The sequence below is a fragment of the Mauremys reevesii genome, linkage group 12 (assembly GCF_016161935.1).
Source record: "Mauremys reevesii isolate NIE-2019 linkage group 12, ASM1616193v1, whole genome shotgun sequence".
NCBI lineage: Eukaryota > Metazoa > Chordata > Testudines > Geoemydidae > Mauremys > Mauremys reevesii.
In genome coordinates, this window is record NC_052634.1 from 31,293,605 (window position 1) to 31,434,960 (window position 141,356).

General features: G+C 52.8%; 2 protein-coding genes and 10 non-coding genes across 12 annotated transcripts; 8 read left to right on the top strand and 4 right to left on the bottom strand.

Moving 5' to 3' along the window:
- Nucleotides 1-2,264: 2,264 nt before the first annotated feature.
- On the bottom strand, nucleotides 2,265-2,337 carry TRNAR-UCG. Its single transcript has one exon. It is a non-coding gene; the product is annotated as a tRNA-Arg (tRNA).
- An 8,280-nt stretch (nucleotides 2,338-10,617) lies between these two features.
- On the bottom strand, nucleotides 10,618-10,699 carry TRNAS-UGA. Its single transcript has one exon. It is a non-coding gene; the product is annotated as a tRNA-Ser (tRNA).
- Nucleotides 10,700-20,193: 9,494 nt separating this feature from the next.
- On the top strand, nucleotides 20,194-20,267 carry TRNAI-AAU. Its single transcript has one exon. It is a non-coding gene; the product is annotated as a tRNA-Ile (tRNA).
- A 5,159-nt stretch (nucleotides 20,268-25,426) lies between these two features.
- On the top strand, nucleotides 25,427-25,498 carry TRNAQ-CUG. Its single transcript has one exon. It is a non-coding gene; the product is annotated as a tRNA-Gln (tRNA).
- Nucleotides 25,499-42,384: 16,886 nt separating this feature from the next.
- TRNAI-AAU lies at nucleotides 42,385-42,458 on the top strand. The gene has a single exon. It is a non-coding gene; the product is annotated as a tRNA-Ile (tRNA).
- Nucleotides 42,459-47,451: 4,993 nt separating this feature from the next.
- On the bottom strand, nucleotides 47,452-55,446 carry LOC120375642 (zinc finger protein 345-like; the record flags this gene model as incomplete). Its single annotated transcript, XM_039496421.1, has 2 exons — nucleotides 54,542-55,446; nucleotides 47,452-47,820 (listed from the first exon to the last, which is right to left on the bottom strand). Coding segments are annotated over exons 1-2 (1,104 nt in total), but the record flags the coding sequence as incomplete, so codon positions are not given.
- A 23,422-nt stretch (nucleotides 55,447-78,868) lies between these two features.
- TRNAT-AGU lies at nucleotides 78,869-78,942 on the top strand. The gene has a single exon. It is a non-coding gene; the product is annotated as a tRNA-Thr (tRNA).
- An 8,763-nt stretch (nucleotides 78,943-87,705) lies between these two features.
- Nucleotides 87,706-87,779, top strand: TRNAT-AGU. The gene has a single exon. It is a non-coding gene; the product is annotated as a tRNA-Thr (tRNA).
- A 9,583-nt stretch (nucleotides 87,780-97,362) lies between these two features.
- TRNAM-CAU lies at nucleotides 97,363-97,434 on the bottom strand. The gene has a single exon. It is a non-coding gene; the product is annotated as a tRNA-Met (tRNA).
- A 19,365-nt stretch (nucleotides 97,435-116,799) lies between these two features.
- Nucleotides 116,800-122,991, top strand: LOC120375683 (zinc finger protein 3-like; the record flags this gene model as incomplete). Its single annotated transcript, XM_039496492.1, has 2 exons — nucleotides 116,800-116,918; nucleotides 122,658-122,991. Coding segments are annotated over 2 exons (453 nt in total), but the record flags the coding sequence as incomplete, so codon positions are not given.
- A 9,631-nt stretch (nucleotides 122,992-132,622) lies between these two features.
- On the top strand, nucleotides 132,623-132,704 carry TRNAS-AGA. Its single transcript has one exon. It is a non-coding gene; the product is annotated as a tRNA-Ser (tRNA).
- A 5,563-nt stretch (nucleotides 132,705-138,267) lies between these two features.
- Nucleotides 138,268-138,340, top strand: TRNAR-CCG. Its single transcript has one exon. It is a non-coding gene; the product is annotated as a tRNA-Arg (tRNA).
- The last annotated feature ends 3,016 nt before the right edge of the window (nucleotides 138,341-141,356 follow it).

Below are 141,356 nucleotides of genomic sequence, written 5' to 3' on the forward strand. Positions count from 1 at the left end.
GCAACCCACCCACTCCGCTAATCCATCCATGAAACATGGAGACAAGCTCCTGCAAGCAGGGTCCAGTGGTGCAATGGGTTAGTGCCCAGTACTTACAGAGCAGTGCTGAGTGGAGTCATGCTGAGGTTGTGAGTTCAAACCTCACCTACAGCACTAGTTTCCTTTAAGCAAATAGCTTCTGCCAATCATTTTGCCTGCAGAAAATACAAGTGCAGCTCAGAAGACACCGAGGTCCCCTTGCTTTACAGAGAGCAGGGCAGATTCCACAGATCTACCAGGCTCTGCTCCCCACCAGCCGCCTGTGTCAGGAGGGGTCGAGCAGAGCCCAGAGCACTGCCCCCGACTCCCCCTCAGTCTTTGCTCCCCAAACCAACTGTGTGCTCACCCTCTTCGCTGTGAGACTCAAACCCTGCCTGGCTTTCTGTATGTTGGGGTTTTTTTTTGTCTGTCGTGTTGATGTGCATGTGGGTCCTGTGTGATTTTTGTGGATGCCATATAGTTTTGTGTGTGTGTGTGTGTGTGTATGACTTTTGCATGCAGATTGTTTTTTGCTTAGTATTCTTTTGGTATGTGGGTTTTGTGCTTTCCTGTTGTGGGCTTTTGCTGTACTTTTTGGTGTGGATTTGTTCTATGTTTTGTGTGGCTTTCCCTTATGTGTCTATGGCTATGTGTGCTGGGTGGGTTTGGTTTTTGTTTATGTCTGTGTGGGCCTGTGCAGTCTGTGATGTTCTCTTTCTCTCTAGTTGTCTCTCTGTTTGTATCTTTATGTGTAAATTCACTGGAACTTTTCAAACTCTCCACAGCTTTGCCAATTTTCACCAGGAATTTTACTCATTAACAAATTCTCACTTGTTCCCTACCAGTTGGTGACCATTGCCCCAGGGGCCTGTCAGTCTCAGGGGCCTGATTTCCCATTGACCCTTCCCCCTTCTATTGGGACTGGGAACTAGCCAACCAAAAAAAACCCACTCAGTTTTAGTAAAGGGCCAACAGTCCCTTACACAAGCTGACCCTGTGAGAAAGGAAGAGCTCAGTGGTTTGAGTTTTGGTCTGCTAAACCCAGGTTTGTGAGCTCAGTCCCTGAGGGGGACATTTAAGGATCTGGGACAAAAGTCTGTCTGTGGATTGGCCCTGCTTTGAGCAGGGGGTTGGACTAGATGACCTCCTGAGGTCCTTTCCAAGCCTGGTATTCTATGATAGGGTCACCAATGTTCAGAGAAACTAGCACAAGCTAGTCCCATGGTGTAATGGTTGGCATGCTGAAATCTAAGTTCAAATCTCAGTGGGACCTTGTGGTAAATCCCTGGAGAGCCAAGTGCTTTCCTGTCTCCAGCTGTATAAGAATGAGTTGTTTACCTTGTGCTGAGTGATTCATACCCACTGGAGCCAGGTCTTTGGTTGGAAGGGGATCTAGAAGTGACTATGGGTTGACTGGGTGTTTGGGATTTCTGATGTCCACAAGTTTGGCCCTTGTGTTTTCTACCACACTTTTCCTCTTGCCCACATGGCGCTTGAAGAAAGGAGTGTCAGGGCCAGGTTTCATAGTCAGGGAAAGGCAGGAGGGAGGCAGAGTCCCAGGCTGGAGCCCAGCACCTCTCCCCCTCTGGGCACCTAGGACAGAGGCGGCTGGTGCTGACAGCCCCAATGGAAGGCTTAAAAGCCACAGAGCAACCGAGGGCAGGGCAAGAGGAGGGGAGAACCATGCCTATGCATGGCCAGCAGACAGCCACAGAGACACCCAGCCAGGCTGCTCCCTGCTCCCTGGCATGCCGAACCCCCACTGAAAACCACCCACAGCCAACTGCTGATGCTCTGTGGCCAACATCAGAAGATGGTAGGAAAGCAGGGCCAGCCCCCCTGGTGGGGCCTCTGACTGGACCCACTCAAGGTGCTCACTTTGGCAGTGGGGCAGGAGATTTTACCCCAAGAGGCTTTTCCCCAGCTGGCGAGAAGCAGAGAAACACCCAGGCTCCCAAGGGGCTATGTAGCAAGTACCCTCCAGCACAGGGACAGGCGCACACTTGGAAGAGGGAAACTGCTCCACACGCTAGCCCGGGCAGCCGCCCATTTTCTTTGGCAAGTCAGGAAGGGCAAAGGCGGGACTGGAAGCACCTGGGACTCAGGTCCCAGCCTTTGTGACGCCCAACCCCCAACTCCTTCCCGGGGCTCTAGCTGAAGCCAGAGCATTGGCCTGAGCAGCCAAGAAGAGGTTCCAGCCCTGAAGGGAGCAGGACTTTCAGCTCAAAGGTAAAATCGCACAAGCACAACCACGAAGGGACTTGAACCCTCAATCGCCTGATCCGAAGTCAGACGCCTTATCCATTAGGCCACGTGGTCACAAGAACAAAACCTTTCCAGGCACTTATTTGGAAAAGGCAGACACTGTGTTTCTCAGGTCCTCTGCTGAGTGGGGCCGAGACTCTGGGCACAAGAAGTCGAGTTCCCAGCGAGATGTGAGACAATTCTCTTGAGCCAGGTACAGGACTTTGGCAGGAAGGCTCAGGCATGAGGGATTGGGGTGCAGCAGACAGACCAGCTATCTAGGTGCTTAGATTTGGTCTCACTGAGGAGAAGGAGGAATCCTGCTGACAGGCAGTGGCTGTGGAGAAAAAGTGGGATGTCCAGGCTGCTCAGGTCTCCTTCTTCCAGCTCCTCATCTGGCTGAGCTTCTCCAACGGCCTGGACAAGTCCTCTGCATGCTCAGCAAATAGCCCAAGAGCCATTGCTGCCCAAACCTGTGCTGGGGGGTGAGCGTCTGTCTTCCCTGTCCCATCTGCGCTAGAGCAGACCACTAGATTGAGAGAGACAGTCAACAACTATTAAGGCTAAGATTATATAAAGGGGGTCACAGAATCTGTGACTGTCAGAGATCTCAGTGACATTTTCCGCCTCAGCCCTGGGGCAGCAAGACTGGAGCTGTCGGCCGGTGGGGGCCCCACAGCTATTAGCCACCAGTGTCGGAAGGGGCTCCCACAGGCCCATGCCACCACAGATGGACCCCACAGCTCTCAGCTACTGTGAGTGGATCCCAGAGCTCCCAGGTACCACATGTGACAGGGGGACCCTGGAGCTCCCAGTCGGGTGACTGCGTTATAAGTCCGGTCAGCGATGCTGCGGGGCTCAGGCAGGCTGGTCCCTACGTGTCCTAGGGCACCGCACTGCGCCCTGGAAGTGGCCAGTAGGTCCCCCCTGCTGCACCGCTGACCAGGAGCCGCCCGAGGTAAGTCTGCACCCCAACCCCCTGCCCCAGCCCTGAACCCCCCCAGACCCAGAGCCCCCTCTTGCACCCCAGAGCCCTCACCCCTCTGCACTTCAACCTCCTGCCCCAGCCCAGAGCTTCCTCCCACACCTGGAACCCCTCATCCCTGCCCCCACCCCAGAGCCATCACCCCGTCCTGGACCCCAACCCCCTGCCTCAACCCACAGCCCCCTCCTGCACTCTGAATCCCTCGGCCCCACCCTGCAGGCTGGAGCCCCCTCCTCCACCCCAAACCCCTCATCTCCCCACAGCTCCGCAGGCAGACCCTGGGGCTCCCAGCAGCCATGGGTGGCCGGGGAGCCCCCACAGCCCCACCCCACTGCCTATGGACCCTGCAGCTCCTACGAGCGGACGCCAGAGCTCCCAGCTGCTGCGGATGGACCCAGGATTTCCCAACAGGCCTTGATGGCGGGAGGACCCCGCCCCACGTCGTTGCTCACAGACCCTGCAGCTCCGAAGCCCGGGAGCTCCGGCTGCCCGGGCAGGAGAGGAGCCCCGGCGCTCAGACACCGCAGGCAGAGCCCGGAGCTCCCAGTCACCGGGGTGAGGAGAAGCCGCAGCCCGGGAGCTCCCGGCCGCCCGGGCAGGAGAGGAGCCCCGGCGCTCAGACACGCAGGCGGAGCCGGGAGCTCCCAGTCACCGGGCGGGGTGAGGAGAAGCCGCAGCCCGGGAGCTCCCGGCCGCCCGGGCAGGAGAGGAGCCCCGGCTCAGACACCGCAGGCAGAGCCCGGAGCTCCCAGTCACCGGGGTGAGGAGAGCCGCAGCCCGGGAGCTCCCGGCCGCCCGGGCAGGAGAGGAGCCCCGGCGCTCAGACACCGCAGGCAGAGCCCGGAGCTCCCAGTCACCGGGGGTGAGGAGGAGCCGCAGCCCCGGCCGCCCGGGCAGGAGGAGCCCCGGCGCGCAGACACCGCAGGCAGAGCCCGGAGCTCCCAGTCACGGGGTGAGGAGGAGCCGCAGCCCGGGAGCTCCCGGCCGCCCGGGCAGGAGAGGAGCCCCCGGCGCTCAGACATCGCAGGCAGAGCCGGGAGCTCCCAGTCACCGGGGGGGTGAGGAGAAGCCGCAGCCCCGGGAGCTCCCGGCCGCCCGGGCAGGAGAGGAGCCCCGGTGCTCAGACACCGCAGGCAGAGCCCGGAGCTCCCGGTCACCGGGGTGGGTGAGGAGGAGCCGCAGCCCGGGAGCTCCCGGCCGCCCGGGCAGGAGGAGCCCCGGCGCGCAGACACCGCAGGCAGAGCCCGGAGCTCCCAGTCACCGGGCGGGGTGAGGAGGAGCCGCAGCCCGGGAGCTCCCGGCCGCCCGGGCAGGAGAGGAGCCCCGGCGCTCAGACACCGCAGGCAGAGCCGGGAGCTCCCAGTCACGGGGTGAGGAGGAGCCGCAGCCCCGGGAGCTCCCGGCCGCCCCGGGCAGGAGAGGAGCCCCCGGCGCTCAGACACCGCAGGCAGAGCCGGGAGCTCCCAGTCACCGGGCGGGGGGTGAGGAGAAGCCGCAGCCCCGGGAGCTCCCGGCCGCCCCGGGCAGGAGAGGAGCCCCCGGCGCTCAGACACCGCAGGCAGAGCCCGGAGCTCCCAGTCACCGGGGGGGGGGGGTGAGGAGGAGCCGCAGCCCCGGGAGCTCCCGGCCGCCCCGGGCAGGAGAGGAGCCCCCGGCGCTCAGACACCGCAGGCAGAGCCCGGAGCTCCCAGTCACCGGGGGGGGGGTGAGGAGGAGCCGCAGCCCCGGGAGCTCCCGGCCGCCCCGGGCAGGAGAGGAGCCCCCGGCGCTCAGACACCGCAGGCAGAGCCCGGAGCTCCCAGTCACCGGGGGGTGAGGAGGAGCCGCAGCCCCGGGAGCTCCCGGCCGCCCCGGGCAGGAGAGGAGCCCCCGGCGCTCAGACACCGCAGGCAGAGCCCGGAGCTCCCAGTCACCGGGGGCGGAGGAGCCGCAGCCCCCGGCCAGTGCAGGGGGCCCCGCAGCTCCCAGCCGCCGCGGGCGGGCGGACGCCAGAGCCCCCCGCTGCCATCGGGACCCCGCGGCCGCCCCGGGCAGGACCCGTCACCCCGCGACCGGCAGGAAACAGCCGCGCGCGGAAGCGCCTCGCGCCCTGTGACCCCCCCGGTGCTGCGGCTTCGCGCCAGGCGGGAGGCGGCGCCGCGGCTGCGGTCTCGGTCCCTCCGCCCGGCAGCGGGACCCGCCCCGCGCGGCCTCGCGCCGCTTCTCGCGGGCGGCGCTGAGCTCTGAGCGCACAAGGCCCTGGCGGCTCCGCCCCGCATCGCTGTCACACAACGTCACCAATGGGAGATGAGCCTGTCAGAACCGTCAGTTGGGGAGGGCCAATGGGAGACCAGCTTTCAGAGACCCGCCCCGCACGAGGGCCAATGGGAGATCAGCTGTCAGAAAACACTAGGCAGGCAGGGACCAGCCAACCAGGATCCGCCCTCATCTCAAGGACCCAGACAGCCCCGCCCCCACCTGTCCTATGCCCCACAGCAGCAGCCAGCACCAGGGGGCTTGTGTCACGCCCCACAGCAACCCCCAAAGCAGAGTCTCAATTCCCCTCCCCCACCGCTGCTCTGCATTAGATAACGAGAACCCCACCCAGGCACCAAAAAAGGGGGAACCACTTTCTGCTTCCCACAACCAACCTTCTCCCTCCCTCTTTCCCCCGCCGCCCCGTCCCCATGTCTGGCCACACGCTCCCAGCTCAGGGTGACCACACACTCCCCGTCAGGGCAGGCTCTCCTCAGCCCGGCTCCCCACAGCCTGCACTAAACATGTGGGGCCCAACCCCAAAACTTACTCCTATTTTACCCCAATGGCCCCAAACAGCTGCTTTTAATATATGCAAATAAGGTGCTGCCACACTCAGGCCACGCCCCAGCTCTCCAGTGGAGCCACCCAGGAGAGAACCAGGTGATATTTAAATTAGCCAGGACGTCGCTCAGTCATTGCCCTCTGCTCCCAGCAGGTGGCGCCGGAGAGCTCCGAGCTCGCTCACTTCCCTTTCTCGCGTCGGCTTCAGCCCCCGGGTTACAAACGCACCAACCGGGGAGCAGGAGTGCGGGGCTGCTCCAGGGTGACCAGATGTCCCATGTTTAAAGGGACAGGCCGGTTTGGCTGGACTTTTTCTTATATAGGAGCCTATTACCCCCCACCCCCGTCCCGTTTTCCACAGTTGCTTTAAGGTCACCCTATGGGGCAGCTCTGCGGGGACGGACTTGCACACTTGGGATGTTAGTGCAAAAAACTTCTCCTGGGCTGAGTAAAGGTCAGAGACCCGCCCTGAGCCTGCCCTGAGTGGGGGTCACCCAAACCGACCCTCACTCGCCAGGCAGGTGTCACCCTTCTGCCTGGGGAAAAGGCAACAGGCCCCCCACTCCCCAGCTCTGCGTGGGCAGAGAGCCAATGAGAACTTCTATTAAAAGGGAAAGAGAATCAAGCCTGAGTTTGGGAAAACCTCACAACCACATTCAAATCTACGCTCATCAGCAACCCCCCACCCCAGAGTACACTGGGCAGTGCTGTGCCTCAGTTTCTCACCTTGCAGTGTGACAGGCCAATCCAATGTTCCTTTAACAGACCCCTCCGCTCTCCTCCCCCAACCCTACTCCTCTTGGGCAGCAAAGCCCCAGGGGTGGGGGAGGGAGGGGAAGGAATCAAGCGAAACCTCAGCTTCTGCTGCCGACACTCCTTCAACTGGCTCTCGGTTTGCCCTGTTCACTCTGCGTCGCTGCCACTCCACGGCATTGTCCTTCACCCTGCTGCTGAGAGCTCCTGTGTCGCCACTTCCCCTGCTGCCCCCTGCCTGTCTCCTGCAGCCTCTGCGCGGCCACCTAGTGGGGGAACCTCGCTACAAGTGCAGCCTGGGCAGCCTCTTTCCTTGCAACACCATGGGCAGGGCATGAACCGCCAGCTGGGGGAGACTAACGCCCTGCCCCGCCCCTTGCACCTGAGGCCCCGCCCCTTCTGCAAACACCCCTGTGCCCAGCGTACACCAGCCCTTAGATCCCTCTTGGTATTTCAATGCAGGCACTGACCTGTGAGAGGAAAACATCAGCTCACAAACACAGGGACTGAATTCCCCACATTTAATCTCGCTGCACTTTCCAGAAAGTCACAAAATTCATTTAGTTCTTGCTAGGACAGAGAAAAAAATAAGTGACACTAAGTTTTTGGCTCAGTTAAATAAAATTGTGTTTAATTAACATAGTAAAATATGTCCTGATTCCGCTAAATAACACCATAACATGAAATAAGAAGAGACAAATCTTGTCAGTGACAACTAATTTTGCAAATGACCTTCCCTTTATTAATTTCCACACCGCCCCCATTGGAGGTCTGGGCACCTCCAGTGTCACTGCTCTGCATTCACCTTACCCTAGAATTGTTCTCGGACATTCCCAAATTTGGAAAATTGTGCAGTTCACAGTGTGAATAGTGACCCCGGCTCCTTCCTGCACCTGCTCTACATTGCTCCACAGCAGCTTCTCCTCCTGCAGAGTCACCCCCGCACTGCAGTGCAGCCGCCCAGGGTTTTGCAAAAATTAATAATACAGAGTTTGGAGGAAAGTAAACATTTGTGAGTTGTGGAAATAGCAAAAGGCAACAGTTGTGGTGTTACAAGAAGGGCAGTTTTTGGTTTAATAATAAAACCCAGTTATATAAATGTAACTGTATGTGCAGCTCTGTGCACTCACATTGGATGGAAGCTTAGTAATTAAATTATACAAGAGGGTCAGGTAAAGTGGCTACTACCACCACTATGTTTTGTCCCGAGAAGCCTTTACAGCCATTCTGAGGGGAAATGGGCCCTTTGCCCACAGAAATGGTCTATAGGGGACGGCTGCAGGCAGCAGGCCGAGAGATAATCTCATCAAAATGATTTGACTCCTGGGTAATGTAAGCAAAATCACTAAAGGAATGTCAGGGGTTTCTATTGGCACTAAACTTGCCTGCCCCTGGCTGCCTCTGGTTGTACAAGATGGACATGTAATCGGGGTACAGTTCTGTAAAAAAAAATTATTGCAGTGCAAGGGCTGTTAGACAAAACAAAATGTTGTGTGTAATTGTGTAAGGTTTTAAAAACCTAAAGTGAGACTTATGTTTTGTAACATAATGTTATGAAGGTTAAACTATGGAAGGAATGTGCATTTTCCCAGGACGTGGGCAGTGTATATTGGAGAAGGGGTAAAAGAAATGCAAACAAAACATGGTACTTAATTCAAACCCTATTAGGGCTCCAAAGGGAGCCACAATAGGTTGTGGTTTCTTTTTCAGATCTGTATGTTTTGAAGCAGAAGATGAAAGTGGAAAGTAATCAGAACTCAGGTGGAAGTTGATTGTGTCCCTTTTAAGACAGTCTCTGAGCTGCTGATGGCTTTGAATCCAAAAGCCAAGCCCGAAAGCTGGTGTGACTGCAAATGACCTAGCTGATGGGGGAAGGAGAGAACTGCCCATCAGTGGCAGCACAAAGGAGCTGCAAATAATAAATACATCTGGTCAGCAACCAAGCTACTGGAAGACTCAGATTGTGGCCCTCCAGGAAAGGGAGGTGAAAAAACAAGTCAAGCCTGAAAATAAGGGGGACAGGTTAACCCTAAGGAGTGTGTGTGTGTATGTACAGTGCTAAAGCTAAATCTAAAGCTGTCTCTCAGCTATTACCTGAGGATAAACTTAAAGCTTGGTGCAGCAGAGAAACTATTGCAAACTGGGTCTGTTGTACAAGAGGGGAAACTGAGGCACACCACCTCATGAATTTCATAAATGACCAGTGAGTGGGGTAATTCACTATCTAACTATAGAACAAAATAAGGACAGCCTGGAGGGAATTCTTCTGTTTTTCCTGCAATTAGCAAGGAAATTTGTAAAAGGAAGTGGTATTATTATTATTAAGCACTAATCTGTCCCCACTGGGGGTGTGTGTGGAAATTGTTTCTTTTGTTTTTCAGACACTCTACAAGCAAGCTGGTGCCAGCAAAAGACTAAACCATAATACCATGAATCTATGTTTTGTGTTGTTTGTCTGTGGTGTTTGTCTTGTTGTTAGCATTGTTGTGTTTCAATGAACAGAAAACCTCATGACGTGGGTGGGGATGGCTTCAAAAGGCTGACCTGGGGGAAGATGTGTGTGGACATTCAAAATGCTCGACAAGGAGGCCAGCACCTGTGTAATAGCTACTGTGGTATCTGGAAGTGAATCGGCAGCTGAGGTGGGCCCCACAAGCCCTATGGGAATAATGAGAAGGGGATTTGCTCGCTGGCAATCAATGGAGGGGTGTGTAAAATGGTGTAAATCCAGAGAAGATGTTTGAATGTGCCCCTCCCTGATGGCCGTGGAGGAGCACACCCAATGGCCCATGGCAAGGGGTGGACAATTGGGTGTACTGTGTATGAGGTGTTTTGCTGGAAATGTACATATTACTGGGGGCACAATTACACCAGCCCCTAACCAAATTCCACACTACACGCTGCTCTCTGGGCTTTGGCACACAGATAGATCTGTGAATCTTACTGCTGTGAATAATCGAACCAGCGCATACAGCCTGATTCCACACCATGTGGTTAAGTTGGTTTGGACAATAACCCATTTCTCTGTGGACATTCAATGGACTTATGCTATGGACAAAAGCACGAAAACCTGCAGCGGCAGCGTATTGCAACTGCCAGCAACTGAGCATGTTAAGGGCTTGACCCCGTCGAAGGAGGAGAGGAGGTGTTTCGGTGGTGGCCAGGATGTTGGACCATGCGGCAGTGCTCAGGTCTCTCGGTGTTGCTGTGGATTGTTACAGCGGCTGGTGTATTGCTAAGTATACTTGTGTTACGTTGCCTATGGAAATAACCTAGAAGTAATGGAGTAAGCCCCTCCCCCCTGTACTAGACAACCTTGACCCAACCTTCCCAGGCCCACTATAGTGGGAAGTCTGGAACACTAATTGGAACAGGTGTGGCAGGCCCGTACGAGAGAAGGTGCAGGGCACTGCACTACGCACAGGGACAAATGGAATATCAACACCTTCCACCTTGATGCCTGGCCCTATCAGGAAATGTGTCACCATACTTCCTATGCTTTGCTAAGGGGGAGAATGGGAACAGGGACACAGGCAAGGCTCTGTGGCGTCAGGGCTGGGATGGGGACACTGAGGAAGGAAACTGGAATCGTTGCTTGCTGGAAATTCAACCCAATAAACATCTAATTGTTTGCACCTTCGGACTCTGGGTATTGCTGCTCTGTGTGTACGCAAGACAGACCCAGTAATTGGAGGGTGAAGGGATCTCGATGAAAGGAGCAGAACAGAATTTACTTGGGGTGGGGAGAGAATTGAGAGTGTCTCAGGGGGTTGTACAGAGGTGTTGCCTGGGTGAGAGACTGGCTAAAATGCAGGCCTCGCTGTGAGCAGGATTTGAACCTGCGCAGGGGAACCCTATTGGATTTCAAGTCCAACGCCTTAACCACTCGCCCATCACAGCTGTGAGCACAAAACTGCCCCAATGCCAGAGAAACTGGTAAATAATCCCAATGCCCAGGCGTGAAGTCATCTGAACTACAGGATTCCCACCGCAAACCTGGCTCCCAAAGCACAGGGGGGATTTGGGGTTTGTTCTGTTTGCTTAGCCAGGTGCCACAGGAGTCTTTGCTGCTTTTACAAATCAAGACTAACACGGCCCTCTGATACTCCTAGTGACACTCTCCAATGGATCCCCATCCTCCACCCACCTTGAGCTAGGTAGGAGCAGATCATCATTATCCCTACTTGAGAGAGGGAGAAGCTGAGGCTGAGAAAGGAGAATTGACTTGTCTTAGGTCACACAGTCAGCCAGTGGCAGAGTTGGGAATAGGACCCAAGAGCCCTGATTTTGAAACTAACCATCAGATCGTGAATTTCAAACACTGAATGACCTGAATAAAGTGCTCTCAGATGAGCTCCACACCAACAACAGTTCACAGTAATTATTCAGCAAGTATTTGAGGAGAACTGCAATGTTAGAGAGAATCATGAACTGCTCAGAGACCATTAATGCAGCAAAGCAGCAAAATTTGTCAAACATATAAGTGGTTATGACTTATTTCCTTGGTCTTAAAAGAGAACAACAAGGACCTGAATCTCCTCCCTGTCAATAACCCCCTGCTCAGCCAATCAGGGTAGAGACTGAGGACGGGAGGCTGAGGGTTCTCACCAGAGAGCCCAAAGGATGGCCCAGGTCACCGGTGGGGATCACTGCCCGAGCACTATTTCAGCCCCACATTTTTGGGTGGACCTCCCACAGTGGGAGCTGCAGAGCACTCCCCCGCAACACACACATACACACACACACACACACACCGCTCCTGGTGTTGGGAGGGGAACAGGTGAAAGGACAAAAGAAGCAAGAGACAAAGAGAAAGGAGGGAGGGATGGATGGATGGAGGAAAAGGTGAAACAGAAAGGACAAACCCTAATGACCCCAGTGATTCTAAGGGACAAAATCCCAGGTGCGGAATAAAATTCTGCCTCCTTAAGTTCGTGTTTTCCATGCCTAGAATTCAACTGTCACCAGATGGATCAGACTGAACAGGTTTCAAACCTCGAGGAGGCTTCAACCTTCTAAACAGGGATGGCTGTTTTCTAGTAAAATCAGGAAAAGGGAAGGAGAAAACTCAAAAGAGGTTCCTCCTGGCACTCACGTCCGTGAACCCGAATACTCTCTCAGTCCTCAAAGAGAGACCTGGAGAAGGAGACTTGCTGAAGCAAAGCCACAGGGGTCTCTGAGGTTTCCCTGGCCCCTCACCCCTGTCCTGCCTGGCTGATGTCAGCATCTCTCTGTGAGGTCACCACCTCCCACCACCTTGGACCAATAGTCTGAGGTCCTGCAAAAGGCCTTTGTGATGGACAGCTTTGCTAGGTTTTTATGCATTTGGACAACAAAATGTTGAGTGTTTACATTAATATCAAGCACTCCTGTATAGAGGAGCCCCTGAACATAATGGAGAATGGAAATGAAAATGTTTAACTTTAAAAAAAAAAAGAAAGAAGGTTATAGGAGAACACGGGGGTTTGAACTGAGGACTACGTGAAAACTGCAGTTAAGCACTCTAACACTGAGCAATATCCCCAATGACAACAGGAGTATGGAATCGTGATGTCCAGGACTTTGAAGGACAAACCCTGATTCATCGAGCTCCTTTGCCATTCCCAGACCACAGGTGGTTTTCAAAATGGGGTTTGATTAAACTTCTTAAATGTGGCAAACACCACAGCTTGCACACCCACCGATATAGCTTCTCCCACTGACATAGCTGCCACCTCTTGGGAAGTGGATTAACTACACCCCCAGGAAAACTCTCTCCCATCAGCCTAGAGCAGTGGTTCTCAAACTGTGGGGCAAGACCCCAAAGTGGGTCATAACCCTGTGTTAATGGGGTCGCCAGGGCTGGCATTAGACTTGTTGGTGCCTGGGGCTGAAACCAAAATCTGAGCCCCACCACCCAGGGCTGAATCCCTCAAGCTCTGGTTTTGCCCTCCCCCAACTGGGGCAGGGCTCAGGCTTTGTCTCCTCTGCCTCTGCTCAGTGTAGAGGGGCTTGGTGTGTCTTTCTAGGGTCATGTAGTAAGTTTTTTGGCAAAAAGGGGTTGTAGTGAAAGGAAGTTTGAGGAACCCTGGCATAGAGCCTCTGAGTATGTCTAGACTTGGCTCCCTGTGGCAGATCAGACACTGGAAGCACAGCCATGGAGACACCACACCCCAGCCTGGCCTAGCAGGCAAGAATCAAACCTCCACAGCTGTTGCTTTCTAACCCATCTCCCTAAGCCCTCACCCACCACCACTTGACAAAGGAGCTTTTCTACACTGTGGTTCTGGTCTCACTGAAGGGTCATTTCCAATTGTTTGCTCAGACCAGCATTAGGGAAAATGGTGCCCTGGGCAAAGCTTGTACTTTGGCACTTCCCCATTGCCCCTGGACGATCCCCACTCCCCCTTTACCGCTAGCTCCTGCACTCCCAACCCTTGCACCTCCTTCACCCCTAACTCCTGCCCCTGCTGTGCCCCCTTTGCCCTTAACTCCCTGGGCCACCAGCCATTGCCCCTCTCCTGCAGCCCCTTCACATGGCTCCAGTGCTGGGGGCCCCGCACTTGTTCTCCCTTTCCCTGGGCTTTGGCATCACTAGCCCCTGCTTATTGAGTAGGGTTCAGTGGTCCCCAAAATGTGGGGCATGACTCTTAGGGGGACACAGAGGAACATTCATGGAGTCAATGAAATCAATTGAGCTTCTTCAGTCTCTCGCTGCAGATATTTCCCTTGTTTTTAAAGGCAAAAATCCTGATCTTTCCAATGGGAGCTGCTGCTTCAATGTTTAGTTTGGGGAGGGATCTGGCTGCACTCAGAGATCTGCCCGTGGGTTACAATCTGCGATCCGAAGGGTCGAACGCAAACAGCGTTTAGATGGGACCGTTAGTGCCGCCCCCGTGTGGCCAAAGGTTAGAACTGACCAGCAGAGTTTACAGCTGGAGCCTGGGACGCTCCTGAACAAACTGGGCCCAAAGCCTCTCGCGTGGGATCCTCGCTGTGCAGCAGGAGGCGGAGGGAAGCTGATTGTCAGGGCTCAGGGCAGCACCCTGCCATGCTGAGCCGGTGTCTGTGCTAAGCTCGGCATCAATCAGGTGATTCTGGGCAGTTCGGGGTCCCCGGGCTCCCACAGGAGGGTGAAGTATCACCCCTGGAGCAGGGTAAAGCTGCAGGGTGACAGTGGGGTTGCTGCCCCTGTGAACAGCTGCTGTAGCACCGCCTGGGCAGGACAGAGAGAGCCAGTTATACCCTCCCCCCCCCAGCCTGTATCGGGGGATGGGAGCACTCACACCCTGGGGACCCACCCACCAGAGATCTACGGGGGGGAGAGTGGCACCCACACACCCAGGATCTTGTAGGGGGGGACAAGGGCATCCACACTTCGGGATCCCCTGCAGAGGGACGGACACCCACACATCCAGGATTCTGTATGGGGGGCAGAGGTACCCGGACACCTGGGCAGGGGAAGGGGGCACCGAAACATCCGGGATCTTACCTGGGACGACAGCGGCGCCCGCAGCTCAACATGAGACGGGGGCAAGGGGAAGCAGGAGCATTTCCCAGTTCCAGGCTGTCCCCGTCTGGCCAAGGCACAGAGCTCAAGAGCAGAGTTTAAAGCTCCAGCTGCCAGGCTGCAAAACAAGCCGGGCCCTGTGGCTGGTGCCTGTGATCCCAGCGCCTGGGGAGGCTGAGGCTGGCGGATCGCTTGAGCTCAGGAGTTCTAGGCTGCAGAGGGCTGTGCCGATCAGGTGTCCGCACTAAGTTCAGCATCAATATGGTGATCCCAGGGAAGCTTGGGGTCTCCAGGTTGCCTAAGGAGGGGTGAACCGGCCCAGATCGGAAACGGAGCAGGTCAAAACTCCTGTGCTGATCAGTAGTGGGATTGCACCTGTGAATAGCCCCTGCAGTGTAGCCTAGGCAAGACAGTGAGACACAGTCTCTTTTTAGACACCCCCCTCCCCCGCAGAGCCTGGCTCGGGGGATGGGAGCATCCACACGCTGGGGAATCTGACTTGCGGGGAGGGACGCCCCCCTGCAACACGGATTTTGAAAAGAGGAACAGCGACACCCACACACCACAGAGCCTGGATGGGGGCAGGGGAACCACACACAGGAGCTAGTTCATGGGGTGGGGGACACACCCATATGCTCCGTTGCACCATTCTTAATGAGAAGAACGGGGGCATCCGCACAACACGGATCCTTAACGGGTGGGGGGACACCCACACACTCCACTGTTAACCAGCAGGGACAGGGGCACCAGACACCCCCAGCAGCGTGGAGAACCCCCACATCCACCGGATCCCTCATGGGGGGTAAGACAGAGGGGATTGTAATGGGGCCCAGCGCACCCACGCACCAGAGATTGTTAAGGGTTGAAGGGACAGGGACACCCACACACACTGAGATCACGTCCCTGGGGGAACGCAAAACCTCCACAGAAGGACCTGGCCTGTTCCATGATGGCAGCCCAGCCTGGGTGAGTCAAAGTCTCTTTTTATACAGCCAAGCCTCAGAGATCCTGACTAGGGGGAGAGAGACACCCACCCACCAGAGATCCTTAATGGTCTAGGGTGCACCCCCACACCAGGGATTCTTAGGGGTGGCAGGAATGGAGACAGCCAGACACACTGAGATCACTTCCTCCCAGGAGCCTGGGCCAGACAGGGAGACACAGGCCCCCTTTACAGATCTGCCAGACAACCTTCCTCCCACTCCCTCCACACAATGTTCTTATCTGGAGGTGAAGCCAGGAAAACCACATGGAGGATTCTTATCTGGGGAACTGGGGGGACCCACTTACCATCAGAGATTCTTAAGGGCAGAAGGAACAGGGACTCCCACCTCTGCAGCATGGGGGTGGGTCGCCTGCTGGGATCATCTGGGCATATTTCACCTCATCAGCTCCCTGCCATTGCCTTGGGGGCTCCTTGTTCGCTGCCTCTGGCACCCAGTTTAGCCTCCTTCCTGAGGGCTGAAACGCTTTGATCTATCTAAGGTCTGTGGGATCAATACGTGTCATGGTGTAATTCTGTGTTATTCGGGGGTCAGACTAGCTGAGCTAATGGCTCCTTCTGCCCTTAAACGCCATGAAAACATTTCCCTGGTTTCCCTTTGTGCCTGACAGACACCACAGTGAGGGGCCCAATAGAGGATCCTGGACACAGCGCTCTGGCTCTTACTTTACTTGGGGACGTCAGCGCTTTCCTAGCAAAGCTGCTGCTAAAGCGCTGGATTTGGGGAACGGTTCGGCTCCGATTCAGAGATCTGCCTGCGGGGTGTGAACCTGCCACGAGGAGCGGGAAACGCAACCAGCAACGGGAGGCGCTGGCTGAGCTCCAGGCTGCCCCCGTGTAGCCAAAGCTTAGAACTGAGCAGCGGAGTTTAAAGCTGGCGCTGGGAGGGACCTGAACACGCGGGGCATGAAGGCTCCTGCTTGTAACGCTTGTTGGGTGGGCAGCTGAGTGTAGCTGATTGCTGGAGTTCAGGGCTGCACCCCGGGGTGCTGAGCAGGTGTCTGTGCTCAGGTTGGCCTCGCTATGATGGTTCCTTGGAAGTTTGGGGTCACCAGTCTCCCTAAAGAGAGAGGAGCCAGGTCAGCCCACGAAAGGAGGCCGGCAAAACTCTGGTACCAATAGACAGTGGGACTGCCCCTGTGAAGAGCCACTGCAGCCCCGCCAGGGAGAGCCGGTCTCTATTTATGCAGCCCCACCCCCCCACTCACCCATTCCTCAGGACAAGGGTTGTGCTCAAAGATCTGTGCCCCGTGTTTTTACCTCTGTGTGAAGTGTGCAGTGCAAATAACCCTCAGCGCAAAAGGTAAGTTCAAGGCTCCACTTCCACCGGCTCAGGCAAGATGGTGCAGAGGGGCCCCTGGGTGGCTGTGGGCCTGGGGAGGATGGCTTTTGATTTTTCGGCCTGACCGCTACGGGCAGCCAGGCCAAAAGTCAGATGGCCGGCTCTCCCGGCCACCCAAATGGACCCGACGCCGGATCATGCTCCCCAGCCCAAGCCACAGAGGAAGGCTTAATCCTCGGCACCCCAACCTAGGGGAGAGGCTTCACACTCCGCCGGCGCAGGGTGACCTTTGGGACTTCCCTGGACACCATCCTCCCACCGCCCACAGACAGACCCCCCAAGCCCACACTCGAGCCCACACCTCCGACAGGAAGGAGCAGGAGGACCACTCCGCCCAGGGACACCACCACTCAAAGTCAGCTTCAAATGCTTCCTCTTCTACCCCTTTCCTCCCCAGTTATGCGCGCCTCACGGGAGCCGGCCCTGGGAAGACGCAGGCACGGCACTCTGACTGGTGCAAGCCAAACGCCCACACCGAGAGTTTAGCACGGGCTCTTGAGGCACTGGAGGAACCCCATGCAGAAGCACTGACGGAGCTAAGCTTTACGGCCAAGGGCCCTACCTGTGCAGAAAGCCAACTTGCTTGTGAAAAAGACGCCTCTTTCGGCTCCCCTTCCAAACTTCCAAATGCCTCCAAATGGGAAAACACACACACTGAAATACCCAAACAGTCCTAAGGCTGGGGCCAGGTGAAAAAGAAAAGCAAGGAAAAGATTTCTAAATGGCCACCCTGCCAGAGTCGTACAGCTCCGCAAGTGAAACCCGTGGGAGGGACATTACACAGAAAAGGGGAATGGAAAGCTGCCCAAATTGAGATGCTGTGGAAAGCTACAGCCCCATCGCTACTCCTACTCTGCACACTTCTTGCAACAGCTGATGAACGGCCAGGTGCTTTTCGCATCCAAGCCCACACCAGGGAAAGACCTTGAGAAGCTTCCCGTGGCTTGCCTGGTTCAGCTGGTCAGAGTGTGGCACTCGTGGAGGCAAGATGGTGCAGAGGAGCCCCTGGGTGGCTGTGGGCCTGGGGAGGATGGCTTTTGATTTTTCGGCCTGACCGCTACGGGCAGCCAGGCCAAAAGTCAGATGGCCGGCTCTCCCGTCCACCACGCTCATCAGGAGCCCTTAGCTGACCGGCTCGGAGAATGCGGGCAGCGTCCCCCACTACCTCTCGCATGCAAAGCGAGCGCTCTGCCGCTTGAGCTAATTCCCCGCAGCTGGCCTGACTCTCAGGCACCAGGCAAAAAAAGGCAAGGGCTCTGTGGCCTTAAGCTGGACACAGCCTGAAATGGGGGGGAGGGGGGCTTGCTACCCAGAGCTGGGGAAGGGGGTCCGAGTCCCAGCCACGCTCCTCGGCACAAACACCAACGCTCCCTCCCTGGAGTGTGTCTGGGCTGAGAGTTAGCCCTGAAACAAGCACCAAGCTTCAGAAGACAACACAGGGATAGATCACTTGACGATTGCCTGCTCTGGCCATTGACTCTGAAGCGCCTGGCATTGGTTACTGTCAGAAGACGTGATAGTGGCCTAGATGGACCATCGGTCTCACCCAGGAGGGCCGTTCTTATCTTCACCACTTTCCTCTAACCCAAGCAAAGCCAGAAGCAGGCCCAGCTCAGCAACTCTAGCAGACTCCCTGGCCTCTGGCCCAGCATACAGCAAAACGACCCTGCCTCCGCCAGGATAGACAGCCACCGACTCCCTCTTCCAGACCAACGCAGCCCTTCCCCGCTTTGGCTGTCTCCAAGCTGTCTGCATGCTCTGCTCTGCTCCACGGCTGCCATGCTGCCTGAGATCAGGAGGCTGCGAGGTCTCACGGTCTCAGCTGAGCTGGTATCGCATGCCACCCCGCCCATCTCCTCATTCTCTTCATGGACCCCTGGGATGTGAGTAATTCTGTATTTGAGTGGCTCTCCCTCCCGGCCAATGAGCTTGGCGTAGACTAGCAGGGAGGGAGGAGGAAAGGGATTGTGCTCCAGTGAGAGCTCAGAAAGAAAGGTGCAGGTCCCCCACTAGAGCCCAGCACAGCAGAGCAAAGCAGAGCAGAGCAGGCTGGAGAATGTGTGTATGGGTCTGACTACTTCTCCCATGCTCTTCCATTTGAGCTAACTTCCCCCAGCTGTTGCCAGCCTCCCAGTCAGCGCAAGGGGGAGAAGGGCCGGGTGTGACGTTATTGATATAAATTGGGACCATATAGAACATGGGTTGCAACCAAGGTCCTGCAGTGGTACCAAATCTTAGATAAAGGGGGTCATCTAAGGTGTCTAAAACCAGATTATGGGTTGCTGGTTATAATTATGCTGTCTATATGTCTGTATCATTTGTAGTTAAAGTTATAAGTATTGGCTCTGTAATGTCTATAGTTTGTATTCTGCTCTGCCTCTGGGAAGTGTCCCAGACAAGCTGATGTTAGCCCGGCATAGCTGGATTGATGGCCCATTAAAGGGCCATCGGCTACACAATTGACCCATGGAGAGAAGGCAGACACGCCTTGTGACTCAGCAAAGTATGCAGGGACTGGCCCATGTGACTCTAGGCTCCATTTTGCTGTAAATTTCCACAGTGAAGACAAAGGGATTCTTACACCTGGAAAAGTCTATATAAGGTCAATGCCTCATCTCCATCTTGTCTTCAATCCTGCTTCTGACCTCTGGAGGACTTTGCTAAAAACTGAAGCTCTACACCAGGGACTGAGGACCCATCCCAGCGGGGGATGTTCCAGAGACTTAAATTGAACCTGCCGTTTACTCCATCACTGCTGCAAGCCTGAACTAAGAACTTTGCCATTACTGTATGTAATTGATTCCATTTAACCAATTCTACCTCTCTTCTCTACCTTTTTCCCTTTGTAAATAAACCTTTAGATTTTAGATTCTAAAGGATTGGCAACAGCGTGATTTGTGGGTAAGATCTGATGTGTATATTGACCTGGGTCTGGGGCTTGGTCCTTTGGGATTGAGAGAACCTTTTTCTTTTATTGGGGTGTTGGTTTTCATAACCATTTATCCCCAGGACGAGTGCACTGGTGGTGATACTGGGAGACTGGAGTGTCTAAGGAAATTGCTTGTGTGACTTGTGGTAAGCCAGTGGGGTGAGACCAAAGTCCTTTTGTCTGGCTGGTTTGGTATGCCTTAGAGGTGGAAAAACCCCAGCCTAGGGCTGTAACTGCCCTGTTTGAGCAATTGGTCCTGATTTGGCACTCTCAGTTGGATCCCGCCAGGATCGCTCCGTCACACCGGGTGGAAGAGCTTTGTGCTCGCAAGGGCTGGCCTTTGGGAGGCCAAGCGGGAGAGGGATGGAGGCCACTGGAGGAGCTGAGCCGGCTGACTGTCCATGGCTTCTAAAGAAGGGCAAGAGAAGGTCCCGGGCTGCCTTGCCGCTGGAGAATGCGGGCATTGATCCCGCTGCCTCTCGCATGCGGGCGAGCGCCTACCACTTGAGCTAATTCCCCTACCTTGGCAGGTGGCGTCTCGATCCATCCATTCGATAACGGAGGCCACATCATTCCCCGCGCCAGCCGGTGACTCCTTCCAAAAGGGTCAGGCAAGAGAGGGCACCCCGTAGGCTGGCTAGCTCAGCTGGTTAGAGCGTGGTGCTAATAACGCCAAGGTCATGGGTTCAAGCCCCATGCTGGCCACTCGGGGTGCAGGAGGGAGAGGGTGGCTTCTGGTCTTTTGGCTGACTGCTAGGGGTGGCAGAGGCCAAAACCAGGTGGGCCGAGAGCAGGCAAGAGCCCTGCTGGGCGCAAGCGCCGGGCAGGAGGAGGCTCCGGACACCTCCTTGGGCTCTCCTCCCTGGGCTCCTCGCTCCGCCTGCTGGCTGAAAGGAACTTGGGCCTGGGGAGGAGACTGGTGAGCCCGGCCGGCTGCCTTCCAGGCTCATAGGAGGCCAGGCTTGAGCTGCCCGGCCCGCGAAGCCAAAATCGCAGGCCTGCCGGCTCACCCCCATTTCCACACAGGGTTGACCTGATGGCCCGAATTCTTGCCGGCTGCCAGCTCCACCCAAATGGACCCGACGCCGGATCACGCTCCCCAGCCCAAGCCACAGAGGAAGGCTTAATCCTCGGCACCCCAACCTAGGGGAGAGGCTTCACACCGCCGGCGCAGGGTGACCTTTGGGACTTCCTGGACACCATCCTCCCACCGCCCACAGCCAGACCCCCCAAGCCCACACTCGAGCCCACCCCTCCGACAGGAAGGAGCAGGAGGACCACTCCGTCCAGGGGCACCACCACTCAAAGTCAGCTTCACTTGCTTCCTCTTCTACCCCTTTCCTCCCAAGTTATGCGCGCCTCACGGGAGCCGGCCCTGGGAAGATGCAGGCACGGCTCTCTGACTGGCGGAAGCCAAACGCCCCACACCGAGAGTTTAGCACGGGCTCTTGAGGCACTGGAGGAACCCCATGCAGACGCACTGACTGAGCTGAGCTTTACGGCCAAGGGCCCTACCTGTGCAGAAAGCCAACTTGCTTGTGAAAAAGACTCCTCTTTTGGCTCCCCTTCCAAACTTCCAAATGCTTCCAAATGGGAAAACACACACACTGAAACACCCAAACGGTCCTAACGCTGGGGCCAGGCGAAAAAGAAAAGCAAGGAAAAGATTTCTAAATGGCCACCCTGCCAGAGTCGTACAGCTCCGCAAGTGAAACCCGTGGGAGGGACATTACACAGAAAAGGGGAATGGAAAGCTGCCCAAATTGAGATGCTGTGGAAAGCTACAGCCCCATCGCTACTCCTACTCTGCACACTTCTTGCAACAGCTGATTAACGGCCAGGTGCTTTTCGCATCCAAGCCCACACCAGGGGAAGACCTTGAGAAGCTTCCCGTGGCTTGCCTGGTTCAGCTGGTCAGAGTGCGGCACTCGTGGAGGCCATGGGCACCAACTTATATGGGCTCCTGGGGCTAAAGCCCCAGGAATATGCACAATCAGGGGTTCTGCTCCACCACTATTTGGAGCTAGGTTTCTCCCCTGCTTGGAGCGCCCCCCCCGCCCCCGCTCCTGCCTCTCATCCCCCCCCCGCCGCCGCCGCCGCCGCCGCCGCCAGGGCTCGAGCTTCCCCGCCCCCACCCCACCCTGGAGCTTCCCTGCCTGAACGTAAAGAGTGCGCAGCGCGTCTCTCTCCCTTGCTGCTGCTGCTGCCGCCGCCTAAGGGCTACAGCATAACAGCAGTGCAAGCTGCTGGTGCTGTAGCCCCTCAGGATGGGGAGGGGAGTGGAGGGGGCTGTGCCGTGCTTGGCAGCCCTCCCCTCCCCTGCCCCTACCTGGAGGAGACGCGAAGGGGACTTCCGGCCAGGAGACGGACCTCACTCACCTTAGCAGCTGCTGGGGCTTCCGTGAGTGTTTGACCCTATGATTCCCCCCCTGCCCCCACCCCAGCCCAACGCTGGGGAAGGGGGGGCAGCCCCATCCCCTCCCACCATCCCCCAGTGAGGCTGTGGTGAGGGGCAGCAGGCTGCAGCAGGGGTCAGGGAGGCAGGAAGCCACATGTGAAGGCAGTGCCCCTCCCCACCACAGGGGAGATGGGGGAGGGGGTTCATAGACCTACCTGAGCAGCTGGGTCTTGGGTGTATTTTGTGACAACTTGCTCTCCCTGTCCCCCCCCAGCCACCACCCTGCAGCCCCCCCCCACTCCTGCCCCACGCTGGGGACGGGAAAGCCCCATCCCCTACCCCCCAGTGAGGCGCAGCAGGCTGCACAGGGGAGGCAGGAAGCCACATGGGAAGGCAATGCCCCCTCCCCCAGCACCCACCAACCCACCCGCCACAGGGGGGATGGGAGAGGGAGGCTTCCTAGACCTGAGCAGCTGGGGCTTGGGTGAATTTTATGACACCCTGCTCCCCCCCCCCGCCATAGCCACCACCCTGCCTACCCCACTTCTGCCCCATGCTGGGCAAGGGGAAGCCCCATCCCCCATCCACAGTGAAGTTATGGTGAGGGGCAGCATGGAAGGCCACCTGTGATGGCAACCCCCACCCCCACCCAGTACCCATCATAGGGGAGGGGAGTGAGCTTTCTGGACCTGAGAGGGGCTCTAGGAGCATGTGCAGAGTGTGTGTGCCGTGGGGGGCAGGAGGGGTCCCTCCCCTGGAGCTTGCTGCTGCCAGTGGTGGTGGGGGGGAGTCCTCTCTGGCCCTAGCCCTGGGGCAGCCTGTCTGCACCCCAAGTTCCTCATCCTCAGCCCTGCCCCACCCCAAAGCCTGCACCCCCAGCACCGAGCACGCTCCTGCACTGTGAACCCCTCATCCCCAGCCCCACCCCAGAACCCTCACCTGAGGGGAAAAACATGCAACTTAAATTTGGTGGTCAGTTTGGCGTATCATTGTATTTAGCACAATATTTGATTATTTTACACCCTTCAAAGTATGTAACTGGTCGTATACAGGTGTTACGAAGTGGGAATGTGCTTAATGTTTTCTCTGAATACTGTCTGTGTGCCTCAGTTTCCCCTATGCATTTCTCAAGGCTCTAGATGGTGGGATAAGGGGGTGTGATTGTTGTAGAGCCCGAGAGGGACTGTGTGATGCCGTCTGCACAGAGAATGTCCGACACCCTGTCTCCAGGCAACAGATGGCCTGGGCCCTCCCCTGCAAAGGTGCCAGCTGAAGGTGTTGGTGCGCTCCCTCCAGCTCTGACGGTGCCCCTCACTCCCGACCCACAGCCCCTGCTATCCCAGCCCTGACCTCCAGACTCACAGTTCTGCTGGTGCCCCTCACTCCCGACCTGCAGCCCCCTGCGCTCCCTCCAGCTCTGACGGTGCCCCTCACTCCCGACCCGCAGCCCCTGCTATCCTATTCCTGACCTGTGATGTTATGAGTGTAATATAATATTTCATTGAAAGGTGACAGGGCCAGAAAGAGTTAATTAACTCACCTCACCCACTGACCTGACCCATGGGTGAACCTTAAGGACTGGTTAGGAAGATCTGTAAATGAACAGAGCTTTGAAATGCAAGTCTGCATTGTTAGAGGTAGAAGGGGAGATGTTTGCTCAGGGCTTGTGATGTCAGCAAACAAGTCTTGTCTATTGCTGTAGTTTTAATTCAAAGATCAGAAAAGGAATATTAACATTTATGATGATACTTGAGTGAAATAGTATTATTGTCTCTGTGTCTCTTTGAAGGTTGTGCTAAGCTGGATCTGAACTGTTTAATGGATAAATTACCCTGTGCTAATTGCCAGGATGTTTGGGAGAAGGAGTTAAGCCCATTGTTTTATCAGGCCGAAAGGCTGCTGGAAATGTATAAGAACCCTGGGACATGATCCTGCTTCATCTCAGATCTGCTTTGGGTTTCAAGAGGGTGAAACCTTAAGCCATAAGGATTGAGATCCCGAGTCACTGACTGGAGCCACCCTGAATATGGACATTGGACTATAACCTCTCGACCATTTCTAAAAGGACTTTTGGCAACTACAAGCTCACCTCTGCTATGCATCTGAACCTCAAGAATTGAATTCAAGTCTGTCTGTATATTGATCTTTTAACCAACTCTCTCTTTTCTTTTTTAATAAATTCTAGCTGAGTTAATAACAATTGGCTATGGCGTGTATTTTGGGTAAGATCTAAGTTATAATTGAACCTGGGTATGTGGCTGATCCTTTGGGATTGGAAGAACCTTTTCTTTGATATGATGAGATCAGATTTTCAGGAATCATCATCATATTTGACGTGTGTGTCTGGACGGAGGCCTGAGGCTGGGCACTTTAAGGGAACTGCGTTGTTTGGACTTCTGAGTAACCAGTGAGGTGCTACAGAAGCTGTTTTGTGCAGGTTGGTAAATCTAAATATTGGAATAACCACCAGCGTTTGGGGTGTGTCTGCCCCCTTTTGTTTGCAGTTCACCCTGATTGAGTGACCTCAGCTGGCTCCCACGGGCAGCACCGTCACACTGCTCCTTTCTAGTCACACTTTCTACACATCTAACATTAGTATATAATGTAATACAGATCTATCCCAACACCTGCCGGAGGGCCTCTGGTAACACAGATTTGGCGGCATGCCTGCGGGAGGTCTGCCGGTCCCGTGCCTTCGGCGTAACCACCACTGAATTGCCGCTGAAGCTGCGGGACTGGCAGAGCTCCCGCAGGCATGCCGCCTAATCCGCATTACCAGGGGACCTCCTGCAGGCAGCCTGACTGCCACCCTCACAGCGATCGGCAGGCCACCCCCCGCAGCTTGCTGCACTGGTGCCTGGACCCGCCCCTGTCCCTGACCCAGGGCAGAGGATATTGAAGCTGAACATCCAGAGCTTGCAAGATAAAGGAGCAGGGGGCGAGGCCTGGCGGTGTGGGCAGAATGGGAAAGCATCAGAGGGTTCTATGGCAACCAGGGGGATTGGTGGGAGTCGGTGAGGGAGGAGTTGGTGGCTTTGTTCCTGCGGCTGGGGAAACATCTCAACATTAAAGAAACCAACAGCGCCAAGTCCTGCAGTGTCGCCTGTGGGATTTCCACAAAACCATCCAGGCAGGGGAGCCAGTCAGCGTGTGACTGTACGACCGGATCAAGCGACAGCTGCCCGAGTTCCAGGAGATGAGGCTGCAGCTGGCTGATATGAGCGGGAGCATCGAGTGAAGGGAGGAGCAGCCTCCCCTGACATTTTTGCAGCCTGCAGGGAATGGAGACAAAGCAGGGGGATGCAGGGACTCAGGGCAGGACCCACGGATCCGGTAGTGCAGGCCCACGGTCACTGGAGGAGGAGAGAGAGTCCTGCGAGAGGAAGCCGCTGGTGGGAAGCAATAAGTGCAGAGTGCAAACCAGCCAGCTGAGAGTCACAGGGGTCTAGAAAGCAAAACAGTAGCAGGTCCCATAGTGTAATGGGCAGCACTCAGGACTCTGAATCCTGGAATCTGAGTTCAAATCTCAGTGGGACCTCTGGCAGATATGGTGGTTTGCTGCAAAGCCTTGAAGCTCAAGGTGCTTGGCTACCCTCTCCCTGGCTGAACTAGAGTGGTTTTCTTTTCTCCTCCTTCTGGGTCACTGGTGCCCACTGGAGATGGGTCTCTGGTCCTGCTCTGTTTCCGACCTGGGCCGGTTCACCCCTCCTTAGGCAACCTGGAGACCCCCAGCTCCCCCAGGATCACCATATTGATGCTGAACTTAGTGCAGACACCTGATCAGCACAGCCCCCTGCAGCCCAGAACTCCTGAGCGCAAGCGATCCGCCAGCCTCAGCCTCCCCAGGCGCTGGGATCAAAGGCACCAGCCACGGAGCCCGGCTTGTTTTGCTGCCTGGCAGCTGGAGCTTTAAACTCTGCTTGTGAGCTCTGTGCCTTGGCCAGACGGGGACAGCCTGGAACTGGGAAATGCTCCTGCTTCCCCCGCCCCCGTCTCATGTCGAGCTGCAGGCGCCGCTGGCCTCCCAGGTAAGATCCCGGATGTTTTGGTGCCCCCTTCCCCCGCCCAGGTGTCCGGGTACCTCTGCCCCCCATACAGAATCCTGGCTGTGCCCTTGTCCCTCTCTAGAAGATCCTGGGTGTGTGGGTGCCACTCTCCCCCCCGTAGATCTCTGGTGGGTGGGTCCCCAGGGTGTGAGCGCTCCCATTCCCCGATACAGGCTGGGGGAGGGGGGGTATAACTGGCTCTCCCTGTCCTGCCCAGGCGGTGCTACAGCAGCTGTTCACAGGGGCAGCAACCCCACTGTCACCCTGCAGCTTTAACCTGCTCCAGGGGTGACCTGCTTCACCCTCCTGTGGGAGCCTGGGGACCCCGAACTTCCCAGAGTCACCTGATTGATGCCGAGCTTAGCACAGACACCGGCTCAGCATGGCAGGGTGCAGCCCTGACCATAGGCGGCAGGTTTGTATAATTTTTGGTGGGGCCCAAAATGGTGGTGCCCCCCCCACTCCCGCCCTGTAAGCCGATATAAAATGAAGCTACAACACGTCAGTACCACAAGATTACAAGAGTGGAGAAGGGGTAGGGGGTTCCAGGGGCCAGTCAAGGGACAAGGAGCAGGGGGGGTTGGATGGGGCAGAGGTTTGGAGGGGCAGTCAGGGGACAGGCAGCAATTGGATAGGCATGGGAGTCCAGGGGGTTTATCAGGGGACAGGTAGGGGGTGAGGTCCTGGGGGAAAGTTGGGTGGGGTCTCAGGAGGGCAGTTGGGGACAAGGAGAAGGGAGGCTTAGATAGGGGCTGGGGTCCCAAGGGGCAGTTAGGGGCAGTTGTCTCAGGAGTGGGTAACGGGGACAAGGACCAGTGGTGCTTAGATAGGGGTGGGGGTCCTGGGGGCAGTTGGGGCAGGGGTCTGGGAGGGGCAATCAGCGGCCAGGGCTGGGATTCAAAGGGCTCTGAGCTGCTGGCAGCCGCGGGAGCCCTGAGCCCGTTAAATCCCAGCCGCCTCCCCGGCTGGGATTCAATGGGCTCTGGGCTCCCTGCCCCTGCGGGCAGCCCAGAGCCCTCCGATTCCCAGCCCCGGCTGAGATTTAAAGGGCTCTGGGCTCCCCGCGGTTGCAGGCAGCACAGAGCCCTCTGAGTCCCTGCCGCGGCTGGGAGTTAAAGGGCTCTGGGCTCCCCGCGGTTGCAGGCAGCCCAGAGCCCTCTGATTCCCGGCCGTGGCTGGGATTTAAAGGGCACTGGGCTCCCCGCGGTTGCAGGCAGCACAGAGCCCTCTGACTCCCGGCCGCGGCTGAGATTTAAAAGGCTCTCGGCTCCCTGCAGCAGCGGGCAGCCCAGAGCCCTCTGATTCCCGGCCGCGGCTGGGATTTAAAGGGGCAAAACCTAGCTCCAAATATTGGTGGAGCAGAGCCCCTGATTTTGAATATTCCTGGGGCTTTAGCTCCACGAGCCCATATAAGTTGGCGCCCATGGCCCTGACCCCTGACAATCAGCTTCCCTCCGCCTCCTGCTGCACAGCGAGGATCCCACGTGAGAGCCTTTGTGCCCCACGTGTCCAGCCAGGTCCGTTCCAGCTCCAGCTTTCAACTCTGCTTGTGAGCTCCCATCTCCGGCCACACGGGGGCAGCACTAACGGCCTCATCTAAATTTGACCCTTCAGACCGCAGATTATAACCCAGCGGGCAGATTATAGCCCAGGAAGCCAAATCCTTCCCCAAACTGACAGCTGAAGCAGAAGATCCCCTTGGAAAGATCAGGAATTTTGCCTTTAAAAACAAGGAAAATGTGCATTGGTCTCTTCTGTCTACAGCGAGAGATTGAAGAAACTCAATTGATTTAATTGACTGGAGGTTAAGAGGGGATTTAGTCACTGATTTTAAATACACAGTTTTAAAAATTCCCAGAGGGGGGAATATCTGATTTTAAAGGGTTCTTTAATTCACCAGACAAAGGTTGAACACGACCCAATTGGTTTGCAGTCAATGTCACAAAACGCCAACTGGAAATTACCATTTTTTAACCGTGAGGCTAATTATCTAGTGGAACAAGTTCTGCGCAGGAATTGGTTAAATCCCCATCACTGCTCTGTGTAAATGAAGACTGCAGCTCTTGCTGCAAGACACCTGGTGTGTGGGTGTCCCTGTTCCCCCTTCAGAATCTCTGGTACATGGTGCTTTCCTCCTCCCAGTTCAAGATCCCCATCATGTGGGTGCTCCCATCCAGGATCTGTGGGTGTCTCTGTTCCCCTTTTCAAGATCCGTGTTGCTTGGGTGCGTCCCTCACCCCAAGTCAGAATCCCCAGCGTGTGGGTGCTCCCATCCCCCCTTCCAGGCTCTGTGGGGGGTGTCTGTATAAAAAGAGACTGTGTCTCACTGTCTTGCCCAGGCTATGCTGCAGGGACTATTCACAGGTGTGATCCCACTACTGATCAGCACAGGAGTTTTGACCTGCTCCATTTCCGATCTGGGCCGGTTCACCCCTCCTTAGGCAACCTGGGGACCCCAAGCTCCCCCGGGATCACCATATTGATGCTGAACTTAGTGCAGACACCTGATCAGCACAGCCCCCTGCAGGCCAGAACTCCTGAGCTCAAGCGATCCGCCAGCCTCAGCCTCCCCAGGAGCTGGGATCACAGGCACCAGCCACAGAGCCCAGCTTGTTTTGCAGTTTGGCAGCTGGAGCTTTAAACTCTGCTTGTGAGCTCTGTGCCTGGGCCAGACGGGGACAGCCTGGAACTGGGAAATGCTCCTGCTCCCCCCGCCCCCGTCTCATGTCGAGCTGCAGGCGCCGCTGTCCTCTGATGTAAGATCCCGGATGTTTCGGTGCCCCCCATCCCCTGTCCAGGAGCCCAGGTGTCCGGGTACCTCTACCCCCCATACAGAATCCTGGGTGTGGGGGTGTCCGTCCCTCTGCAGAGGATCCCGGAGTGTGGATGCCCTTGTCCCCCGCTACAAGATCCTGAGTGTGTGGGTGCCACTCTCCCCCCCTAGAAGATCTCAGGTGCGTGGGTGGGTGCCCCTGTTCGCCCTTACAGCATCCCTGGTGCACGGGGGCCTCCCTCCGTCCCAACTCAGGGGCCCCAGGGTGTGAGCGCTCCCATCCCCCGATACAGGCTGGGGCGGGGGAGCGGTATAACTGGGTCTCCCTGTCCTGCCCAGGCGGTGCTACAGCAGCTGTTCACAGGGGCAGCAACCCCACTGTCAACCTGCAGCTTTAACCTGCTCCAGGGGTGACCCATGCGGGTCGGGAGTGAGGGGCACCAGCAGAGCTGAGAGTCTGGAGGTCAGGACTGGGATAGCAGGGGCTGCGGGTCGGGAGTGAGGGGCACCGTCAGAGCTGGTTGACGCCTAAGGGGCTGCGGGTCGGGAGTGAGGGGCACCAGCAGCGCAGTAACTGGGGAGCTCAGCGAGGAATCGAGGGGGCTGCGGGTCGGGAGTGAGGGGCACCGTCAGAGCTGGAGGGAGCGCAGGGGCTGCGGGTCAGGAGTGAGGGGCACCAGCAGAGCTGAGAGTCTGGAGGTCAGGACTCGGATAGCAGGGGCTGCGGGTCGGGAGTGAGGGGCACCGTCAGAGCTGGTTGACGCGACAGGGGCTGCGGGTCGGGAGTGAGGGGCACCAGCAGCGCAGTAACTGGGGAGCTCAGCGAGGAATCGAGGGGGCTGCGGGTCAGGAGTGAGGGGCACCAGCAGAGCTGTGAGGCTGGAGGTCAGGACTGGGATAGTAGGGGCTGCGGGTCGGGAGTGAGGGGCACTGGCAGCGCAGTAACTGGGGAGCTCAGTGGGAAATCCAGGGGGCTGCGGGTCGGGAGTGAGGGGCACCAGCAGAGCTCTTGGTGTGGAGATCAGGATTGGGATAGGAGGGGCTGCAGGTCGGGAGTGAGGGGCAGCAGCAGAACTGTGAGTCTGGAGGTCAGGACTGGGATAGCAGGGGCTGCGGGTCAGGAGTGAGGAGCACCACTAGAGCTGGGGGGAACCCAGGGGGCTGCGGGTCGGGAGTGAGGGGCACCGGTAGAGCTGAAGGAAGCCCAGGGGTCTGTGGGTCAGGAGTGAGGGGCACCGGCAGCACAGTGACTGGGGAGCTCTGCGGGAAGCCCAGTCGCTGCAAGTCAGGAGTGAGGGGCACCAGCAGAGCTGTGGATCTGGAGATCAGGATTGGGATAGGAGGGGCTGCGGGTCAGGAGTGAGGGGCAGCAGCAGAGCAGGAGGGAGACCAGGGGGCTGCGGGTCGGGAGTGAGGGGCCCCGGCAGAGCGGTGGGGCTCCGAAGGGGCTGGGGGTCGGGAGTGGGGGGGAGCAGCGGAGCTGTGAGTCTGGAGTCAGGACTGGGAGAGCAGGGGCTGCGGGTCCGGATTGAGGTGCACCTGGAGAGCTGGGGGGAATCGAGGGGGCGGCGGGTCGGGAGTGAGGGGCACCAGCTGAGGTGTGAGGCTGGAGGTCAGGTCTGGGATAGTAGGGGCTGCGGGTCGGGAGTGAGGGGCACCAGCAGAGCGGTGAGTCTGGAGGTCAGGTCTGGGATAGTAGGGGCTGCGGGTTGGGAGTGAGGGGCACCGGCAGCGCAGTAATTGGGTAGCTCAGCGGGGAATCCAGGGGGATGCGGGTCGGGTGTGAGGGGCACCAGCAGAGCTGTGGGTGTGGAGATCAGGACTGGGATAGCAGGGGCTGCGGGTCAGGAGTGAGGGGCACCACTAGAGCTGGGGGGAACCCAGGGGGCTGCGGGACGGGAGTGAGGGGCACCGGTAGAGCTGAAGGGAACCCAGGGGTCTGTGGGTCAGGAGTGAGGGGCACCAGCAGAGCTGTGAGTCTGGAGGTCAGGACTGGGAAAGCAGAGGCTGCGGGTCGGGCGTGAGGGGCACCGGCAGTGCAGTAACTGGGGAGCTCAGCGAGGAATCCAGGGGGCTGCGGGTCGGGTGTGAGGGGCACCAGCAGAGCTGTGGGTGTGAAGATCAGGATTGGGATAGGAGGGGCTGCGGGTCGGGAGTGAGGGGCACCGGCAGCACAGTGACTGGGGAGCTCCGCGGGAAGCCCAGTCGCTGCAGGTCGGGAGTGAGGGGCATCAGCAGAGCTGTGGGTCTGGAGATCAGGATTGGGATAGGAGGGGCTGCGGGTCGGGAGTGAGGGGCACCGTCAGAACTGGTGGACGCCTAAGGGCCTGCGGGTCGGGAGTGAGGGGCACCAGCAGAACTGTGGGTCTGGAGGTCAGGACTGGGATAGCAGGGGCTGCGGGTCGGGAGTGAGGGGCACCGGCAGAGCTGTGAGTCTGCAGGTTAGGACTGGGATAGCAGGGCTGCGGGTCGGGAGTGAGGGGCACCGTCAGTGCTGGGGGGAACCAAGGGGCTGCGGGTCGGGAGTGAGGGGCACCAGCAGAGCTGTGGGGCTGGAGGTCAGCACTGGGATACTATCCAGCCTGATGGTAAGCGATGCCCAGCTGAGCCCATGGCCAGTACGTCCTGCTCCACCCACAGCCGGGCTGGGAGCCAGGACTCCTGGTTCTTCTCCCCAGCTGTGGGAGGGCAGTGCAGGCTAGTGGTTAGAGTGGGGGTTGGGAGCCAGGGTATCCGGGTCCCACCGCTAGCACTGGGAAGGGAGTGGGGGCGAGTCGTGGTGCCCCCCCCCGGCTTGAAGTGGTTTCCATCCTGTGCAGGGTTTACAGGTTTGTTCACTGGCTCTCAGCACCTCCCACTGTACAAATTGTCCCAGTGCCGCTGGGTCTAGTGGTTAGAGCCGGGGAGGCCGGGAGCCAGGCAGGGGCGGTGGGTATAAGGGGCCCGGGGAGGCACCTGGCCCGTGCTCCACCCAGAGGCCCTGCTCCCACTCGTCCTCTCCCCCGCAAGGCCCCATCCTCACTTCGCCCTTTCCCAAGCTCCATCCGGCCACATGGGGCCGTGGGGGGAGAGGCCGGGGGTGCAAACGGCAGAGAGGCAGGTGGGGGGGGCCTTGGGGTGGGGGCGAAGAGGCACAAGTGGCAGGGCCTCGGGGTAAGAGACGTGAGAGGTCGGCGGGGGGGGTCAGGGGAGTGGAACAAAGGGGTCCTGAGGGGCGTGTGGGCGGGGCTGAAGGGGCGTGTGGGCGGGGCTGAAGGGGAGTGTGGGCGGGATGGAGGGGGCGTGTGGGCGGGGCTTTGGCAGGAGGAGGCTGAGTGGCAGCAGGCCTTGGGGCAGGGCCACAGTCCGGGCCCGCCCAGCCTCCCAAGTGGAGGAGTCCCAAGCGGCCCATGGAGCCAGGACGCCTGGGGTCGAGTCCGGGCTCGCCCCCCGACTCCCACTCTGAGCTGGTGCAGCCCATCTCGCCCTCCCTGGTGCCTCAGTTTCCCCCGTGTGAGACGGGTCCCAGTGTGAACGGCTGCAGCGCCGTGGAGAATCTCGTCCCTTCTCCTGGCGGCTCCTTGGTAGCCCTGGGAAGCAGCCAACTGCTGCAGCCCCTGGCTCCCGTCTGGGCAGCCCGGGGTGGGGTGGGATCTGGGCAATGGGAAGAAGGAATCCCCCTTCCCCACCCCACCCCGGGGACATGGGGAGGCTGGTGCTGCGGGGCAGGAGTCCTGCAGCCCTCGCAGGGGAGAAGGGGCAGGTTCCCGGCTTGGCTGCTGATGGGGGTGGGGTGGGGGGCACTGCTGGACTGGGGGCTCCCCCCTGCGGGGTGGAGATGGAGCACGGCCTGCTGGGAGCAGACGTCTCCTCTGGATGGGGGAGGGTGACACTGGCCAAATTGTGGGAGCCCCTGTCCCCCCCCCCAGACAAGGGAGGGGCCTCTCAGCCTTGCCGGCTCGTCTCTCTTTCACCAGGATCGGCCCAGCACCTGGCCTGGCCCAGACCCCCCTTCCTCAGCGCCAGCAGCGGCCCATTGTGGGGAGTGGAGCGGCCGGGGGGTGGGGGCCTCTCAAGCCCCCCACCCCGGGGAGCAGGGCTGGGGCACTGGGGGGCAGAGGCTGCGATGGGGGGAGGTGGGTTGGAGAGATGTCGGGGGTGAAGCTGGGACTCAGGGGAATGGGGCAGGCTGCAGGGAGAAAGTGGGGGCCACCGGAGGAGCTGGGGGCTGGGAAGCTGCGGGGGCACACAGCCGGGGGTAGTGGTGACACCGCAGGGGCTGCTCAAGAGGCAGTGGGCTGGGGGCAGGGCGGGAGCTCGGACAGGGGTGGGGTGAGGCTATTGCGGGTCTCCTGTGACTGGCACCAGACTGCAGGAACCCCACGGCCGGCAGCCCCTGCTGGGGTCTGGTCAGTGCAGCCCCGCTGCACCCTGCTGGGGCTCTGGTCACTGCAGCCCCCGATGCACCCTGCTGGGGCACTGGTCACTGCAGCCCCGCTGCACCCTGCTGGGGGTCTGGTCACTGCAGCCCCGATGCACCCTGCTGGGGCTCTGGTCACTGCAGCCCCGATGCACCCTGCTGGGGCTCTGGTCACTGCAGCCCCCAACCTCACACTGGAACTGGGCGGGGAAGGTTTCTTCTCGCGCTCCCATTGGTCAGGGCTCTGCCTCTTCTTCCTATTGGCTGTCTCGGGAGGCGGAGTTTCCGAGAGGGCGTCACGTGGCCTTGAAGCGTTCGCGAGGCGGCTCCTGCGCAGCCCACACACCCCCCCGAGCTCCCCCTCCCCCACTGCCGCCCATCCCCCTCTCTGCCCCGCCCCCAACCCCTGAGCTCCCCTCCCCACTGCCGCCCCTCCCCTCTCTGCCCCGCCCCCAACCCCTGAGCTCCCTCCCCACTGCCGCCCATCCCCTCTCTGCCCCGCCCCCAACCCCTGAGCTCCTCCCCACTGCCGCCCCTCCCCTCTCTGCCCCCGCCCCCAACACCCCGAGCTCCCCTCCCCAGTGCCGCCCATCCCCTCTCTGCCCCGCCCCCAACCCCCGAGCTCCCCTCCCCAATGCCGCCCATCCCCTCCTGCCCCGCCCCCAACCCCTGAGCTCCCTCCCCACTGCCGCCCCTCCCCTCTCTGCCCCGCCCCCAACCCCTGAGCTCCCCTCCCCACTGCCGCCCATCCCCTCCCCTGCCCCCAACCCCTGAGCTCCCCTCCCCACTGCCGCCCCTCCCCTCTCTGCCCCGCCCCCAACCCCTGAGCTCCCTCCCCAGTGCCGCCCATCCCTCTCTGCCCCCGCCCCAACCCCTGAGCTCCCCTCCCCAGTGCCGCCCCTCCCCTCTCTGCCCTGCCCCAACCCCTGAGCTCCTCCCCCAGTGCCGCCCTCCCCTGTCTGCCCCGCCCCCAACCCCCTGAGCTCCTCCCCACTGCCGCCCATCCCCTCTCTGCCCCGCCCCAACCACCCCCGAGCTCCCCTCCCCAATGCCGCCCATCCCCAGCTCCCCTCCCCAGTGCCGCCCCTCCCCTCTCTGCCCCGCCCCAACCCCAGAGCTCCCCACCCCAGTGCCGCCCATCCCCTCTCTGCCCCCGCCCCAACCCCTGAGCTCCCCTCCCCAAGTGCCGCCCATCCCCTCTCTGCCCCGCCCCCAACCCCTGAGCTCCCCTCCCCACTGCCGCCCATCCCCTCTCTGCCCCGCCCCAACCCCTGAGCTCCCCTCCCCAGTGCCGCCTCCCCTCTCTGCCCCGCCCCCAACCCCCTGAGCTCCCCTCCCTATGCCGCCCATCCCCTCTCTGCCCCGCCCCAACCACCCCCGAGCTCCCCTCCCCAATGCCGCCCATCCCCTGAGCTCCCCTCCCCAGTGCCGCCCCTCCCCTCTCTGCCCCGCCACCAACCCCAGAGCTCCCCACCCCAGTGCCGCCCATCCCCTCTCTGCCCCCTGCCCCAACCCCTGAGCTCCTCCCCAAGTGCCGCCCATCCCCTCTCTGCCCCGCCCCCAACCCCTGAGCTCCCCTCCCACTGCCGCCCATCCCCTCTCTGCCCCGCCCCCAACCCCTGAGCTCCTCCCCAGTGCCGCCCCTCCCCTCTCTGCCCCGCCCCAACCCCCTGAGCTCCCCTCCCCAATGCCGCCCATCCCCTCTCTGCCCCGCCCCAACCACCCCTGAGCTCCTCCCCAGTGCCGCCCATCCCCTCTGCCCCGCCCCCAACCCCTGAGCTCCTCCCCAGTGCCGCCCATCCCCTCTCTGCCCCGCCCCGAACCCCCGAGCTCCCCTCCCCAGTGCCGCCCATCCCCTCTCTGACCCCGCCCCAACACCCCGAGCTCCCCTCCCCAATGCCGCCCATCCCCTCTCTGCTCCGCCCCAACCCCGAGCTCCCCTCCCCAGTGCCGCCCATCCCCTCTCTGCCCCGTCCCCAACACCCCCCAAGCTCCCCTCCCCAGTGCCGCCCATCCCCTCTCTGCCCCTGTCCCCAACACCCCAAGCTCCCCTCCCCAGTGCCGCCCATCCCCTCCTCCCCGCCCCAACCCCTCCTGAGCTCCCTCCCACTGCCGCCCATCCCCTCTCTGCCCCGCCCCAAACAGCCCCTGAGCTCCCCTCCCCAATGCCGCCCATCCCCTCTCTGCCCCGCCCCAAACACCCCCTGAGCTCCCCTCCCCAATGCCGCCCATCCCCTCTCTGCCCCGCCCCAAACACCCCCTGAGCTCCCCTCCCCAGCGCCGCCCTCCCCTCTCTGCCCCTGCCCCAAACACCCCCGAGCTCCCCTCCCCAGTGCTGCCCCTCCCCTCTCTGACCCTGCCCCAACCCCCGAGCTCCCCTCCCCAGTGCCGCCCGTCCCCTCTTCTGCCCCCGCCCCAAACACCCCCAGCTCCCCTCCCCAGTGCCGCCCGTCCCCTCTTCTGCCCCCACCCCAAACACCCCCGAGCTCCCCCTCCTCCAGTGCCGCCCTCCCCTCTCTGACCCCGCCCCCAACACCCCCAGAGCTCCTCCCCAGCGCCGCCCATCCCCCTCTCCCCCTCTCTGGGGTTGGAGAGGCTCAGGGTAAGGGCAGCCTGCCTTGCCAGTACTGGCGGTGGGCAGGCACTAGGACCCTGCGGCAGCAGACAGCAAATCTGCTGGGAGCCCTCCGGGCAGCAGGCAGGGGAGAGGCGCACTGCGTTCTGTCAGGCAGGGACGCAACACAACGCGGCGGGGGGGGGGGAACACACGGAGGGGGGGTGGCAGGCGGGGGCTGGGACCTGCTCCAGGCAGGGTCGCGGCGGCGGGGGGAGACCTGCGGTGGCCGGGGCCGATCCAGGCAGGACCGGGGGGCGGGAAGAGACCCAGCTCCAACTATTGCTGGAGCAGGGCACCCAGCCCTGAATATTGCTGGGGCCCGGGCCCCACACAAATATATAACCTGCCGCCCATGCCCGACACTGCTCCTGGTTTTGGGAGGGGAACAGGAGAAAGGACAAAAGAAGCAAGAGACGAAGAGAAAGGAGGGAGGGAGGGATGGAGGAAAAGGTGAAACAAAAAGAACAAACCCTAATGTCCCCAGTGATTTTAAGGGACAAAATCCCAGGTACGGAATAAAATTCTGCCTCCTTAAGCTCGTGTTTTCCATGCCTAGAATTCAACTGTCTCCAGATGGATCAGACTGAACAGGTTTCAAACCTCGAGGAGGCTCTTACCTTCTAAACAGGGACGGCTGGTCTCTAGTAAACTCCCTAAAAGGGAAGGAGAAAACTCGAAAGAGGTTCCTCCTGGCGCTCACGTCCATGAACCCGAATACTCCCTCAGTCCTCAAAGAGAGACCTGGAGAAGGAGACTTGCTGAAGCAAAGCCACAGGGGTCTCTGAGGTTTCCCTGGCCCCTCGCCCCTGTCCTGCCTGGCTGATGTCAGCATCTCTCTGTGAGGTCACCACCTCCCCACCACCTTTGACCAATAGTCTGAGGTCCTGCAAAAGGCCTTTGTGATGTCAGTGCCACACCCCTCCCTTGCTGTGCTAATGTCCTGCCCCTGGCCAGGCACTTTGGAGGTTTGAGCTACTCCCTGTGGATCACCCCACTCAAGGAGCGTTCGTTCTAGGCAGCAAGCCAGCTAGACAGGAAAACATCAGACGCTGCTCCCAATGCTACACTCAGTTTTTCAGAAATTAGTCGACTTTATGACCAGAAGAGACCATTAGAGCATCTAATCTGACCCCCCTGCATATCACAGGCCTCCTGTATGACACAAGAGCTACTTTTGGGGCAAACACATTCCAGAAAGGCATCTAGTCTTCATTAAATGACATCAGGAGATGGCGAATCCACCACTTTCCTTGGTAGATTGTTCCTGTGGTGAATCATCCTCGCTGTTGAATATTTGTGCCTTAGTTGTAATATGAATTTGTCTCTTTTCACCTTCCAGCCACTGGGTCTTGTTATGCCTTTCTCTCCTAGATTCAAGAGCCCTTTAATACCCAATCTTTTCTCTCCATGAAGGCCCTTCAACACTTCAATGAAGTCACCTTTCAATCTTCTTTTGATAAGCGAAACAGGTTGAGCTCGTTCAATAGCTCACTAGAAGGCATTTTTCTTCAGCCCTCAGAACATTTATTGGCTCTTTGGTCATCAGATTCCTGAACTGCAGCTGGATGTGGCTCTTGTTCTTCTGCACAACATAGCTCCTGGAGAAGAGGTATCTGCAAATGTACATTCATATGATACCTTTGTTTAACTGATGAAAACATAATTTGACACTTTGAGGATTGAAACCGATTTCAGCTGATGGACAGCTTTGCTAGGTTTTTATGCATTTGGACAGCGAAATGTTGAGTGTTTACATTCATATCAAGCACTCCTGTATAGAGGAGCCCCTGAACATAATGGAGAATGGAAATGAAAATGTTTTCCTTTTTTTTTAAAAAAAGAAAGAGGGTTATAAGAGAACACGCAGGTTTGAACTGAGGACTATTTGAACTGCAGTCAAGCACTCTAACACTGAGCAATATCCCCATGACAACAGAACTATGGAATCATGATCTCCAGCACTTTGAAGGACAGACCCTGCTTCATCGAGGTCCTTTGCCATTCCCAGACCACATGAGGTTTTAAAAATGGGGTTTGATTAAACTTCTTAAATGTGGCAAACACCACAGCTTGCACACCCACCGATATAGCTTCTCCCACTGACATAGCTGCCACCTCCTGGGGAAGTGGATTAACTACACCCCCAGGAAAACTCTCTCCCATCAGCATAGAGCAGTGGTTCTCAAGCTGTGGGGCAGGACCCCAAAGTGGGTCATAACCCTGTTTTAATGGGGTTGCCAGGGCTGCCATTAGACTTGTTGGTGCCTGGGGCTGAATCCCTCAAACTCTGGTTTTGCCCTCCCCTAACTGGGGCAGGGCTCAGGCTTTGTCTCCTCTGCCTGTGCTCAGTGTAGAGGGGCTTGGTGCGTCTTTCTAGGGTCAGGTAGTAAGTTGGGGTTTTTTTGGTAGAAAGGGGTTGCAGTTAAAGGAAGTTTGAGAAACCCTGGCATAGAGCCTCTGAATATGTCTAGACTTGGCTCCCTGTGGCAGATCAGACACTGGAAGTACAGCCATGGAGACGCCACACACCAGCCTTGCCTAGCAGGCAAGAATCAAACCTCCACAGACAAATGCCTGTTGCTTTCTAACCCATCTCCCTAAGCCCTCAGCCACCACCACTTAACAAAGGAGCTTTTCTACACGATGGTTCTGGTCTCACTGAAGGGTCATTTCCAATTGTTTGCTCAGACCAGCATTAGGGGAAATGGTGCCCTGGGCAAAGCTTGTACTTTGGCACTTCCCCATTGCCCCTGGACGATCCCCACTCCCCCTTTACTGCTAGCTCCTGTGCTCCCAACCCTTGCACCTCCTTCACCCCTAACTCCTGCCCCCTCCTGTGCCCCCTTTGCCCTTAACTCCCTGGGCCACCAGCCATTGCCCCTCTCCTGCAGCCCCTTCACATGGCTCCAGTGCTGGGGGGCCCGCACTTGTTCTCCCTTTCCCTGGGCTTTGGCATCACTAGCCCCTGCTTAGCGAGTAGGGTTCAGTGGTTCCCAAAAAGTGGGGCATGACTCCTAGGGGGACACAGAGGAACATTCATGGAGTCAATGAAATCAATTGAGCTTCTTCAGTCTCTCGCTGTAGACATTTTCCTTGTTTTTAAAGGCAAAAATCCTGATCTTTCCAACGGGAGCTGCTGCTTCAATGTTCAGTTTGGGGAGGGATCTGGCTGCACTCAGAGATCTGCCCGCGGGTTACAATCTGCGATCCGAAGGGTCGAACACAAACAGCGTTTAGATGGGACCGTTAGTGCCGCCCCCGTGTGGCCAAAGATCAGAACTGACCAGCAGAGTTTACAGCTGGAGCCTGGGACGCTCCTGAGCAAACTGGGCACGAAGCCTCTCGCGTGGGATCCTCACTGTGCAGCAGGAGGCGGAGGGAAGCTGGTTGTCAGGGCTCAGGGCAGCTCCCTGCCAGGCTGAGCTGGTGTCTGTGCTAAGTGCGGCATCAATCAGGTGATTCTGGGCAGTTCGGGATCCCCAGGCTCCCACAGGAGGGTGAAGCAGGTCACCCCTGGAGCAGGTTAAAGCTGCAGGCTGACAGTGGGGTTGCTGCCCCTGTGAACAGCTGCTGTAGCACTGCCTGGGCAGGACAGGGAGAGCCAGTTATACCCCGTCCCCAGCCTGTATCGGGGGATGGGAGCACTCACACCCTGGGGACCCACCCACCAGAGATCTACTGGGGGGGAGAGTGGCACCCACACACCCAGGATGTTGTGGTGGGGGACAAGGGCATCCACACTCCGGGATCCTCTGCAGAGGGACGGACACCCACACATCCAGGATTCTGTCTGGGGGGCAGAGGTACCCAGACACCTGGGCGGGGAAAGGGGGCACCGAAACATCCGGGATCTTACCTGGGAGGACAGCGGCGCCTGCAGCTCGACATGAGATGGGGGCGAGGGGAGAAGGAGCATTTCCCAGTTCCAGGCTGTACCCGTCTGGCCAAGGCACAGAGCTCCCAAGCAGAGTTTAAAGCTCCAGCTGCCAGGCCACAAAATAAGATGGGCTCCGTGGCTGGTGCCTGTGATCCCAGCTCCTGGGGAGGCTGAGGCCGGTGGATCGCTTGAGCTCAGGAGTTCTGGGCTGCAGGGGGCTGTGCCGATCGGGTGTCTGCATTAAGTTCAGCATCCTTATGGTGATCCCAGAGAAGCTTGGGGTCCCCAGGTTGCCTAAGGAGAGGTGAACCGGCCCAGGTTGGAAATGGAGCAGGTCAAAACTCCTCTGCTGATCAGTAGTGGGATCGCACCTGTGAATAGCCCCTGCAGCGTAGCCTGGGCAAGACAGTGAGACACAGTCTCTTTTTAGACAGCCCCCCCCCCCGCAGAGCCTGGCTGGGGGGATGGGAGCACCCACACGCTGGGGAATCTGACTTGGGGGGAGGGACACACCCAAGCAACACAGATCTTGAAAAGAGGAACAGCGACACCCACACACCACAGAGCCTGGATGTGGGCAGGGGAACCACACACGGGAGCTAGTTCATGGGGTGGGGGACACACCCATATGCTCCATTGCACCATTCTTAATGAGAAGAACAGGGGCATCCACACAACACGGATCCTTAACGAGCTGGGGGACACCCACACACTCCACTATTAACCAGGAGGGACAGGGGCACCAGACACCCCCAGTAGCATGGAGAACCCCCACATCCACCAGATACCTCATGGGGGGTAAGACAGAGGGGATTGTAATGGGGCCCAGTGCACCCACACACCAGGGATTTTTAAGGGTTGAAGGGACAGGGACACCCACACACACTGAGATCACGTCCTTGGAGGGATGCAAACCCTCCACAGAAGGACCTGGTCTGTCCCATGATGGCAGCCCAGCATGGGTGAGTCAAAGTCTCTTTTATTAAAGCCACGCCCAAGAGATCCTGACTAGGGTGAGAGAGAAACCCTCCCACCAGAGGTCCTTAATGGTCTAGGGTGCACCCACACACCAGGGATTCTTATGGGTGGGAGGAATGGAGACAGCCAGACACACTGAGATCACTTCCTCCAAGGAGCCTGGGCCAGACAGGGAGACACAGTCCCCCTTTACATATCTGCCAGACAACCTTCCTCCCACTCCCTCCACACAATGTTATTATCTGGAGGTGAAGCCAGGGAAACCACATGGAGGATTCTTATCTGGGGAACTGGGGGGACCCACTTACCACCAGAGATTCTTAAGGGCAGGAGGAACAGGGACTCCCACCTCTGTAGCATGGGGGTGGGTCACCTGCTGGGATCATCTGGGCATATTTCACCTCGTCACTTCCCTGCCATTGCCTTGGGGGCCCCTTGTTCGCTGCCTCTGGCACCCAGTTTAGCCTCCTTCCTGAGAGCTGAAACGCTTTGATCTATCTAAGGTCTGTGGGATCAATACGTGTCATGGTGTAATTCTGTGTTATTCGGGGGTCAGACTAGCTGAGCTAATGGCCCCTTCTGCCCTTAAACGCCATGAAAACATTTCCCTGGTTTCTCCTTGCGCCTGACAGACACCACGGTGAGGGGCCCAATAGAAGCTCCTGGACACAGCGCTCTGGCTCTTACTTTACTTGGGGACGTCAGCACTTTCCTAGCAAAGCTGCTGCTAAAGCGCTGGATTTGGGGAATGGTTCGGCTCCGATTCAGAGATCTGCCTGCGGGGTGTGAACCTGCCACGAGGAGCGGGAAACGCAACCAGTAACCAGAGGCATTGGCTGAGCTCCAGGCTGCCCCCTGTGGCCAAAGCTTAGAACTGAGCAGCGGAGTTTGAAGCTGGCGCTGGGAGGGACCTGAACACATGGGGCACGAAGGCTCCTGCGTGTAACGCTTGTTGGGTGGGCAGCTGAGTGTAGCTGATTGCGGGAGTTCAGGGCTGAACCCCGGGGTGCTGAGCAGGTGTCTGTGCTCAGGTTGGCCTCACTATGATGGTTTCTGGGAAGTTTGGGGCTGCCAGTTCCCCTAGAGAGAGGGGAGCCAGGTCAGCCAAGGAAAGGAGGCTGGCAAAACTCTGGAACTAACTGGCCGTGGGACTGCCCCTCTGAAGAGCCACTGTAGCGCTGCCAGGGAGAGCCGGTCTCTCTTTATGCAGCCCCCGCCCCATTCCTCAGGACGAGGGTTGTGCTCAAAGATCTGTGCCCCGTGTTTTTACCTCTGTGTGAAGCGCACAGTGCAAATAACCCTCAGTGCATCAGCTCAGTTCCAGGCTCCACTTCCACCGGCTCAGGCAAGATGGTGCAGAGGAGCCCCTGGGTGGCTGTGGGCAAGGGGGAGAAGGGCCAGGGAGGAGGAGCTTTGTGCTCCGCAAGGGCTGGATTTTTGGGAGGCCAAGCGGGGAGAGGGATGGAGGCCACTGGAGGAGCTGAGCCAGCTGACTGTCCATGGCTTCTAAAAGAAGGGCAAGAGAAGGTCCCGCAGTTGCCGTGCTGCTGGAGAAAGCAGGCATTGATCCCCGCTGCCTCGCGCATGCAAAGCGAGCGCTCTACCACTTGAGCTAATTCCCCTACCTTGGCAGGTGGCATCTCGATCCATCCATTCGATAACGGAGGCCACATCGTTCCCGGCGCCAGCCAGTGACTCCTTCCAAAAGGGTCAGGCAAGAGAGGGCTTGGCATTGGCTGGTTAGCTCAGTTCGTTAGAGCGTGGTGCTAATAACACCAAAGTCATGGGTTCAAGCCCCATGCTGGCCACTGCGGGAGGGAAAGGGTGACTTATGTTCTTTTGGCTGACTGCTAGGGGTGGCAGAGGCCAAAACCAGGTGGGCCGGGAGCGGGCAAGAGCCCTGCTGGGCGCAGGCGCCGGGGCAGGACCAAGCTCCTGACACCTCCTTGGGCTCCCCTCCCTGGGCTCCTCGCTCCACCTGCTGCCTGAAAGGAACTTGGAGACGGGTGAGCCCGGCCGGCTGCCTTCCAGGCTCACAGGAGGCCAGGCTTGAGCTGCCCGCCTGCGAAGCCAAAATCGCAGGCCTGCCGGCTCACCCCCATTTCCACAGAGGGTTGACCTGATGGCCCGAATTCTTGCCGGCCGCCAGCTCCACCCAAATGGACCCGATGCCGGATCACGCTCCCCAGCCCAAGCCACAGAGGAAGGCTTAATTCTCGGCACCCCAACCTAGGGGAGAGGCTTCACACTCCGCCGGCGCAGGGTGACCTTTGGGACTTCCCTGGACACCATCCTCCCACCACCCTCAGCCAGACCCCCCAAGCCCACCCCTCCGACAGGAAGGAGCAGGAGGACCACTCCACCCAGGGGCACCACCACTCGAAGTCAGCTTCACTTGCTTTCTCTTCTACCCCTTTCCTCCCAATTTATGCGCGCCTCACGGGAGCCGGCCCTGGGAAGACGCAGGCACGGCACTCTGACTGGCGGAAGCCAAACGCCCACACCGAGAGTTTAGCACGGGCTCTTGAGGCACTGGAGGAACCCCATGCAGACGCACTGACGGAGCTAAGCTTTACGGCCAAGGGCCCTACCAGTGCAGAAAGCCAACTTTCTTGTGAAAAAGACTCCTCTTTCGGCTCCCCTTCCAAACTTCCAAATGCCTCCAAATGGGAAAACACACACACTGAAACACCCAAACGGTCCTAACGCTGGGGCCAGGCGAAGAAAGAAAAGCAAGGAAAAGATTTCTAAATGGCCACCCTGCCAGAGTCATACAGCTCCGCAAGTGAAACCCATGGGAGGGACATTAAACAGAAAAGGGGAATGGAAAGCTGCCCAAATTGAGATGCTGTGGAAAGGTACAGCCCCATCGCTACTCCTACTCTGCACACTTCTTGCAACAGCTGATGAACGGCCAGGTGCTTTTCGCATCCAAGCCCACACCAGGGAAAGACCTTGAGAAGCTTCCCGTGGCTTTCCTGGTTCAGCTGGTCAGAGTGAGGCACTCGTGGAGGCCAGATGGTGCAGAGGAGCCCCTGGGTGGCTGTGGGCCTGGGGAGGATGGCTTTTGATTTTTCGGCCTGACCGCTACGGGCCCACTGATCCAGCCTTAAGTTTAGGAAAAGTTGGCATGTTAGTATAAGATATGGCATCCTTCCACCTCCCTTCCAAGGGACCAATGCCTGCCTTAAAACACACAGAAAACAATCTTTATTGCCATATACTTTCACTGTTTCTTTGCTTTAACCCCTAGGAATGTACCTGTTGGACAATCAAAGGAGTTGCTCCATTCCTATGAACCCCAAATCTGTGGAGGTTTGAGCTACTCCCTGTGGATCACCCCACTCAAGGAACATTCGTTCTAGGAAGGAAGCTGGATAGACCAGAAAACATCAGACGCTGCTCCCAATGCTACATGCAGTTTTTCAGAAATTAGTCGACTTTATGGCCACAAAAGACCATTAGAGCATCTAATCTGACCCCCTACATAGCACAGGTCTCCTGTATGACACAATAGCTGGTGAGGAAGGGCGGGGGGTGGAGGAGGTGAGCGGGTGGGCAGTGGTGGGGGGACAGGTGAGCCGGCGGCGGGGTAGAGGGCCTGAGGAGACAAGCAGGCAGGCAGTGGCTGGGGAGCAGGTGAGCTGGCGGCTGGCCCCAGCTTACCTCCACTCTGCCTCCCCCCTGAATGCCCCGTCCCACTTTCCCCCCTCCCCCCTGCTTCCCGCAAATCAGCTGTTCGCGCAGGAAGCCTTGGCGGGAAGAGGAGCGGTTTGGCGGCTTCATGCTCAGGTCCAGCAAGGTGGAGACAGAGACAAGGTGAGCTGGGGCAGGCGGGCCGCCCGCACCGCAGCAGGTAACCCGGGGGGCGCACAGGGGAACCTCTCCCCACACCAGCTCACCCACCTCCCCTCTGCCTCCCTGGGCCTGAGCCACCATTTGCTTCTCGGCCCTCCCAGGCTTCCCACACGAACCATCAGGGGCAGGGGTTCCAGGGGCGGTCAGGGGACAGGGAGAAGGGGTGGTTGGATGGGGCAAGGATCCCAGGGGGGCCATCAGGAATGAGAGAAGGGGTTGGATGGGGTGACGGGGGGCAGTCAGGGGACAGGGAAGGGTGGATGGGGTAGGGGTCCTGGGGGTGTCAAGGAACGCGGGGTTGGATGGGGCAGAAGTCCCGGGCGGGGTGGGCCATGACCCCGGTGTGGGGTGAGGAGGGAACCGGTTATTAAGATTTTGGCAGCTCATCACTGCCCGGGGGGGTGGGAGGCTGAGGAGGAGAGCGGAAGGGCAGTGGCAGGGGGTGAATATGCGAGCCGGGGATGGGGGAGCTGAGGTGAGCGGGGGAGCAGGTGAGCCGGGGGAGTGGGGGTCTGAGGAGGCGAGCAGGAGGGCATTGGTGGGGGGTCAGGTGAGCTGGCGGTGGGGGAGGAGAGCTGAGGCGGTGGGCGGGTAGGCAGGTGAGCCGTGGGGGGCTGAGGAGGCGAGCAGGCAGGCAGTGGGGTCAGGTGAGCTGCGGGGTGGGGGCTGAGGCGGCGGGCGGGCAGGCAGGTGAGCTGTGGGGGCTGAGGAGGCGAGCAGGAAGGCAGTGGTGGGGCGGGTGAGCGGCGGCAGTGGAGGGGGCTGAGGAGGTGAGCGGGGTGGGGGCTGAGAAGGCGAGTGGTGAGTCAGTGGCTGACCTTCTACACCTTCCTCAGTCCCACCTCATTCATTCAACAGGGCAACTGATTACAACGTGGGGAAGATCTTATTCTACTTCTAGCAAAGGACATTTTTCTTTTACCTTAATTACACTACCTTAGGGGCCTGCTATAACATATTACCAAGGTGCAATACCACTGTTTTGGCAGGGCAGTGCTGGGGAAGGAGGGTTTGTTTCCATGGGGCGGGCGGTGCTGGGGGGGTTGTTTTGGGAGGGCTGCGTGGCATTTGGGGGGTATTTCAGCGGCACAGGGGTGTTAATGGGACCGGGGAGGTTTCAACCCTCAGCTGTTTTCTTTGGAGCAATATTGCCCTTGCCGCTTTATGAGTTGTGCAGGCCTGGACTAAACCAGAGACTCTGGACTCAGCATTCAAGTATCCTGCAATCTGAACTTTGAATCTGATACATTCCCTCATTGGCTACCATCGTTTGCCCAGCACGGAAGTGCTTCTTGTCCAACAAGACAACCAGATTGGGGCCCATAGGCATGGAATGACTCTGAAGGAATCAGCTGTTTCTGTGCTTCATGAAACTTTGGATCCAAATGGTAAAAGACAGTTGTGCCCAATTTAATCATGGCGTCCTTTAGGAGTGTGTCCAATGTCACTTAACTAGGGAGCAGGGTTCTAAAAATAGTTTACCTAGGCCACAGGTCACCATAGCTTCCATCTCTGGGGTGAAAATCAACCACCACTACCTGCAATTTCTACCTGAGTTCTTGTCAAATCTTTGACCTTACTTGGAGTAATTTTACACGTCTCTGGTGTAGAATTCTTCACCAACCACACAACAGATCAGTAGCGATAGTGAGGCACAACTCCCCCAAATATGCCCTTTCATTTCTTTAATCTGGTGGCACAGATTTAAATTAGGGACTAAATTCAGGTGCGGTTTAGAATCCCTGTAAAACACCAAATGTCAGGTATCTATGGAAAATAGGTCTCTTTCTGCAGCTATGTCACATTCAACACGGATTTCATTTTCTACATATTTGCAGCATCTCCCAGGGGTGAGCTGAACAGAAACATCACTTCCATTTTCCCATCTCTACCTAGATAGGAATTGCATTTCCCAAATAAAAGGCAACATGCACCTGATTAGGAAGGAGATCTCTTCAGGAGCAACCTCCTGCAGGGCCTGGCCACAACTGCTTTGGAAGCCCAATGCAGGGGTATCGTGCTTAGTTAAAAGTCATTTACTAGGAATCCTCTTCCCAGACCGTTAGAAAAATACTGACCTAACGAATTGAACAACAGAGGATTGGGATGGTGATGGGGAATAACGGAATCCCTCTGACTTACCCTATCTTCTTCTGTTGTTACAGAGGGTGAAATGACATTTTCCCCTATCCCTGCCCTGTTGCTGCTCTTCGTTATAGTTCAATATATTTTAAGTGAGGAAAATGGTAGGAAAAATATCTGCTCCCCAGCACAACCTGAAGCAACATCAGAGCAACTGGGAATGAAACAATTTGTTTCCAAAGGGGGAACTCGATGACTAACAATTGCTGTGAAATGGGGGAACAGTATAACCGTGCTGCTCAGGGTTTGTTTAGACTAGGAAAAGTGATGGAGTTTAGGTCAGGTCCAGGGGAAAGCTAATGCCAACCACTGCCCCTGGGCTGCATCCACTCTACAACTATAACTGTCTTTTACACCAAGATCACTAACTTGAGCAGCCAACGCCATGTGCAGCCCTAGTGGATGGAAGGCACAGGTAGCTTTTGCCTCAGTGTTGCTTGTTGGGAATCAACCCTCTCTCCCCCACCTGGAGCTGATGAACATTCCTGGCTGGAGGGGGGCACGCTCCTATGAGTCAAAAGGAAAGGAGTTGATAGAAAAGATCACAGGACTGACCCCAAAGAAGGGTGAGCTGCAAAAGGCAGAAAGAGGCAACTCATTTGGGGGAGCTGAGAGACCACGGTGAAGATGGTGCAAAGATCACTATATTGGAATTAGCAAATGTGATTTTTTAAAAACAAATCTTTGGCCAGCCCTAATCAAGGCATTTCTTACAGTTCTCTCCCATTTGGATTTTCTGATGTCTAATAGGAATGACCTCTGATTGAAGCTTTTCCCAAATGCAGAGCACTTGTAGGGTCTCTCTCCACTGTGGATTCTGCGATGTCTGACAAGGTCTGAGCGCTCAGTGAAGGTTTTCCCACACTCAGAGCATGTGTAGGGTCTCTCTCCTGTGTGGATTCTCTGATGTCTGCTCAGGCTAGAGCTCTGACTGAAGCTTTTCCCGCACTCGGAGCATGTGTAGGGCGTCTCTCCTGTGTGGATTCTCTGATGTGTGATAAGGTGCGAGTTCTGATTGAAGCTTTTCCCGCACTCGGCACATGTGTAGGGCATTTCTCCTGTGTGGATTCTCAAATGTGTGATAAGGCTTGAGCCCCGACTGAAGTGTTTCCCGCACTCAGAGCACGTGTAGGGCGTCTCTCCTGTGTGGATTCTACGATGTGTGATAAGCTGTGAGTGCCAATTAAAGCTTTTCCCACACTCAGAGCATGTGCAGGGCATCTCTCCTGTGTGGATTCTCTGATGTCTGATAAGATGTGAGCGCCAACTGAAGCGTTTCCCGCACTCAGAGCATCCATAAGGTTTCTCACCTGTGTGGATTATGTGATGTGAGGTAAGGTGTGAGCTCCGACTGAAGCTTTTCCCACACTCAGAGCACATGTAGGGTCTCTCTCCTCTGTGGATTCCCTGATGTGTGAAAAGGTCTGAACTCCCATTGAAGCTTTTCCCACACTCATGGCATGTGTAGCGTGTCTCTTCCAAGTTGATACTCTCGTGTGTAATAAGGTCTGAGAGCCTACTTAAATTTTCCTCTGGCCTCTGCTGAGTCTCACAGGCTTTTGCTTTTTCTGGCAGTGCACAACTCCCAGAAACATTTCCTTTGGGTCTTCCTGATAACGTCCCATGTGGTTCTACTTGCTCAGCATCTTCCTGCTGGGGATTCTCCTCCTCTTTCTCACTCACTATCTCAACACCTGATGGGAGACAGAGAGAATCCAGACATAAGTCACCCCCTGTGCCTGAGAAAAAGGAAATGTCAGAGACAGGAATGGAATAAGGGAGAGCCTAGTAGTCTTGCATTAAATGACCAAAATTTTCTGTATGACCCTTCCCAGTCAGTGAAACCTGCAGTGAAAAACTTTCCCTTGACTTTACTGAATTTGGATTTCCTGTCTTGTTGAATGGGTCCCTGGAGCTGTCAGGCAAATATCCATGGAAAAGGGAGTAGATGTGAGCTTTGTTGGTTGGGAGATTTGACTGTGTTTTGTCTCCTTGTGAGATGGGCAAATTGGAGGAGCTCTTGCAGCATTTCTGATGATTGAGTTAAAAACTGCTACCACCTTTTGTTTTCAAAATAGCTCAGCCCTCAGTGTGTTCAGCCTTTCTGAAAACCTGGCCAACATTTTTGTTGCCCAAATGGCAGCTGAGTTCGTCTGAAATTCTGGCTCTAGGGGTGAGTGTGAGACCTTCTGAAAACTCTGGGCTCTGTGTCTGGAAGCTCTAAGAACCTTCAGAACTTTTATCTTGTGTGAGAGCCTGATGAGAAAACCTTCCTTCTGTAGAACTCAGCAGAGATTTTCTCACTGACTTACAATCACAATGTTTTATCTTGACCTCAGGTTTAGATACCAACAAAATGCATTTATTGTATTTTTACAAGCAATTTGAAACAAACATCCCTAGTTGGGCAGAGAGATAGAAGTAGGTCTGCCACTAAATCACATTCCCTTTCATCAGTAGCTACCTGAGCAAGGTAGTAACCAGTGGGCAACAGGTGAAAGGCCCATTGTCCATGCTTAGAACACTTCAGCAGCTAGACCTCAGGAATGGAAGAGGCTAATGATCAGTTTCTCCGGGATAGTTACTTCCAAAGAGTGGGATGAAAATTTTTGGCTGAATATTTTATTTGCTGAAATATTTTGGTTAACCCAAAATGATTTTTGGTTTTGTTTCAGCAAGAAAATTGGGAAAAAATTCATCTTGGGTCAACCTGAATGTCTATTATTGTTATTATAATGTTGGTTAGGCTAGCTAGCAAGGGGGAATAATTTGCACGTCTATTTGTGTAAAGGGCATGCAGCCTGGACTTCCAGGTGCACACGGGAAACATGCCCATATTCTGTTACTAGTCAGTGGGAAGCTTTGATTTTTATATGGTCTCCAAAGCCCTTCCCAACATCATGTAGAAGATGGGGGAACCAGGAAAAAACATGGATTTGTTTAAATTGGAAGTGAAAAATAATTGAAGGTTTTCTGATGTGAAACTCCACCAGAGAGGTCCTTTGGGGCCATCTGCCTGTCCCAAGTCAGGGTAAAGGAGGAGGGTTGGGCGTGGGGCTAGCAACTCCACCCTGTAAAAATCAGCTTGCTACAGAAACGCCAACAATAGAGTTAACAGAGACTTTTAGCCTGGAAAAAGAAGGGTCTTCAACTCGAAGATGCATGACGCTGGGTGGTGAAAGCCGCAAGGAAGCCACTAAGCCGATCACCCTTCTTACAACCAGGAGGATTACCATCGGCACATGGAATGTGAGGACCATGTACGAGTCAGGAAAGACGGCGCAGGTTGCAGCAGAGATGAGGAGCAACAACCTGACCCTACTAGGCATTAGCGAGACAAGATGGACGCAAGCTGGACAGAGACGACTGTTGACAGGAGAGCTGTTGCTGTATTCAGGACATGAAGAGAGATTCTCCAGATCCGCTGGCCAGACACCATCAGTAACATCCACCTCTTGGAGAGGACCCATCAACTCCCAGCAGAGGAAGAAATTAGAAGGAGAAGGTGGGGCTGGATAGGACATACACTACGCAAGCAGACAACCAACATCACCAGACAGGCACTGCAGTGGAACCCCCAAGGCAAGCGGAAAAGAGGCCGCCCAAGAAATACCTGGCGACGTGACCTTCAGGTTGATAGCAAAAAAATGGGCTATACCTGGAACCAGCTAGAGCGAATGGCCCAGGATAGAAGACTATGGAGATCTGTGGTTGGCGGCCCATACCCCGGTTGGGGTGACGGGCATGAATGATGAATGAATGATTTCTGAGGTGAAGCCACTTTTCCCTGACTGGGAATTGAACCCAGGCCATTGCTGTGAAAATGCCAAATCCAAACCACTAGACCACCAAGGAGTGATGATGTTGTTCTTCTTCTCACTTATGCTACACTTCCTTAGGCTACTTTCTGTCCAATTTCTGAAGCAGCTCCATTGTCCACTCCCTGAGGGGCTAAGAGCAGAGAGTGCAGGAACCCCTGTACTCAGGGTCACAACCTGAGCCCAACCCAAGCCACTGAAACAAACTCAAATGCTTCAGCTTCCTCCAGCAGGATCACAGAGCAATACAAAGAAAACCCATGAGGAACAATTGTCCTCTGCCTTCATTTAACCCATCGCAACCCTCTCAGCAGCCGACTCTTGCAGGAAGGACACTGAGCTGATAGGAGCTCTGGCACAGAAACCAAGGGAGGGGTGTTGCTCCCCCTGGGTGTCAGCTGATCACATTCTGACTCGGGACTCTGAGCTTTGCCATCTTGTGAGTTCTGTATCCTCAACCAGCAGCCAAAGTGCTGAACTCCCCGGACCTTTCTGCTGGGAGCATGGTGATTGCACAACAGCTGCAAGCCCTTTTTCCTTCTCCTTGTCCGCCTCCGCTTCCCTGGCCCTTCCCCACAAATGGTTCTATCAGGCGCTGGAGGGATCTAAGGACCTCACCCACCTCTTAAAGCGCAAACTGATTCCCTTCTCTGACATTCCTGGGCCTGGGTTTCTTTTGAGTTTTTCCCAACGGGGGCCTGATTCCCTGTGAAAATGTGTGTGTGGCACCAGCTTGTCTGCCCCCTCTCTGGGAGCTGAGAAGCTTTTTCAGACTCTCTCCCACTAGATGAGTCTAACAGCACCTCTCCATTGTGGGAGAATCCTAAATCCCACCCTGGTTACTCTGACCAGCTGATGGCGACAGCATGCTAAATCAACCCCAGCTCTCTGGGCTAGAAAGCAGCATCTAACCAGCCTTGTGACAGCTCCGGTTTGCTCGCTGGAGACATAATCAGGAAAAAAGGCGAATGTCAGAAAGGGAACCTCAGCTCGCAAATAAATACCCTCAGGGCTCCTTCTACACTGCGACTGGGCAGCTGAACAGACTCAGACCTGGCTAGCTCAGTTGGTAGCACATAACACTTTAAATCCCATGGTCGTGCATTAAAGCCCCACATTGGGTGGTAGTGACAGCCACTCTTCCACTTATATTCACAACCCAAAATGAAATAAACTCTCTGTCCTCTCTACCACCTTAGGCAGGTAATGTGTCTTCCTCTCTCTAAGCTTCTGTAAAACATGAAGAGAGAACAAACTGACGTTTGCATCCTCTGTTGAGACAGGTTTTTCTCCTCTTCCATTCTACCCCAGGCAACAGAGGGGGGATAATAAACATTTAATGGATAATTCCAGAGAGAAAAGTTTGGTCATTATAAATAGGATGATCCATTGAATCATATAGAAAGGTGGGGCAGGGAGGGATCCCGAGAGTCAGGACCAAGTATCCCTAGGCCATCCCTGACAGGTGTTTGTATAACCCCTTCTTAAAATCCTCCAATGACAGAGATTCTGAAAATTTCCATTGAGGCCTCTGCCATGCAATCAACGACGCTTGGCTCATGGTTAAAGGCCAGGCTGTGATTCAGAAAATTTGGATTCAGTTCCCAGTTTGGTCCCATTATTTTCTGTGCAAACATGGACAAATTACAGCACATCTTCAGGCCTCAGTTTCCCTATCTGTAAAATGGGAACCGCCCTCCCACACTTTTGTCTATTTCACCTGTGAGCTGTTGGCAGCAAGGACTCTCTCTCTCACTCTGAGTTTTATAACACCTGGCAGAATCAGGGTCCCCACTCTCGGTCAGGGTCTCTGCAGTGCTTGGCCCAACTAGGGCACCCACTCTTGGATGGGGTATCTGCAGTGCCCAACCCAATGAGACCCCAATCTAGGAGCCTAATGAGGATACAAAAATCTCCCTTTTCATTTGTTTATTTTAAAAAGTCCATTTTTAGCCTTCAAGTTCAGCCAGAAAACATGGCCCAAGAGTCTCAGAAAAACCAAGAAAGTAATAACACTACCCCCCCCCAAAGGGAGCATTTTTAAACATCTCATGATTTTTAAGCTGCCCTCTGGATTTTTGAGTCCAGACTCCTAGTTACTCTTCTCAATCTAACCTTGGCTGAACTCTGGAACTGTAACCAGTGACACTGAACTAGTAAGTGGAGTTGTACAAACAATTTTCCTTGGGCCGTTGGTCATCATCGCTTCCTTTACTGGGGTGGAAACCAAGAACTGAGTGTGTGCTCTCTCCACTCCAGTTCTTTCCGAATCCTTGGCCTTGGTTAGGGTAAATTTACACTTCTCTGAAGTAGAATCCTTTACAAAACCACTCCAAATCTCAGCAGTTAGTAAGCACTGGCTTCCCGAAACATGCTCAGATTTTCTTTAATTTGGTGGCACAGTTCCAGGCAAGGGACTGGATACAGGGCTGGATCATAATCTTTGTTTGTTACCAGAGCTGGAGATTCTATTCAAAAATAGCTATTTTTCTGCAGCTATTAGATTTCCAACACTGATTTTATACACATTTTCAACACCTACAAAGGATAAATTCAACAAAAAGCCCACTTCTATTTCCTCAACATCTGCGTCAAGAAGGGCAGCATTCCCTGTAACACAGGATTAGCCAGGAGAGATCTTTTGTTGGGCCTGGGGTACATATCATTTGGGAACCAAATACATGGGCATTTTGCCTAGTTCAAAATCACCTAATGTGGAGTTCTATCCCCAGATCATCTGAGACAATATTGACTTCAACAACTGAACTACAATGTGATCATATGAAGTTCCTTCAGTTAGTTGGGGTTCTGCTGTTGTTAACCATTTCTGAGTGTAGAATCACTGCTGTGTCTTTGTTAGTATGTCCAGTAAATTGGACAGTTCTCTCCTGTTGACAGAATTGCACTTGAATTGTCTCCTTGTCATCATGGAGGGATGGGGGAAAGCAAAGCTGAAATCATAAATGAGGACTTTAGAAAATGGCCATTTGTCTTAAATTCTCCAATAAATCTGAGCTACATCCTATCAAACTGAACTAATATCCAACAGGGTGACCAAACAGCCTTCAGGAAAGATAGAAACCCACACCACAGAGAGACAGAATACATGACAATGGAAGTGTTAAGTGAAATTCCAGAGCAGGTTATATCTGATTATTCAGAATCAGGACAAGAGATGCTCCCATCACATTCTCCTCTGATCCATTCAAACCTGCTTCACTCAGCACTGTCTCAATAGTCAGTTATGTTATTTACAACATGTTTAATATCCTAGCATCCCCATAATGGGGGACAAAACAGATACTTTGTAAGAAGTGGCTTTACCAGTAGATAGAACCTGGGATTTAAACTCCCAATGATCACACTGTGTTTGGGATCCATTTGAATTCCTCTCCCAGGTCTTTGACACTTACATCTGCACTCATAGCAACTCTGATATAGGATTAAAGTCAAAACATCATCTCCAAGTACAGACAATGGAGAATGCTTCATCACATGACACTTTGAAAAGTGGATGGATAGAATGTGAAGGTAAACTATACATGGCTCAGACAAAAGGTAACAGTTCTGCAGTGATGGGGAAGGAGGGAATCTCTGAGTCGCCCCGTATCCTTCCGGTGTCACAGAGGCTGAAATGACACTTTTTTTCCTGCCCCTGCTCCTCTTCATTTAGATATAATTTGAAAAGTTCCCAATACAACTGCTCTTCAGCACAACCCAGAGCAATGTGAGAACAACTGGCAATGATAAAATCTGAATCACTGGTGACTCTAACAATAACTTTGCAATAGGAGGAATGCTATAAATGTGATGCTCCCTTGTTTCTTATGGAAAGGGCACACTCAAATTATTCATGAGACAATGGAGTTGATAGAAAGGACAAACTGGTCTACCTCAAAACAGGGCAAACTGTAAAAAGGCAAAAATGGGCCACTCAATGGTGCTGCAAACAGTTCAAATAGCTTCAAAAGTTACTGTGTGGAATCAGTAAAATTATTAAAGAAAAGAAAGTATTGATAGCCCTAGAGGTTTTTATAGTGTTGATCTCCTTGGCAGATTCTCTGATGGCTAACATGAGTTGAGAGCCAAGAGAAGGTTTTCCCACACTCACTGCATTGATAGGGCCTCTCTCCTGTGTGGATTCTCTGATGGGTAAAAAGGTTTGAGCTGCGATTGAAGGTTTTCCCACACTCACTGCATTGATAGGGCCTCTCCCCTGTGTGGATTCTCTGATGTTCAGAGAGGGTTGAGCTGCTAGTGAAGCTTTTCCCACACTCACTGCATTCATAGGGCCTCTCCCCTGTGTGGATTCTCCGATGCCTAATAAGGTGTGAGCTGTGATTGAAGGTTTTCCCACACTCACTGCATTCATAGAGCCTCTCCCCTGTGTGGATTCTGTGATGTTCAGAAAGGGCTGAGCTCTTAGTGAAGCTTTTCCCACAATCATTGCATTTATAGGCCCTCTCTCTTGTGTTGATTATCTGATGCCTAATAAGGTGTGAGCTGCGATTGAAGCTTTTCCCACACTCACTGCATTCATAGGGCCTCTCCCCTCTGTGGATTCTCAGATGGCGAAAAAAGCCTGATCTGTGAGTGAAGTTTTTCCCACACTCACTGCATTCATAGGGCCTCTCCCCTGTGTGGATTCTCTGATGTTCAGAAAGGGATGAGCTCTTAGTGAAGCATTTCCCACACTCACGGCATTCAAAGGGCCTTTCTCCTGTGTGGATTCTTTGATGCTTTATAAGGACTGAGTAGTCAAATAAATTCTTCCCACCTTCAGTGCATGTATTTTTTCTCTTTCCCATGAGGATTTCCTGCTGTGTTGTGGTTTCGTTGAGGTCCGTCTGAGTTCCCCAAAAGGAAATACATTTATCCACTTTCTCCCCTGGATGGTTTCCCTGCTCTCTTTCTGGTCTGTGCTGAATCTCACAGGAGTTTCCTGGCTCATGACTCCTGGACACATTCCTTTTCGATCTCTGCGATAATTCTCTGTGTTTAGCCACTTGCTCAACATTTCCCTGCTGAGAATTCTGCTCATCTTTCTCACGTACCATTGCATCACCTGCTGTGGCAGAGACAGAAACCTCAGACAGGGATGGAAAGGGGAAGGCCAAACCAAAACAAGTGCTGGAGAGAGGTCAAATAAAAATCAGGAACTGAACTCCCCCAAACTCTTCCCCCAAATGTAGTGGTGGGATTTTATGTTTGTATTTTATATAATTTGGAATGAAGGATAAAGAATAATTATGTAGCATGTGTTAAGTGTATTGGTGTATGATCTGAGCACATCCTGCCAGCCACCCTTTTTGAATAACAGAAAGGAATGGCTAATGGGCCAATGGGTAGAGATACATCAGCCAGAATCTGTGTCTGGACTGATTTCAAGGCAGAAACAGACCTTTGAGGGTCATCAATTTGTTGCAGGTTTAGCATTTTAAAATAAGCAAAAGAATGCCATGATTGTTTTCTTTTGCATTGCAATTAGATGTTCCTGTTCAAAATGTTCAGTGTAAATTAATTCTGGTTTGTGTGTGAATAAGGAATGTACATGTTAAGAGGTAAGTGTGAAGGTCATCGCTGAACCAGATGTACGAGGGATGAACTGAAGAAAGACGCAAGGGCGCCAGGAGGCTGCAACACACCCCTACTGAAATGTCAGAGGAGGGCAGACTGATGATTCTAAAGATGAGACAGGCAGGGCCACCCAGAGGATTCAGGGGGCCTGGGGCAAAGCAATTTCAGGGGCCCCTTCCATAAAAAAATTGCAATACTATACAACACTATATTCTCATGGGGGCCCCTACGGGGGGCAAATTGCCCCACTTGCTCCTCCCCTCACGGGCGGCCCTGGGAAAAATGAACTTTCCACATCTCGGCACAAACCCAGTTTTGAGAAAACTTCTTTACAAGGTATCACTGGTTCTCAGCATCAGCTAGTGCTAAAAGGCACTAAAGCTCATTAAAAGGGTTGGACAAATATTTTCCATCAAAACTTTTTTTGGATCAAAAACTAGGGATTTTTAAAAAGCAGAAAAAAATCATGGACAATGTCTGCTTTCCTTCAAACTTTGTTGTGGTTTTTTAAATTGAAAAGCTGAAATTAATCCGCCAAAACCTGAACATGGTTTGGGGCTTCAGAAGTGTGTGGCCAAATATTTGCTGCTTGTTGTGTTTGATTGCTTAAAGAAACAATAAAAAAATTCTGCTAAAAAAAAAATCCAAAACTTTTGAACCACCTCAGCTTGCGACCAAATGCCTGAGCCCATCCAGGCAGAGATTTTTCCAGGTTTCTGATACTCTGCTGGCTTCCTTGACTAACATCTGTCTGCATAACTTTGGGTTCACTTACCTTAGAACATAAGAACAGCCATACTGGGTCAAACCAAAGGTCCATCCAGCCCAGTATCCTGTCTACCGACAATGGCCAATGCCAAGTGCCCCAGAGGAGTGAACCTAACAGGTAATGATCAAGTGATCTCTCTCCTGCCATCCATCTCCACCCTCTGACAAACAGAGGCTAGGGACACAATTCTTTACCCATCCTAGCTAAGAGTCATTAATGGACTTAACCTCCATGCATTTATCTGTTTCCTAGAGACTGGCTCCACGGGGTCCCTCACAAACTGGAGACGGTTACTGTGGGTTTGTCTTTACTATAGCTTATGTACATACTCCACGAACTGAGCATTTGAGCTTGTCCAGAATCTGGGATGAGCCTATGTTGTGAAAACTGAAATGCTCAAAATAGCACATGCATGTGAATGGACACAGGGTGCTAAATAAAATTAACCCAGAGCTTCTCAAACTGGGGGTTGGGACCCTCAGGCGGTCATGAGGTTATTACTGGGGTTGCAAGCTGTCAGCCTCCACCTCAAACCCCGCTTTGCCTCCAGCATTTATAATAGTGTTAAATATATAAAAAGTGTTTTCATTTGTAAGTGGGGGGGAATCACACTCAGAGGTTTGCTGTGTGAAAGGGTCACCAGGACAAAAGTTTGAGAACCACTGAATTAACCCCTCTGAAGCCTCAGGGAATGCAGGGGAGGGGGGTCTCGTTTCGTAGGGTTGGGAAGGATATTGCTCTTCTCATGTGATCCCTCCCCCAGTGGCTAATTTTAAATGAAGCTCCCCTCCCCTGACACGAATCACCCTATGGCACTGAAATTAAATGCAGACTATAATTTGGCATTTAAGAAGTGAAAGGGATGGGAGCCCTAATGGAAAAGCTAACAGCTTGGCTCTTCTGCAAGCCTCAAACTGCTGAATGAGCTTTAGGGTAGGGAAGGCTGTGCCTCCCAAACAGCCTGGCCCTGCTCCTATCCGACAACTGATTACAACATGACGGTGCAAAACTCATTGGTCCCAATGAAGGAAAATCAGTAAATAACCAGGGTGCCTTGCTATGAAACTTTGGGTTCATCCTGCCAAGACTTCCCCAGAGGATCGTGTTGCAACTGACAGAACCCGGCTCCTCCTACCCATGATCAAACTAGCTGGCCACTAGGTTGATCTGGACTTTGGACTGGTAACTATAACATCGACTGGCGGGACAGTGTGTGTGTGGTGTGTGATTGAATGAATATGATAATAGTTGTATCTTCAATAAATGCGCGTATTGCCTTTTCCCTGAAAAAGATCCTGTGTGCTTCTTATAAGCTACCCAAGGTAGCTAGCTAGCACATCTTGGAGGACTGTTCAAATTAAGTGGTTCATCAAGACACACTTGGTTGACAGTGGATCATGGGAGAAGCCCATCTACACTGAGTGGACTGTCATGTAAATGTGCTGTCTGGAATCTAGGTAATGGCTTTCTGCAATGACTGAGGGAAAATGGGCATGAACATGTGACTTGCCCATGTGACTCCAAACTTCATCCTGTTGCTCTAATTTTCCACAGTAAGAACCATGGGATGCCTTTCACATGGCAAAAGCTATAAAAGGCCATGGAAACACCTCCATTTTGTCTTCAATCCTGCTTCTTACCTCCAGAGGAACTTTGCTACAGACTGAAGCTCTGAGTAAAGGACTGAATGACCCATCCAAGGTGTGGCTGTACTCCAGAGACTTGATTTGAACCTGCAGTTTATTCCATCACTGCTACAAGCCTGAACCAAGAACTTTGCCATTATGGATGTAATTGATTCCCTTAGCCAATTTTAACTCCCCCCTTTCTTTCTCTTTATGAATAAACCTTTAGATATTAGATACTAAAGGACTGGAACCAGCATGATTTTTGGGTAAGATTTAAGTTGTATATTCACCTGGGAGTGGCTGGCCCTTTGGGATCAGAAAAAACTATTATTTAATGACACTGGTTGTAAAGAACCACTTATCTCTGAATCCAGTATTTTTTGTGGTGATATAAGAACCGGAATGCCTGAAAAAACTGCCTTTATGTTTCTTGTTAGCCAGTGTGGTGAAACAGGAGTTTACTTTTGTGGCTGGTTTGGTCTATCTTATAAAAGAACTGGAGTACTTGTGGTACCTAAGAGACTAACACACTTATTTGAGCATAAGCTTTTGTGGGCTACAGCCCACTTTATCAGATGCATGCTTATGCTCAAATAAATGTGTTAGTCTCTTAGGTACCACAAGGACTCCTGTTCTTTTTGCGGATACAGACTAACATGGCTGCTACTCTGAAACTTATAAAAGAATATCCACCAGTTTGGGGTTGTGTTTGCCCTATTTCTCAGCAGTTTGTTCTGAATTTGGCATCCTCAGTTGTGACCCACTAAGGCTTGGTGACAGGGTGCCAAGGGAGGGGGCTGGGTCATGGATTTACAGGGAGTTAGGTGACCCGACCTTCATACAGTCTCCCTTGGGACCGCCCTCTTTAGATGCACCCTCTAAGGTGCATCAGGGAGTCGGCCGCCTTCCAGGCTGAGTCTCATGCTAGCGCATTAAAAATGGCTGTGGAGACATTGCTTTGATGTTAGGGCTCCGCTTGGAGTTCAGACCATCCAGCCCACCCACCCCCCTCAACCCCTGGCTTTAGAACCCAAGCTACAGCCGCAACCGACAGCGCCTGCACCGGTATTTGTAGTGAGTCAGCATGGACTCTGGCTGGGAGGCAGCTTCCAGACGCAGTGCAGACAAACCCTTAATGGGCGACACGCTCGCTTTAGCTTTTTCCAAGGGTGAACCCTGGTTCCCCTTAGAACCATAGAGTTAAAAGGACCACAAAGGTCATCTAGTCTAACCCCCTGCCTTTTGAAAACCTCCAGTGAATAACCTTCCACCACCTCCCTAAGTGTCTGTTCCATTGTCCTACGGTTCTTCCAGTTAGGAAGTTGTCCCTGAGATTTAATCTAAATCTGCTGTGCTGTAGTTTGAACCCACTGCCTCTTGTCCTGCCCTCTGTGACAAGAGAGAAGAACTGTTCTCCATCCTCTGTATGGCAGCCTGTAACGGGGAAGACCAGCAGGGACCACAACCCGCCCGTTGGGCTACAGAGCCAGGAAAGCCACCTCCACCCCTCCGGAAGCTGAGGGGCGGGACAGGAAGCAGAAGTACAAAAGGAGGGGGCCCTGCAGCTCAGGTGGGCTGGAGCTGCCAAGGGAGACAGACACTTATCACCCGCTGCCGGAGCGGGACACCGAGGACCTGCTGGGGCAGCCACCAGAGGACTGGCCAAAGCTCCCAGGGTCACCAGCCAGTCGAGGTGCCAACGAGCTGATGGGCTGCCACAGACCACTGACCCGGGGAAACGGAGGTTAGAGGTACCAAACCCTGGGGATTGTAGGAAGTAGCCCAGGGAAACTCGACCATCGTCTGGCTGCGTGTTGGCCTGACACTAAGTAAGGGTGTTGTGGGTGGATCCCCGCTGATCCAGTGGCGGATTACACTGCCACTGCTAGGGCCTGGGGCTGGGACCCAGTGGAGTCAGGTGGGCCGGGGTCCCCCTACCTCCTGCCACCCACCTTCGGCCAGGAGGTCTGTGTTGGTCGACCATCCGCCGAGCTAGGACGCTAGACTGGTGCTTGGCCCTGCCTGAGCCCTAGACTGTTTGGTGCTCGCCCTGGGCAAAGCCCCTCATTGTTTGCTGCCCCACCCTGCCTGAGGGCCTGGGCTTGGAGACCGTGAGGCTCTGCCCTGGGACAGACCAGGAGGGACGGCCACACACGCTCACACGGCCTGTCGAGTATTTGAAAACCACTGTCATATCCCCCCCATTAACTCATTTCCAAACTAAACACACCCAGTTCCATCAGCCTTTGCTCACTGGTTTGTGTTCCACCCCTTTGATCATCTTTGTCACTTGCCTCTCGACTCTTTCCAGTTTCTCTACATCCTGTCTAGTCACTGGTGACCAAAACTGGACCCAGGACTCCCCCTGAGACTTAACCAATCCTGAGTAGAGCAGTACTATCACCACCTGTGATTTGCATGCTATGCTTCTCTTAATGCATTTGCTTCTTTTTGCATTACCATCACGCTGTTGACTTTGTGTTGAGGTTGTGATCCACCACAACTCCCAGATCCTTCTCAGCAGTGCTGCTGCCATGCCAGTTATCCCCCAGTCAGTATTTGTGCAATGGGTTTTTCTTCCCGAAGTGTATCACCTTACACTTGTCTTTGTTCAATTTCATTGGCGTCTAAAGCCCAGTTTGCCAATTTATCACGATCCCTTTGAAGTTTTGCTCTACCCTCCAAAGTGTTGACAACCCCCCCAGCTTTGTGTCGTCTGCAAATTTGATCAGTATGCTCTCTATTCCTACATCCAGGTCGTTAATGAAGACGCTAAATAGCAACAGACACAAAACAGATCCCTGTGAAACCCCATTTGAGAAATCCCTCCAATCTGACATCATTCCAATAATAGTTATTCTTTGCTTGCGGTTGTGTAACCAATTATATATCCACTTAATGGGAGTTCTGTTGAGCCTGCATTTCTCCAGCTTACTCATGGGACTGTGTCAAAAGCCTTTTTGAAGTCCAGGTCTATTTTAGCCACCAAACCAGTTACCCTATCAAAGAAGGATATCGGGCTGGTTTGTCATGCTATGTTCTTAGTAAATCCATGCTGCCTGCTACCGATTACCCCTTCATCCTCCGGGTATTCGGAAACTCAATGTTTTATACATTGCTCTAGTAGCTTCCCTGGTATTGAGGTCAGGCTGACTAGGCTCCAGCTCCTCCTTTTTCCCCTTTGTAAAGATGGGCACTATGTTAACCCTTCTCCAGTCTTCTGGGACCTCTTCTGTCATCTGAGTTTGCAAATATTGCCAGAGGCTCTGAGATTTCATCAGCTAATTCTGGGCTGAACAGCAAGAAAGGAGGTGGGGGGCTGGCTTTGGGGATTAAGAGCTCTGTTATCAACATTTGAACTGTTGAGCTGGAGTTGACGGCTGCCATCCACGAGGAGTTATCAGAGGGAGGCCGGGATTTCAGTTTGGACAGAAGGAGACAGGTCTGGAGTAGAGCGGTAGATCTGTGATTCATCAGCATATGGACAGTAGCTGAATTTGTGTCTGGGGGTGAGATTTCCCAGAGATAAAGTGCAGAGGAAGTGACCAAGGACTGAGCCCTGTAGAACCCCCACAGAAGAGTGGAGTGGGGGTGACAAGGATCTTCCTAAGGACACGCTGAAGAAGTGGTTACAGAGGTAGGAGGAGAACCAGGAAGCAGACAAGATGTCAAGAAGACGACCATGGTCAGTGGTATTAAAGGCGACTGACGGGTCAAGAAGAATAAGGATGGAGCACTGGTTCTGAGCTTTGCTTAGGGAGAGGTCATTAGAGACTATGGCAAAAGCATTCTCAGTGGAGGGCCCCAAATATCTGCCTCCCTGAAACCTTCCCTTCCCACTGCCACCAGATCCTTCCTGCTCCTTGGAGCAACCACTCCCCATCCCCTTCCCACTATCCTCAGTCTTTTCCACTTCCAAGTATCCCAGATCTCCTACCCAATCCCCGCAGCCCCAACAGCACCACAGCTGGGACCTCCACCCCTTTTCTCCATTCCCAGGCTCCCACTCCCCCAAACCACCACACTCCCTGTTCCCAGGAGACTCTGTCTCTGATTCCTCACCTCCTCTTCCTTCCATGGTACCCATCCCTCCCTGATTCCCTCTAGTCTTCCACATACCTATCCCTTTCCTCCCACTACACTCAGCCTTCCCTACCTTGTGGCACCCCACAACCACTAGCTCCCCCATCATCTTCTCCACTCCCACTGCTCCCTGCTCTCCTTCCCCCTACCCGCCAAGAACTCCTGAATAGGAACCTCACACTGCTCTCACAGTCATTGGCTGGTTGGGTCAAGAGGACATGCTGTGGCCACTGCCTCTGAGCTACACCCATTCATCTGAGTCGGAGCCGTACCACTGTTAACTTTCAGACTAGGTGTATTGTGCATTTTGCTTGCATTCTGAAGGAGTTCCCCCTGCATTCTGAAGGAGTTTCTTAGATGTTTCCCCCTGATTCCAAAATTTCAGGGCTGAGAGCAATATTTTAAAGTGTTTTAAAATCCACTCTGGCCTCTTCTGAGCTGCAAAATTTTGTCAGCATAGTTCTGTTTGTTAGGGATGCAAAATAACACACCCTTAATTGATATAATTATGCTGGGAAAATCTCTCATGCAGACACAGAGTGCTGAAAAAGTCTATTAAAAAAATAAGGAAATCAAATGCCCATAACCTACATCAATACTGAGTACAGGTTGCCCAGTTCTGCTTCATGCCTTTCCACTAGGTGGGTGGTGGCTAAACCTAAACCTCTGAAAACCAGAAGAGGAAGAGTTAATATACACACCACCCCTTAAATGCAACCTTAACTCTGCCCCTGGCCCTGCAGCTGGTACTAGCCACTGGGAATGGCTCAGTAAGTCTGGTGCAAAAGTTAAGAAACTAACAAAGGAAGTGGAGGTTTCTCCATTTCTTGAAGTCGTCAAGTCGCAGTGGATGCCTTTCTGGGGGAGGATTTAGCCCAACACAAGGTATTCAGCTCAGTACAGCAGTAACTGGATGAAATTCTATGACCTGCTTATACGGGAGGTCAGACTAGATGACCTAATAGCCCTTTCTGGCCATAAAATCTATGATTCTACAATAGCTATGAAGGACTAGGAATGTGCCACTGTCTGTGTTGTGTTCACAGATGGGAATACCAGCATTTCTCCACATGCCTCCAGCTGTGTGCACTGGGTCAGCTGTAGCTGTAACTGGATGGTGGAGGGAGGAGTTGGAGCAGCTGGGCAGAGCTGTGACTGTGATATGAAGGGAGGTGCATGTGAACCCTGAGGGACCTAGTCTGCCCCATTTCAATGCACTCAATGGGCTGTTGCTGAGACAGGGCAGAGCAGAGGTGGCATTGTGGGGGTGGCATGAACCTTAACTCTTCATTTCCCCTTCTAAGAACTGAGGGGACGGGAATCCTTACCCAGCGAGGTCACATTCTCATAGTTCTCCTGCATGACGTCTCTGCAGAGGGCTCTTTGACGGGGGTCCAGCAGAGCCCACTCTTCCCTGGAGAAATACACAGCTACCTCCTCGAAGGTCACCGGCCCCTGAAAGAGCAAGAGTCCAACACTCAGTACCTGCTGCCCCACTCACAGCCCCACTATTCATGGGGGAGAGGAGCCAATCAAATGGATGCTCTGAGAGAGAGACAGTCAGCAGGGTCCCACCCCTACCCTGCTCAGAGCAGCCAGGAGGCAAAACAGGAGGGGAGCTAGAGATCCCCTCACCCCCACCCCCCAGCAGACAGAGGGGGAAGGGTCTTCTCCTCCATCACAAACCTACAAGCCAGAGGCTGATACGGGGGATGGGGCCCCCAGCAGGCTCCAGGGTTGGCTCCCCAGTAGGAATCCCAACAGGCTTCCCATTTCCAGCAGCTGGAAGGAAGGGGAGGGGTTATCTACTCTAGGCCCCACTGGTGGGTAACCTCCCACCCCCTCCTTCGAATCTCCTAGCCGCCTCTGGCCAGTAGGTTCATGTTCTTGCACTGGGAATCTGATACATTTCCCCAGCGCTGGCCAAGGTTCCCCCACCCCCAACACAACCCCATTCCACAAATAGGGTCATTTCCTCCCCCAAGCCCAATGGATCTGTTCCCGGAATCCAGGACTTGGGTTAAACAATTCCCAGCAAGTTTGTCAGACGCCTTGTCCCCCTCCCTTTCTCCACCCTGGGTGTTTCCTGCCCCCATCCCACCTCCAGACTGAGCTCCCCCAAAGATCCCAGGCCCTCAGTATTTCCTGCCCCTCTCCCTCCAGCAGGAACCCACTAGCAACCGCGCAATAATCCCTACCTGGACTGGCTCCACTACAGCCAGTTCCCTTCCCTGTCCCGTGGGAGGCTGGGACAATCTGGAGCCACAGGTGGGCGTTACTCTGCCACCTGTCAGGGTGAGAAGGGTGACAGGGAAGATTTCAGAAGAACCTTTAGTTCCTGTCACATCATGATCTTCCCCGGCCCTTTCCCTGCACAAGATGTTTCTGACTTGCATGCTGGGAAAATATTCCATCACTTTATCACAGCCCAGACCCGGCCCTTCCCACCCGTGCTAAACCCACTGTGCTAGTTTTAAAACCCTGAGGGCAACTCCCCCAATGGTGGGGACCAGGCGGAGGCAGGGACAGGACAAAGTCTGCCCAGTGTAGGTGCAGTAAATTAAATGAAGTTTGCTGGTGATAGCTGGAAAGCTTGGTCAATAGAGACAAATAGTGGACCGTGAAGTGGGGCTCACTTCCATTTTATGTATTATGTTCCTCACCCTCATGCTTCAGGGTTTCAGCCAAAACTGCTAGGGGTCAGGAAGGGATTTTCCCCCCCTCTATGTATTTTTAGAGGGTTTTTTTTCTCTCTTTCCTCTGAAGCTTCAGGAACGGCCAGAGAAGAAGACAGGATATTGGGCAGGGTGGATCTCTCTCTCTCTCTCTTTGTGCTCCGATGCTCAGAGTCTAACTGACCATTATAGGTGGGATGTGGAAGAAATTTTCCCCCTGGGTCAGGTTGTAGGTGACCTGGGGGTTTTTCATCTTCCTCTGCAGCATGGGGTGTGGGGCACTCACTAGGATTACCCAGAAATATCTCACTTAACCATTTCCCTGCCACTGCAGGAGTCTGGGGCACCTCGGTCCCTCCCATTCTCTGCCTGGGGCATGTAAGAGTCTAGTCTCCTGGGGGCTGCAAGGCTTTGGTCTCACTCCAGCTGTTGGGTTTTGTGGGCGGGTGCTGGGGGGTGTTGGCAGCCAGTGCTAGACAGGAGGTCAGACCAGATGATCCAGTGGTCCCTTCTGGCCTTAGACTTTATGACTCTATGACTGGATGTGGGCAGGTTTGGGAGCTTGTGACCTCCGTCCCCCCCCACTTATTTCTCCTTCATTTTCTGACTTCTGTTCCCCCCCATCCCTCCCTCTGCCTGGGAGACTTAGTGACCAACGATCCCTGGGTTCCTTTGCTCTCCTGCGATCGCTGAGAGCACTCAATGCTGGTTTGAATAAAAACTTTCTGCCTCGTCCCCATTTCTACTAACCACCGCAGGGGTTTCAGTCTCGCTGGCTGGGATACAGGCAATGAAAGGGTTACTGTACATAGCTGCAAACTCTCATTTCACAGCTGAAATAAGTAAGCAAGTACCTCTTATTGGCAGTCAATTTTTTTCTGACCCCTGAACATTTACTATAAAAGTAAGAATACAACATGTATCCAGTGCTGAGTCTATATATAACTTGTATATTTCTAGAGGCTGGCAGAGAACACTGACCACAATGAACAGGGGAGTGCAGGAGTGAGATTTTCTTTGCTTTAGATCATAATGAAACACTCAACATCTCTCAGCCTTCTGACTGCCTTTCCTGAGTCCCCGGGGGTCGCAAACCACCAGCTGAGAAACACCAGCCGAGATCATTCGTTTGTATCGGCATTGACTACGCATGGGAAGAGAGTGCTACATGGTACCCGGACAAAGCGTGAACGAGCCCAGTGCAATGGCATATATGGACCAACCCTGGGAACTATTAATTCCAGTAACACCCACGTTTTGAACTCTCTGCCTTACTTCACTGTAAAAAGAAGAAAAAAGTTCATAAGATCTTTCAATACCCTATAGCAACAAGTTGATGAAAAGTAGGTTAAATTCTTTTCAGCCACGAAGGCCATGCACAGGTGCTAGACGACCAACGACAGAAAATTAAATTAGTCCAAACAAAAGGGGGCTAATAATGTCATTCAGGGCCAATACTAAGCTCTGTGCTTGGTAAACAAGAAAACGTGGCAACAAAGTTACCTAGGCTAAATTTGGCCTTAGGGACATGGATTTAATTAGTAAACAAAATAATAAAAAATTAACGATGCCACCTACTTTTATTCCTTTTGGGACTTTTAAAAAGAGGGGGGGGGGGGGAGAGAAAATCATCTCCCACCTCATCCCTGACATGGCAACACTGCTACTACACTGATATATTTCCTTTCTGAGAGGCTTTGTTTTCATTGTCTTAATTTGTGTTCCTTCCTCTTTCTCCTCATGATGCACGTTCATTAATTTGCACTTCATTTTGACCATAGTTCTATCTTGTTTCTCAGAAAGGCTCTAAGGGCTTGTCAGTTAAAATATGTTCCAAAGAGACCCATTGCTCCCATGATTAGTGACTTTCTTAAAGTCTCTCAGTGCTTGTACGTTAAACTAGTTTTCTAAAAAGACCCCTCTTTTTAAGAGCAGGATTAGTAATGAAACTTACCCTCTTTCCCACAAGCCACTGCCTCTGTGCCTTTACTCTCCAGTGCAACACCTTCAAATAATTCTGCTGAGGATGTTTCCCAGAAATTAATCATCGGGATGGCTAGGAATGTATGGGGAGAAAAAAAAATTAAGATTCTATCTTAAATGAATAAAATTAATTTAAGGCATAATGTAAGCATAAAAAAAAGTTTAGAGCAAAAAGTTAATTAAAAGAACCAAACAAACGTTGCATTCTTAAAGTAGTGCAGGTTATGCAAAATAGAGAGAGAGAGAGAGATAGAGAGAGAGAGAGAGAGAGAATTGCTGTTTTAACCAAATTAGATGCTAATAGCTGTTTTATTTATTTAAAGTGTAAAAATCAGCTACAACCTGTGTCACAAGAGGTAAATAAAGAATTATAAATTAAAAATGTGACTACATTACCAATTTAGAGTCACAACAAAAAAAGTCTGTATTTGTTTAAAAAACTAACTATACTAACAAACTTTCAAATAAATATGTTTAAAAAAAAACTCAGCCTTTGTATTTTTTTTTTAAAAGTATCAAGCAGCCACTCAAACACAGGAAAAGTTGTCAAAGACCTTAGTGGTCTTTAAAAAAAAGCTTTAAAATCAGACTATGTAAACTTAATTAAAAACACTATTAATATTACTGCAATTAAAACTGCAAAATAAAATTCTTAAAATTAATGTAGTTAGTTAAAAATGCAATAATTAAAGAAAGCAAAGGCAAAAAAAAATGAGTACTAAAACACCTGTAAAACACTTTAAATGCTTACGTGACATTGATGAGCTAAAATATTTAAGAGACAAGTCAGTTGAAAATATAGTGGTGCAAGAATAAAGTAACATCGCTTCACATTGTTACACAGAATGGAGAGGGGTAACTAGTGGTGTTCCCCAAGGGTCAGTCCTAGGACCAATCCTATTCAATTTATTCATAAATGATCTGGAGAAAGGGGTAAACAGTGAGGTGGCAAAGTTTGCAGATGATACTAAACTATTCAAGATAGTTAAGACCAAAGCAGATTGTGAAAAACTTCAAAAAGATCTCACAAAACTAAGTGATTGGGCAACAAAATGGCAAATGAAATTTAATGTGGATAAATGTAAAGTAATGCACATTGGAAAAAATAACCCCAACTATACATACAACATGATGGGGGCTAATTTAGCTACAACGAGTCAGGAAAAAGATCTTGGCGTCATCGTGGATAGTTCTCTAAAGATGTCCACGCAGTGTGCAGAGGCGGTCAAAAAAGCAAACAGGATGCTAGGAATCATTAAAAGGGGGATAGAGAATAAGACTGAGAATATATTATTGCCCTTATATAAATCCATGGTACGCCCACATCTCAAATACTGTGTACAGATGTGGTCTCCTCACCTCAAAAAAGATATTCTAGCAGTAGAAAAGGTTCAGAAAAGGGCAACTAAAATGATTAGGGGGTTAGAGAGGGTCCCATAAGAGGAAAGATTAAAGAGGCTAGGACTCTTCAGCTTGGAAAAGAGAAGACTAAGGGGGGACATGATAGAGGTATATAAAATCATGAGTGATGTTGAGAAAGTGGATAAGAAAAAGTTATTTACTTGTTCCCATAATACAAGAACTAGGGGTCACCAAATGAAATTAATAGGCAGCAGGTTTAAACCAAATAAAAAGGAAGTTCTTCTTCATGCAGCGCACAGTCAACTTGTGGAACTCCTTACCTGAGGAGGTTGTGAAGGCTAGGACTATAACAATGTTTAAAAGGGGACTGGATAAATTCATGGTGGCTAAGTCCATCAATGGCTATTAGCCAGGATGGGTAAGAATGGTGTCCCTAGCCTCTGTTCGTCAGAGGATGGAGATGGATGGCAGGAGAGAGATCACTTGATCATTGCCTGTTAGGTTGAGTCCCTCTGGGGCACCTGGCATTGGCCACTGTCGGTAGACAGATACTGGGCTAGATGGACCTTTGGTCTGACCCGGTACGGCCTTTCTTATGTTCTTATGTTCATAGCTTCCAGTGCTGGAGGCTGCGATCCCCTGTCGTTAACATCGTTATTGGTCTGAAATCTGCCCTTGGCCAGTCAGAGACAGACACGTACCTGTGTCGCTCCCCAGCTCCCGTCGCAGCGTCTCTAGGGGAAGGAGAAGATGGGAGAGGTGAGGATTCAGTCCCTCGCATTTATGGAGAAATCCCCATTGCTTATTAATGGAACTGCTGTTAACTACGAGATGGTGACAGAGATCAGAGGCCGATAACGCAGCCGCTGCAGACAGAGCCAGCCCCACAGGGCTGCTCCATGGGGAAGGGCGACTCGCTGAGCTGGGCTGTGAGATGGAGCCCAGGATCAGTGACATCACTAGAGTCCCCGACTCCTCCCCAGGGCGAGGGTCGCTCTAACCAGAGGAGACGCCACCCCCAGACTCCAATTCACCTTTGAATCCCAGCAGCACCTCCTGCAGCACGGCACTTTGCAGAGAGAAATCGCTGAGTCTCTTCTCCAGCTCCACAAACGCCGGCTCTGGCTTCCGAAACGTCCAGTCCTCCCTGCTGGGGAAAGGAGGGGTGAGAAATAGGCCTGAGCCCCAGACCCTGAGCCCAGCAACCCCCAAACTCCAGGAAACCTGGATCTGAGCTTTGCAGCCTGAGATGGTCGTTGTCATGGTGAGTCGCCTCAGCCCTGTGCTCCCCAGAGAGACGGGAAGTGGGGAGACACTAGAGCAAGGAACGGAGACGTTGTTCAGGAGCTTTTGCAGGGACGCTCTGGTTCTGTGGGGGGCAGAGCCACCCCCTACGCTGGGTTACTGCAGGAACAAGGGGCACCAGCACTGGGATTATGTGGAAAGGGAGGAGACACAGAGCAGAGAGTGGGCAGGTCCTACATGCTGACAGTGGCCACAGTCAGAGCTCAGGGCTCCAGCAGGGAATGAGCCTGGCCCCTTAAACACCAAAACCCCCGAACCCTTCAGCTGAAGCAGTAACCCTGGGGCGTCCAGCTCATTCGCAGAGAGGGCCACATTGCCCTGTCCGTTACGGCCAGTGGCCCAGGGCATCAGGTTAGGACTCTGTGCCCTGCTCCATTCACAGCAGAACACCCACTGCTCCCCATGGGACACCCACGTACGAGGAACAAGGGGAGAATCTGCCCTTCGCATCGGAAATAAAATTTTAGTTCTTAGTATTTTGCCAAGTCTTTGTCTGTCACACTCAGTGTCACTGAGGAGGAAAACAGCCCCTTCCCGGACACACTGTAGGGCCCTGCTGGTTCTTCCCTGTGTTTCCTGCCTTTCCCACCCTCCTTTCTCCATTTCTCTCTTGCTTCCTTGTTGTTGTGTCTCTCCTCTGTTTTTCCCCCCCTACAGCAACCCCCTATTCCCACCCCACAAAGGCTTCACTCCCGCCCTCTCCCTGTTCCATCTGCTCAAGTGATCACCAGGGAACGTTGAATGTTGACATCAAAGTGTTGCTATTTCAGTTGACGCCCCGATGACATTAACAGGGGACAGGAGAGTTCACGCTCTCAGAGCTACGGCTTCAGGCTGCTGGCAGCCCCAGCAAGGCAACGCTGTCTCCGTTTACACTGGGGAGGTGCTGAGGGCCAGCAACTCACTTTAACAAATGTGAAAGCTGAGATTCTGCACCCTCGGAATACGTGACGTGGCCACATCAGTCCAGGAAACAGGCCTGGTCCGTCCCATCGGCCCTGGGTCTAGCAGCCCTGCTGGGACCTCCTTAGCGATCAGACAGTAACCGGCTCGTCTCCTACCTGAGTCAGCCACTAGGGGAGCCAGAATCACACGCCCCCAGGGCAGGGGGCAGCTTCCTATTCAGCGCAGTTATCAAACCTAGCGGCCCATGAGGGGGAGCGAAATGGAGCCCAGGACTTACCTGCCCCCAGCGCTCCCAGCACCCTAGAGAGGGGGAGAAAGAGGAGGCCGTCAGGGGGAGTGTCCCTGGGTGGGGAGGCCTCCTGCTCTGCAGGGGTCACCACTGAGGCCTCGGGCAGCAGGGGAATTTCAGGTTTACATTCCCAGAGCAGCTGCTCTCCCCTCCCCCCCCCCGGGACTTTCCCCTACGCAGCCCCAGCAATCCCTGCGGGCAGGTCGCCACTGCGGGAATCTTCTCCCCGGGCACTTTCCAGGCAGAAGATATTTCTCTGCATTGAGAATCAAATTCCCCCCAGTGCCGAGAGACCCAGAAGGCCCCTGGCCCCACTAAACCCATTAACCTGCAGTGACAGGGGCCTTGGGCCTGGCTCGGGACCTCAGCATGGTGGGGGAGGGGATTTCACCCTCCAAGAGCAAATGCAGAGAGACATTTCCAGGAGAGAAGGTCTTGGGGCTGCAGCATCCAGGACTCCCAGGGCCCATCCCTGGCGCCGCTGCCAGACTCACTGTGTGACCTTGGGCAGGGCTCTGCCCCTCCCTCTGCCTCACTTTCCCCATTTGTCCCAGAGGGATAATGCCCCTGACCCCACTCTGTAAAGTGCTTTGGGGTCTAGGGCTCAGACGCGCCTATAGAAACGCTGCGTATGATCACTGCAATGACAGCCTGACCTGCAGGGGTTGGCTCAGCGGCTGCTGCCCCTTCTCTCCTCCCCTCTCGCTGAGCAGGGAAATCTCCCAGGACAGGCTGCAGACGCCCTCATCCCTTCTCTGGACAATGGCTCCCTCCAGCTCCTCCAGCCGGGCCAGCAGCCGCTGCTCCTGCTCCTCCAGAAACCCTCGCAGCTCCTGCCACTCCCAGACGATCTTCTGCCTCTCGGCTGCCGTCTGTTTCTGCAACAGGGAGAGGGCGGCTCCGTAACAGGGGAACATAGAACATAAGAACAGCCAGACTGGGTCAGACCAAAGGTCCATCTAGCCCAGTGTCCTGTCTACCGACAGTGGCCAATGCCAGGTGTCCCATGGATCAAGTGATCCATCCCCTGTTGCCCATTCCCAGCTTCTGGCAAACAGAGGCTAGGGACACCATCCCCGCCCATCCTGGCTAATAGCCACTGATGGACCTGTCCTCCATGAACTTATCTAGTTCTTTTTTTAACCCTGTTAGCGTCTTGGCCTTCACAACATCCCCTGGCAATGAATTCCACAGGTTGACTGTGCGTTGTGTGAAGAAATACTTCCTTTTATTTGTTTTAAACCTACTGCCTATTCATTTCACTGGGTGACCCCTAGTTCTTGTATTATGAGAAGGAGTAAATAACACGTCCTTATTTACTTTCGCCACACAAGTCATGATTTTATAGATCTCTACCATATCACCCCCTTAGTCGTCTCTTTTCCAAGCTGAACAGTCTTAGGCTTTGTCTACACTGGCACGACTCTCCTGCTGACAAACAGCAGCTACACTGTGCGCCTGTTAGCAGCTCGGCTGTAGCGGCACAGCCGTGTCGCTAAAAGCTGCGGCGTGTAACCATAGCCTCAGTCTTATTAATCTCTCCTCATACGGAAGCTGTTCCGGACCCTTCATCATTTTGTTGGCCTTCTCTGTGCCTTTTCCAATTCCAATGTATTTTTTTGAGATCAGACGACCAGATCTGCAGGCAGTATTCAAGGTGTGGACATACCATGGATGTATATACAGGCAATATGATATTTTCTGTTTTATTGTCTATCCCTTTCCTAATGATTCCCCACATTCTGTTTGCTTTTTTGACGCCGCTGCACATTGAGTGGATGTTTCCAGAGAACTATCCACAGTGACTCCAAAATCTCTTTCTTGAGTGGTAACAGCTAATTTAGACCCCATCATTTTATGTCCATTTGGTATTATCTTTTCCAATGTGCATTATTTTGCATTTATCAACACTGAAATTCACCTGCTCGGTAACTGGGGAAAATCATAAATGCGCCTGGGGGCGGGTGGCAGAGTTATTTACCAGAACACGAGATCTCTTGCGGTGAGTGATGGGAAGTTCATTTATCCCAGGAAGGGAGGCGGGATCAGGGCCGGGGTGAGCTGTACATCACCAACAGGAGGGACACTTCTCCCAAAAACCTCATCAACTTGCACTGAGCCAAATCCTCCATCTCTGCAGCCCACATTTCATCTCCTTCCTCCCCATCCCCCCCAGGAGCTAGAAAGGATCCCTGGTCACTGTGACATCCAGACAGCCCGTGGGCAGGGGCTCCAGGCTAACACAGACTGACCCTGTGCTGCCCAGCAGCCTCCTGCATCCTAAGGGCATCACGTTACCCCCGTGTCTGACCCTGCAGGCTCCCTGGGCTCCAGCGGGGATGGGTCCCTGGCTGAGGCTGGCAGGGTGGGCCCTGCACTCATCAGGTCATTCTTATGCCAGGCAAACCTCAGTGGCGGGGGGCTCTGGGCACCTACCAGCAGCTCCTCGCTTTGCCGCTGCTCCTCGGCTTTGGCTGCTTCTCTCTCTTTTCCCAGGGGGGCCGGATGCTTTTGTGGTACCTCCTGGAAGAAGCAGGGGAGGGAGGGTTAGAAACTGCTGCAAACCTCCCAGCTGCCAGATTTCAGGGCCCGTCCTGCCCTGCAGACACCTGGGCAGGGTCCCTGGGACTTTTCCAGAGGAAAGGCAGGGCCCCAGGCTGCAGGGACAGGGGTGCAGCCCAACCCCCGGCTCCCCGGGGCCTCGCCCACATCCCAAGCAGCCAACTTCAGACAGTCCCCCACTTTCCCCAGCGCCAGCCCCCAAAGCCCCATGAGTCAGATCTGAACATGGAGCCCCGGAACATCCCCAACCCCAGCCCTGACCCCCAGCACACCCCAAACTCCCAGCAGCCCCACAGGCCCCACTGACCCCAGCACACCCCAAACTCCCAGCAGCCCCCAGCCCCAGCCCTGATCCCCAGCACACCCCAAACTCCCAGCAGCCCCACAGGCCCCCAGCCCCGACCCCAGCGCACCCCAAACTCCCAACTCCCCCCAGTGCCTCCCAGCCCCAATCCCCCGGGCCCCCCACACTCCCCGCAGCCCCACAGGCCCCCAGTCCCGACCCCCAGTGCACCCCAAACTCCCAGCAGCCGCTGGTCCCCAGCCCTGACCCCCCAGCACACGCCAAACTCCCAGCAGCCCCACAGGTCCCCCCAGTCCCGACCCCCCAGCACACGCCAAACTCCCAGCAGCCCCACAGGTCCCCCCAGTCCCGACCCCCCAGCACACGCCAAACTCCCAGCAGCCCCACAGTCCCGCCCAGCCCTGACCCCCAGCACACGCCAAACTCCCAGCAGCCCCACAGGTCCCCAGTCCCGACCCCAGCACACGCCAAACTCCCAGCAGCCCCACAGTCCCCCAGCCCTGAACCCCCAGCGCACCCCAAACTCCCAGCAGCCCCACAGTCCCCATCCCCAGCCGCTCCCCGCCCGGCTCTGACACCCCAAATCCGCCCCCGATTCCCCCTCCCCTCGCTCCCGGGCCCAGCCTGGGCTCCGAGCTCTGCAGCCGAGCCGCGCTCCGGCCCCTGCAGCTCCCGGGCTCCGCCCGCCCGGGCCACTCGCCCCCGCAGCCCCGGGCAGCCCGCTCCGGCCGCGGGGAGGCGGGGACCCCGGGCAAGGCGCGAACCAGGCAGCCGGGCCCGGCCTCCGGCAGGAGCGTGTCCGCCCCACGCGTGTCCCCGCCCCCCGGGCCCCACCGCGCTGCCCCGCGGGCTGCAGGGCTGGAGCAGCCCCCGCGCTGCGCTCCCGGCCCCGGCCATGGCCCCGCTGCCGCACACAGGGGCGGGGGCCGGGCAGGGGGCAGGAAGGGCGGCTCCTCCCGGGCCTGGCCCCGCCCCCGGGCCCCTCGCAGGGGGGTTGGGACCCGCCTCAGCCCGGAGGGGGCAGGAGAGGGGCCGGGTCTCCCCAGGGGAAAAGCGGGGGCGGGGCTGGTGCTGCTGAACCATCAGACCAAGGAGCCCCCGGCGGAGAAAGCAGCGAGCGCGGGTCAGTTCAGCGCTGGGGGTGGGACCCAGCGCGTGTCAATCACCTGCCGCTAAAGCGTCTAAATCCCCTGGGCACAGCTCGCCAGGGCACAGCTCGGGAGCTGCACTGTGACTACATCCTGCAGGAAGCCCCCCTCCCCCCACAGCAGAGTTGCACAGCGGGAGCGTGCTGGGCTCATAACCCAGAGGTCGACGGATCGAAACCATCCTCTGCTAGTTTGGTTTTTATTACAGCCCTGGAAATAATCCAGCTGCCTGCGTGTGTTCAGAAAAGAAGAACAAATTCTCTCCCTGTTCACCCTTCCACGGTGATTGAAGGAAGGAAGAAAGCCCCGGCAGAGCCCTGCCCCACAGAGTCCCCTCCTGGAGGGCGAGAGCTGGGCAGTGACTAGGGCTCCAGCTCAGGGTTGCCAGGTTTATATAACTTTTGGTGATGCCCAGAACGGGTCCAAGTCCTGCCCCTTCCCCTCCCCTCCCCTCCCCTCCCCTCCCCATCTCTGCCTAAGGCTCTGGGAGGGAGTTTGGGTACATGAGGTGCCGGTTCTGGGATGGGCAGGGCAGGGGAGGCAGTTTGGATGCAGGAGGGGGTGCATGCTCTGGGAGGGAATTTGGGTGCATGAGGTGCAGGCTCTGGGCTGGGGCAGGGGTTGGGGTGTGGGGGGGCAGTGGCAGACTCAGGGAGGGAGTTCGGGTGTGTGCAGGATCTGGGCTGGGGCAGAGTGTTGGGGTGTGGCACCTTATCTTGGGAAGCTCCTGAAAGTGACCCGCACCCACATCTGGCAGCAACTTCTACATGGAGGAGGCCGGGGGGAATCTCCTGAGGCCACTGCCCACAGGCACCACCCCTGCAGCTCCCATTGCCGCAGTTCCAATGGCAGAGTTGGTGCTTGGGGCAGGGGCAGCGTGTGAGAGACACACCCCGCAGGGATGTGCCAGGTGCTTCTGGGAGTGGTGCGCCGTGCAGAGCGAGGGTGGGCAGGAATCCGCTTTAGCCCCACTGTGCTGCCGGTAGTAGTGGCAGGAGCCCCCAGGGCCAGCTGATCTGACTTTCTGATAGGGAAGCCACAGGAGTGGTCATGCACCCCTCATGAGCAGTTCTGGGGAGTCTTTTGGGGGCTCCTGGAGTAGGCAGCAGAGAGGTGCAGCCTCACCACAGAGTCTGTTTCCCTGGAGGGGAGAAGGGGCTGCAGGGTGATATCCCACCTCTGGGCATCCAGGAGCCTCTGCTCCCCACTGTCATGCTGGAGCCTCCACATCTATTTATTGGCAAATAAAATTTGCAGAATTCTAAAATATTGTGCACAGAATTTTTATTTTTTTTTGGTGCAGAACTGACTCAGGGAACCTGCTTGGATTGTCACCGCTTGGTGAACCACTCACCACCACACCAATGCACAGACAGAGTGCCAAGCCCTACCGCAATGTGGGGCTGGGGGCTGGGGTCGGGTCACACACATTCAGACTGTTCGCTCCACCAGCTACAAACCGCTGCTGATTTCCCAGTTAGGACATTAGCCGTTACTGACAAGGTTTGTCCAGGTTCTTTTCTTTATCTCATGCTGCTAGTTAGAAGGATCAGTACTGATTTTGTTTTTCAAAAATACACAACCCCCTAAACCTGCTTTTAGCAATCAGAATAATTTACTGTCACCTTATTTTTGTCTACACCAGTACAAAAGAAGAGGCTTTTGTGGGTTTCCTGACTCAGAGGATAAAAATGACCGTGTGTCGGGCCGCACTGCTGTGAATCGTTGTCGAGTGGAACCCCTTGTTGGCATTGGTAGTGTAGACACGGCCTCAGACTCGGTGCTGGCCAGGGGAAGTATTGCCCCTAGAGTCACCCAGGGTGGTGTGGGATTGTCCCAGGTTACTGGGTGGGGGCTCAGCGGGTTCTGTGTTGTGTTGTTAAAAAGGATCCCCAAGATATTGAACCCTGGGCCATGTTGCTGCCGACTCCAGCTGGCAGAAGGGTCACAGAGAGAAGTGGGGGGAGGGGAGGAGCACCAGTGAATTTACGCAGTTATTCAGGGAGGCAGAGGCCTGGCAGGAGGAACTACCTGTGCAAGCCCCCTGGGCAGAGGGGGATCTGTGATGGCCTCGGCACTGGAGCTACAGCCCAGGGATGGGGCAGTAACTGGAGCGGGGAAGATCTGTGAGCTGGGAACCCCTCTCCCTGGGGATTTCCCCTGCAGGCCTGTTTCAGGGTCTCCCTTTGCTCTTTCCCTGTGTAACCCAGTGGGGCTCAAACTTTTGGAACTGGTGACCCCTTGCACAAAGCAAGGTGCCGAGTGACCCCATCAATTCAAAACACATTTTTCATAATTAACGTTATTTTAAATGCTTAATTTATAACCCAATTCTTTAAAATGAGTTTAACTTTTCTCCCCACTTTTAAATTCAGCCTAGAACACACGTCGATTGAATTATTGTTATAAGCAGAAAAGGGTTTTTAAATAGTTCCTGTTTAACACTGGGGGTGTGAAGACATTTGTCAATATCACTTTTCACAGCAGACTTTGCTCCATTGCCACCCTCACTGCTGCTGCCTGCAGAGCGGGCGGTTTGTGACCCCACGTAATAACCTCACCCCACGAGGGCTGTAACCCCTCATCTGAGAACTCCTGGGCTGCCCCCTTCCCGCTCTGGCTGGGACACTTGGCCCCTGTCCCGTTCCCAGGGGGCACCTGCTCTCCTGGAACTGGATCGGCCACTCCCAGAGCCGGGGGGGGGGGGGAGAGGGGATGTCAGTGGGGCCCGCAGCGCTGGGAGCCACAGACACAGGGGGGCAGAGATGGGCTGAGGAGGGGCCGCTTGTGCAGAGTCACTTCCCCGCCAGCCCCCAGTGCTCCCCACAGCTCCCCCCATCCCCTGGGGCTGCCTTAATTCAGACAGTCCCTTTCCCGCCAGATCCCCAGCACATCAGTGATTGCGATAGCAGGGGGCAGGTTTTCTCTGGGGCACTGAGCTTTGCCAGGGGGTTGGTGGCTCTTTTCTTTCCTCACTCTGGAGTAAACTCAGCTTTTTATTCCATCCTTGATGATTCATGGAATACCAACAGCAGCATGAAGAAAGAGGTGGGCACAGCGGGTCTCAGGGGGGGAGCAGAGAGGTGCAAGCGGTGGGGTGGGCTGGGCTGGGCTGGGCTGGGCAGGGGAGGGGACAGAGAGGTGTGGGTGGCAGGCAGGATGGGTGTCACGGATGGGGCAGAGAGGTGTGGGTGGTGGGCAGGATGGGTGTCACAAGAGGGGCAGAGAGGTGTGGGTGGTGGGCAGGATGGGTGTCACAGGAGGGGCAGAGAGGTGTGGGTGGTGGGCAGGATGGGTGTCACAGGAGGGGCAGAGAGGTGTGGGTGGTGGGCAGACCTTGGGCAGAGGGTGTAGAGGCATGAGCAGCAGGTAAGGAGGAGGGAGGAGAGGAGCAAGCAAGAGGTGGACTAGCTCCTAAGGGAGCTTCCAGAGCTCATGCCCAGCCTCCCCACATGCAAGAGTCATGGGCCACCTGTTCTCTGGGTCGTCACTAACCAAGCCCCTCCCCAAGCTCTGTTGATGGGAGAAGCCCTCCTGTTGACACAGCGCTGTCTGCACCAGGGCTGGGTTGATAGAACTGCATTGCGGGGGGGGGGGGGGTACATTTTTTTACACACCTGAGTAATGTAGTTACACCAATCTAATTTTGCAGCATAGACTTGTGCAAAGAATCACACACCCACCTTAGGAGTAAATCTTCACCTGCTCCTCTGCTTTACAGAATCCAAACACGAGCAAAGCTTGTCAGGCCCCTGTGGGGGTTGGCAGACAGTCAGGTGTGGGCAGACAGGATGCTTTAAATAACAGCAGGCACCATGGCTTAGCTGGTTACAGCCCCTGTTTAGTAAACAGGAGATCCTGGGTTCAACTCCCAGTGGTGCTGTGGGTAGTGGCTTTTGGGGCACCTGGCATTGGCTACTGTCAGAAGACAAGATTCAGAGCTAGGTGGAGCAATGGTCTATCCCAGAGTGGCTATTCCTATGGTTTAAATTACACTCACAGGCACTGATAACAGAATTACAGAAAGTTTGGGAGTTAAGAGCAGAAAGACCAATGGAGAAATGCCATGAGTCTAAGGTAATACTTCACTGTGGCTTTACCATTTCCGCTTGATAAACTCCCTCCCAACTTTCTGGGCTCCTAGAGCAGGGTACAGAGTCTGAGCTGAGACACATATACTGCAACTTTAACCAGACCAAGCTGCAGGATCCTGATTAATATGACATGGGCCAGCCCTGGGTGTTTCATTGTACTGGAGACGTAGACTAATGTTATGTCTACACTGTGATTAAAACACCCAGGGCACCTGTCTCAAAGCCCGGGTCAGCTGACTCAGGCTTATGGGGCTTGGGCTGCAAGACTATAAAATTACAGTGCAGACATATGGGCTTGAGCCCAACCTCTGAGACCCCAGGAGGGTGAGGGTTTCTGAACCCAGGCTTCAGTGTGAACACAAATATCTGCACCACAGATTGTAGCCCCTCAGCTTTAGCTCCATGAGCCCAAGTCAGATGACCCAGGCCAGCCCTGCTGCCATTTTATCCCAGGAGAGATGGACTCTAAGGGTACGTCTCCATTGCAGTGTAAGCCCAGGTGTGGCACGCTGTGCTCAAGCAGCACCCTGCAAGCCCCATATTCACCACTCTCATATAATGATGACATGGTTTGTACAAAGTCTGCCTGGTGAGGTATCATTTCAAAAGTCTTGATCTGTTGAACATTAATATCGTGTTGGATTGTGCGTGCTCACATTGGTTGGGAAGTTATGAAGTTTTGCTCTGTGTGCATTACTGAAATATGAGGTTTCAAATGCCCCCACCAGCCTTTCAGGTGTGACAATGGAGGAGCCAGACTTGCTGCTGGCCCATTGAAGGGATCCACACTCCCAAGGACTATCCCAGGAACCATGTACAATGCAGACTTCTCCGAGATAGCACAGCAAAAATGGACATTGCTTGACTCACATCGTAGCAAAGGAGCTTCCTAGCAAGTCGGAAGAATCTATGAAAGAAGGGTAGAGACATCATGACTTGGCCTCTCTCCCCCACAACTCAACATCTGGAAACATATCGGGAGGACAAAGACTGAACTGAACTGATTCAGAAATCAGAAGCGAATAATAACAATAATACTTTCAAACCAGTCTCCAAACAGACTAGTATTGGGTTCTCAGCAGAAAATTTTCAGTTTGGGAATTTTGTTTTCTCAGTCAGACTTTGCCAAGGGAAACAGGGAGAAAATGTTTGAGTTGCCTCCTTCAGAACAGCTTGGCCTAGACACTAGCTCTGGTTCACTGTTGTAGCCTTGCTCGGGTTGAGGATATTTTAATAATTTGGGGAGGTCCTGGGGTGTTTGGGGGAGATGATGAGGATGTTACCTTTTGAGATAAAAACTAAGAAATATGAGACTAGAGAATTTCTTTAAAAATCTGGGATTTAGACATTTTATTTAAAGCAAGGAGGGTCTGAGTTTCTGAGAAAGTTTTAGTTTGATCTGTAATTGTACCAAAGGGGTAGATGGTTGTCTATAAATAAAGAAGGTCTGAAGACTAAACACATTCTATGAGAAAGGGGTTTGAACCCGTGCATGCAGAGCACAATAGATTACCAGTCCTTCACCTTAACCACTCAGCCACCTCACCTGAACTAGCAAAAAAAAGGGACAGGAGGAGAAATCTAAGGTCAGCAGTGATAGGGCCAATATGGAGTTTTTAAATACTAAGCATAAGCAGGGGCTGAATGAGCTGGGGGAAAGACTTTAGGAACAAACTGTGTTTGCACAGACACACCTACTCTGCCTAGGTATGCAGCATGATGGGGCCGCTTCCACAAAATGAGCAGTTTTGGCTGGTGGTGGGTTACAAATCACTTTAGGATTGAGTGGAATGAAATGTTATTATCCTTCCTGCATGAGTGAAGGGCAGCAGAACATACCTAGTCCGTCCTGATGGAGGGGTGGGTGGGTGAGGAATAGCTTTTATTGGACTGCATAGATGTGATTGAGGACATCCATGGTTGTGGCCCCTTGGAAGCCATTGTCAAAAACAGGGGCTGGGAGTGGGGCTGTTGCTTGCTGGGGAGGAGGGTGCAAACAGGGTAAGGGGTCAAGGCCAGGATGGGAGTCAGGGGCCCAGGCTGAGGGTGGGGTTGGGAAGAGCTGGGGAAGAGGTGGGGCTGAGTGGTGTTATCTCCCTGCCCTCCATGGGGGCTGGCTCGGGCCCTGAGGTGCCCCCATGAAACTTCATCTGTGTCCCCCTAGGAGTCATGCCCCACATTTTGGGGACCACTGAACCCTACTCGCTAAGCAGGGGCTAGTGATGCCAAAGCCCAGGAAAGGGAGAACAAGTGCAGGGCTCCAGAACTGGAACCATGACCCCCCATGACTGTCTGTGGCTCCGCCCCCTTCCACACACAGCCCCATCCACTGTCACCTCTGTTCCACCCCTTCCCCCACTGGCCCCGCCCTATCACTCCTTTGCCCCTGCCCCGCTGCGGCCCCGAGACCAGAGAAGCTCTGTGCCCCTGCTGCAGCCCCCGGGCCGTAGCAGGGTGTGGGAGCTCCTCCAGCCCTGGGGCCAACATGGGGGAGACTTTTCCAGGGGGCCCAGTTTGGCCAGGGCCCCTAGTCATGGGCCCCACTGCCCCCTTGGCGACGCAAGGCTTGGGGAGGCTGAGCCCCCCGAGCCTCCATTATGAGCCGCCCAGGCTACCACTGCTCAGTGGGTGGCCAGTCTCCCTGTGTCTCTGCTGTTCGTGCTGGGGAGCCTGGCCGGCCTTGAGTGGGCCCCGGCAGCCGCCCAGGGCTGCAGGGGTCAAAGGGCACCGTGTGGCTGTGCAAAGGTGCTCACTGCTCTCCCCTGCCCCCAATGCTCGTCCATGGCCCCATAGAGGGTTGTGGGGAGCGAGGAGCAACACTATCTGCTCAATGCGTCCTGGTCACTTTCCCCACCTGGTGCTGTGACGGGAGCATCAGAAGCTGCTGCTCTCTGCCCTCCCCTGATGCAGTCCGGCTGAGGAAAGTGACCTGGATGCAGGGAGCTCGGATGATGTCACTTATCACCCTGCCCCCGCAGCCCCTCGGGGTGCCCGGAGAAGCAGCATTCCAGGGAGGAGCAGGCAGCAATGCCAGCTGCTCCATGCACACAGGTCAGTGTCCCCACGTGGGTGCAGGACGCGGCACAGTGGTTAGGGGTGAAGGGAGTGCAGGAGCGGGGCAGTGGGTTGTAATTGCTCAGCATCTTCCTGCTGGGGATTCTCCTCCTCGTTCTCACTCACCATCCCAACACCTGATGGGAGACAGGGAGAATCCAGACATAGGTCACTCCCTGTGCCAGAGAAAAAGGAAATGTCAAAAAGGGAGTCGGCCCTGGGAAGACGCAGGCACGGCACTCTGACTGGCGGAAGCCAAATGCCCACACCGAGAGTTTAGCATGGACAGCTTGGAAACAGCCAAAGCGGGGAAGGGCTGCGTTGGTCTGGAAGAGGGAGTCGGTGGCTGTCTATCCTGGCGGAGGCAGGGTCGTTTTGCTGTATGCTGGGCCAGAGGCCAGGGAGTCTGCTAGAGTTGCTGAGCTGGGCCTGCTTCTGGCTTTGCTTGGGTTAGAGGAAAGTGGTGAAGATAAGAACGGCCCTCCTGGGTGAGACCGATGGTCCATCTAGGCCACTATCCCATCTTCCGACAGTAACCGATGCCAGGCGCTTCAGAGGCAATGGCCAGAGCAGGCAATCGTCAAGTGATCTATCCCTGCGTTGTCTTCTGAAGCTTGGTGCTTGTTTCAGGGCTAACTCTCAGCCCAGACACACTCCAGGGAGGGGGCGTTGGTGTTTGTGCCGAGGAGCGTGGCTGAGACTCGGACCCACTTCCCCAGCTCTGGGTAGCGCCCCCCCTCCCCATTTCAGGCTGTGTTCTGCTTAAGGCCTTGCCTTTTTTTGCCCGGTGCCTGAGAGTCAGGCCAGCTGCGGGAATTAGCTCAGCGGCAGGCGCTCGCTTTGCATGCGAGAGGTAGTGGGGGCGCCGCCCGCATTCTCCGAGCCTGTCGACTAAGGGCTCCTGATGAGCGTGGTGGACGGTAGAGCCGGCCATCTGACTTTTGTCCTTGCTGCCCGTTGCGGTCAGGCCGAAATATCAAAAGCCACCCTCCCCAGGCCCACAGCCACCCAGGGGCTCCTCTGCACCAGGGCCGGCTTTAGGACGCGCGGGGCTTGTACTCACCGGGTGGTGCTCCGAGTCTTCGGCGGCAGGTCCTTCACTCCCTCCAGGTCTTTGGCGGCACTGAAGGACCCGCCGCCAGTGCTACCGAAAACCCAGGCGCCGCCAGGTGAGTAAAATTTAAAGGCGCCTCTAGCCAGGGAAGGGATTCTCACTGGACGTGGGGCCCTCTTAGGCGCGGGGCCCGATTCGGAGGAATTGGTGGAATAGGCCTAAAGCCGGCCCTGCTCTGCACCATCTTGCCTGAGCGAGTGGAAGTGGAGCCTGGAACTGAGCTGAGGTGCTGAGGGTTATTTGGTCTGCGCGCTTCACATGGAGGTAAAAACACGTGGCACAGATCTTTGAGCACAACCCTTGTCCTGAGGAATGGAGGCTGCACAAGAGAGACCGGCTCTCCTGGCGGGGCTGCAGCGGCTCTTCACAGGGTCAGTGCCACTGGCAATTCGTACCAGAGTTTTGAAAGCCTCCTTTTATGGCCTGGTTCCTCTCTTTAGGGAGACTGGCGGCCCCAAACGTCCCAGAAACCATCATAGTGAGGCCAACCTGAGCACAGGCACCTGCTCAGCACCCCGGGGTGCAGCCCTGAACTCCGGCAATCAGCTACGCTCAGCTGCCCACCCACCAAGCGTAACACGCAGGAGCCTTCGTGCCCGCATGTTCAGGTCGCTCCCAGCACCAGCACCAGCTTTAAACTCCGCTGCTCAGTTCTAAGCTTTGGCCACACGGGGGCAGCCCGGAGCTCAGCCAGCGCCTCCCGTTGCTGGTTGCGTTTCCCGCTCCTCGTGGCAGGTTCACACCCCACAGGCAGATCTCTGAATGCTTTAGCCAGCTAAGCCATGGTGCCTGTGGATGGCTAAACACACTGTCTGCCCACACCTGACTCCTGCCATCCCCACCAGGGCCTGACAAGCTTTGCTTGTCTTTGGATTCTGCAAAGCAGAGAGCAGGTGACATTTCCCTTACAAGTTGTGTGTGAGTGAATCTTTGGCCAGGTCTGCACTACAAAGTTGTTTCAGCAGAATTATATTGCTCTGGTGTGTGAAAACACACAACGCTCTCTCGGTCGGCAGCTTGTGGCTGGTGCACACACTGCAATGCCACGTCTGGCGACAAAACTGCCCTGTTTTGCTGACAAAATAAAATGACTTCGATGAGAGGGCTAGAGCTTTTTGCAGCAAACTTAAAGTGACAGAGTAGATGCTGCTGTTCATTATATCACCATAACTGGCCTTCTCAGTATCCCACAATGCCCTCCGTGAACTCGCCTGCCCTGCATTCCTGCTACAGAGCCATGGGCCCCACCCCTTTCATCGCTCTGGGAAGTTCTGACAGCTGAGCCTGCTGCTCTGCTCCGGCAGCCAGGAGCAAATCACTGCCGTGGATGCTGCTCTCTCCGCCCTGTGAACACAGAGCAGGCGGCGGGAGCTTCCTTACAGTGTGGGGGCCACTGGCATCCGAACTGTGACACGCCCAGGACAGCCCTTCCTTCGAGGAGGCTCTTACCTTCTAAACAGGGATGGCTGTTTTCTAGTAAAATCACTAAAAGGGAAGGAGAAAACTCGAAAGAGGTTCCTCCTGGCGCTCACGTACGTAAACCAGAATACTCTCTCAGTCCTCTAGAGAGACCTCGAGAAGCAAAGCCACAGGGGTCTCTGAGGTTTCCCTGGCCCCTCACCCCTGTCCTGCCTGGCTGATGTCAGCATCTCTCTGTGAGGTCACCACCTCCCCACCACCTTTGACCAATAGTCTGAGGTCCTGCAAAAGGCCTTTGTGATGTCACTGCCACACCCCTCCCTTGCGGTGCTAATGTCCTGCCCCTGGCCAGGTACTTTGGAGGTTTGAGCTACTCCTGTGGATCGCCCCACTCAAGGAGCGTTCGTTCTAGGCAGCAAGCCGGCTAGACAGGAAAACATCAGATGCTGCTCCCAATGCTACACTCAGTTTTTCAGAAATTAGTCGCCTTTATGGCCAGAAGAGACCATTAGAGCATCTACTCTGACCCCCTGCATATCACAGGCCTCCTGTAGGACACAATAGAAATTTTTGGGTGCAACACATTCCAGAAAGGCAGCTAGTCTTCATTAAATGACATCAAGAGATGGAGAATCCACCACTTTCCTTGGTAGCTTGTTCCTGTGGTGAATCATCCTCGCTGTTGAATATTTGTGCCTTAGTTGTAATATGAATTTGTCTCTTTTCACCTTCCAGCCATTGGGTCTTGTTATGCCTTTCTCTGCAGATTAAAGAGCCCTTTCATACCCAATCTTTTCTCTCCATTAAGGCACTTCAACACTTCAATGAAGTCACTTTTCATTCATGAAGGACCTCCCGCGCCCATTGCTGCCGAGACCCAGAGTGGAAGAATCTCCGGAGGCCGGACCCCACGAGAGTTTTCCAGAGCTCGGGGTTAGTGAAGGACCCCGCTCCAGGAGCCCCAAAAACTCTTGTGGGGGCCCCTACGAGACCAGGGCAAGTGCCCCACTTACTCCACCATCTGGGCGGCCCTGATGGGACCTGGAGCTACTGTTATTTTAGGACTCCTGTGAGACCCTCAGCTGGTTGGTTTGCACTCTGCTCTTGGGACTCTCTCTCCTCCTCCTCTCTGCTGCTCTCCTCCCTAGACATTGAACCCAGCCCTTGCTGCTGCCAGCACCAACTGGCAGAAGGGCCTATAAGTCCCCTGCCTGAGGAGGCCAATGCATGTGGTCGGCCATAAGCAATATGATATTTTCTGTCTTATTCTCTATCCCTTTCTTAATGATTCCCAAGGTTCTCTTTGCTTTTTGCCCGTCGTTGCACACTGAGTGGATGTTTTCAGAGAACTATCGCAGTGACTCCAAAATCCCTCACTTGAGTGACAACAGCTATTTTGGCCTCGTCATTTTATATGTATAGTTGGGATTATGTTTTCCAATGTGCATCACTTTGCATTTATCAACAAATCTGTCATTTGTTGCCCTTTCACCCAGTTTTGTGAGCTCTTTTTGTAACTCTTCGCAGGCTGCTTTGGACTTAACTTTCCTGAGTAGTTTTGGATCATCTGCAAATTTAGCCACCTCGCTGTTTACCCCTTTTCCAGATCGTTTATGAATATGTTGAATAGTACTTGTCCCAGACCCCTGAAATCACCACTATCGACCTCTCTGCATTTTGAAAATTGACCATTTATTCCTACCTTGTAATCAGTTATTTACCCATGAGAGGACCTTCCCTCTCATCCCATGAAGTGTAATAGAGCAGAATAGGGCTTCCTTGGGAGGGGCGTGAATTCACAATATATCAGGGGTTGTGCACATTTATTGTCCTGGTGAAAAGTGTGTCTGATACTCAGTCTTTGCTGCTCCTGCCAGCTGTGACTGCTGAGGACATTTTCCTTCTCTGCTCCAGGGTCTCTCCTCTGCCAGATTCTCAGCAAGTCAGGCCCCTGCAGACTATGGCAGAGCAGTTTGGTAATAGGCTGCAGGACTCACCACGTAAGAATGTAGCTGCTGTAGCACCTTGACTGTCCATGGGCCAAATCCTGCAGCCCTGGATAACCTCCCACTGATGGCAATGGGAACTGAGACTTTGTAACTAGCTGCTGGTACCTGAGGTCTCAGTTACGGATTAAACTGGTGGCAAACACAGCTTCAGCCAAAGAAGAGAAGGATATAAGTGAAAGAGCAAAGCTGGCCAGCCGGGGAGCTGCTGCAGTCCCATCACCACAACTGGAAGGGAGAAGAGGAAAAACTCCCTAAAGTGCTGGGAGCAGCCCCGAGAAAAGGAAGTTTGTCAGTGAGATCAGTAGCAACAACTGTGAAATGACAGAGTGCTTTCTCCTCTGTGCTGACACGGCTGAATTGTGTTACTTTACTGTGAGAATAAGCTTTAAAATATCCTGCTCTAATTTCAGGATGGGTCTGTAACCATAACTGGACTCTGTGGGAAGTGGCCTCTGGATAGTGATCTTTGGGAAGAGCTGGCTGAAGAGCCTTCCTACTCACCAGGAGATCCTGGCTTGACCTGCTAGTTCTGCCTTGCTGAACCTAGTTTGTCTGTCAGGCTCCTTTCTTTTATTTCTTCTAATGAAAAGAAAAGACCTCACTGCACAATCCTTGTAAGTGATTGTTCAAGACACAGAGACCCTTCCTTGCAGCTAAGTCTTGGAAAGTGTTAAGTGGTAAATCTGGAGCTGATGGAAAGGTTACCATGACTCAGAGTTGAGCTGAAGCTACTGAGACTGAAACACAGAGCACTAATCAGTATCTGATCACAGCAGCTTGTGGGAGAAATGCATGTTAGAAGCCCTCTATCAGCTCAGCTGTGGCTTTCTGTGCACTGAGCCAGCCTGCTCAAGGTCTGCAAGTCTTGAGGGAAATGGGGAACATTTTTACTTTGAAATTTGAAGGTGTAGTCTTGGACCATCAAGTGGAGTGGTTGCAAAGGGCCTGCTGGAGAAGGCACCATGGCTTAGTAGGCTAAAGCACCTGTCTAGTAAACAGGAGATCCTGGGTTCAACTCCCAGTGGTGCCTTGTTCTATAGCTTTTGTCTCCTCTGCTCACATTTTCCTGTGTCTTCCTAGGACCTCCCTTATGACTGCTAAGGAAAGGCTTCTTTGCAGAGGCATTGGGACAGGGTGAGCTGCCAGTTGATGAAACCACGGCTGTAGGCAAATGAGTGCTTTCCAGTGCTTGTGAGGACTGCAGAGCCTGTGTTCTGCAGCAGTGCTCAGCTTCTTCAGTGGCTCTCCTTCCCTTTCCTGCACTTTTCTTCGTTTCCTGTGTGGTGAAGCTTCGAGTTTTTTCCTCTGGAAAAGAGGAAGAAGAGTGGCTGAAACCTGGCGGGTCAGCCATCTGGTGAAACCAGGAACTTAGGCATCCGAAGTCCTTGCAGCACAACAGGTCTTTTGCATTCCGCAGTGCAATTGGTCCTGTGGAAGAAGAAATGTCATTTCACTTTGCATGTCCTGTGACAAGCTTTCCATCTGCTGGGCTTTCTCTGCATTATGTCCTTTCCTGTTCCACCGGTGGCTCTTGTGTGTGTGCCTGGGCTGGTCTGTGTTGCTGCACTAGTGAGCTCTGCAGCTCCCACTGTAGCTCAATTCCCACTGTGGGAGAATTATCTGATAGTGGCCAGAAATCTCTGGGCCATCCTATTTGGGCTCTCAGCAACTCAGCCTGTCCTCAGCACCTGACTGCAGACCTCAGAAAAGAGAAGCTCGTCCTGATTTCAGCTCTCACTTTTCACTTTCAAGGATAAGTCACCACTTTGTAAAATTTGCTCTTTCTAGCTCTGAAGGAGGAAGTCTCTGATGTAACATTCATAAGTTCATTCAGAGATGTCTGACAAGTTTAGGCAAAGATGGGTAGTACAATCTCAGAATCCAGAACCTCAGTCAGTGCACTTCAAAGATCAGAAAATGAATTTGTCATAAATCTGGAGCACATTGATACCCCTTCTTATATCGAGAAAAAATTTTCTCAGTGATTCTTGGTCACTCATGTCTCTCATCATCATGAAGATGAGAATCTCGAGTGAGGTGAGGTTGGCGAATTGTGCTCGTTCAGTGTGCTAGTGGATCTGTACCCCGAGGATGATCAGACTCTCAGTGATCAAACAGAACAACCCCAATCTGTGCAATTTGTAGACCAGCAGATAAAGGTCCTGACATTCCTGTTATGACCTCAGCACCAGCCTGACTTGAAGAGCTGATCAAAGGAGCTCCAGCTGAAAAGCCTCAGTGTGAGCCTGTGGTGCATCTTGCATGGGGTTAAATCAGCTAGAAGCGAGTGTTGCTTTTGCACGGGCAAGTGCAGTGAGCACCTCTCAGTTCTCTACAGTGCTGCCTGTGCATAGCGTTCAGTGACTTGAGCCTGCTACAGCTCTCTTGTGTGGCAGGATAGTGGGAGCTGGTCAACAGAAGTGGTGTGGGAGAGAAGAGTGGGAGCAGGTGTGGAGTGGGCTGCCAATTTAGGTAGTGAAGGAGGGTGCGACTCCAAAGAATGGGAGAGTCAGACTTGCAACAGAAAAACAGGGCTGAGAAACTCTGGCAGAGGACATCTCCTCACAATGACTGCTCCTGCTGAGCCAAGCTCCTCGGATTCCTGGCTGCACAGTCCCATCTGTTCTGAGGGGTGGCCAGGAGTGCAGGTGGTGGGAGCTGGCTGCTCTAGCGTGGGTGGATGGTCTGCACAGAATGGAAAAGAGCGGGAGGGCAGGGGCAGGGATTGGGACCTGGGAGGATCTACCAGAAGTTGACAGAGCAGATCAGCGGAGCAGCAGCCGCTGCCAGGCAATGGCATTTCCACAGCCTGGCGGGGAAGAAGGTGGGGCGCAGTAGCTGTGTCAGCAACTCGAAGAAGGACTACCTTCAGGACAACTGTGAGAGCCTTCTGCTTTTGAAATCAACAAGCAAGATCGATGGGCTTCCTCAGGTGATGGGCAGTATTGTTCATACCTCAAAATCTCTGTGGTAACCGGAAGGAGGCCACCGAACGGCACTTTCCGTCCCAGAACTGAGGAGTTACCTGGTGCTCACTGGGGGAACGCAGGCTACTTTCCACGGAGTCAGCTGGCGTCTTGTTCCTGGGCTGCAGGCTGCAGTGCCAACCAACCGCCCTGGGCAGGCCAGGGCTCCCGAGGGCAGGCAGAAGCCATGCTGCTGGCAAGGCAGACAGCGCATGGCCGAAGCTTGATCTCTCCTGGGCCGGGTTGAGTGTGCTGGATCTGTGCAGTTTACCTCCCTCAGGCGCAACAACAGCGTGACTCAGGTTCCGAATCCTCCCTTTGGCTAAGCTCAGTGGGAGGCGACTATTTATTTGTTCCAGCTCCTCGAACAAACGGAAAAGTCAGTGAATCCTTTGGGAGGAAATGGCAAGCCAATGCTCAGCCTGGCCACTCTGACGCTGTCTTCAGCCGAGTGAGTGATGGTAGATGGGGCAGCACCGCGCATCTGAGCTCAAACCTCTGGGGCACTGGTGGTGAAAAGGGTGAGAACAGATGCTGGCAGAATGTAGCGTTGAGAGGTGGTTGTGGCTGAGGGCTTAGGGAGCGGTTATAATTGGTGCACTCTCACGCCAGGTACGATTGGCTGCCTCAGAGGCTCCAGCTGTGGTCGTCTGGCTTTCACACACCAGCCTGGCCTTGGAGTGTCATGATCTTGAGCAACGCCAAGTCTAGACATATTTAAGAGGATAGTCAAGATTCAAACATTGAGTCTATGTCACCAATTAGGAAGGCTAATATATGCCAGATCTTCAAACTTCTTATCACTACAACCCTCTCTGCCAACAAACAACTGCTCTCTGGAATGCTGCCCAACTGGAAGGATTTGCTCATATCTTATCAGTCATGTGCCAAGCTTCTCATACTAAACTGGATCTGGGAATGAACGTTTCTCGCCGAAGGTACGATGCTCAAACTCCTGCGACATTTCCTTTTCTCGCAACGGGGTAACAGTCTGGATAGCTCTATTCTAGTTTGGATTGTGGAAAATCAGCTGGCAATTTGCTGTGCCCCCTTTGCTCCTTCTTTAAGGTGCGATCGATTGCTATTCCCTCTGGTGGCGACCTCTCTCCACTGATCCTGCTGGCTCGGTGAGCAGGGAAAGAGTGAGCATCATCAGCTCCTGATCCTCGGGGACTACAAACAAAGGCTTCTGATGATTTCCCGTCACAGCAGGGTGGCAAAGTGCACATTGGTTCAAGTGTTGCTCCTCGCTCCCCTGACTCTATGGGGCCATGGACGAGCATTGGGGGCAGGAGAGCAGTGAGCACCTTTGCTGGCACGGAGCCGCTGGCCTGGGCCCTGGTGGCGAGCAGCCGGGCTCCCAGCACGGGTAACAGAAGACACAGGAGTGATCTTCTGAGCAGTGTAGCCTGGGCGGCATGCTCGGGCTCAGCCTCCCAAACCTGCGTCGCCAAGGGGCAGTGGGGCCCATGACTAGGGCCCTGGCCAAGAGCCTGGAAAAATCTCCCCATGTTGGCCCCAGGGCTGGAGGGCTCCTCCCTGCTGACCTGCAGCAGGGCACAGAACTTCTCTGGTCTCAGAGCATAGGAGGCAGAAAATGAGGCGAGGCCAGTGGGAAGGTGGTGGGGTGTGTGGAAGATGAGGCTGTGTGTGTGAAGGGGCAGGCCACAGACAACAGTCAGAGTCATGGTTCAGTTCTGAGCCCACTTGTTCTCCCTTTCCCGGGCTTTGGCATCACTAGTAGTAGGGTTCAGTGGTCCCCAAAATGTGAGGCATGACTCCTAGGGGACACAGATGAAGTTTCATGGGGGCACCTCAGGGCCCGAGCCCAGCCCCATGGAGGGCAGGAGATAACACCACTCAGCCCACCTCTTCCCCAGCTCTTCCCCAACCCCACCTCAGCCTGGGCCCCTGACTCCCATCCTGGGCCTTGACCCCTTACCCCTGTTTGCACCCTCCTCCCAGCAAAGCAACAGCCCCACTCCCAGCCCCTGTTTTTGACAATGGCTTCCAAGGGGCCACAACCATGGATGTCCTCAATCACATCTATGCAGTCCAATGAAAGCTATTCCTCACCCACCCACCCCTCCCTCAGGACGGACTAGGTATGTTCTGCTGCCCTTCACTCATGCAGGAAGGATAATAACATTTCATTCCACTCCAATCCTAAAGTGATTTGTACCACCAGCCAAAACTGCTCATTTTGTGGAGCGGCCCCATCATGCTGCATATCTAGGCAGGTAGGTGTGTCTGTGCAAACACAGTTTGTTCCTAAAGTCTTTCCCCCAGCTCATTCAGCCCCTGCTTATGCTTAGTATTTAAAAACTCCATATTGGCCCTATCACTGCCGACCTTAGATTTCTCCTCCTGTCCCTTTTTTTTGCTAGTTCAGGTGAAGTGGCTGAGTGGTTAAGGTGAAAGACTGCTAATCTATTGTGCTCTGCATGCACGGGTTCAAACCCTTTTCTCATAGGATGTGTTTAGTCTTCAGACCTTCTTTATTTATAGACAACCATCTACCCCTTTGGTACAATTACAGATCAAACTAAAACTTTCTCAGAAACTCAGACCCTCCTTGCTTTAAATAAAATGTCTAAATCCCAGATTTTTAAAGAAATTCTCTAGTCTCATATTTCTTAGTTTTTATCTCAAAAGGTAACATCCTCATCATCTCCCCCAAACACCCCAGGACCTCCCCAAATTATTAAAATATCCTCAACCCGAGCAAGGCTACAACAGTGAACCAGAGCTAGTGTCTAGGCCAAGCTGTTCTGAAGGAGGCAACTCAAACATTTTCTCCCTGTTTCCCGTCTGACTGAGAAAACAAAATTCCCCAAACTGAAAATTTTCTGCTGAGAACCCAATACTAGTCTGTTTGGAGACTGGTTTGAAAGTATTATTATTATTATTCGCTTCTGATTTCTGAATCAGTTCAGTTCAGTCTTTGTCCTCCCGATATGTTTCCAGATGTTGAGTTGTGGGGAGAGAGGCCAAGTCATGATGTCTCTACCCTTCTTTCATAGATTCTTCCGACTTGCTAGGAAGCTCCTTTGCTCGATGTGAGTCAAGCAATGTCCATTTTGCTGTGCTATCTCGGAGAAGTCTGCATTGTACACAGTTCCTGGGATAGTCCTTGGCAGTGTGGATACCTTCAATGGGCGCAGCAAGTCTGGATCCTCCATTGTACCACCTGAAAGGCTGGTGGGGGGCATTTCCCAAACTCATAACATATCTCAGTAACGCACACAGAGCACAACTTCATAACTTCCCAACCAAGGCGAGCACACTCAAAACAACACGATATTAATGTTCAACAGATCAAGACTTTTGAAATGATACCTCACCAGGCAGACTTTGTACAAACCATGTCATCATTATATGAGCGTGGTGAATATGGGGCTTCAGGGTGCTGCTCTGAGCACAGCGTGCCACACCTGGGCTTGACACTGCAATGGAGACGTACCCTTAGAGTCCATCTCTCCTGGGATAAAGATGGCAGCAGGGCTGGCCTGGGTCATCTGACTTGGGCTCCTGGAGCTAAAGCTGAGGGCTACAATCTGTGGTGCATATATTTGTGTTCACACTGTAGCCTGGGTTCAGTAACCCTCACCACTCGTGTGGCCTCAGAGGTTTGGCTCAAGCCAATATGTCTGCTCTGTAATTTTATAGTCTAGCAGCCCAAGCCCCTTAAGCCTGAGTCAGCTGACCGGGCTTTGAGACAGGTGCCCTGGGTGTTTTAATCACAGTGTAGACATAACATTAGTCTACGTCTCAGTACAATGAAACACCCAGGGCTGGCCCATGTCATATTAATCAGGATCCTGCAGCTTGGTCTGGTTAAAGTTGCAGTGTATGTGTCTCAGCTCAGACTCTGTACCCTGCTCTAGGAGCCCAGAAAGTTGGGAGGGAGTTTATCAAGCGGAAATGGTAAAGCCACAGTGAAGTATTACCTTATACTCATGGAATTTCTCCATTGGTCTTTCTGATCTTAACACCAAAACTTTCTGTAATTCTGTTATCAGTGACTGTTAGTGTAATTTAAACCATAGGAATAGCCACTCTGGGATAGACCATTGCTCCACCTAGCTCTGAATCTTGTCTTCTGACAGTAGCCAATGCCAGGTGCCCCAAAGCCACTACCCACAGCACCACTGGGAGTTGAACCCAGGATCTCCTGTTGACTAAACAGGGGCTGTAACCAGCTAAGCCATGGTGCCTTCTGTTATTTAAAGCATCCTGTCTGCCCACACCTGACTGTCTGCCAACCCCCACAGGGGCCTGACAAGCGTTGCTCGTGTTTGGATTCTGTAAAGCCGAGGAGCAGGGAAGATTTACTCCTAAGGTGGGTGTGTGATTCTTTGCACAAGTCTATGCTGCAAAATTAGATTGGTGTAACTACATTACTCAGGTGTGTAAAATGTACCCCATGCAGTTCTATCAACCCAGCCCTGGTGCAGACAGCGCTGTGTCAACAGGAGGGCTTCTCCCATCAACAGAGCTTGGGGAGGGGCTTGGTTAGTGACGACCCAGAGAACAGGTGGCCCATGACTCTTGCATGTGGGGAGGCTGGGCATGAGCTCTGGAAGCTCCCTAGAAGTTAGTCCACCTCTTGCTTGCTCTCCTCCCTCCTCCTTACCTGCTGCTCATGCCTCTACACCCTCTGCCCCAAGGTCTGCCCACCACCCACACCTCTCTGCCCCTCCTGTGACACCCGTCCTATCCACCACCCACACCTCTCTGCCCCATCCGTGACACCCATCCTGCCTGCCACCCACACCTCTCTGTCCCCTCCCCTGCCCAGCCCAGCCCAGCCCAGCCCAGCCCACCCCACCCTGAGACCCGCTGTGCCCACCTCTTTCTTCATGCTGCTGTTGTTATTCCATGAATCATCAAGGATGGAATAAAAGCTGAGTTTACTCAGAGTGAGGAAAGAAAAGAGCCACCAACCCCTGGCAAAGCTCAGTGCCCCAGAAAACCTGCCCCTGCTATCGCAATCACTGATGGGCGGGGGATCTGGGGGGAAGGGGACTGTCTGAATTAAGGCAGCCCCAGGGGATGGGGAGCTGTGGGAGCACTGGGGGCTGGCAGGGAAGGGACGCTGCACACCCGGCCCCTCCCCCGCCCATCTCGGCGCCCCTGGGGCGGTGGCTCCCAGCGCGGCGGTCCCCACTGACATCCCCCCTCCCCCCCCCCCGGCTCTGGCTCCCCTCAGGAGTGGCCGATCCAGCTCAGGAGCAGGTGCCCCTGGGAACGGGACAGGGGCCAAGTGTCCCAGCCAGAGCGGGAAGGGCAGCCCAGGAGTTCTCAGATGAGGTTACAGCCCCTCGTGGGGGTGAGGTTATTACGTGGGGTCACAAACCGCCCAGCTCTGCAGGCAGCAGCAGTGAGGGTGGCAATGGAGCAAAGTCTGCTGTGAAAAGTGATATTGACAAATGTCTTCACACCCCCAGTGTTAAACAGGAACTATTTAAAAACCCTTTTCTGCTTATAACAATAATTCAATCGACGTGTGTTCTAGGCTGAATTTAAAAGTGGGGAGAAAAGTTAAACTCATTTTAAAGAATTGGGTTATAAATTAAGCATTTAAAATAACGTTAAATATGAAAAAATGTGTGTTGAATTGATGGGGGAGTCGCACTTGCTTCGGCACCTTGCTTTGTGCAAGGGTCACCAGTTCCAAAAGTTTGAGCCCCACTGGGTTACACAGGAAAGAGCAAAGGAGACCCTGAAACAGGCCTGCAGGAAATCCCCAGGAGAGGGTTCCCAGCTCACAGATCTTCCCGCTCCAGTTACTGCCCCATCCCTGGGCTGTAGCTCCAGTGCCGAGGCCATCACAGATCCCCCTCTCTGCCCAGGGGGCTTGCACAGGTAGTTCCTCCTGCCAGGCCTCTGCCTCCCTGAATAACTGCGTAAATTCACTGGTGCTCCTCCCCTCCCCCCACTTCTCTCTGTGACCCTTCCGCCAGCTGGAGTCGGCAGCAACATGGCCCAGGGTTCAATATCTTGGGGATCCTTTTTAACAACACAGCACAGAACCCGCTCGAGCCCCCACCCAGTAACCTGGGACAATCCCACACCACCCCTGGGTGTCTCTAGGGGCAATACTTCCCCTGGCCAGCACCCAGTCTGAGGCTGCGTCTACACTACCAATGCCAACAATGGGTTCTGCTCGACAACAATCCACAGCAGTGCAGCCTGACACCCGTTCATTTTCATCCTCTGAGTCAGGAAACCCACAAAAGCCTCTTCTTTTGTACTGGGGCAGGCAAAAATAAGGGGACACTAAATTATGCTGATTGCTAAAAGCAGGTTTAGGGGGTTGTGTATTTTTGAAAAAAAAATCAGTACTGATCCTTCTAACTAGCAGCATGAGATAAAGAAAATAACCCGGACAAACCTTGTCAGTAACGGCTAATGTCGGTTTGTAGCTGGGGGAGCGAACAGTCTGAATGCGTGTGACCCGACCCCAGCCCCACATAGCAGTAGGGCTTGGCACTCTGTCTGTGCATTGGTGTGGTGCCTGAGTGGTTAACCAAGCAGTGACAATCCAAGCAGGTTCCCTGAGTCAGTTCTGCACCAAAAAAAAATTTTTTTTGGTGCACAATATTTTAGAATTCTGCAAATTTTATTTGCCAATAAATAAATAAATGTGGAGGCTCCAGCATGACAGTGGGGAGCAGAGGCTCCTGGATGCCCAGAGGTGGGATATCACCCTGCAGCCCCCTCTCCCCTCCAGGGAAACAGACTCTGTGGTGAGGCTGCACCTCTCTGCTGCCTACTCCAGGAGCCCCCAAAAGACTCCCCAGAACTGCTCATGAGGGGTGCATGACCACTCCTGTGGCTTCCCTATCAGAAAGTCAGATCAGCTGGCCCTGGGGGCTCCTGCCACTACTACCGGCAGCACCGTGGGGCTAAAGCGGATTCCTGCCCACCCTCGCTCTGCACGGCGCACCAGTCCCAGAAGCACCTGGCACGTCCCTGCGGGTGTGTCTCTCACACTGCCCCTGCCCCAAGCACCAACTCAGCCATTGGAAATGCGGCAATGGGAGCTGCAGGGGTGGTGCCTGAGGGCAGTGGCCTCAGGAGATTCCCCCCGGCCTCCTCCATGTAGACGTTGCTGCACGCTGAGGGTGCGGGTCACATTAAGGAGCTTCCCAAGATAAAGTGCCACACCCCAACACTCTGCCCCAGCCCAGATCCTGCACACACCCGAACTCCTCCTGAGTCTGCCACTGCCCCACACCCCAACCCCTGCCCCAGCCCAGAGCCTGCACCTCATGCACCCAAATTCCCTCCCAGAGCATGCACCCCTCCTGCATCCAAACTGCCTCCCCTGCCCTGCCCATCCCAGAACCGGCACCTCATGGTCCAAAACTCCCTCCCAGAGCCTTAGGCAGAGATGGGGAGGAGGGGACTTGGACCCGTTCTGGGCATGACCAAAGTTATATAAACCTGGCAACCCTGAGCTGGAGCCCTAGTCACTGCCCAGCTCTCGCCCTCCAGGAGGGGACTCTGTGGGGCAGGGCTCTGCCGGGCTTTCTTCCTTCCTTTAATCACCGTGGAAGGGTGAACAGGGAGAGAATTTGTTCTTCTTTTCTGAACACACGCAGGCAGCTGGTTATTTCCAGGGCTGTAATAAAACCAAACTAGCAGAGGATGGTTTCGATCCATCGACCTCTGGGTTATGGGCCCAGCACGCTCCCGCTGCGCCACTCTGCTGGGGGGAAGGGGGGCTTCCTGCAGGATGTAGTCACAGTGCAGCTCCCGAGCTGTGCCCTGGCGAGCTGTGCCCAGGGGATTTAGACGCTTTAGCGGCAGGTGATTGACAGGCGCTGGGTCCCACCCCCAGCGCTGAACTGACCCGCGCTCGCTGCTTTCTCCGCCGGGGCTCCTTGGTCCTGATGGTTCAGCAGCACCAGCCCCGCCCCGCTTTTCCCTGGGGAGACCCGGCCCCTCTCCTGCCCCCTCCGGGCTGAGGTCCCGGGTCCCAACCCCTGCGAGGGCCCGGGGCGGGGCCAGGCCCGGGAGGAGCCGCCCCTTCCTGCCCCCGCCCGGCCCCCGCCCTGTGTGCGGCAGCGGGGCCATGGCCGGGGCCGGGCGCGCAGCGCGGGGCTGCTCCAGCCCTGCAGCCCGCGGGGCAGCGCGGTGGGGCCGGGGGCAGCGCGGGGCGGGGACACGCGTGGGGCGGACACGCTCCTGCCGGGAGGGGCCGGGCCCGGCTGCCTGGTTCGCCCCTGCCCGGGGTCCCCGCGCTCCCCGCGGCCGGGCAGGGCTGCCCGGGGCTGCGGGGGCAGTGGCCCAGGCGGCGGAGCCAGGAGCTGCAGGGGGCCGAAGCGCGGCTCGGCTGCAGAGCTCGGAGCCCAGGCTGGGCCCGGGAGCGAGCGGAGGGGGGAATCTGGAGTGTCAGAGCCGGGCTGGGGGGTCAGGGCTGGGGGGGACTGTGGGGCTGCTGGGAGTTTGGGGTGTGCTGGGGGGTTCAGGGCTGGGGGCCTGTGGGGAGCTGGGAGTTTGGGGTGTGGGGTCAGGGCTGGGGCCTGTGGGGCTGCTGGGAGTTTGGGGTGCACTGGGGGTCAGGACTGGGGGGCCTGTGGGGCTGCTGGGAGTGTGGGTGTGCAGGGGTCAGGGCTGGGGACTGTGGGGCTGCTGGGAGTTTGGGGTGCGCTGGGGTCAGGGCTGGGGGCCTGTGGGGCTGCTGGGAGTTTGGGGTGTGGGGTTCAGGGCTGGGGGCCTGTGGGGAGGGGAGTTTGGGGTGCGCTGGGGTCAGGGCTGGGGCCTGTGGGGCTGCTGGGAGTTTGGGGTGTGCTGGGGATCAGGGCTGGGGGACTGTGGGCTGCTGGGAGTTTGGGGTGCGCTGGGGTCAGGGCTGGGGGCCTGTGGGGCTGCTGGGAGTTTGGGCAGCTGGGAGGTTTGCAGCAGTTTCTAACCCTCCCTCCTGCTTCTTCCAGGAGGCCCCACAAAGCATCTGGCCCCTCTGGGAAAGAGAGAGAAGCAGCCAAAGCCGAGGAGCAGCGGCAGGCGAGGAGCTGCTGGTAGGTGCCCAGAGCCCCCCGCCACTGAGGTTTGCCTGGCATAAGAATGACCTGGTGAGTGCAGGGCCCACCCTGCCCGCCTCAGCCAGGGACCCATCCCCGCTGGAGCCCAGGGAGCCTGCAGGGTCAGACACGGGGGTAACATGATGCCCTTAGGATGCAGGAGGCTGCTGGGCAGCACAGGGTCAGTCTGTGTTAGCCCAGAGCCCCTGCCCACGGGCTGTCTGGATGTCACAGTGACCAGGGATCCTTTCTAGCTCCTGGGGGGGATGGGGAGGAAGGAGATGAAACGTGGGCTGCAGAGATGGAGGATTTGGCTCAGTGCAAGTTGATGAGGTTTCGGGGAGAAGTGTCCCTCCTGTAGGTGATGTACAGCTCACCCGGCCTGATCCCGCCTCCCTTCCTGGGATAAATGAACTTCCCATCCCCACCGATCTTGTGTTCTGGTAAATAACTCTGCCACCCGCCCCGAGCGCATTTATGATTTTCCCCAGTTACCGAGCAGGTGAATTTCAGTGTTGATAAATGCAAAATAATGCACATTGGGGAAAGATAATACCAAATGGACATAAACTGATGGGGTCTAAATTAGCTGTTACCACTCAAGAAAGAGATTTTGGAGTCACTGTGGATAGTTCTCTGGAAACATCCATGCAATGTGCAGCAGCAGTCAAAAAAGCAAACAGAATGTGGGGAATCATTAGGAAAGGGATAGACAATAAAACAGAAATATCATATTGCCTGTATATACATCCATGGTATGTCCACACCTTGAATACTGCCTGCAGATCTGGTCACCCCATCTCAAAAAAAAAAAAAAAAACCCATTGGAATTGGAAAAGGTTCAGAAGAAGGCCAACAAAAATGATGAAGGGTCGGAACAGCTTCCGATGAGGAGAGATGAATAAGACTGAGGCTATGGCTACACGCCACAGCTTTTAGCAACACGGCTGTGCACGCTACAGCCGATGCCGCTAACAGGCGCACAGAGTAGCTGCTGTTTGTTGGCAGGAGAGCGTGCCAGTGTAGACAAAGCCCGAGACGGTTCAGCTTCGACCAGAGACTACTGGGGGGGCGGGGGGAGGATATGGTAGAGGTCTATAAAATCGTGACTTGTGTGGTGAAAGTAAATCAGGAAGTGTTATTTACTACTCATAACACAAGAACTAGGGGTCACCAAGTGAAATGAATAGGCAGAAGGTTTAAAAAAAAAAAAAGGAAGTATATCTACACAAAACGCACAGACAACATGTGGAAATCCTTGCCAGGGGATGTTGTGAAGGCCAAGGACACTAACAGGGTTCTAAAAGAACTAGATAAGTTCATGGAGGACAGGTCCATGGCTATTAGCCAGGGTGGGCAGGGATGGTGTCTGTAGCCTCTGTTTGCCAGAAGCTGGGAATGGGCAACAGGGGATGGATCACTTGATCCATGGGACACCTGGCATTGGCCACTGTCGGTAGACAGGATACTTGGCTAGATGGACCTTTGGTCTGACGCAGTCTGGCCGTTCTTATGTTCTATGTTCCCCTGTTACTGAGCCGCCCTCTCCCTTTTGCAGAAACAGACGGCAGCCGAGAGGCAGAAGATCGTCTGGGAGTGGCAGGAGCTGCGAGGGTTTCTGGAGGAGCAGGAGCAGCGGCTGCTGGCCCGGCTGGAGGAGCTAGAGAGCCATTGTCCAGAGAAGGGATGAGGCGTCTGCAGCCTGTCCTGGGAGATTTCCTGCTCAGCGAGAGGGAGGAGAGAAGGGCAGCAGCCGCTGAGCCAACCCCTGCAGGTCAGGCTGTCATTGCAAGGATCATACGCAGCGTTTCTATAGGCACTTCTGAGCCCTGGACCCCAAAGCACTTTACAGAGTGGGGTCAGGGGCATTATCCCTCTGGGACAAATGGGGAAAGTGAGGCAGAGGGAGGGGCAGAGCCCTGCCCAAGGTCACACAGTGAGTCTGGCAGCGGCGCCAGGGATGGGTCCTGGGAGTCCTGGATGCTGCAGCCCCAAGACCTTCTCTCCTGGAAATGTCTCTGCATTTGCACTTGGAGGGTGAAATCCCCTCCCCCACCATGCTGAGGTCCCGAGGCCAGGCCCCAAGGCCCCTCACACTGCAGGTTAATGGGTTTAGTGGGGCCAGGGGCCTTCTGGGTCTCTCAGCACTGAATTTGATTCTCAATGCAGAGAAATATCTTCTGCCTGGTAAAGTGCCCGGGGAGAAGATTCCCGCAGTGGCGACCTGCCCGCAGGGATTGCTGGGGCTGCGTAGGGGAAAGTCCCGGGGGGGGGGGAGGGGAGAGCACCTGCGATGGGAATGTAAACCTGAAATGCCCATGCTGCCCGAGGCCTCAGTGGTGACCCCTGCAGAGCAGGAGGCCTCCCCACCCAGGGACACTCCCCCTGACGGCCTCCTCTTTCTCCCCCTCTCTAGGGTGCTGGGAGCACTGGGGGCAGGTAAGTCCTGGGCTCCATTTCGCTCCCCCTCATGGGCCGTTAGGTTTGATAACTGCACTGAATAGGAAGCTGCCCCCTGCCCTGGGAGCGTGTGATTCTGGCTCCCCTAGTGGCTGACTCAGGTAGGAGACGAGCCGGTTACTGTCTGATCGCTAAGGAGGTCACAGCAGGGCTGCTAGACCCAGGGCCGATGGGACGGACCAGGCCTGTCTCCTGGACTGATGTGGCCACGTCACGTATTCAGGGTGCAGAATCTCAGCTCACATTTGTTAAAGTGAGTTGCCGGCCCTCAGCACCTCCCCAGTGTAAACGGAGACAGCGTTGCCTTGCTGGGGCTGCCAGCAGCCTGAAGCCGTAGCTCTGAGAGCGTGAACTCTCCTGTCCCCTGTTAATGTCATCGGGGCGTCAACTGAAATAGCAACACTTTGATGTCAACATTGAACATTCCCTGGCTGATCACTCGAGCAGGTGGATGGGAGAGGGCAGTGAAACCTTTGTGGGGTGGGAATAGGGGTTGCTGTAGGAGAGGAAGAACAGAGGAGAGACACAACAACAAGGAAGCAAGAGAGAAATGGAGAAAGGAGGGTGGGAAAGGCAGGAAACACAGGGAAGAACCAGCAGGGCCCTACAGGGTGTCCGGGAGGGGGCTGTTTTCCTCTTGAGTGACACTGAGTGTGACAGACAAAGACTTGGCAAAATACTAAGAACTAAAATTTTATTTCTGATGCGAAGGGCAGATTCTCCCTTGTTCCTCGTGCATTGGGTGTCCCATGGGGAGCAGTGGGTGTTCTGCTGTGAATGGAGCAGGGCACAGAGTCCTAACCTGATGCCTGGCCACTGGCTGTAACGGACAGGGCAATGTGGCCCTCTCTGCGAATGAGCTGGACACCCCAGGGTTACTGCTTCAGCTGAAGGGTTCAGGGGTTTTGGTGTTTAAGGGCCAGGCTCATTCCCTGCTGGAGCCCTGAGCTCTGTCTGTGGCCACTGTCAGCATGTAGGACCTGCCCACTCTCTGCTCTGTGTCTCCTCCCTTTCCACATGATCCCCGTGCTGGTGCCCCTTGTTCCTGCAGTAACCCAGCGTAGGGGGTGGCTCTGCCCCCACAGAACCAGAGCGTCCCTGAGAAAGCTCCTGAACAATGTCTCCGTTCCTGCTCTAGTGTCTCCCCACTTCCCGTCTCTCTGGGGAGCACAGGGCTGAGGTGACTCACCATGACAACGACCATCTCAGGCTGCAAAGCTCAGATCCAGGTTTCCTGGAGTTTGGGGTTGCTGGGCTCAGGTCTGGGGCTCAGGCCTATTTCTCACCTCCTTTCCCCAGCAGGGAGGATGGGACGTTTCAGAAAGCCAGAGCCGTCGTTTGTGGAGCTGGAGAAGAGACTCAGCGATTTCTCTCTGCAAAGTGCCATGCTGCAGGAGGTGCTGCTGGGATTCAAGGTGAATTGGAGTCTGGGGTGGCGTCTCCTCTGGTTAGGCGACCCTCGCCTGAGGGAGGAGTCAGGGACTCTAGTGATGTCACTGATCCTCGGCTCCATCTCACAGCCCAGCTCAGCAGTCGCCCTTCCCCATGGAGCAGCCCTGTGGGGCTGGCTCTGTCTTGCAGCGACTGCGTTATCGGCCTCTGATTTCTGTCACCATCTGCGTAGTTAACAGCAGTTCCATTAATAAGCAATGGGGATTTCTCCACGAATGCGAGGCCTGAATTCTCACCTCTCCATCTTCTCCTTCCCCTAGAGACGCTGCGACGGGGCTGGGGGGCTGACACAGTGCGTGTCTGTCTCTGACTGGCCATGGAGATTTCGGACCAATAACCGTATGTTAACGACAGGGGATCGCGGCCTCCAGCTCCTGGAAGCTGTGTAACAATGGGAAGCATGTTACTTTGTTCTTTTCCACTATATTTTCAACTGATTGTTTCTAAATATTTTAGCTCAACAATGTCACTGAAGCATTTGAAGTGTTTTGCAGTTTTTAGTACTCATTTTTTTTTGCCTTTGCTTTCTTTAATTATTGCATTTTTACTGACACATTAATTTTAAGGGAATTTTATTTTGCAGTTTTAATTGCAGTAATATTAATAGTGTTTTTAATTAAGTTTGCATATCTGATTTTAAAGCTTTTTTTAAAGACCACTAAGGTCTTTGACAACTTTTCCTGTGTTTGAGTGGCTGCTTGATACTTTTAAAAAAAAATACAAGAGGCTGAGCTTTTTTAAAACTATTTATTTGAAAGTTTGTTAATAAATGACTTTTTGTTGTGACTCTAAATTGGTAATGTAGTCACATTTTTAACTATAATTATTTTAGTGCACTATTTACTCTTGTGACACAGGTTGTAGCTGATTTTTACACTTTAAATAAATAAAACAGCTATTAGCATCTAATTTAGTTAAAACGCTCTATATATATATATATTGTTTTTGCATAACCTGCACTACTTTAAGAATGCAGCGTTTGTTTGGTTCTATTCTTGCACCACTATATTTTCAACTGATTGTCTCTTAAATATTTTAGCTCATCAATGTCACGTAAGCATTTAAAGTGTTTTACAGGTGTTTAGTACTCATTTTTTTTTGCCTTTGCTTTCTTTAATTATTGCATTTTAACTAACTACATTAATTTTAAGAATTTTATTTTGCAGTTTTAATTGCAGTAATATTAATAGTGTTTTTAATTAAGTTTACATAGTCTGATTTTAAAGCTTTTTTAAAGACCACTAAGGTCTTTGACAACTTTTCCTGTGTTTGAGTGGCTGCTTGATACTTTTAAAAAAAAAATACAAAGGCTGAGTTTTTTTTTAAACATATTTATTTGAAAGTTTGTTAGTATAGTTCGTTTTTTAAACAAATACAGACTTTTTTTGTTGTGACTCTAAATTGGTAATGTAGTCACATTTTTAATTTATAATTCTTTATTTACCTCTTGTGACACAGGTTGTAGCTGATTTTTACACTTTAAATAAATAAAACAGCTATTAGCATCTAATTTAGTTAAAACAGCAATTCTCTCTCTCTCTCTCTCTATCTTCTATTTTGCATAACCTGCACTACTTTAAGAATGCAACGTTTGTTTGGTTCTTTTAATTAACTTTTGCTCTAAACTTTTTTATGCGTACATTATGCCTTAAATTAATTTTATTCATTTAAGATAGAATCTTAATTTTTTGTTCTCCCCATACATTCCTAGCCATCCCGATGATTAATTTCTGGGAAACATCCTCAGCAGAATTATTTGAAGGTGTTGCACTGGAGAGTAAAGGCGGCACAGAGGCAGTGGCTTGTGGGAAAGAGGGTAAGTTTCATTACTAATCCTGCTCTTAAAAAGAGGGGTCTTTTTAGAAAACTAGTTTAACGTACAAGCACTGAGAGACTTTAAGAAAGTCACTAATCACAGGAGCAATGGGTCTCTTTGGAACATATTTTAACTGACAAGCCCTTAGAGCCTTTCTGAAACAGGATAGAACTATGGTCAAAATGAAGTGCAAATTAATGAACGTGCATCATGAGGAGAAGAGGAAGGAACACAAATTAAGACAATGAAAACAAAGCCTCTCAGAAAGGAAATATATCAGTGTAGTAGCAGTGTTGCCATGTCAGGGATGAGGTGGGAGATGATTTCCCCCCCCCCAATCTCTTTTTAAAAGTCCCAAAAGGAAAAAAAGTAGGTGGCATAGTTAATTTTTTATTATTTTGTTTACTAATTAAATAAATGTCACTAAGGCCAAAATTGGCCTACGTAACTTTGATGACACGTTTTCTTGTTCACAGAGCTTAGTACTGGCCCTGAATGACATCATTAGCCCCCTTTTGTTTGGACTAATTGAATTTTCTGTCGTTGGTCGTCTTGCACCTGTGCATGGCATTCATGGCTGAAAAGAATTTAACCTACTTTTCATCAACTTGTTGCTATATGGGTATTGAAAGATCTTATGAACTTTTTCTTCTTTTTACAGTGAAGTAAGGCAGAGAGTTCAAAACGTGGGTGTTACTGGAATTAAGTTAGTTCCCAGGGTTGGTCCATATATGCCATTGCACTGGGCTCGTTCACGCTTTGTCCGGGTACCATGTAGCACTCTCTTCCCATGCGTAGTCAATGCCGATACAAACAGATGATCTCGGCTGGTGTTTCTCAGCTGGTGGTTTTGCGACCCCGGGGACTCAGGAAGGCAGTCAGAAGGCTGAGAGATGTTGAGTGTTTCATTATGATCTAAAGCAAGAAAATCTCACTCCTGCACTCCCCTGTTCATTGTGGTCAGTGTTCTCTGCCAGCCTCTAGAAATATACAAGTTATATATATACTCAGCACTGGATACAGTTTGTATTCTTACTTTTATAGTAAATGTTCAGGGGTCAGAAAAAAATTGACTTCCAATAAGAGGTGCCTTACTTATTTCAGCTGTGAAATGAGAGTTTGCAGCTGTGTACAGTAACCCTTTCATTGCCTGTACCCCAGCCAGCGAGACTGAAACCCCTGCGGTGGTTAGTAGAAATGGGGACAAGGCAGAAAGTTTTGATTCAAACCAGCACTGAGTGCTGTCAGCGATCACCGGGAGAGCAAAGGAACCCAGGGATCGTTGGTCACTAAGTCTCCCAGGCAGAGGGAGGGATGAGGGGAACAGAAGTCAGAAAATGTAGGAGAAATAAGTGGGGCGGAGGTCACTGCTCCCAAACCTGCCCACATCCGGTCATAGAGTCATAAAGTCTAAGGCCAGAAGGACCACTGGATCATCTGGTCTGACCTCCTATCTAGCACTGGCTGCAACACCCCCAGCACCTGCCCACAAAACCCAACAGCTGGAGTGAGACCAAAGCCTTGCAGCCCCCAGGAGACTAGACTCTTACATGCCCCAGGCAGAGAATGGGAGGGACTGAGGTGCCCCAGTGCCCCAGACTCCTGCAGTGGCAGGAAATGGTTAAGTGAGATATTTCTGGGTAATCCTGGTGAGTGCCCACACCCCCATGCTGCAGAGGAAGATGAAAAACCCCCAGGTCACCTACAACCTGACCCAGTGGGAAAATTTCTTCCACATCCCACCTATAATGGTCAGTTAGACTCTGAGCATCAGACACAAGAGAGAGAGAGAGAGATCCACCCTGCCCAATATCCTGTCTTCTTCTCTGGCCGTTCCTGAAGCTTCAGAGGAAGGAGATTAAAAAAAACCCTCTAAAAATACATGGAGGAAAATCCTTCCTGACCCCTAGCAGTTTTGGCTGAAACCCTGAAGCATGAGGGTGAGAACATAATACATAAAATGGAAGTAGGCCCCACTTCACGGTCCACTATTTGTCTCTATTGACCAAGCTTTCCAGCTATCACCAGCAAACTTCATTTAATTTACTGCACCTACACTGGGCAGACTTTGTCCTGTCCCTGCCTCCGCCTAGTCCCCACCATTGGGAGTTGCCCTCAGGGTTTAAAACTAGCACAGTGGGTTTTTAGCACGGGTGGGAAGGGCCGGGTCTGGGCTGTGATAAAGTGATGGAATATTTTCCCAGCATGCAAGTCAGAAACATCTTGTGCAGGAAAGGGCCGGGAAGATCATGATGTGACAGGAACTAAAGGTTCTTCTGAAATCTTCCTGTCACCCTTCTCACCCTGACAGGTGGCAGGTAACGCCCACCTGTGGCTCAGATTGTCCCAGCCTCCCACGGGACAGGGAAGGGAACTGGCTGTAGTGGAGCCAGTCCAGGTAGGGATTATTGCGGTTGCTAGTGGGTTCCTGCTGGAGGGAGAGGGCAGGAAATACTGAGGGCCTGGGATCTTTGGGGAGCTCAGTCTGGAGGTGGGATGGGGCAGGAAACACCCAGGGTGGAGAAAGGGAGGACAAGGCGTCTGACAAACTTGCTGGGGTGTTTAACCCAAGTCCTGGATTCAGGAACAGATCCATTGGGTTTGGGGAGAAATTACCCTATTTGTGGAGATGGGGTGTGTTGGGGGTGGGAACCTTGGCCAGCGCTGAAATGTATCAGATTCCCAGTGCAAGAACATGAACTACTGGCCAGGCTGCTAGGAGATTTGAAGGAGGTGGGAGGTTACCCACCAGTGGGGCCTAGAGTAGATAACCCCTTCCCTTCCTTCCAGCTGCTGGCAATGGGAAGCCTGTTGGGATTCCTACTGGGAGCCGACCTGGAGCCTGCTGGGGGCCCCATCCCCCGTATCAGCCTCTGGCTTGTAGGTGTGTGATGGAGGAGAAGACCCTTCCCCCTCTGTCTGCTGGGGGGTGGGGGTGAGAGGATCTCTAGCTCCCCTCCTGTTTTGCCTCCTGGCTGCTCTGAGCAGTATGGGGGTGGGATCCTGCTGACTGTCTCTCTCTCAGAACATCCATTTGATTGGCTCCTCTCCCCCATGAATAGTGGGGCTGTGAGTGGGGCAGCAGGTTGTGAGTGGGGGGCTCTTGCTCTTTCAGGGGCCGGTGACCTTCGAGGAGGTAGCTGTGTATTTCACCAGGGAAGAGTGGGCTCTGCTGGACCCCCGTCAAAGAGCCCTCTGCAGAGACATCATGCAGGAGAACTATGAGAATGTGACCTCGCTGGGTAAGGATTCCTGTCCCCTTGGTTCTTAGAAGGGGAAATGAAGAGTTAAGGTTCACGCCAGCCCCACAATGCCACCTCTGCTCTGCCCTGTCTCAGCAACAGCCCACTGAGTGCATTGAAATAGGGCAGACTAGGTCCCTCAGGGTTCACATGCACCTCCCTTCATATCGCAGTCACAGCTCTGCCAAGCTGCTCCAACTCCTCCCGCCACCATCCAGTTACAGCTACAGCTGACCCAGTGCACACAGCTGGAGGCATGTGGAGAAATGCTGGGATTCCCATCTCTGAACACAACAGAAACAATGGCACGTTCCTAGTCCTTCATAGCTATATTGGAATAATAGATTTTATGGCCAGAAAGGGCTATTAGGTCATCTAGTCTGACCTCCCGTATAACCAGGTCATAGAATTTCACCCAGTTACTGCTGTACTGAGCTGAATACCTTGTATTGGACTCAATCCGCCCCCAGAAAGGCATCCACTGCAACTTGACGACTTCAAGAAATGGAGAAACCTCCACTTCCTTTGTTAGTTTCTTAACCTTTGCACCAGCCTTACTGAGCCATTCCCAGTGGGTAGTGCCAGCTGCAGGGCTGGGGCAGAGTTAAGGTTGCACTTTAGGGTGGTGTGTATATTAACTCTTCCTCTTCTGGTTTTCAGAGGTTTAAGTTTAGCCACCACCCACCTAGTGGAAAGGCATGCAGCAGAACTGGGCAACCTGTGCTCGGTATTGATGTAGGTTATGGGCATTTAATTTCCTTATTTTCTAATAGACTTTTTCAGCACTGTGTGTCTGCATGAGAGATTTTGCCAGCATAACTATATCAATTAAGGATGTGGTTTTTTGCATCCCTAACAAACAGAGCTATGCTGACAAAACTTTGCAGTTCAGAAGAGGCCAGAGTCTGCAAGTGGATTTTAAAACACTTTAAAATATTGCTCTCAGCCCTGAAATTTTGGAATCAGGGGGAAACATCTAAGAGGAACTCCTTCAGAATGCAAGCAAAACGCACAATACACCTAGTCTGAAAGTTAACAGTGGTACGGCTCCGACTCAGATGAATGAGTGTAGCTCAGAGGCAGTGGCCACGGCATGTCCTCTTGACCCAACCAGCCAATGACTGTGAGAGCAGTGTGAGGTTCCTATTCAGGAGTTCTTGGGGGGTAGGGGGAAGGAGAGCAGGGAGCAGTGGGAGTGGAGAAGATGATGGGGGAGCTAGTGCTTGTGGGGTGCCACAAGGTAGGGAAGGGTGAATGTAGTGGGAGGAAAGAGATAGGGATGTGGAAGACTAGGGGAAATCAGGGAGGGATGGGTACCATGGAAGGAAGAGGAGGTGAGGAATCAGAGACAGAATCTCCTGGGAACAGGGAGTGTGGTGGTTTGGGGGAGTGGGAGCCTGCGAATGGAGAAAGGGGGTGAAGGTCCCAGCAGTGGTGCTGTTGGGGCTGCGGGGATTGGGTAGGAGATCTGGGCTCCTTGGAAGTGGAAAAGACTGAGGATAGTGGGAAGGGGATGGGGAGTGGTTGCTCCAAGGAGCAGGAAGGATCTGGTGGCAGTGGGAAGGGAAGGTTTCAGGGAGGCAGATATTTGGGGCCCTCCACTGCGAATGCTTTTGCCATAGTCTCTAATGACTAAGCTCAGAACCAGTGCTCCATCCTTATTCTTCTTGACCCGTCAGCCGCCTTTAATACCACTGACCATGGTCGTCGTCTTGACATCTTGTCTGCTTCCTGGTTCTCCTCCTACCTCTGTAATCACTTCTTCAGCGTGTCCTTAGGAAGGTCCTCCTCACCCCCACTCGACTCTTCTGTGAGGCTTCCACAGGGCTCGGTCCTTGGTCACTTCCTCTGCACTTTATCTCTGGGAAATCTCACCCCAGACACAAATTCAGCTACTGTCCGTATGCTGATGAGTCACAGATCTACCGCTCTGCTCCAGACCTGTCTCCTTCTGTCCAAACTGAAATCCCCGCCTCCCTCTGATAACTCCTCGTGGATGGCAGCCGTCAACTCAAGCTCAACAGTTCAAATGTTGATAACAGAGCTCTTAATCCCCAAAGCCAGCCTCACCCTCCTTTTCTTCTTGCTGTTCAGCCCAGAATTAGTCGAGCTGGAATTATGTATTTCTGCAATATTTGCAAACTCTAGATGACAGAAGAGGTCCTAGAAGACTGGAGAGAAGGGGTTAACATATGCCCATCTTTTACAAAGGGGGAAAGGAGGAGCTGGAGCCTAGCTGCCTGACCCTCAATACCAGGGAAGCTTTATCAGAGCAATGTATAAAAAACATTGAGTTTCCGAACACCGAGTGACGAAGGGGTAATCGTAAAGAGTGTGCATGGATTACTAAGAATATGAAGATGTCAAACTCAGACCGATATCCTCTTTGATAGGGCAGAACTTGGTCGGTGGTTGAAACAGACCTGGACTTCAAAAAGGCTTTGACACAGTCCGGCGAGGCTGGAGAAATGCAGGCTCAACAGAACTCCCATTCAGTGGATATGGTTAATTGGTCATACAGCCGCAAGGAGTTAGAATAACTATTATTGAATGATGATTGGGAGGGATTCAAATGGGTTTCACAGAGATTTGTTTTGGGTCTGTTATTTAACGTCTTCATTAACGACCTGGAGGCAGGAATAGAGGAGCATACTGATCAAATTTGCAGACGACACAGTTAAAGCTGTCACCACTTTGGGAGGCTAGAGCAAATTTCATGATCGTGGATGGGCACTGGCAAACTGGGCTATAGACACCAATGAAATTGAACTAAGACAAGGTAAGGTGCTGTGTCTGGGAAAACCTGAGTGCACAAATGTTGACTGGGGATATCTGGCATGGCAGCAGCACTGGGCTGAGAAGGGATCTGGGAGTTGTGGTGATCACAACTCAACATGAAGTCAACAGCGGATGATGCTGCAAAAAGAAGCAAATGTATTTAAGAGTAGCTATATAGCATGCAAATCACAGGTGGTGATAGTACTGCTCTACTCAGCACTGGTTAGCCTCTCAGGGGAGTCCTGGGTCCAGTTTTGGTCACCAGTGACTAGACAGGATGTAGAGAAACTCTGGAAAAAGAGTCCAGAGGCAAGTGACAAAGATGGTCAGAAGGGTGAACACAAGCCAGAGCAAAGGCTGATGGAACTGGGTGTGCTTTAGTTTGGAAATGAGTTAATGGGGGTGGGATATGACAGTGGTTTCAAATACTCGACAGGCCGTAGAGCGTATGGGTCAGCTCCTCCTGGTCTGTCCCAGGGCAGAGCCGCGCAAGGTCTCCCAAGCCCAGGCCCCTGGTGTTAGGGTGGGCAGCAAACAACGAGGAGCTTCACCCAGGGCGAGCACCAAACAGTCTAGGGCTCAGGCAGGCCAAGCACCAGTCTAGCTGCCCCAGCTCCTCGCGGGCGGTCGACCAACACAGGCCTCCCGGCCGAAGGTGGTGGCAGGAGGGGGGATGGGCCCACCTGACTCCACCGGGACCCAGTCCTGGGGCCCTGGGGTAGTGGCAGTGTATCCGTCACTGGATCAGCGGGGATCCACCACAACATTCCTTGCATTAGGTGTCAGGCCAACACTCAGCCAGACGATGGTCGAGTTAATCTCCACAACTCTGGTGCTCAATTCTCTGGCCTCCGTTTCCCAGGGATTGGTGGTCTGTGGTAACTCTACCAGCTCATTGGCACCTCGACTGGCTGCGTGACCCTGGGAGCTTTGGCCAGTCCTCCGGCGGCCGCCCAGCAGGTCTCGGTGTCCCGCTCCGGCAGCTGGGTGATAAGGCTGGCCTCTGGTGGCAGCCCAGCCCACCTGAGCTGCAGGGCTCCCTCCTTTTGTACTCTCTGCTGCCTGTCCCGCCCCTCAGCCTTCCGGAGTGGGTGAGGTGGCTTTCCTGGCTCTGGTAGCCCAACGGGCAGCTGGTGGTCCCTGCTGGTCTTCCTGCTACAGGTGGCTGCCATGGGCTGGTGAGGATGGAGAATGGGCCCTCTCTTTGTCACAGAGGGCAGTGACAAGAGGCAAGTGGGTTCAAATTCACAGCACAGCAGGTAGACGAAGATTAAATCTCAGACAACTTCCTAACTGGAAGAAAACTGCAGGACAATGGAACAGACGCTTAGGGAGGCAGGGAAGGTTGGCTCACTGAGGTTTCTAAAAGGGCAGGGGTTAGGGACTAGCATGACCTTTGTGGTCCTTTTTTAACTCTATGGTTCTAAGGGGAACCAGGTCTACCTGAAAGCTAAAGCGAGCGTGTCGCCTATTATGGTGTGTTGTCTGCACTGCAGTCTGGAAGCTACTCCTGGCCAGAGTCCATGCTGACTACCACAAATACCAAAGTGCAGGCGCCACCTGTTGCGGCTGTAGCTTGCCTCAAGCTTCAGGAAGGAGGGGTGGTGGCTGATGGTCTGAACCTGCTGGAGCCCTAACATCAAAGCAATGTCTCCACAGCCATTTTTAATGCGCTAGGCATGAGACTCAGCCTGGAAGGCGGCTGACTCCCTGATGCACCTTAGAGGTGCACAGAAAGAGTGGGCGTGTCCCAAGGGAGACTGTATGGAAGGTTAGTCACCTAACTCCCTGTAAAACTACATGACCTAGCTCTCTCTCCCCTTGGCACCCTGTCACTGAGCCTTAGTGGGTCGCGTTAACTGAGGATTGCCAAATTTAGAAATAAAAACTGCTGAGAAATAGGCAACACAACTTCAAACTGGTGGATATTCTTTATAAGTTTCAGTGAGCAGCTATGGGCCAGTTCAGATCCAAGAGCAACAGAGAGTATTAGGGTAGCTTCATATTCAACACATCACGGAGCATGCATTTATCTCCGATAAAGTGGGCTGTAGCCCACAAAGCTTATGCTCAAATAAGGTGTTAGTCCCAGGTAAATTACAGCAATTCTGGTCCTTTATAAGATAGACCAAAACTGTTTTCGCTGTAAAAGTAAACCCTGTTTCACCACACTGGCTAACAAGAAACATAAAGGCAAGCCTTTTCAGGCATTCCGGGTTCTTATATCACCACAAAAATACTGATCTAGAGATAAGTGGTTCTTTACGACCATAGTGTCATTAACAATAGTTTTTCTGATCCCACAACAGCCACTCCCAGGTGAACATACAACCCTAAAATCTTACCCTGCAATCATGCTGGTTCCAGTCCTTTAGCATCTAATATCTAAAGGTTTATTCATAAAGAGAAAGAAAGGGGGAGCAAAATTTGCTAAGGGAATCAATTACATCCATAATGGCAAAGTTCTTGGTTCAGGCTTGCAGCAGTGATGGAATAAACTGCAGGTTCAAATCAAGTCTCTGGAGTACAGCCACACCTTTGATGGTCTTAAAGTCCTTTACTCAGAGCTTCAGTCTGTGGTGCAAAGTTCCTCTGATGTAAGCAGGGGTTATGGATTGAAGACAAAATGGGAGGTGTTTCATGTACTTTTATAGCTTTTACAGTGTGAAGTGCAATCCACTGGCTCTTACTGTGAAAATTAGGAGTAACAGGGATGAAGTTTCTGGAGTCACATGGGAAAGTCAAATATACGTTCATGCCCATTTTCTTCTCTCAGTCATTGCAGGTGCCATTACCTAGACTCCAGACAGCACATTTACATGACAGTCCACTCAGTGTAGATGGGGTTTCTCCCATGATCCACTGTCAACCAAGTGTGTCTTGATGAACCACTTAATTTGAACAGTCCTCCGAAGATGTGCTAATAGCTACCTTGGAGGCTGCAGGCCACACAGGATCTTTTCAGGGAAAAGGCAATACGCTGCATTTATTGGAAGATACAACAACGGTCATATGCATTCAATCACACACACTCTCTACACACACACACTGTCCTGCCAGTCGATGTTATAGTTAACAGTTCAAAGTCCAGATCAACCTAGTAACAGCTAGTTTGATCGCTGGGTAGGAGGAGCTGGGCCCTGTCAGTTGCAACACGATCCTCTGTGAAGTTCGGCAGATGTAGTCCCAAAGCTCTCAGCAAGGAAATTCTGGTTATTTACTGATTTTCCTTCATTGGGACCAATGAGTTTTTGTACCACATGCCAGGGAAATTGTAAGTTGTCAGATAGGGGAGCAGGCTAGGCTGCTTGGGAGGCACAGCCTTCTACCCTAAAAGCTCATTCAGCAGTTTGAGGCTTCAGTGAAGAGCCACTAAAAGAAGGCTTTTCCATTAGGGGTTCTATCCCTTCAATTTAAATGCCAAATTATAGTCTGCATTTAATTTGTGTGCCATAGGTGATTCGTGTCAGGGGAGGAGTCACTTAAAATTAGCCACTGGGGGAGTGGGGACTTCAAGGAGTAAAGAGCAAATATCCTTCCACCCCTAATACGAAAGACCCCTCCCTGCATTCCTGAGGCCTGAGGGTTAATCATGTGTTCTCAAACTTTGTCCCATGACCTTTCACACAGCAAACCTCTGAGGCATCCCACTTACAAATGAAAAACACTTTTTATATATTAACACGCATTATAAATGCTGAGGCAAAGCGGGGTCGGAGGTGGAGGCTGACAGCTTGCAAACCCCAGTAATAACCTCTCATGACCACTTGAGGTCCCAACCCCAGTTTGAGAAGCTCTGGGTTAATTTTTATTTAGCACCCTGTGTCCATTCACATGCATAAAAGTATTTTGATATTCTAGTTTTTCACAACATAGTTCATCCCCTAGATCCTGGACAAGCCCCAAATGCTCAGTTCAAAGAGTATGTACATAATATAGTAAAGACAAAAACCTATTGTGCAACTGGCTCCAGCTTCCAGTGAGGGGACCCGTGAGCCAGTCCTCAGGAAACAGATAAACGCAGCATGGAGGTTGGTCCATTAATGACTCTAGCTAGGATGGTAAAGAATTGTGGTCTCAGCCTCTGCTTGGCTGAGGGTGGAGATGGACTGGCAGGAGAGAGATCATCATCAATACTCCGGTTAGGTTCACTCCTCTGGGGCACTTGGCATTGGCCATTGTCGGACATGATACTGCTTGATGGACCTTTGGTCAGTCCCAGCATATTGTTCTTATGTTCTAAGGCAAGGGAACCCAAAGTTATGGCAGACAGATGTTGTCAAGAAGCCAGCAGAGTATCAGAAACCTGAAAAATCTCTGCCTGGATGGGCTCAGGTGCATTTGATCGCAAGCTGAGGTGGTTCAAAAGTTTTGGATTTTTTTTAGCAGAATTTTTTTATTGTTTCTTTAAGTAATCAAATACAGCAAGCAAAATATTTGGCCACACACTTTGAAGCCCCAAACCATGTTCAGGTTTTGCTGACTCACTTCAGCTTTTCAATTTAAAAACCACAAATAAAGTTTGAAGGAAAGCAGACATTGTCCGTGATTTTTTCTGCTTTAAAACCCCTAGTTTTCAACCCTAAAAAAGTTTTTGATGGAAAAATATTTGTTCAAATCTCTTTAATGAGCTTTAGCTTTAGCACTAGCTGATGCTGAGAACTCAGTGATACTTGTAAAGAAGTTTTTCTAAAACTTGTCGCAGTTGAGATGTGGAAAGTTCATTTTTCCCAGGGCTGCCTGTGAGGGAGGAGCAGCAGCACGGTTTCTGTAGGCCCCCCACAGAATATAGTGTTGTATAGTATTGCAATTTTTTTATGGAAGGGGCCCTGAAATTAGCTTGCCCCAGGCCCCTGAATCCTGGGTGGCTCCTGCCTGTCTCATCTTTAGAATCACCAGTCTGCTCCTCTTCTGACATTTCAGTAGGGGTGTGTTGCAGCCTCCTGGTACCCTTTTACATCTTTCTTCTTCAGTTCCTCCCTTTGCCATCTAAGGTTCATGATGACCTTCACACTTGGCCTCTTTTTAACATGTACATTCTTATTCAATAATGAAACCAGAATTAATTTACACTTGAATACTTTGGAACAGGAACATCAACAGTAAACGCAAAAGAAAAACAACCGCGGCATTCTCTTTGCTATTTTAAAATGCTAAACCTGCAACAAATTGGTGACCAAAGGTCTGTTACTGCCGAAACTCAGTCCAGCACAGATTCTGGCTGATGTATCTACCCATTGGCCCATTAGCCATTCCTTTCGTTATTCAAAAGGGTGGCTGGCAGGATGTGCTCAGATCATACACCAATACACTTCTAATACATGCTGCTATACTCACTTCTCTTATCCTTCATCTCAAATTATATAAAATACAAACATAAAATCCCACCACTACATTTGGGGAAGAGCTGGGGGGAAATTAGTTCCTGATTTGCATTTGACCTCCAGCACTTGTATTGGTTTGGCCTTCCTCTTTTCATCCCCTGTCTGAGGTTTCACCCTATCACAGCAGGTGATGCAATGGTACGTGAGAGCACATAATCAACATGATATGGATAAACACAGAGAATTATCGCAGAGATCGAAAGAACGTGTCCAATCTCATGAGCCGGGAAACCTCAGAGACTCAGTACAGATCAGGAAAGAGATGGTGGAAACCATCCAGGAGAGAAAGTGGATAAATGTATTTCCTGTCGGGGAACCCAGACGGACCTCAACGAAACCACAACACAGCAGGAAATCTCATGCAAAGAGAAAAACAGCATGCACTGAAGGTGGAAGAAATTATTTGACTACTAGGACTCCAGAGAAGCATCAACAACAAAGAATCCACACAGGAGAAAGGCCCTTTGAATGCCGTGGAAAGGTGGGAAATGCTTCACTAAGAGTCATCCCTTTCTGAACATCAGAGAATCCACACAGGGGAGGCCCATGAATGCAGTGAGTGGGGAAAAATCCCCACTCACAGATCAGGCTTTTTCGCCATCTGGAGAATCCACAGAGGGAGAGGCCTTATGAATGCAGTGAGTGTGGGAAAGCTCAATCGCAGCTCACACCTTATTAGCATCAGATAACCACACAAGAGAGAGAGGGCCTATAAATGCAAATGATTGTAAAGAAGTTTCACCAAGAGCTCAGCCCTTTCTGAACATCACAGAATCCACAGGGAGAGGGTCGCATGAATGCCGTGAGTGCGGGAAAACTTCAATCACAGCTCACACCTTATTAGGCATCAGAGAATCCACACAGGGGAGAGGCCCTATGAATGCAGTGAGTGTGGGAAAAGCTTCACTAGCAGCTCAACCCTCTCCGAACATCAGAGAATCCACACAGGGGAGAGGCCCTATCAATGCAGTGAGTGTGGGAAAACCTTCAATCGCAGCTCAAACCTTTTTACCCATCAGAGAATCCACACAGGAGAGAGGCCCTATCAATGCAGTGAGTGTGGAAAACCTTCTCTTGGCTCTCAACTCATGTTAGCCATCAGAGAATCTGCCAAGGAGATCAACACTATAAAAGCCTCTAGGGCTATCAATACTTTATTTTTCTTTAATCATTTTCCTGATTCCCACACAGTAACTTTTGAAGCTGTTTGAACTGTTTGCAGCACCATTATCCCTCAGTTTGACCAGATGAGTGGCCCATTTTTGCCTTTTTACAGTTTGCCCTGTTTTGAGGTAGACCAGTTTGTCCTTTCTATCAACTCCATTGTCTCATGAGTAATTTGAGTGAGCCCTTTCCATAAGAAACAAGGGAGCATCACATTTATAGCATTCCTCCTATTGCAAAGTTATTGTTAGAGTCACCAGTGATTCAGATTGTATCATTGCCAGTTGTTCTCCCATTGCTCTGGGTTGTGCTGAAGAGCAGTTCTATTGGTAACTTTTCAAATTATATCTAAATGAAGAGGAGCAGGGGCAGGAAAAAAAGTGTCATTTCAGCCTCTGTGACACCGGAAGGATACGGGGCGACTCAGAGATTCCCTCCTTCCCCATCACTGCAGAACGGTTACCTTTTGTCTGAGCCATGTATAGTTTACCTTCACATTCTATCCATCCACTTTTCAAAATGTCATGTGATGAAGCATTCTCCATTATCTGTACTTGGAGATGATGGTTTGACTTTAATCCTATATCAGAGTTGCTATGAGTGCAGATGTAAGTGTCAAAGACCTGGGAGGAATCCAAATGGATCCCAAACACAGTGTGATCATTGGGAGTTTAAATCCCAGGTTCCATCTACTGGTAAAGCCACTTCTTTACAAAGTATCTGTTTTGTCCCCCATTATGGGGATGCTAGGATATTAAACATGTTGTAAATAACATAACTGACTATTGAGACAGTGCTGAGTGAAGCAGGTTTGAATGGATCAGAGGAGAATGTGATGGGAGGATCTCTTGTCCTGATTCTGAATAATCAGATATAACCTGCTCTGGAATTTCACTTAACACTTCCATTGTCATGTATTCTGTCTCTCTGTGGTATGGGTTTCTATCTTTCCTGAAGGCTGTTTGGTCACCCAGTTGGATATTAGTTCAGTTTGATAGGATGTAGCTCAGATTTATTGGAGAATTTAAGACAAATGACCATTTTCTAAAGTCCTCATTTATGATTTCAGCTTTGCTTTTCCCCCATCCCTCCATGATGACAGGAGACAATTCAAGTGCAATTGTGTCAACAGGAGAGAACTGTCCAATTTACTGGACATACTAACAAAGACACAGCAGTGATTCTCCACTCAGAAATGGTTAACAACAGCAGAACCCCAACTAACTGAAGGAACTTCATATGATCACATTGTAGTTCAGTTGTTGAAGTCAATATTGTCTCAGATGATCTGGGGATAGAACTCCACATTAGGTGATTTTGAACTAGGCAAAATTCCCATGTATTTGGCTCCCAAATGATATGTACCCCAGGCCCAACAAAAGCTCTCTCTAGCTAATCCTGTGTTACAGGGAATGCTGCCCTTCTTGATGCAGATGTTGAGGAAATAGAAGTGGGCTTTTTGTTGAATTTATCCTTTGTAGGTGTTGAAAATGTGTATAAAATCACTGTTGGAAATCTAATAGCTGCAGAAAAATAGCTATTTTTGAATAGAATCTCCAGCTCTGGTAACAAACAAAGATTATGATCCAGCCCTGTATCCAGTCCCTTGCCTGGAACTGTGCCACCAAATTAAAGAAAAGCTGAGCATGTTTCGGGAAGCCAGTGCTTACTAACACTGTTGAGATTTGGAGTGGTTTTGTAAAGGATTCTACTTCAGAGAAGTGTAAATTTACCCTAACCAAGGCCAAGGATTCGGAAAGAACTGGAGTGGAAAGGGCACACACTCAGTTCTTGGTTTCCACCCCAGTAAAGGAAGCTATGATGACCAACGGCCCAAGGAAAATTGTTTGTACAACTCCACTTACTAGTTCAGTGTCACTGGTTACAGTTCCAGAGTTCAGCCAAGGTTAGATTGAGAACAGTAACTAGGAGTCTGGACTCAAAAATCCAGAGGGCAGCTCAAAAATCATGAGATGTTTAAAAATGCTCCCTTTGGGGGGGGTAATGTTATTACTTTCTTGGTTTTTCTGAGACTCTTGGGCCATGTTTTCTGGCTGAACTTGAAGGCTAAAAATGGACTTTTTAAAATAAACAAATGAAAAGGGAGATTTTTGTATCCTCATTAGGCTCCTAGATTGGGGCCTCATTGTGTTGGGCACTGCAGATACCCCATCCAAGAGTAGGTGCCCTAGTTAGGTAAACACTGCAGAGACCTGACCGAGTAGGGGCCCTGATTCTGCCAGGTGTTATACAACTCAGAGTAGAGAGAGTCCTTGCTGCCAACAGCTCACAGGTGAAATAGACAAAGAAGTGTGGGAGGGCGGTTCCCATTTTACAGATAGGGAAACTGAGGCCCGAAGATGTGCTGTAATTTGTCCATGTTTGCACAGAAAATAATGGGACCAAACTGGGAACTGAATCCAAATTTTCTGAATCACAGCCTGGCCTTTAACCATGATCCAAGCGTCGTTGATTGCATGGCAGAGGCCTCAATGGAAATTTTCAGAATCTCCATCATTGGAGGATTTTAAGAAGGGGTTATACAAACACCTGTCAGGGATGGCCTAGGGATACTTGGTCCTGACTCTCGGGTCCCTCCTGCCCCACCTTTCTATATGATTCAATGGATCATCCTATTTATAATGACCAAACTTTTCTCTCTGGAATTATCCATTAAATGTTTATTATCCCCCCTCTGTTGCCTGGGGTAGAATGGAAGAGGAGAAAAACCTGTCTCAACAGAGGATGCAAACGTCAGTTTGTTCTCTCTTCATGTTTTACAGAAGCTTAGAGAGAGGAAGACACATTACCTGCCTAAGGTGGTAGAGAGGACAGAGAGTTTATTTCATTTTGGGCTGTGAATATAAGTGGAAGAGTGGCTGTCACTACCACCCAATGTGGGGCTTTAATGCACGACCAGCTGCCCAGTCTCTATGTAGAAGGAGCCCTGAGGGTATTTATTTGCGAGCTGAGGTTCCCTTTCTGACATTCGCCTTTTTTCCTGATTATGTCTCCAGCGAGCAAACCGGAGCTGTCACAAGGCTGGTTAGATGCTGCTTTCTAGACCAGAGAGCTGGGGTTGATTTAGCATGCTGTCGCCATCAGCTGGTCAGAGTAACCAGGGTGGGAGGGTGAAATTTAGGATTATCCCACAATGGAGAGGTGCTGTTAGACTCATCTAGTGGGAGAGAGTCTGAAAAAGCTTCTCAGCTCCCAGAGAGGGGGCAGACAAGCTGGTGCCACACACACATTTTCACAGGGAATCAGGCCCCCCTTGGGAAAAACTCAAAAGAAACCCAGGCCCAGGAATGTCAGAGAAGGGAATCAGTTTGCGCTTTAAGAGGTGGGTGAGGTCCTTAGATCCCTCCAGCGCCTGATAGAACCATTTGTGGGGAAGGGCCAGGGAAGCGGAGGCGGACAAGGAGAAGGAAAAAGGGCTTGCAGCTGTTGTGCAATCACCATGCTCCCAGCAGAAGGGTCCGGGGAGTTCAGCACTTTGGCTGCTGGTTGAGGACACAGAACTCACAAGATGGCAAAGCTCAGAGTCCCGAGTCAGAATGTGATCAGCTGACACCCAGGGGGAGCAACACCCCTCCCTTGGTCTCTGTGCCAGAGCTCCTATCAGCTCAGTGTCCTTCCTGCAAGAGTCGGCTGCTGAGAGGGTTGCGATGGGTTAAATGAAGGCAGAGGACAATTGTTCCTCATGGGTTTTCTTTGTATTGCTCTGTGATCCTGCTGGAGGAAGCTGAAGCATCATTTGAGTTTGTTTCAGTGGCTTGGATTGGGCTCAGGTTGTGACCCTGAGTATAGGGGTTCCTGCACTCTCTGCTCTTAGCCCCTCAGGGAGTGGACAATAGAGCTGCTTCAGAAATTGGACAGAAAGTAGCCTAAGGAAGTGTAGCATAAGTAAGAAGAAGAACACCATCATCACTCCTTGGTGGTCTAGTGGTTTGGATTTGGCATTTTCACAGCAATGGTCTAGGTTCAATTCCCAGTCAGGGAAAAGTGACTTCACATCAGAAAACCTTCAATTATTTTTCACTTCCAATTTAAACAAATCCATGTTTTTCCTGGTTCCCCCATCTTCTACATGATGTTGGGAAGGGCTTTGGAGACCATATAAAAATCAAAGCTTCCCACTGACTAGTAACAGAATATGGGCATGTTTCCCGTGTGCACCTGGAAGTCCAGGCTGCATGCCCTTTTACACAAATAGATGTGCAAATTATTCCCCCCCCTTGCTAGCTAGCCTATCCAACATTATAATAACAATAATAGACATTCAGGTTGACCCAAGATGAATTTTTTTTCCCAATTTTCTTGCTGAAACAAAACCAAAAAATCATTTTGGGTTAACCAAAATATTTCAGCAAATAAAATATTCAGCCAAAAATTTTCATCCCACTCTTTGGAAGTAACTATCCTGGAGAAACTGATCATTAGCCTCTTCCATTCCTGAGGTCTAGCTGCTGAAGTGTTCTAAGCATGGACAATGGGCCTTTCACCTGTTGCCCACTGGTTACTACCTTGCTCAGGTAGCTACTGATGAAAGGGAATGTGATTTAGTGGCAGACCTACTTCTATCTCTCTGCCCAACTAGGGATGTTTGTTTCAAATTGCTTGTAAAAATACAATAAATGCATTTTGTTGGTATCTAAACCTGAGATCAAGATAAAACATTGTGATTGTAAGTCAGTGAGAAAATCTCTGCTGAGTTCTACAGAAGGAAGGTTTTCTCATCAGGCTCTCACACAAGATAAAAGTTCTGAAGGTTCTTAGAGCTTCCAGACACAGAGCCCAGAGTTTTCAGAAGGTCTCATGCTCACCCCTAGAGCCAGAATTTCAGACGAACTCAGCTGCCATTTGGGCAACAAAAATGTTGGCCAGGTTTTCAGAAATGCTGAACACACTGAGGGCTGAGCTATTTTGAAAACAAAAGGTGGTAGCAGTTTTTAACTCAATCATCAGAAATGCTGCAAGAGCTCCTCCAATTTGCCCATCTCACAAGGAGACAAAACACAGTCAAATCTCCCAACCAACAAAGCTCACATCTACTCCCCTTTTCCATGGATATTTGCCTGACAGCTCCCAGGGACCCATTCAACACGACAGGAAATGCAAATTCAGTAAAGTAAAGGGAAAGTTTTTCACTGCAGGTTTCACTGACTGGGAAGGGTCATACAGAAAAGTTTGGTCATTTAATGCAAGACTACTAGGCTCTCCCTTATTCCATTCCTGTCTCTGTCATTTCCTTTTTCTCAGGCACAGGGAGTGACTTATGTCTGGATTCTCTCTGTCTCCCATCAGGTGTTGAGATAGTGAGTGAGAAAGAGGAGGAGAATCCCCAGCAGGAAGATGCTGAGCAAGTAGAACCATATGGGACGTTATCAGGAAGACCCAAAGGAAATGTTTCTGGGAGTTGTGCACTGCCAGAAAAAGCAAAAGCCTGTGAGACTCAGCAGAGGCCAGAGGAAAATTTAAGTAGGCTCTCAGACCTTATTACACATGAGAGAATCAACTTGGAAGAGACACGCTACACATGCCATGAGTGTGGGAAAAGCTTCAATGGGAGTTCAGACCTTTTCACACATCAGGGAATCCACAGAGGAGAGAGACCCTACATGTGCTCTGAGTGTGGGAAAAGCTTCAGTCAGAGCTCACACCTTACCTCACATCAGATAATCCACACAGGTGAGAAACCTTATGGATGCTCTGAGTGCGGGAAACGCTTCCGTTGGCGCTCACATCTTATCAGACATCAGAGAATCCACACAGGAGAGACGCCCTACACATGCTCTGAGTGCGGGAAACACTTCAGTCGGGGCTCAAGCCTTATCACACATTTGAGAATCCACACAGGAGAAATGCCCTACACATGTGCCGAGTGCGGGAAAAGCTTCAATCAGAACTCGCACCTTATCACACATCAGAGAATCCACACAGGAGAGACGCTCTACACATGCTCCGAGTGCGGGAAAAGCTTCAGTCAGAGCTCTAACCTGAGCAGACATCAGAGAATCCACACAGGAGAGAGACCCTACACATGCTCTGAGTGTGGGAAAACCTTCATTGAGCGCTCAGACCTTGTCAGACATCGCAGAATCCACAGTGGAGAGAGACCCTACACGTGCTCTGCATTTGGGAAAAGCTTCAATCAGAGGTCATTCCCTATTAGACATCAGAAAATCCAAATGGGAGAGAACTGTAAGAAATGCCTTGATTAGGGCTGGCCAAAGATTTGTTTTTTAAAAAAATCACATTTGCTAATTCCAATATAGTGATCTTTGCACCATCTTCACCGTGGTCTCTCAGCTCCCCCAGATGAGTTGCCTCTTTCTGCCTTTTGCAGCTCACCCTTCTTTGGGGTCAGTCCTGTGATCTTTTCTATCAACTCCTTTCCTTTTGACTCATAGGAGCGTGCCCCCCTCCAGCCAGGAATGTTCATCAGCTCCAGGTGGGGGAGAGAGGTTTGATTCCCAACAAGCAACACTGAGGCAAAAGCTACCTGTGCCTTCCATCCACTAGGGCTGCACATGGCGTTGGCTGCTCAAGTTAGTGATCTTGGTGTAAAAGACAGTTATAGTTGTAGAGTGGATGCAGCCCAAGGGCAGTGGTTGGCATTAGCTTTCCCCTGGACCTGACCTAAACTCCATCACTTTTCCTAGTCTAAACAAACCCTGAGCATCACGGTTATACTGTTCCACATTCAACAATTATTTAGTCATCAAGTTCCCCCTTTGAAACAAATTGTTTCATTCCCAGTTGCTCTGATGTTACTTCAGGATGTGCTGGGAGCAGATATTTTCCTACCATTTTCCTCACTTAAAATATATTGAACTATAACGAGCAGCAACAGGGCAGGGATAGGGGAAAATGTCTTCACCTCTGTAACAGCATAGGAAGAGAGAAGATAGGGTAAGTCAGAGGATTCCGTTATTCCCCATCACCATCCCCAATCCCTCTGTTGTTCAATTCGTTAGGTCAGTATTTTTTCTAACGGTCTGGGAAGAGGATTCCCTAGTAAATGACTTTTAACTTCAGCGATAGCCCTGCATTGGGCTTCAAAGCAGTTGTGGCCAGGCCCTGCAGAAGGTTGCTCCTGAAGAGATCTCCTTCTAATCAGGTGCATGTTGCCTTTTATTTGGGAAGCCAATTCTCCTATCTAGGTAGAGATGGGAAAATGGAAGTGATGTTTCTGTTCAGCTCAAATGGAGCTGGGAGATACTGCAAATATGCAGAAAATGAAATCCCTGTTAGATGTGACATAGCTGCAGAAGAGACCTATTTTCCATAGATACCTGACATTTGGTATCTTACAGGGATTCTAAACCGCACCTGAATTTAGTCCCTAATTTAAATCTGTGTGCACCAGATTAAAGAAATGAAAAGGGCATATTTGGGGAGTTGCCTCACTATCGCTGCTGATCTGTTGTGGATTTGTTGAAGATTATATGAGGCGTGTAAAATTACTCCAAGTAATTAAAGATTTGACTGAGGACTCAGGTAGAAATTGCAGGTAGTGGTGATTTGATTTTCACCCCAGAGGATGGAAGCTATGGTGACCTGTGGCCTAGGTAAACTATTTTTAGAACCCTGCTCCTAGTTATTAAGTGGTGATCTGGTCCCGCACTCCTAAAGGACACCATGATTACATTGGGAACAACTGTCTTTTACCATTTGGATCCAAAGTTTCATGAGCGCAGCGCAGAGAGAAACAGCTGATTCCTTCAGAGTCATTCCCATGCCTATGGGCCCCAATCTGGCTGTCTTGTTGGACAAGAAGCACTTCCGTGCTGGAGCAAACGATGGTAGCCAATGAGGGAATGTATCAGATTCAAGGAGTTCCAGATTGCAGGATACTTGAATGCTGAGTCCAGAGTCTCTGGTTTAGTCCAGGCCTGCACAACTCATAAAGCGGCGAGGGCAATATTGCTCCAAAGAAAACAGCTGAGGGTTGAAGCCCCCGGTCTCACTGCTAACCCCGTGCTGCTGGAAATACCCCCCCAAATGCCACATAGCCCTCCCAAAACAACCCCCGCCCCATGGAAACAAACCCTCCTTCCCCAGCACTGCCCTGCCAAAACAGTGAGAGTATTGCACCTTGGTAATATGTTACTGCACTAGCAGGCCCTAAGGTAGTGTAATTAAGGTAAAAAGAGAAAATGTCCTTTTGCTAGAAGTGGGCAGATCTTCCCCCACACTGTAATCAGTTTGCCCTGTTGAATGGATGAGGTGGGACTGAGGAAGGTGTAGAAGGTCAGCCACTGACTCACCACTCGCTTCTTTCCTCAGCCCCCACCCCACTCACCTCCTCAGCCCCCTCCACCACCACCGGCTCACCCCCCCGCCACCACTGCCTTCCTGCTGCGCCTCCTCAGCCCCCACAGCTCCACCTGCCTGCCCGCCCTTGCCTCAGCCCCCCACCCCTGCAGCTCTTTGGCCCCACTGCCTGCCTGCCTCGCCTCCTCAGCCCCCACAGCTCACCTGCCACCCGCCCGCCGCCTCAGCCCCCACCCCCGCAGCTCACCTGACCCCCACTGCCTGCCTGCTCGCCTCCTCAGCCCCCACAGCTCACCTGCCTGCCCGCCCACCGCCTCAGCTCTCCTCCCCACCGCCAGCTCACCTAACCCCCACCAATGCCTGCTGACTCACTAACCCCCCACCAATACCTCCTGCTCGCCTCCTCAGATCCCACTCCCCGGCTCCACCTGCTCCCCCGCTCCACCTCAAGCTCCCTCATCCCGGCTCGCGCATATTCACACCCCCTGCCTGCCCTTCCGCTCTCTCCTCAGCCTCCCACCCCAGGCCAGTGATGAGCTGCCAAAATCTTAATAGCCAGTTCCCTCTTCACACCCCCACACGGGGTCATGGCCCCACCCCGCCCCTGGGACTTCTGCCCCATCCAACCCCCCGCATTCATTGCACCCCAGGACCCCTACCCCATCCACCCTTCCCTGTCCCCTGAGCTGCCCCCGTCCACCCCCATCAAGCCTTCTCTCATTCCTGATGGCTCCCCTGGGACCCTTGCCCCCATCCAACCACCCTTCTCCCTGTCCCCTGACCGCCATGCCTGGAACCCCTGACCTACAGCTGATGGTTCGTGTGGGAAGCCTGGGAGAGCCGAGAAAGCAAATGGTGGCTCAGGCCCACTTGGGGAGCGCAGAGGGAGGTGGGTGAGCTGAGTGTGAGAGCGAGTTCCCCTGTGCGCCCCGGGTTACCTGCTGCGGAGAGTGCAGGTAATCCCGCCCTCACCCAGATCACCTTGTCTCTGTCTCTACCTTGCTGGACTTACTGGGCATGAAGACCACCCAAACCGCTTCTCTTCCCGCCCAAGGCTTCCCTGCGCAAACAGCTGATTTGCGGGAAGCAGGGAGGGGAGGGGGAAGAAAGTGGGGACAGGGCATTCAGGGGAGGCGAACGGAGTGGCTGGGAGCCAGCCGCCCAGCTCCTGCTCCCCAGCCACTGCCTGCCAGCTCGTCTCCTCCAGGCCCTCTACCCCACCCGCTGGCTCACCCTGCCCCCCACCACTGCCCACCCACTCACCTCCTCCACCCCCTTCCTCACCAGCTATTGTCAATACAGAGGAGACCTGTGTGCTATGCTTAAGGGGTCAGATTAGATGCTCTAATGGTCTTTTGTGGCCATAAAGTCTGACTAATTTCTGAAAAACTGAGTGTAGCATTGGGAGCAGCGGCTGATGTTTTCTGGTCTATCCAGCTTGCTTCCCTAGAACAGATGTTCCTTGAGTGGGGGTGATCCACAGGGGAGTAGCTCAAACCTCCACAGATTTGGGGTTCATAGGAATGGAGCAACTCCTTTGATTGTCCAACAGGTACATTCCTAGGGTTAAAGCAAAGAAACAGTGAAAGTATATGGCAATAAAGATTGTTTTTTCCTGTGTGTCTTAAGGCAGGCATTGGTCCCTTGGAAGGAGGGTGGAAGGATGCCATATCTTATACTAACATGCCAACTTTTCCTAAACTTAAGGCTGGATCAGTGGGAAGAACGTCTCCCTACAGAAGAGACTAACACAATAGGAACAGGGATTCTTTTGTTCAATCTGCAACTCTGAATAAGACTGCAATTCTTTACCCAGTTCTTAGCTCCAACACCTGGCAATTTTCTGACCAGGCCTATCTTAGCAAGCAAGGCTTTCTGTTTACCCAGCTTTCTCTTAGCTGATCACTATTTGCTAGGCCTCTGGTCCCTTGACCATACTCTGGACTTTGGGTCTGGAAAACAGCTGGCACAATCCCATAGACGAGGTTGTTACTTATAAAATGCACATGGATTTTAACCATTCACATACAGTAATGGCAAAGTTCTTGATTCAGGCTTGTAGCAGTGATGGAATACAACTGCAGGTTCAATTCAAGTCTCTAAGAGTCCATCCACAGTTAGGCTAGAGCCATTCAGTCCCTTTGTACAGAGCTTCAGTTTGTAGCAAAGTCCTCCAGGGTATGAAGCAGGATTGAAGACAAGATGGAGATGAGGCATCAGCCTTTTTATAGTCTCTCGTTGCCATGGTCTTTGCTTTCTTTGTCAGCACAAGGCATAGAAAAACCTTGGGAGTTCTGTCCATAGGCAGGTCCCTGCACACCTTGCTGAGTGACAAGGGATATCTGTCTCCGAATGGAGTCGATTGTACAGCTGATGGTCCATGTGGGCCATCAAGCGGAATAAGGCAGAACTGACACCAACTTGTCTGGCTGGGGTGTTCCTGGAAGCATAGCACAAGTTTGAAATACGGGCAACATAAAGCCAATATTCATAATGTCAACTACAGTAGGAATGATACATCTAGAGATAGCATAATTATAATCAATGATCAGAACCTCTCCATAGACCCCTTACATGACAACCTTTCTATAATATTGGCTGCAAATATAGAACAGTAGATTCACAGCAGTGATCTATACAGTTACAGATTATGTCAATAACATCACAGGAGGTGACACGACATCAGTGAGACTGATACTGGAATAGCCTCCAGTTTTGGTGTCCTCATTTGAAAAAGATGTTGTAAAGGTGGAGCTGGGGCAACAAAGAGCCACCAAATGTTCTGAGGCTGGAGAAAATGCCTTCCAGTGAGCTATTGAAAGAGCTCATCCTGTTTAGCTTATCAAAAGAAGATTGAAGGTGACTTCATTGAAGTGTTGAAGGGCCTTAATGGAGAGAAAAGATTGGGTAAAGCCAGAAAGGCATAACAAGCCCCAATGGCTGGACGGTGAAAAGAGACAAATTCATATTTCAACTAAGGCACAAATATTCAACAGTGAAGATGATTCACCACAGGAGCAAGCTACCAAGGAAAGTGGTGGATTTGCCATCTCCTGATGTCATTTCATGAAGACTAGATGTCTTTCTGGAATGTGCTTGCCCCAAAAGTAGCTCTTGTGTCATACAGGAGGCCTGTGATATGCAGGGGTCAGATTAGATGCTCTAATGGTCTCTTCTGGCCATAAAGTCGACTAATTTCTGAAAAACTGAGTGTAGCATTGGGAGCAGCATCTGATGTTTTACTGTCTAGCCGGCTTGCTTCCTAGAATGAATGTTCCCTGAGTGGGGTGATCCACAGGGAGTAGTTCAAACATCCAAAGTGCCTGGGCAGGGGCAGGACATTAGCACAGCAAGGGAGGGGTGTGGCAGTGACATCACAAAGCCTTTTGCAGGACCTCAGACTATTGGTCAAAGGTGGTGGGGAGGTGGTGACCTCACAGAGAGATGCTGACATCAGCCAGGCAGGACAGGGGTGAGGGGCCAGGGAAACCTCAGAGACCCCCGTGGCTTTGCTTCAGCAAGTCTCCTTCTCCAGGTCTCTCTTTGAGGACTGAGAGAGTATTCGGTTCACGTGCATGAGCGCCAGGAGGCTCTTTCGAGTTTTCTCCTTCCCTTTTCCTGATTTTACTAGAAAACAGCCGTCCCTGTTTAGAAGGTAAGAGCCTCCTCGAGGTTTGAAACCTGTTCAGTCTGATCCATCTGGTGATGAATTCTAAGCATGGAAAACACGAGCTTAAGGAGGCAGAATTTTATTCCGCACCTGGGATTTTGTCCCTAAATTACTGGAGACATTAGGGTTTATCCTTTGTGTTTCACCTTTTCCTCCACCCCTTCCTCCTTTCTCTTCTCTTGCTTCTTTTGTCCTTTCACCTGTTTCCTCCCAACACCAAGAGCGGTGTGTGTGTGTGTTGCAGGAGTGCTCGCAGCTCCCACTGTGGGAGGTTCACCCAAAAATGTGGGGCTGAAATAGTGCTCGGGAAGTGATCCCCACCAGTGACCTGGGCCATCCTTTGGGCTCTCTGGTGAGAACCCTCAGCCTCCCGTCCTCAGTCTCTACCCTGATTGGCTGAGCAGGGGGTTATTGACAGGGAGGAGACTCAGGTCCTTGTTCTCTTTTAAGACCAAGGAAATAAGTCAGAACCAGTCATATGTTTGACAAATTTTGCTGCTTCTCTGCATTAATGGTCTCTGAGCAGTTCATGATTCTCTCTAACATTGCAGTTCTCCTCAAATACTTGCTGAATAATTACTGTGCACTGTTGTTGGTCTGGAGCTCATCTGAGAGCACTTTATTCAGGTCATTCAATGTGTGAAATTCAAGATCTGATGGTTAGTTTCAAAATCAGGGCTCTTGGGTCCTATTCCCAACTCTGCCATTGGCTGGCTGTGTGACCTAAGACAAGTCAATTCTCCTTTCTCAGCCTTAGCTTCTCCCTCGTTCCAGTAGGGAGAATAATGATCCACTCCTACCTACCTTATGGTATGTGGAGGCAGGGTTGGCACTAAGTTTTTTGCCTCCCCAAGCAAAAAAAATGTTGTCTGCCCTCCCATCGCCCTGCTGCCCGAGCCCCGGGTTCTCCCCACCCCACACCTGCACCCCTGCCTCCCCAGCTCTGGGCCTCCCACCACTTGCAACCCCCTGCTGCCCCAGCCCTGGGCTCTCCCCCACACACCCAGTGCTGCCCCAGCTCTTGACTCTCCCCGTCCTCCCTACCAGTGCTCCCCCACCCACACACACCCTGCTGCCCCAGCCCTCGGCTCCTCCCCCCACCTGCACCCTCCTTCCGCCCCAGCCCTGGGTCACTGGTAACTTGCTCCCAGTTTAATAGAATAGAAAAAAGAGAGGATTGAATGTGTAACAGGGAGTTTGGTAAATCTTGGTTATTTTATTTTTGCAACAGGCTCCTGTCCACCTCCAGTAGAGTTTTCAGTCCCAATGGCAACTTACTTACCAAATGTAATACAAACTAGTCCATGCCTCCCAAGTGGATTTGGTTCTTGTTCTTCTGCACATTGTAGCCCGTGGAGGACAAGGACCTGCAAATGTGTCTTCACGTGCCTTTGTTTCATTGATGAAAACATAAACTAGACCCTTAGAGGATTGGAACTGATTTCAGCTGGGGAACATGTTTGCTAGATTTTTATGCATTTGCACAGGAAAATGTTGAGTGTTTCTGTTTATCCCTAGTCAGTGGAGCTCCTGAACATAATGGAAATGAACATGCAATTATTTTTTGTTGAAAGACCAGGCTTTTAAGGGGGCATTTGGATTTGAACCAAAGCCCCTTAAAGCTGCAGTCAAACATTCTACCACTGAGCTATACCCCCCTGATAATTACGTTGGCAAATCAGTGATCTCAAGGCTCTTGAAACCTGAGAGTGGAGTTCATTTCTTCCACACCAGTGTTGCTGTCTGTGCATCCTGGAGCTATGGGGTGAGTGGGAAACGCCCACAACTAGCTTGTCAGTATCAGCAAAGGAGCAGCCGACATCAGGACCAACAAGACGTGCTGGTGGCCCATCAGGAAGAACCCACTCTCCCAGAGACTTCTCGGCGAGGGCACGGTACACAATGGGGGCTACCTACCCGCCACGTCCCATCAAGGGTCTTTCTAGTCCCACTTCAGTGTTACCCAATTTCTAATCAGTCTTTGGCCCAGATTCCCTCCCTGAGCGGCACCAGCACATACCTGGGCCCCCTGCTAGTGTTAAATCTGCCTTGAGCTGGGACCCAGCTTGGCAAAGAGCCTGCAGCCCCCTCTGTGCTGGGGAGTGAGAGCAGCCCTGGCCCTGGGCAGGGCAGCCCTGAGGGAATGAACCCAATGTGCCCGTGAGGCCCTGATCCAGAACCTCTGCCAGGCAGCTTGTGCTGCTCGGGTGTCTCTAGTCTCCGGCGAGGATTCAAAGCTTCTCTGCTCCAGGGGAACCCCTGGGGGACGGGGGCAGGGCTCCTGCAGGATAAATCTTCCTGCTGGCAGAGCTCTGGTCCCCTCCTCATGGGCACAGGGCGTTGCACATGGCACCCACCACATGCACACACCCCTTTGTGGGGAGAATCAGCTCTGGGATATTGGGGTCAAACCCCCCCATCTCCTCCCTGCAAACCTTCTCCTGGCTTCAGTGAGGGAATGGGGGCGTGAGGGGCTAGTGCGGTAACAGCAGCAGCGTGGCCGTGGGGCTCGGCCGGTGGCTGGGGCCAGTCGCCTGAGCATGAACCCAGCCGACCCCAGGAGATGGACCCGGGTCACCAGCCCAACCCACCACGCGGCTGCTGCCGCTGCCCCATTAGTGCGAGCTCCACAGACCACGCTGGGAGAGCCCCAGCTGCAGGAGACGCCCTGAGTGCCTGGCAGGGCCCAGCTCCTGGCTGACCTGCACTGCTGGGGTCAGGGGCTGGGTGACAGGGGCGTTGGCTCTGGGGTGGGACTGTCACTTCCCCGCCAAGCCAACAGGATCACAGCAAACGAAACCAGCTCGGCCGGCAGAGAAGAGTTCAGTCAGGGCCTGGTGCATTCTGGGAGCAGGGCAGTGCAGACAAAGGGCAGATACAGGGCAGCTCTGAACACTCCGCGCCAGAACTGCCTGGCCTGTCCCAGCCCCTGTTACAGGGGCTTTCGCCATAGTTTTAATCAGGCCAATAAATTGAAACACACCCCTGTTAAATCATTGCTCAGCCCGAGTCCTTCACCCACATTCCTTAGGGCATTGGCTGTTTCATTTCCTGCCTCCATTTCCCACAGAGACACAATTTCCTTTGCACAGATCCATGAACAGCAAAACCTCCCTGTGTCTCTGGTCTGAGCCAGGGCATTCGATTCCAGTGAACCCTTCTCTCCTGCAATGCGATGGTCAGACAGAGGGGACGTGGCACCTGCATCCCTGCCAGGGAGATATTGGCTCGGCTCTTTCTTTCTGCTGCTGTTTTTAGTCCATGAAACATCAAGGGTGGAATGCAAGGCTCAGTTCATGCACCAGCCCCCTGAAAAATTTCAGTGCCCCAGAGAAATCCTGCCACCTGATATTGGAATGATGTGCTGGAGATTTGACTAGGAAAGGGACTGTCTGAATTGTCAGAGTGGGAAATGAACAACAATCTACAGCAATGTCATTAACACAAACACACTCTCATCCTGCTCCAGCCGGAAGGGAAATGGGCAGGAATTCTCGCTGTTCACCCAAGGACACACTTACACTGATGCGCAGTCATGAGTCTGCTGGGGGAGCTGGTCTGAGCAAACAATTTGAAGAGACAATTCAGTGAGAACTGAATTATCGTGTAGTAAAACAGTTATACATCAAGTAGTTGTGGCCGAGTGGTTAAGGCGATGGACTAGAAATCCATTGGGGTTGCCCCGCGCAGGTTCAAATCCTGCCAACTACGTAATCACTGCACTGTTGTTATGATTACTCTAGTTTTAGTGCCTGAGCATTCACAGTGCAAACTGGAGCTAAATCTAGTTTCACTCTGTCTACACTTAAAATGCTGCTGTGGCACCTGCTATAGCACTCTGGAGTAGACAGTCAGTGGAGAGGTTTTCCCATCCCTGTAATAGCTGCATTGACAGAACAATTCTTCCTTTTCTTTAGCACTATCTAACCAGGGCTTAGGTCACTGTAACTATATGGGTGGAGGGGGGGGGTTCACACCCTGAGAGACGTCACTCTGCCAGTGAAGTGCCCAGCGTACACCAGCCCTTAGATCCCTTTTGGTATTTCAATGCAGGCACTGACCTGTGAGAGGAAAACATCAGCTCACAAACACAGAGACTGAATTCCCCACATTTAATCTCGCTGCACTTTCCAGAAAGTCACAAAATTCAATTCATTCTTGCTAGGACAGAGAAAAAATAATTGACAGTAAGTTTTTGTCTTGGTTAAATAAAATTAAGTGTTTAATTAATATAGTAAAATCTGTACTGATTCCTCTAACTAACACCACAGCGTGAAATAGGAACAGAGACAAATCTTGTCAGTGACGACTAATTTCACAAATGATCTTCCCATTATTAATTTCCACGCTGCCCCTATTGGAGGTCTGGGCATCTCCAGTGTCATTGCTCTGCGTTCACCTTCCCCTAGAATTGTTATCGGACATTCGCCTTCCTCTGCGGCATGGGGCTCGGGTCACTTGCTGGAGGATTCCCTGCACCTTGAGGTCTTTAAGCCACGATTTGAGGACTTCAATAACTCAGACATAGGTTAGGGGTTTGTTACAGGAGTGGGTGGGTGAGATTCTGTGGCCTGCATTGTGCAGGAGGTCAGACTAGATGATCATAATGGTCCCTTCTGACCTTAAGTCTATGAATCTATGAATCTAGTCCCAAATTTGGAAAACTGTGCAGTTCAGCATGAGAATAGTGACCCCGTCTCCTTCCTGCACCTGCTCTACATTGCTCCACAGCAGCTTCTCCCCCTGCAGAGTCACCCCAGCACGGCAGTGCAGCCGCCCAGGGTTCAGCAGGGGCCCCTGGCAAGGACAGTGGGTGCTGCTAACAGCCCAGTGTGCCTGGCCCTGAGGCAGCTGTAAAAAAGCAACACCCCCCCCCAGAAGTACAGAGACTGAATTCCCCAACTGTAACATCATGACCCCCTGTAGAAAGCCACACGTGTCAGTTGTATTTTCACAGGGAGATGCAAAAATCAAGTGACACCAATTTTTAAGTTGAGTAAATAAAGTCGAGGAGATAGTTATTAACCTCCCAAAAATATACTAAAGATCCCTCAACATAACACCTGAAGGTGAAATATGAACAGAGACAAACCTTGTCAGCAAAGGCTCATTTCCCAAACGGTCCTCAAAATGTTACTAATTCCCACCCCTCCTCCACAGGAGCTCTGTGCAGTGTCACTGTTCTGCAGGCAGCTTCCCATTCAATGCTGTTGGGGGACATTCCCAGGCCTGGAAATGTACCAACGACAGAATTTGAAGAGCAAACCTGGCTCCCCGCACCAGGCGGGATTTGAGTGTTTTGTCCCTGTCACTTAGAGTTTGTCAATAGTACAGACGCCAGGGGCAGGACTCCAGGCTCTGCTTGAGGGATCCTGGCACAGGGGCTGGCAGGGAGGAGGGGGAGAAAGGATTGTAGATTCTCACCTGCCCTCTGGAGAGGAGGTAATAATTGAAGGGGGCATTTCCCACTCCTCCCCTCCTCAGTGTCCCAGGGCTGGAATTCTACATTCTACAGGGCCAAATGAAGGTGTGGTGCCCCTTGGTTAATGAAAACCAGGGCTCCAGGTGAGATTTGAACTCACAACCTCAGCATAGCTTCTCTCAGCACTGCCCTATAAGTACTGTGTGCTAACCAATTATAGCACTGGAGCACCTGTTGGATAGTATTTTCTGAAACCCCCCTAGGCTGATAAAGCCAAGGCATGACCCCCCAAAACATTCTCAGTGGGGCTGGGAACAGGTAGCAACAAGTGTTGTACTTGGTGGGGTGGATTCTTCTTAAGGGTCCCAGGCCCCATTTCACCCTTTTGTTCTTCCCTGTGTAATAACGGAGCTGGTTAAGACTCAATGGAGAGTCTTGCTGCAGCCCAACAGATCTGAAATCACTGATAACCAGCTCTAAGCATTAGTCCTGCTTTGGGACAGTGTCTCTCATGCAAGAAACTGCCCAGTCTGCGCTAGCAGTGAGGCTCCCTCACTAACAGCTGAAATCAGGGAGAGCTGTGGGAAGTGCAGGGCCCCAGGGGTGCCTGAACAGGGGGGAACAACACCCCAGGGCTTTTAAAAATGGGAGGGCTCTGCCTTGCCACTTTGTAATGACCGTAAGGGCAGTGAGGGTGGGGAGGACGGAGAGCAGTGAGCGGGAGGTGGGGTCTTGGGGATGAGGCAGCGTAGGAGCCTCTTGTGGGAAATATCTCCTGCCCCACTGCCAAAAGGAGCCCCTTGAGTGGGAACGGTCAGAGGCCCCACTCGGGGGCTGGCCCTGCTTTCCTACCTGCTTTTCAACTGCTGCAAAAACATCCCGAGCAGAGAAGCAACAGGCCAAAATACTTTTAAGCAGCTGCCAAAGTAGCTCAGTTGGGCGAGTGTTAGACTGAAGATCTAAAGGTCCCTGGTTTAACCCCAGCCTCTGGCAGCTTGTTCTCTGGAAGCTCAGCGGTGCCTGCACCCAAGGTGAGCAGGGCTGGCCTAGGGCAAAGCAATTTTGGGGGCCCTTTCCATTAAAAAAGTTGCAATACTGTATTCTCATGGGCCCCTGAGAGATGAGAGATGTCTTTCCGAACGTCGTGGCCCTCAGGAATGGTGCCAGAGGGCTGCTGGGCAGTGGCAGGCAGGCATTGGGGATGAAAACTCCTCTGCGCAGTTGAGCAAGGGCAGTGCCCTGGAAGGGGCATCTGTGAAAGTGGCCATGTGGAAGGTGGCAGGGATTTGGGGGCCCAGGAGGAGGCACTTGCTGTTCAGTGCCTTGGAGCAGCTGGACTTGGCCATGGTGGGTGTTCAGGAAATGCACATTAACAACTCTAGGGTAGCTCAATAGGCAGAGGGTGATTGGAGGAAGGGCCTCCTGGCCAGGGAAGAATGATGGGGCTGGAGTCTTGTTCTTCACATTCACGGTGTGAGTACAGAAGGTGGTGGAGCTTAGACCAGGGAGGGCATTGCTGGTGGCTTTGTGCTCTGTGGCACTGGTTACTGCTATATTAGTGTGTATGGTCCCCAGTTAAGGCATGAGAGGAAAGATCAAAGGCTCCCTTCCTCAGGACTGCATGATGTTTGTTGTTGGGGGGGATTTTAATTGTGTCAGCCGGCCTGAGCACCGCTGGTCCTGTTTTCCCAACCTTCAGAAGAAACATTTTTACAATGAGCACTACCTGGCGCAGGTCTGTAGTGAGGTCGGCTTAGAGGAGCTCACTCCAGCCACAGAGGGGGTTCACCTTTCTGCGGGGACAGACCAGGACTCGCATTGACCGGATTTATGCTCAGCTTTTGTGTCTTTTGCATGTTGCTCCTCAGATTCTTTCTTGGCCCGACTTGTTACACTTTGGCACTTAACAGGCCAGAGTTTGTGCACCTTCCTATTATCCTCACTAGGATCTGATTTCCAAATTTTAAGGAATGACTTTTTGCCTCTAATGGCCTCCATTACTCTGACATTTACCTAGAGTGGCTTTCTGCTGGTCCTCCTATTGTCGTTTCTGATTTAGGGCAAACGTTTCATCTGAGCCTCTAACTGCGGTGGTTTTAAATGCTCTGCATGCTGCTTGCAGGCACCTAACACTTGTGACAGCAGCTCCTTTTAATTCCCATCCAACCATCTGTACTTATGCCGATAGGTCGACTTTAGGTCTTTAACTTTGAGCGGTAGCTGAGAAGATGTTAAATCGGGCAGAAACCCATTCGACAAACCTCTTCATTTCCTTGTTATTTCCTGACTTAGTCATTCATCGCCTTTTCCTTATTTCCTGGTTGAGGCGGCCTGCCGAGGAGCTCCCGGCACCTCTGGCTGCCTGGGCTGAAGGCAAGAGGCAGGCCTGGGCGTGGGAGGGCCTCCTGTCCCGGAATGAGGCTGCAGTGCTTCCTGGTCCCCTTTTCCCACCACCCGGCAGGCGGCTGCTGCGGGAGAACACGAGGAGGCTCTGGGGCGCTAGGCAGCGCTGTGTGTGGCTGTCAGGGAAAGAGCCGAGGCTCGGACTCGACCTGCCATTGACTCGCGTGGCTCTGCGCACCATCAGCCGGGACGTGGCTCAGGCTTGGGCCGCATGGCCGTGCTTTCCTGACGAGGCATGAGGCAGGCCAAGAGCTTGCACAGCATACAGGAAGTGGGAGGAGGCGTCTTTGAGCCGGCCTGTCTCCTCCGCTTCTCCCTTGCTCCTTGGGCGGAGGCGGGAAGGGAGCGAAACGTTCCCGGCTGAAGGTTTTGCGCTCGGCCTTGAGGATTAAACCTGAGGCTCTGGCGTGGCTGCTGGCAGATGCGCTTTGCAGCGCGGTCCCCACACTCTTGTAGGCAGCAGGTGAACCCACTGTGTCCAGGAGGAGCCTTCAACGTGGCAAAGGGGACATCACGGCTCCCAGCAGACCTTGAGGAGCCCACAAGGAGCCTCAGTGGCATCCCTGGGGGAGCATAACCCCCCCTCCTTTCCATTAACAGCTGCACTCACTGACCCATGATACCACAGAGACACCTACCAGCAGCTGGTTTGCCAGGGCCGCTGCCCAGCACCCTGCAGCGCTTCCTGCCAGTGCCAGAGCTCACCAGGCGCTAGCCTGGAGCCAGGGCCGCTAGGCGCTGCTGAAGAAAGCCAGCAGAGGACACAGTGGAAGGGTCCTGTGCCCATCACACAGAGGTGGATCAATCAAAACCCTCTTCTGCCAGCACCAGGCCTCCTGCTTCTTACACTGGGCCTGCAAGCGAGGGGGCAGCTGGCACAGCGCCAAGAGTCTAACCAGTGAGGCAGGAGGCGGCTGATGCCCACAGCCTGCTGGGAGCTCCCAGAAGTTATTAAGGGACAGAGACTCCTCAGTGCCCTTAGTAACAAGGGTTTGGGGGTCACAGAGGCCAGTAAGGGGGTCACTGTGTCGGCCTTATAACCCTGGGTGTCAGGTCACTGTGCAGCTTTGATCTAGAGCTCGGATCCCAACAACCAACTAGCAGCCCACAGCCTCCCCCTGGGTCTGCCCCACCTGGTTACTCCTTACAGGCCAACCGTACCCCCCTTCCAGCCCCGGATTCACCCCCTAATCATCCTACTGCCACTCAGAGCCACAGCCGTGGAGGTGCTGAAGGAGGGAGGGGTGACTCTAGGGTGGGGTTCTTCTCTAAAGATGGCTGGCAGAAAGGTGGTGCTCAGCTCTGTCAGCGACCTGCCCAGGTGCCTCGCTGCCAGGGGGTGCAGACATTTCTCTAAGGCACATAAAGGGGCTATTTAGTGTTGAAGCAAATGCGAGGAATGTGCATTTATGAGAGGAAATTTCCATCTCTTCAACAGCTGTACATCAGGCCTCAGTGGCCTACTGGATAAGGCATTGGCTTCCGAAGCCAGAGATTGTGGGTTCAAGTCCCATCTGGGGTGAAAATCTACTTCTTTCCTCTATATTGCAAGGAAAGGGCCTTATTTTCAACCAGGAAGGTGGGAGATGTTTCTTTGTTTGAGCACAAAGTCCTGGATCTTGGGAACAATCACCAAGGATATCAGAAGGCTCAGTCTGGTGACCTAATGGATGCAACCACACACCCCCATCCCAGGGCAGCCCAATCTGAGAAGCAGGATCCATGGAGCAACATTCCCCTCCTGCCCTGACAGGTGGGCTGTGCAGATGATGGTGGAGGGCAGCAGGATGGGAGGTTGCAGTAGCGCTGCCTGGGCTGTATCTGCACCAAGGATACATGGAAGGGGTCATGCATCCTGTGGCTGACACTCCACAGTGCTACATTCACTCCAGGAACTAGTCATACCCTGCACCAAGGGTGGTGAATTCCATGTGAGCACACAGTGCCCCTGTGCACCACACATGCTGCACACACATCAACTGCAGCAAAAGAGACACAAACTGCACACTGAGGAGACAGCTGGTTTGTTTCAGGTTGCTTTATTTCCAAAAGTACTGAGGTGTGATCTCTCTTCTTTTTCCGTAGGCAGAAACGCAATGGAGGAGAATCTCACATCCCTGAGCTGCCAGGTGACAGTGGCAGGAAGAAAACGCACTGCAATGAAATTTAAAAACCACTCATAAATAATTTAACAATGAGAAGTAATTAAATAAAAAAAATCCAATGGACACACATGCTGGTGGCTTGTTCCCACCCCAGAGAGCGAGGAACAGGAGTGTGTGAAAGGCAGGTGGTTAAGTCTGAGGAGCATATTCATATTTCATACAAGTTAAACAAATTATAGCAGACAGCTACAAAATACTCCATTTGGTAACATCAATACAGAATATATAAATCTACAAGCAATACAGCCATACACAGGGTGTCCACTTAATACCAGAGTTCCCACGGCCAAATAGCTGGAAGTGCCTTCACAGTCACTGCTAAACGAAACAACATTGTGCAGATCCAAGAGCAGCCCTGCTGTGCTGTTAGGAAGCCTGCAGGAGACTCAGCAAATCAATCTATGATTCTGTGCTTCTGCTTAGTAGTTACCAAGTGTGATCAATGGAAGCGGGGGGGAGGGTTGCTCCCTTTTTTGGACACCCAGCCAGCCAGTAGCTATAAAATCCCTCGGAGGCCTGGTCTACACTATGACTTTAGGTTGAATTCAGCAGCGTTACCTCGATTTAACCCTGGACCCATCCACATGACAAAGCCCTTTTTTTCAAATTAAAGGGCTCTTTAAATCGATTTCTTTACTCCACCTCCGACGAGGGATTAGCAATGAACTCAGCCTCGCCTGGTCGAATTTAGGGTAGTGGTGTACACAATTTGAAGGTATTAGCCTCCAGAGCTATCCCAGAGTGCTCCATTGTGACCACTCTGGACAGCACTCTCAACTCAGATGCACTGGCCAGATAGACAGGAAAAGGCCTGCAAACTTCTTAATTTTGTTTCCTGTTTGGCCAGTGTAGTGTGCTGATCAGCACAGGTGACCATGCAGAGCTCATCAGCATGATGTGCACATTGCCGGGGCACATTGCCCAGCCCATACTTTGTGAGAAGTCTATGACCATGTCTATGTCCTCATCACTCTTGTCACCGCACTGCTGTCGCCTCCTTGCCTGGTTTTGCTTTTGCAGCTTCTGGTTCTGCGCTGAGAAAAGGTGTGAAACAATTGTCTGCCATTGCTCTGATGGAGGGAGGGGCGACTGACGGCATGGCTTACAGGGAATTAAAATCAACAAAAGGGGTGGCTTTGCATCAAGAAGAAACACAAACAACTGTCACACAGAATGGCTCCCTCAAGGATTGAACTCAAAACCCTGGGTTTAGCAGGCCGTTGATTTCACAAAACAAATCAGGTCAATTTCTTGTTTTGATCCATCTAGCTTTTACATTTTAGGCTGGTAGCAAACGGGGCAGTACAACTGCTAGCCATCATCCTCTCCTGGTTGCTTGGCAGAAGATGGGAATGAGCTGGCTGAGTCACTCCCTTGTCTGCCCAGGCACCCCAACTGATCTCACGGAGATCAGCTAAAAGAGCACCTAGGAGTACAATGACAATGGCTACCAATCATAATGCACCTTCTGCTGCCAAAAGACAATGAGCTGCTGCTGTGTAGCAATGCAGTCCCATGTCTGCCAGAACCCAGGAGACGTACGGTGTGACGGTGAGCTGAGCGGGCTCCATGCTTGCCGTGGTATGGCGTCTGCTCAGGTAACCCAGGAAAAAAGGTGCGAAATGATTGTCTGCTGTTGCTTTCACGGAGGGAGGGAGGGCGAGGAGGGTCTGATGACATGTACCCAGAATCACCCGCGACACTGTTTTTGCCCCATCAGGCATTGGGATCTCAACCCAGAATCCCAATGGACAGCGGAGATTGTGGGATAGCTACCCACAGCTACCCAAATTGCAACGCTCCAGAAGTCGACGCTCCCTTGGTACTGTGGATGCAGTCCAGTGACTTAATGCACTTAGAGCCCTTTGTGTTGGGACACACACAATCGACTGTATAAAAACAATTCCTAAAAACACTTCTATAAATTTGACCTAATTTCATAGTGTAGATAGACCCCAAGACACTTGATCACAGCATGGATAGGCTAAGAGACTACTTACACTTTTGCCTGGTTTACACTGGGGGAAGGGTGGGGGAACAGGGTCAATGTAAAACACAAAACTTCAGCTACAAGAATAGTGTAGCTGAAGTTGATATATCTTATTGTGACTTACCTCCTGTCCTCACAGCACAGGATTGACAGGTGGGGCTCCCCCATCCACTCCACTCCCACCTCTTACCCTGGTAAAGTTGCAGAATCAACAGGAGCACATTTGGTGATTGATTTACTACCTGCAGACAAAAGACAATAAATCAAAGTCCAATAGATGACTTACTACCCAACAATCCAGTGAACAGAAGTAATATACCCTTGGATCTGGGCTCTAAAGAGCCAAAAACAAGGCTGACACCCTTGGCTGTTACACAGCCTCT